The sequence below is a fragment of the Hemiscyllium ocellatum genome, chromosome 44 (assembly GCF_020745735.1).
Source record: "Hemiscyllium ocellatum isolate sHemOce1 chromosome 44, sHemOce1.pat.X.cur, whole genome shotgun sequence".
In the NCBI taxonomy this organism is placed as follows: domain Eukaryota; kingdom Metazoa; phylum Chordata; class Chondrichthyes; order Orectolobiformes; family Hemiscylliidae; genus Hemiscyllium; species Hemiscyllium ocellatum.
Genome location: NC_083444.1, coordinates 4,749,516 through 4,883,489, shown reverse-complemented (window position 1 = coordinate 4,883,489; position 133,974 = coordinate 4,749,516). Strand labels below are relative to the sequence as shown.

General features: G+C 43.1%; 2 protein-coding genes across 2 annotated transcripts; one reads left to right on the top strand and one right to left on the bottom strand.

Moving 5' to 3' along the window:
- Positions 1 to 20,893: 20,893 nt before the first annotated feature.
- Positions 20,894 to 62,514, bottom strand: LOC132835153 (eukaryotic translation initiation factor 4E type 2-like). The gene is made up of 7 exons (XM_060854486.1): positions 62,322 to 62,514; positions 45,545 to 45,659; positions 40,603 to 40,737; positions 29,700 to 29,804; positions 29,452 to 29,604; positions 26,033 to 26,169; positions 20,894 to 21,643 (listed from the first exon to the last, which is right to left on the bottom strand). The coding sequence occupies exons 1-7, from the start codon at positions 62,339 to 62,341 to the stop codon at positions 21,604 to 21,606; spliced, it is 705 nt and encodes a 234-aa protein (XP_060710469.1). The 5' UTR covers positions 62,342 to 62,514; the 3' UTR covers positions 20,894 to 21,603.
- LOC132835198 (uncharacterized) lies at positions 62,456 to 121,143 on the top strand. The gene is made up of 13 exons (XM_060854562.1): positions 62,456 to 62,646; positions 78,529 to 79,026; positions 88,882 to 88,955; positions 94,180 to 94,226; positions 100,267 to 100,342; positions 100,575 to 100,685; positions 101,063 to 101,130; positions 106,992 to 107,036; positions 114,079 to 114,113; positions 115,061 to 115,142; positions 115,994 to 116,059; positions 118,873 to 119,022; positions 119,261 to 121,143. The coding sequence occupies exons 1-13, from the start codon at positions 62,456 to 62,458 to the stop codon at positions 119,390 to 119,392; spliced, it is 1,575 nt and encodes a 524-aa protein (XP_060710545.1). The 3' UTR covers positions 119,393 to 121,143.
- The last annotated feature ends 12,831 nt before the right edge of the window (positions 121,144 to 133,974 follow it).

Sequence of the window (133,974 nt, the reverse complement as noted above, 5' to 3'; positions counted from 1 at the left end):
TTTGGCCAAATGGTGTATATTTTATGGGCTGAAAATGTGTTGCTGGAAAAGTGCAGCAGGTCAGGCAGCATCCAAGGATCAGGAAATTCAACGTTTCGGGCACAAGCCCTTCATCAGGAATGAGGAAAGCCCTTCATCAGGAAACACTTTCCTCATTCCTGATGAAGGGCTTGTGCCCGAAACGTTGAATTTCCTGATCCTTGGATGCTGCCTGACCTGCTGCGCTTTTCCAGCAACACATTTTCAGTTCTGATACTCCAGCATCTGCAGACCTCACTTTCTCCTCGGTGTATATTTTATGTCAAGGCTTCCCAACTGGAAATGGGACCTAAAAGTGGGTCACAAGCTGAGATTTTGAAGTTGTAAACCCTAGGCAGCACATGGCCACCATGGGGCTTTGCAGAACCTCCTGCCCAGCCTTTCTAATCTTCTATCCCACAACAGCTGCTCTCATCAGTGATCTCCATCACTCCCACCCTACTCTCTCAATTCTCACCAAAGGTTGTGACAACTTTCCACCTTCGAAATGCGGTCACAGTCGGAAAGGCTAGGGGGAAGGCTGTTTTAATAACATGAGATATCATTTTACCAGATTTACTTGTGGGTAAATATGAGTCAGTGTAGTGGGATGCATTCAAGATTGAAATAGGGAGAGCAGAGGGCGAACATATTCCAATAAATGTAGGGTCCAACAAATCCAGTGACTCCTGGATAGTGAGGGATATACAGAATTGGATAAAGACAGCAAGGGAGGCTTATGGCAGACACTGACAGCATAAACCAGCATAAGCCCCCAAAGAATGTGCATGGCAGGAACTTAAAAATAAAATCAGGACAGCAAAAAAGAGTGGGGGAGGGGGACATGAAAGATTAATAGCAGATAAAATAAAGAAAAATCCTAAGTTATTTTACAAATATATTTACAGTAAGAGGATAACTAGAGAAAGTCTACAGTGGTTATTTATGCGTGGAGACAGAGGAGTAGTAAGGGGGGACAATGTTGGCACAGAAACTGGGGAAAGGACAGTGACATAATTTAAGAAATTAGCAATAAGTTCTGAATGATCTGGAGGAATTATAAGTAGATAAATTTCCAGGACTGGGTGAAATGTATCTCTGGTTGTTGAATGAGGCAAGGGAGGAAGTATCAGGAGTGTTGGCAATAATTTTCAATTCTGCTCAGACAAAAGGCTAGGTGGCACTGGACTAGGGGACAGCTAATGTGATACCATTACTCAAGAAGGAAGAAGTGATAAACAAGGAGACTATGGGCCAGTCTGTCCAACCTCAGTGGTCAGGAGACTAGTGAAAGTGACTCTGAAGGACAGGAGAGGCAGGGATTAATCAAGAACAGTCAGCACAGTTTTGTTAAGGGGAGGTCATGTCTGATATACTTGACTGAATTTTTCAAAGAGACAATGACATGTAGATGAAGGCAATACATTTGACATAATCTACTTTGACTTCAGGAAGGCTTCTGATAAGATCCCTCATGGGGAATGAGAGCAAAGGTAAGAGCCCATGGGATCTAAGGAAACTTGATTAATTGAATCTAGAACTGGGTGACTAACAGAGAGTGATGGTCAAGGGGTGTTTCTGTGACTGGAAGCCTTGTCCAATGGGATTCAGCAAGGACTAGAATTGGGGCCCTCATTTATTTGTACCATTTAAGAGCAATTTAGACTTTAATGTAGGAAGGTTAATCATTAAATTCTTAGATTGGCAGACAGTGAGGAGGATAGCCTTAGGTTATAGGAGAATACAGATGGGCCGTTCAGATAGACTGACCAGTGGCAAATGGAATTCAGTCCAAAGCATATGAGGTGATGAACTTGGGAAGACAAACAAAGTAAGAGAACACAGGATGAACAGCAAGGCCCTGGGAAGCATTGAGGATCAAAGTAACCTTACAGTAGTAGGAGCAAGGCTAAGAAGACATATGGGACATTTTGACTTTACTAACTAAGGCATGGAATTTAACATCACAGAGGTTATGCTAGAACTATATAAAATGTTGGTTAGGGTGTGGTGACAGTATTTTGGGGAGTCTGGAATCCATATTGGAGGACAGATATGATTGCACTGGAGAGGGTGCAGAGGAGGTTCACTTGGATGTTGCCTGGGCTGCAAAGTTTTAATTACGAAGAGGGATTGGATAAAGTGGGTTGTTTTCCTTGAAGCACAGAAGGCTCAAAGGGGACATGATTGAGATGAATAAAATTGTGAGGAGGTATAGGTGGGGAAGATTTGAAACGACCTTTCTCTTTGGTGGAGGAATCAATGGCACGGAGGCATAGATTTATAGGTTGAGAGGGATGTGGGGAAAAGTTTTTTCACCCTGGGCATGGTGGGAATGTGGAACTAATTGTCTGCACAGGTGATAGAGGCAGAAACAACATTTAAGAAGTCAGGATATACAAGGCTATGGGCCAAGTGTTAGAAAACAGAATTAGAATAGTTAAGTTCTTGATTTTGACCAGCACAGACTCAATGGGTTGAAGTATCAACATTAATTGAATGCCAGCAAAAGCAAACAGGAAACAAACAAAACAAAAAGCTGCATTAGCTTCTGGTGACAAACAGGGACCACTTGCCTTATGTGGAACAGCAAATCTACTGTCAATGAATGATCACTGCACCCAGCTCACATCTATTGGAACCAAGTGTCAATGAATTTCTGTCTGGCTTGTTGTTTATGTGCAAGAATTTCAATACTTGCACCAAGATTTGCATGGGAGTTCTCCCAACCTACTTTGTAAATTACCTGGCATGAATTTAATACTAGATTCTAATACCAATGGAAAAATTTCTCTTTAGCCCATTAATCATCTTCAAAATCTTATAAACCTCAATAAAATCATTGTTTGATCTTCAGAACAACAGGAAATATAGGCAGTTTATGTACTTTCTTCTCACAATCTAACCAGGGGAGCCCTTTTTACATTCTCATGAGTCTGTGTTATACCCAATTCCATGTCAAATATCCTTTTTAAGGTGCAGTTCCCTTTAGTGTACAGCAGCCTCTCGATGTGACCTAACCATTCGTAGTAAACGCCATTCCATCACTAACGCCTTTACATAAAAGGTATCATTCCAGTAGGTTTGCATTTTGTACGACTACATCTTATTATTTGAGTACATGGTCCTACAAGTTTCTTTATCCTTTGTTTCTAGCTCTTACCCATTTAAATAATACTCTGATCATCCACTTACATTGAAATCCATAGCTTTGTCCATCCACTTACTCTAACAATCTTTGTAATTTAATACTTCTGTCTGTATGACTTACACCCCAAACATAATATTATTGTAATCATGGATATGTGACTCTCTCTAATAAATCTGAGGCCCCTTTTTATATCAGTAAGGGTATTACTGATGGTCTTGAAGGTTTACTCTAATTTATTCCATTTAGTGATGACAAAGGTGTCATCCACGTAGCAGATCCAAAGTTTGGGTTGGCTGGTTGGCAGAGCTGTTTGTTCGAGTCTCTGCATTACTGCCTCTTCTAAGAACCCTGACATCTCAGATCCCGGGGGTTCCGTTGGTTTGTCTGTAGGTTTTGTTGTTGAAGGTGAAGTGGGAGGCAAGGCATAGATCCACTAGCTTGACGATACTAGTGGGCGGCACGGTGGCACAGTGGTTAGCACTGCTGCCTCACAACGCCAGAGACCCGGGTTCAATTCCCGACTCAGGCGACTGACTGTGTGGAGTTTGCACGTCCTCCCCGTGTCTGCGTGGGTTTCCTCCGGGTGTTCCGGTTTCCTCCCACAGTCCAAAGATGTGCGGGTCAGGTGAATTGGCCGTGCTAAATAGCCCGTAGTGTTAGGTGAAGGGGTAAATGTAGGGGTATGGGTGGGCTGCGGTTCTGCGGGTCGGTGTGGACTTGTTGGGCCGAAGGGCCTGTTTCCACACTGTAGGCCAGTTGATGTTGATGGATGTGAACAGGGCTGTTATGTCAAAAGAGACCATTATTTCATCCTCTTCTATCAAACATCAAACCCAAACTTTGGGTCTGCTACGTGGTGGTCACCTAAACAAAACAAATTATAGGAAGCCTTCAAGACCATCAATAATACCCTTACTGGCATAAAATTCACTAAAGAGGAGGAAAACAACAACCAACTGCCATTCCTAGATGTCGCAGTAGAATGAACAGCCAATGGGGAACTTCAAACTAGTATCTACAGGAAAACAACATATACGGACCAAATATTGAACTACAGAAGCAATCATCCCAACATCCATAAACAAAGCTGCATTAGAACATTATTTCAATGCACCCCCACACACTGCACCACAGAGGAACTACGCAAAGCAGAGGAAAACCACCTACACAATGTATTCAAAAAGAACAGGTATCCAATGAACACAGTCCGCCAATTTCTCAGCAACAAACCCAAACAACCAGACAAAACACGTCCAGAAACCCTAGCCACTCTCCCCTACATCAAAGACATCTCGGAAATGACTGCTAGATTACTCAGACCTCTTGGCATCATGGTAGCCCACAAACCCATTAACACACTAAAACAGCAGCTAATGAACTTGAAAGACGTTATGCAGACAACAAACAAAACTAATGTCATTTACAAAATACCTTGCAAGGTCTGTAACAAACACTACATTGGACAAACAGGCAGAAAACTAGCCACCAGGACACATGAACATCAACTTGCCACAAAACGACATGATCCACTCTCACTAGAATCCTTACATATGGATGAGGAAGGACACCACTTCAATGGGACAACACATCTATCCTAGAACAAGCCAAACAGAGACACGCATGAGAATTCCTAGAAGCATGCATTTCAACTGGAACTCTATCAACAAACACATTGACTTGGATCCCATTTACCAACCCCCGAGAAAAAGGGCAGGAAATGACATCACCATAGGAAATGATGTCACCGCAGGAAATGACATCACTAACCCAAGGGAACTCAAACATATAAATAGGAAGTGGACTACACCATCAGTGCTTCATTCGGAGGCTCACTGAAGATGTTACCTAGTATGGTGACGAAATGTCTGAAAATGAACCTTCCAGCTTAACGAGCAAACCTACACCCAAAACCTTGGGTATTCCTTACCTGTTTTTCGTCTTTAGCACAAGACATTAATGTGCTTGTTTTGCTTCTCTGGTTGATAACTCAACACACAGTATTGAGGATAGATTTCTAACTGTAAATAAAAAGGCAAAATACATTTCCTAATTCCAACAGAAGCGAAACAAAATTAATAAACATGTAGACAGGAAATTTTAACATTAACTGCAATCTAACAAAGTTTGGTAAAATGGAATTATCTTTGTTTATATTTCAACAAGTCACACTTTCCCACAGAAGAAGGGCTAAATTTTACCAAAACTCGGTAAGGTAACAATTTTAGCGAATTCTGTGGAGGGTTTCTCACTGTGAACCCTAGTGAGATTTCAAAATGCTATTCTCTAAAATTTGCCTCACGACTTTGCACCACACCACTATATCCTCTCTTCCCTCTTGCCAGAAGTACAAGTACTTGCCATTGCTGGAACCTCCTGAGATCCTGACACTCATGCCATTTTTAATGTCCAGTTGGCCATCAGAACAGGCGCTGGCAGTTACAAGTTGTCCTTCACCATGCACATGATGAGAGGGGATCCAAAAACAAGTGATTCTCAAGGTACATAGGTGGCAAGGCTGACATTTCATTGCAAGTAGAAGTTCACATTAGTAAAAGTATTGTGATTTAAGAAACAAGCTATACAGGTTACCCGTCCTTAGCATAATCCCATCTTAGCTTGTCTAAAAGAGAACTATTCTCTCCCCATTTACTGGTGTAGCCTAGCATAATGATTAATAACATGCAAAATGATTAATAACATGCTTATAATGAGGAAATTGTAACCCATATAGTTGGAAGTTGAGCATGGTACTATGGTTCAGTGTGGAGCATTACATACCGGAAAGCCTTCCAAATGGTTGAAAATGCCTATTTATGTTCAATAGCAGCAAAAGCAAAGAAAAAAAAGCAAACAGAAACTGCATTTGCCTCTGGGAATGGAAAGGGATTGCTCGAGTTTCCAGCAACAATAAATTTAGTCAATGAGTGATCATGGCACTGTAACCAGGGATCAATTAAGTCTTAGCGTTTTGGGTCCAATGGCTCTTCAAGGGCAACTCTACTTTCTGTCCAAAAATGTTGCCAGACCTGCTGAGATTTTCCTGCAGTTCCTGTTTTAGTTTCTGAAATCTTTTTGTCAATTATGTCTTCTCTGCCTTGTTGTGTTCGATGATTGCAGCACTCTATCATGCCAAATATCTTCCTCCTTGGAAGACTGCTGCTGTTCTCGCAGCTCTTCAGCATCCATCACATCTCCACTTTGCCTGCTCCAGTTGTGCAAGGCACAGCATGTTACAGTTATGTGGCACACTGCATGGGGGGTTAAATGCAAGGCCCCACCCTCCGCCAAGCTACAGAACTTCATTGTCAGGCTGAGGATTTGGAACAATTGGTGAAACTTTGTCCCCCAACCCCAGAATATCCAAGAAAACTAGCAGTGCATATAGAAAATATTTACAGTTCAAGGTGAGAGGAATAAGCTCTGGAGAGCTTGTGTAGCCCGGGAGATCTTAGATTGCCTTTGTGAATTGTGGACCACAGCTGTGATTTTTAACGTTGCCTATGGGTATATCTGTCTCACAGAAATGACTATATCAATGCATAATGATTAATAACATGCTTATAATGAGGAAATTGTAACCCATATAGTTGGAAGTTGAGCATGGTACTATGGTTACAAATGACTTAAATCTATACTAATAAAGGGCCCAATTATCCCAATTGCACCTCCAATGACTTTACATCATTCACATGTAGAGCCCAATACTCAGACAGAAAAAAATTACTCTGCCTACTCTAGTGATGGCCATTTTCCATTTCCAGTTCTTATTTATGTCTTGCATGAAAACAATGCAGATTGTGTCAACAGTGACTCGCAGCTTCAGCCTGGTGGTCAAGAGCTCTATGATCCTCCATGTTCCTTTCTTTGCAGTATCAGTTGAACCTATTAATACTGAACTTAGAAAAAGTGCTCCCACTCACTTTTCCTGAATTATAACTTCATCTCCTAACATTACATCTGAGTCATCACCCTACAGGTTAGACATCCCAAACATCGAGCTGCACTACCTCCCATTGAAGCTAGGATGGTTTTGACCATTGATAAACCATCTCCTCCAATGCACTATCATCTCTCTTCCCTCCCCGGTATTGAGTTATTCCCTTCACAATTACTGCTCCCTCTGCATCTCAATCCCTAGATCTGACTTCATCAACTTCCCAACCAAAGCAGTGCCTCCTGACTGACTTGGATAGACATCTCCGCCTGGCGTGTTACAGGACCCCTGACTGACCTCTGTGAAGCTCCCAGATTGACTTACCATTATTCTCCAGACTGACTGCACTGGATCTGCAGAATTGGCCGTGATCCATATCTCTTGCAAGAGATATCGGATGTAGCCCTCACTATGTTGGGACCCTCTGATTGAAGGCTGTCTCCCTTTACCTGACTGAAGACCACTAGCGTTTCACTTTCAGACATGGCTTTTGGCTGAAGCGCATTCAGTGCATTTGGCAAGTACGATGCAGGTGTGATACTGACATAGCACGGTGCCATACAGGAAGACGTTCACTCCCTTAACTGATTATTGCTGACAATCAAAATGCGCCAACTGGCATTGTGCCTGCATTAAAAGGCAAGACAGAAGTATTATGAGCATTTAAGTCTGGCTGTGGTGGCAAAGTGTATAAAGGCAAAGCAAAACAAGGCTGATATGCTGTGAGCATTGAAGCAGCTGCAAAGCAAGTAAACACCAAGAGACCTAGGGAAGATCCCTGGTTCAATCCATGATTTGGGTGCCTAGAACTGCACATGGGTCATTAATAAATAAACTGAACAGTTGAGGCCCTGGTCCAGATCCATGGGTGTTGTACAGTTTCACTAAATTTGAGTACATGCTTAATACTTGACTACCTTTAATTGTCTCACAAGTCTCCTAAGTCAATAATTTGCTGTGACTTTCATGAACTTTAATTTTAGTTAACAGCATCGTTTAGAACTGCTGTGAATGTCTATGTTGGCTTCTGCTAACTAGTTCAAATTTCTCCAAAGGCTCATTTCTCTGGCATTAACTAGAGATTCCAATAACTTAATAAAAGACACTAGGTAAGACGGTTCCTTGTATGCCTTGTTAGCTCTTAACATTGATGCTTTCCTGCGAAAGTTTTAAATCATAAGATGCCAGAATACAGACAAACAGAAAGAGATAATTATTGACATGAAAGCCTATAGATTAGTTTAAGCCAGAAAGAGTATAAATTTAGGAAGGTCATAATTACAAATCTGAAGAAAATGGAAGATAGAACTTTATTGGCTACCACAAGCTATTTTTCTACGGCTACATCTTATGTGAGTAGATTAGATTACTTACAGTGTGGAAACAGGCCCTTCGGCCCAACAAGTCCACACTGACCCGCCGAAGCGCAACCCACCCATACCCCTACATTTACCCCTTTACCTAACACTACGGGCAATTGAGCATGGCCAATTCACCTGACCCGCACATCTTTGGACTGTGGGAGGAAACCGGAGCACCCGGAGGAAACCCACACAGACACGGGGAGAACGTGCAAACTCCACACAGTCAGTCGCCTGAGTCGGGAATTGAATCCGGGTCTCAGGCGCTGTGAGGCAGCAGTGCTAACCCGTACTTTGGTTCATTTGACCTTTGATAAGCTGTGAAATTTTTCTTTTGTTGTATTTGCAAATGTGTTGCTGGTCAAAGCACAGCAGGTTAGGCAGCATCTCAGGAATAGAGAATTCAACGTTTCGAGCATAAGCCCTTCATCAGGAATAAGAGAGAGAGAGCCAAGCAGGCTGAGATAAAAGGTAGGGAGGAGGGACTAGGGGGAGGGGCGATGGAGGTGGGATAGGTGGAAGGAGGTCAAGGTGAGGGTGATAGGCCGGAGTGGGGTGGGGGCGGAGAGGTCAGGAAGAGGATTGCAGGTTAGGAGGGCGGTGCTGAGTTGAGGGAACCGACTGAGACAAGGTGGGGGGAGGGGAAATGAGGAAGCTGGAGAAATCTGAATTCATACCTTGTGGTTGGAGGGTTCCCAGGCGGAAGATGAGGCGCTCCTCCTCCAGCCGTCGTGTAGTTGTGTTCTGCCGGTGGAGGAGTCCAAGGACCTGCATGTCCTCGGTGGAGTGGGAGGGGGAGTTAAAGTGTTGAGCCACGGGGTGATTGGGTTGGTTGGTTCGGGCGGCCCAGAGGTGTTCTCTGAAGCGTTCCGCAAGTAAGCGGCCTGTCTCACCAATATAGAGGAGGCCACATCGGGTGCAGCGGATGCAATAGATGATGTGTGTGGAGGTACAGGTGAACTTGTGGCGGATATGGAAGGATCCCTTGGGGCCTTGGAGGGAAGTGAGTGTGGAGGTGTGGGCGCAAGTTTTACATTTCCTGCGGTTGCAGGGGAAGGTGCCGGGGGTGGAGGTTGGGTTGGTGGGGGGTGTGGATCTGACAAGGGAGTCACGAAGGGAGTGGTCCTTGCGGAACGCTGATAGGGGAGGGGAGGGAAATATATCCTTGGTGGTGGGGTCCGTTTGGAGGTGGCGGAAATGGCGGCGGATAATACGTTGTATGCGCAGGTTGGTGGGGTGGTAGGTGAGAACCAGTGGGGTTCTGTCTTGGTGGCGGTTGGAGGAGCGGGGCTCAAGGGCGGAGGAGCGGGAAGTGGAGGAGATGCGGTGGAGGGCATCGTCGATCACGTCTGGGGGGAATCTGCGGTCCTTGAAGAAGGAGGCCATCTGGGTTGTGCGGTGTTGGAATTGGTCCTCCTGGGAGCAGATGCGGCGGAGACGAAGGAATTGGGAATATGGGATGGCGTTTTTACAGGGGGCAGGGTGGGAGGAGGTGTAGTCCAGGTAGCTGTGGGAGTCAGTCGGTTTATAATAGATGTCTGTGTTGAGTCGGTCGCCCGAGATAGAAATGGAAAGGTCTAGGAAGGGGAGGGAGGAGTCTGAGACAGTCCAGGTGAATTTCAGGTCGGGATGGAAGGTGTTAGTAAAGTTGATGAACTGTTCAACCTCCTCGTGGGAGCACGAGGCAGCGCCGATACAGTCATCGATGTAGCGGAGGAAAAGGTGGGGGGTGGTGCCAGTGTAGTTGCGGAAGATGGACTGTTCCACGTATCCTACGAAGAGGCAGGCATAGCTGGGGCCCATGCGGGTGCACAACCCAGATCCAATTCCAACACCGCACAACCCAGATCCAATTCCAACACCGCACAACCCAGATCCAATTCCAACACCGCACAACCCAGATCCAATTCCAACACCGCACAACCCAGATGGCCTCCTTCTTCAAGGACCGCAGATTCCCCCCAGACGTGATCGACGATGCCCTCCACCGCATCTCCTCCACTTCCCGCTCCTCCGCCCTTGAGCCCCGCTCCTCCAACCGCCACCAAGACAGAACCCCACTGGTTCTCACCTACCACCCCACCAACCTGCGCATACAACGTATTATCCGCCGCCATTTCCGCCACCTCCAAACGGACCCCACCACCAAGGATATATTTCCCTCCCCTCCCCTATCAGCGTTCCGCAAGGACCACTCCCTTCGTGACTCCCTTGTCAGATCCACACCCCCCACCAACCCAACCTCCACCCCCGGCACCTTCCCCTGCAACCGCAGGAAATGTAAAACTTGCGCCCACACCTCCACACTCACTTCCCTCCAAGGCCCCAAGGGATCCTTCCATATCCGCCACAAGTTCACCTGTACCTCCACACACATCATCTATTGCATCCGCTGCACCCGATGTGGCCTCCTCTATATTGGTGAGACAGGCCGCTTACTTGCGGAACGCTTCAGAGAACACCTCTGGGCCGCCCGAACCAACCAACCCAATCACCCCGTGGCTCAACACTTTAACTCCCCCTCCCACTCCACCGAGGACATGCAGGTCCTTGGACTCCTCCACCGGCAGAACACAACTACACGACGGCTGGAGGAGGAGCGCCTCATCTTCCGCCTGGGAACCCTCCAACCACAAGGTATGAATTCAGATTTCTCCAGCTTCCTCATTTCCCCTCCCCCCACCTTGTCTCAGTCGGTGCCCGCAACTCAGCACCGCCCTCCTAACCTGCAATCCTCTTCCTGACCTCTCCGCCCCCACCCCACTCCGGCCTATCACCCTCACCTTGACCTCCTTCCACCTATCCCACCTCCATCGCCCCTCCCCCTAGTCCCTCCTCCCTACCTTTTATCTCAGCCTGCTTGGCTCTCTCTCTCTTATTCCTGATGAAGGGCTTATGCTCGAAACGTTGAATTCTCTGTTCCTGAGATGCTGCCTAACCTGCTGTGCTTTGACCAGCAACACATTTGCAGCTGTGATCTCCAGCATCTGCAGACCTCATTTTTTACTTTTGTTGTATTTAAAATATATTATTCATACAAACACGTTCCACTGTCTATGCACTAAAACAAAACTAAATCTCTAATAGACAATCAAAACAAGCAACTGGAGGGAGGCAGGATAGAACTGCTGTCCGATATGTACAAGAAGTCAAGTGGAAAATGTTCCTGGAGACATATCTGGCACAAAAGAAAATAGTGTGGCTGTTGGGGGACATCATCAAAATCTTAAAACATCACTGCAAGAGGCCTCCAGCTCAACCATCTTGAACTGCATCATCAATTACCTTCCCTTAGCCATAAAACAAGTAAGGCCAGAAATGGGGCATGGTTACTGATAACTTCAATGTTCAGATCCAATCATAAACCCTTCCATAATGAAGCAGCCCACCCCAGCAAGAGCTACTTCATGCCCAGGTTTGAGCTAGTAAGTGGTAGGTGACACTGGGTTACATAGGCCTCATTAAATGCTCTCAATCTCAAAATGGTCTACTTAACTGACAAAACCTTCAGTGTTGTCATTTTAGTGATCAACATTAATCAGAGGTTTCTGTTCAGCCATATCAGTATTCTCAACACAGTATAAGGACAGGGCTTTCTGGATAATAAGCTTATTCCCCCTGAATCAGGTGCGTATCTCACTATTTAGATTAGATTACTTACAGTGTGGAAACAGGCCCTTCGGCCCAACAAGTCCACACCGACCCACCGAAGCGAAACCCACCCATACCCCTACATTTGCCCCTTACCTAATGCTACGGGCAATTTAGCATGGCCAATTCACCTGACCTGCATTTACATGGATGGTGTAGCTACAGTAACATAAAAGATCAATACCACGTGGGATTTAGCATTTTGCTAGATTGGTACACACAATACAAGAGCACCTCTTCTATTATTGGTGCAGTCTGTTGTACGTACAAGAACATATACAATCTAAATCCTTTATAATGCTATTAAAAAGTAGATAAAAGGTAGATAGATTCCGATTATGAAGATAATCAAAGGTTATTGGATCATAAAGAGATCAGTCATGATCTTACTGAGTACTGCAGCAAGGCTGGCCTTTGTCTCATAATCTGAACATTTATGATGGTCTCATTGGATGACATCCTGTGTTGCATCCGGTTCTGATCAATACACTTTAGAAAGAATGTGAGGATCCTTGAGGGGTTGCAGAGAAAATTTACCAGAACTGATCCAAGGAAAAGGGGAATTTAACTGTTAGGTTAGCTTGGAGAAACAGGGTAATCCTCCTTGTTTTAAAGGAGGCTGAGGGCAAATCTGATCGAAGTGCACAAAGTTATGACAGATCAAGCAAGGAAGACAAAGAAATGCTACTCTTATTTATTGGTTGCACAAGGATTTACGGACAGAGATTTAAGGTTTTGGGCAAAGAATGTATGAAGGAAGAATGTAGGAAGGAAGAATGCAGGAAGGAAGAATGTAGGAAGGAAGAATGTAGGAAGGAAGAATGCAGGAAGGAAGAATGCAGGAAGGAAGAATGCAGGAAGGAAGAATGCAGGAAGGAAGAATGCAGGATGGAAGAATGCAGGAAGGAAGAATGCAGGAAGGAAGAATGCAGGAAGGAAGAATGCAGGAAGGAAGAATGTAGGAAGGAAGAATGTAGGATGGAAGAATGCAGGAAGGAAGAATGTAGGAAGGAAGAATGCAGGAAGGAAGAATGTAGGAAGGAAGAATGTAGGAAGGAAGAATGCAGGAAGGAAGAATGCAGGAAGGAAGAATGTAGGATGGAAGAATGCAGGAAGGAAGAATGCAGGAAGGAAGAATGTAGGAAGGAAGAATGTAGGAAGGAAGAATGCAGGAAGGAAGAATGTAGGAAGGAAGAATGCAGGAAGGAAGAATGTAGGAAGGAAGAATGCAGGAAGGAAGAATGCAGGAAGGAAGAATGTAGGAAGGAAGAATGTAGGAAGGAAGAATGTAGGATGGAAGAATGCAGGAAGGAAGAATGTAGGAAGGAAGAATGCAGGAAGGAAGAATGTAGGATGGAAGAATGCAGGAAGGAAGAATGTAGGATGGAAGAATGCAGGAAGGAAGAATGTAGGAAGGAAGAATGTAGGAAGGAAGAATGCAGGAAGGAAGAATGCAGGAAGGAAGAATGTAGGATGGAAGAATGTAGGATGGAAGAATGTAGGAAGGAAGAATGTAGGATGGAAGAATGCAGGAAGGAAGAATGTAGGAAGGAAGAATGTAGGATGGAAGAATGTAGGAAGGAAGAATGTAGGATGGAAGAATGTAGGATGGAAGAATGCAGGAAGGAAGAATGTAGGAAGGAAGAATGCAGGAAGGAAGAATGTAGGAAGGAAGAATGCAGGAAGGAAGAATGTAGGATGGAAGAATGTAGGATGGAAGAATGCAGGAAGCAAGAATGTAGGATGGAAGAATGTAGGAAGGAAGAATGCAGGAAGGAAGAATGCAGGAAGGAAGAATGTAGGAAGGAAGAATGCAGGAAGGAAGAATGCAGGATGGAAGAATGCAGGAAGGAAGAATGTAGGAAGGAAGAATGCAGGAAGGAAGAATGTAGGAAGGAAGAATGTAGGATGGAAGAATGCAGGAAGGAAGAATGTAGGATGGAAGAATGCAGGAAGGAAGAATGTAGGAAGGAAGAATGTAGGAAGGAAGAATGCAGGAAGGAAGAATGTAGGATGGAAGAATGTAGGAAGGAAGAATGTAGGAAGGAAGAATGTAGGAAGGAAGAATGCAGGAAGGAAGAATGTAGGATGGAAGAATGTAGGAAGGAAGAATGTAGGAAGGAAGAATGCAGGAAGGAAGAATGTAGGATGGAAGAATGTAGGAAGGAAGAATGTAGGAAGGAAGAATGCAGGAAGGAAGAATGTAGGAAGGAAGAATGCAGGAAGGAAGAATGTAGGATGGAAGAATGTAGGAAGGAAGAATGCAGGAAGGAAGAATGCAGGAAGGAAGAATGTAGGATGGAAGAATGTAGGAAGGAAGAATGCAGGAAGGAAGAATGTAGGAAGGAAGAATGTAGGAAGGAAGAATGTAGGAAGGAAGAATGCAGGAAGGAAGAATGCAGGAAGGAAGAATGTAGGATGGAAGAATGTAGGAAGGAAGAATGTAGGAAGGAAGAATGCAGGAAGGAAGAATGTAGGAAGGAAGAATGTAGGAAGGAAGAATGCAGGAAGGAAGAATGCAGGAAGGAAGAATGTAGGAAGGAAGAATGTAGGAAGGAAGAATGCAGGAAGGAAGAATGCAGGAAGGAAGAATGCAGGAAGGAAGAATGTAGGATGGAAGAATGTAGGAAGGAAGAATGTAGGAAGGACGAATGCAGGAAGGAAGAATGCAGGAAGGAAGAATGTAGGAAGGAAGAATGTAGGAAGGAAGAATGCAGGAAGGAAGAATGTAGGATGGAAGAATGCAGGAAGGAAGAATGCAGGAAGGAAGAATGCAGGAAGGAAGAATGTAGGAAGGAAGAATGTAGGATGGAAGAATGCAGGAAGGAAGAATGCAGGAAGGAAGAATGTAGGAAGGAAGAATGTAGGAAGGAAGAATGCAGGAAGGAAGAATGTAGGAAGGAAGAATGTAGGAAGGAAGAATGTAGGATGGAAGAATGCAGGAAGGAAGAATGTAGGATGGAAGAATGCAGGAAGGAAGAATGTAGGAAGGAAGAATGTAGGATGGAAGAATGCAGGAAGGAAGAATGTAGGAAGGAAGAATGTAGGAAGGAAGAATGTAGGAAGGAAGAATGCAGGAAGGAAGAATGTAGGATGGAAGAATGCAGGAAGGAAGAATGCAGGAAGGAAGAATGTAGGAAGGAAGAATGTAGGATGGAAGAATGTAGGATGGAAGAATGTAGGAAGGAAGAATGTAGGAAGGAAGAATGTAGGAAGGAAGAATGTAGGATGGAAGAATGTAGGAAGGAAGAATGCAGGAAGGAAGAATGTAGGAAGGAAGAATGCAGGAAGGAAGAATGCAGGAAGGAAGAATGTAGGATGGAAGAATGTAGGAAGGAAGAATGTAGGATGGAAGAATGTAGGAAGGAAGAATGCAGGAAGGAAGAATGCAGGAAGGAAGAATGTAGGAAGGAAGAATGTAGGAAGGAAGAATGTAGGATGGAAGAATGCAGGAAGGAAGAATGTAGGAAGGAAGAATGTAGGATGGAAGAATGCAGGAAGGAAGAATGTAGGAAGGAAGAATGTAGGAAGGAAGAATGTAGGAAGGAAGAATGTAGGATGGAAGAATGCAGGAAGGAAGAATGTAGGAAGGAAGAATGTAGGATGGAAGAATGCAGGAAGGAAGAATGTAGGAAGGAAGAATGTAGGAAGGAAGAATGCAGGAAGGAAGAATGTAGGATGGAAGAATGCAGGAAGGAAGAATGTAGGATGGAAGAATGTAGGAAGGAAGAATGTAGGATGGAAGAATGCAGGAAGGAAGAATGCAGGAAGGAAGAATGTAGGATGGAAGAATGCAGGAAGGAAGAATGTAGGAAGGAAGAATGTAGGAAGGAAGAATGCAGGAAGGAAGAATGTAGGAAGGAAGAATGCAGGAAGGAAGAATGCAGGAAGGAAGAATGTAGGAAGGAAGAATGTAGGATGGAAGAATGCAGGAAGGAAGAATGCAGGAAGGAAGAATGTAGGAAGGAAGAATGCAGGAAGGAAGAATGTAGGAAGGAAGAATGTAGGAAGGAAGAATGTAGGAAGGAAGAATGTAGGAAGGAAGAATGCAGAATCACTGCCTATGAGGCTGATGGAAGTGATCAATGCTTTCAAAATGAAATTGAGTAACAAACACTTTTTTGTTTGGACTCTGGACCGAATCGGGAAAAAGAATGCTGCCTTTAAGATGAGGAAATTGTGTAAGAAGATGCATATGAACTTGCAGCGTGGGTTGGTACCTGGGACTTCGATGTTGTGGCCATTACAGAGACGTGGGTAGAACAGGGACAAGAATGGCTGTTGCACGTTCCAGGGTTCAAATGTTTTAGTAGGATCAGACATGGGGGTTAAAAAGGGGGAGGCGTGGCATTACTTGTCAAAGATAGTATCACAGCAGTGGAATGGACGATGGAAGAGGACTTGCCATCTGAGGTAGTTTGGGCTGAGGTTAGAAATAGGAAAGGTGAGGTCACCCTGTTAGGTGTTTTCTACAGGCCTCCTAATAGTCCTAGAGAAGTAGAGGATAATATTGCGAGGATGATTCAGGAAAAGAGTGAAGGTAGCAGGGTGGTTGTTATGGGGGACTTTAACTTCCCAGATATTGACTGGGAGAGCTATAGCTCGAGTTCATTAGAGGGGTCGGTGTTTGTACAATGTGTGCAGGAGGGTTTCCTGACACAATATGTTGACAGGCCAACAAGAGGGGAGGCTATATTGGATTTGGTTCTAGGTAATGAACCAGGCCAGGTGTTAGACTTGGAGGTAGGTGAGCACTTCGGGGACAGTGACCACAACTCGGTGACTTTTACTTTAGTGATGGAGAGGGATAATCGTGCGCCGCAGGGCAAGAGTTATAGCTGGGGGCAGGGAAATTATGATGCAGTGAGGCATGACTTAGGATGTGTGGATTGGAAAAACAGGCTTCAAGAGAAGAACACTAATGAGATGTGGGGAGTGTTCAAGGAGCAGCTACTGCGTGTCCTCGATAGGTATGTACCAGTCAGGCATGGTGTAAAGGGCCTTGTGAGGCAGCCGTGGTTTAGTAAGGAATTGGAGTCCCTTGTGAAAGGGAAGAAGGCGGCATATGTAAAGATGAGGCGTGAAGGTTCAGTAGGGGCGATTGAGAGTTATAAGGTAGCCAGGAAGGAGCTAAAGAGGGAGCTAAGAGAAGCGAGAAGGGGACATGAAAAGTCTTTAGCTGGTAGGATTAGGGAAAACCCAAAGGCTTTCTATAGGTATGTCAAGAATAAAAGGATGACTAGGGTAGGTATCGGTCCAGTCAAGGATAGTAGTGGGAAGTTGTGTGTGGAGGCGGAGGAGATTGGAGAGACATTAAATCAGTACTTTTCATCAGTATTCACTCAGGAACAGGACACTGTTGCTGATGTGAGTATGGAATCACAAATAATTAGAATGGATGCCCTGGAAATATGCAGGGAAGAGGTTTTGGGAATATTGGAAAGGATGAATATAGATAAGTCTCCTGGGCCTGATGGCATTTACCCCAGGATCCTATGGGAAGCTAGGGAGGAGATAGCAGAGCCATTGGCCTGGATTTTTATGTCGTCATTGTCAACGGGAATAGTACCAGAGGACTGGAGGATAGCGAATGTGGTCCCATTGTTCAAGAAAGGGAGTAGGGATAGCCCTAGTAACTATAGGCCAGTGAGTCTGACTTCAGTGGTGGGCAAAGTCTTAGAGAGAATGGTAAGGGATAAGATTTATGAACATCTGGGTAGGAATAACGTGATCAGGGATAGCCAGCATGGTTTTGTGAAGGGCAGGTCGTGCCTCACAAACCTTATTGAGTTCTTTGAGAAGGTGACTAAGGAAGTGGACGAGGGTAAAGCAGTAGATGTTGTGTATATGGATTTTAGTAAGGCGTTCGATAAGGTTCCCCATGGTAGGCTAATGCTAAAACTACGGAGGTATGGCATTGAGGATACATTAGAGGTTTGGATTAGGAATTGGCTGGCTGGAAGGAGACAGAGGGTAGTAGTTGATGGATTATGTTCATCTTGGAGCGCAGTTACTAGCGGTGTACAAGGATCTGTTTTGGGACCATTGCTTTTTGTTATCTTTATAAATGATCTAGAGGAAGGACTTGAAAGCTGGGTAAGCAAGTTTGCGGATGACACAAAAGTCGGTGGAGTTGTGGATAGTGAGGAAGGAAGTGGTAGGTTACAGCGGGATATAGATAAGTTGCAGAGCTGGGCGGAAATGTGGCAAATGGAATTCAATGTAGCTAAGTGCGAAGTCGTTCACTTTGGTAGGAATAACAAGATGATGGATTACTGGGCTAATGGTAGGCTACTTGGTAGTGTGGATGAGCAGAGGGATCTTGGTGTCCATGTACACAGATCTCTGAAAGTTGCCACCCAGGTAAATAGTGCTGTGAGGAAGGCATATGGTGTACTGGGCTTTATTGGCAGAGGAATTGAGTTCCGGAGTCCTGAGGTCATGTTGCAGTTGTATAAGACTCTGGTGAGGCCTCATCTGGAGTATTGTGTGCAGTTTTGGTCGCCATACTTTAGGAAGGATGTGGAAGCTTTAGAACGAGTGCAGAGGAGGTTTACCAGGATGTTGCCTGGAATGGTAGGAAAATCTTATAAGGAAAGGCTGAGGCACTTGGGGCTGTTCTCATTGGAGAAGAGAAGGTTTAGGGGAGATCTGATAGAAGTGTATAAGATGATTAGGGGTTTAGATAGGGTAGATACTAAGAACCTTTTACCGCTAATGGAGTCAGGTGTTACTAGGGGACATAGCTTTAAATTAAGGGGTGGTAGGTATAGGACAGATGTTAGGGGTAGATTCTTCACACAGCGGGTTGTGAGTTCATGGAATGCCCTGCCCGTATCAGTGGTGAACTCTCCTTCTTTATGGTCATTTAAGCGGGCATTGGATAGGCATTTGGAAGTTATTGGGCTAGTATAGGTTAGGTAGGATTCGGTCGGCGCAACATCGAGGGCCGAAGGGCCTGTACTGCGCTGTATCCTTCTATGTTCTATGTTCTATGCAGCTTAAGAAACAAGTAACAAGGACCATGTTATGAGTTGTCTCTGCAATGCTGCTGTAATGAATCAGTGAGGGAGAAGTCTAAACAAATTGCACCAACTGTGTGTTCAAGGCAATTCAGCTCGGAGACGGTCTTTTGATTTGCTTTTCTACTGGTACCAGGAGAGCTCAGCATAGTAACAACTTCTTGATTGGTTCTTGGGCAGGTGGCTACAGCCTTATGTATAGACAATACAGCAGGAATATTTAGCTAGCAAACAGAAAGCATCCCTCTTTCTTTATCCCCCTCCTCTGATTGGAAAAACAGAAGAAAAATCCCTTAAAGTTAGGTATCTCCCTCATGTTTCCTTCGTTAACCACTCGCTTTGCAAATCCTAGTAAAAGAGAAAGGGGGAAAGAAATCACCTTCAGACTCACTGAAAAGGCAAATCCACAACCCATTGAATGAAGACTAAGAACAGGTATAACCATAACCTTTCAGCATTAATAAAAAGAGTCAGAAGAAATCAAAAGGAACAGAAAGAAAACAATTTAGACACCTGTGGTCCACACCAGTGCAAGGAAACTGTTTACAATTTTTTGTTTTTATCTACCCATTATATTCACATCTTGTTTCTGTGTATGGGGATTTTTAAACAGGGTACAGTTCAAGTTATAGAATCATAAGTCAGCAATTCAGATTTCTTTTTGCCGTTGGTTAAAGGCAATTTATTTGCAATAAATTGTTATTTACTTACTCTTGGAAAAAAAAATCCTGCTGTGCATTTTTTTTAACCTGAGATAAGACAGTTAGATAGAATTGGTTAATTCGATGGTCAAATTTTTATATTTACGATGATTTCTGGAGTAGTGTGGCTTGACTTCCAGTGCATTACCACAGTGAGTCGTGTTAAAAGACAGTTAAGGTGGAGAAAACTTGCAAGGCTATAAGGTTAAAGGCAGGGGAATGAGACTGCCCGGATTACTTGATAAAGAGTTGGCAAGGATGTCACATTCCAAATTGCCTCCTTTTGTGTTGTCAAGTCTCCATTGTTCTAATGTACCAAAAAAAACAGGAATTGTTGGAAAGCTCAGCAGGTCTGGCCACATCTGTGGTGAGAATCAGAGTTAATGTTTCAGGTTGAGTGACCTTTCCTCAGAACAATGTTACATTGACAGCACTTCCTTTCCGTAGAAGGATAAAATTAGCAACGAAAAGGGAACATTATCAGCTTCAAATTTCCTTTCAAGTCACACAATATTTTGACTTGGAGCAACAGCAGAACAAGTATGACAGCAATTCAATGCGTCCACATACAGCTTTCCAGGGCATTCATGGATTAGCAATAAATGCCAGTTCAACCACCATCAAACAAAATAATTAGTGCAAAGGAGCAAACAATGGATTGGAGGAAGTTAAGGATGGAGGTCAATGTGCACCAAACTCTAATAGAATGGCCTAGGCATCACTTGTGGCCCAAATCACTTTCAGTATCCTGTGCCTTTGGATTTTATTCATGTCACTGGAGCTATGATCCAGAATGGGTTTTTTTTCCATTACTGATTGCTCCTAATAACAGTCCTTACCTTGACCTCATCTCCCAGGTAAAGGTAGCAAGGGGATGTTATGGAGCTAGCTGGTCTCCAATTGGCATTTAGACAAGATGGACAATTAAAAATCTAGAGTTTAGGCCCTTGACTCTGTGGTATAAGTTGGAATGCTAGTGAGATCGGCTGTGAAGTAGATTGAGATTGAATTTTCAGTAAAAGTCACTGAGGTATAATGACACAGAAATAAGTTAATGGGGAGAACGTCACTTTCTTTTATTGTAGCAATACAATAATTATGCAATTTTTGGGTGGGGGGAACAGCAGCACTGAAATTATTTTATGGAAACACAGGCTTAACTCTGTAATACCTAACTTTTGTTCAGTGGTAAACTATTTATCTTAAATGGGTAAGCAAATTTCCAAGGTTAAGAAATTTAATACTAACATGTTAAGTCCCTTCACAAAAATACCAACATAGCATAATTTCAATATTCATTTTACAAATATATATTTCTAAAAGATGATATGCATTCCAATCTTTGTTTCTTCACTGAAACTGAAACTTTAAAGGCCCAGTAATTGAAGGATTAAGCTGAAAAAGCTAATCAGATTTCAAGGTGATAAATTTAGTCAGGATCTACCAATGGAGGTAGAGAATGGGTAATGACAGTCAAAGTCCTGCAACAACAGCCAGTCTCAGGACGTGTCCTCCCACTCTTATACAGCTGACAAGAAACCCACTAAAGATTTCACAATAAATCGTTGCCCTCCACAGAGGGAAAGGATCTGCACAGAAGTAAAATGTTTATCATTTGTACTTGCAATTGCCCAACAGGCAACAAAATAAATTCATAGTGACAAGGTGTCTACCACCAGTCTGTTTTTCAATGCCTTTTGACACTCCACTGCTGTAGTTCAAATGTTATGCCAGACTGAGGAGTCGTGCACTGTGGAATTCTGCATTATACTGCAATCTTCGTGTTCCGAAAGCTGGAGTTGTCCCTGAAATGACAGAGGGAACAGTAATTTAAGGCAGAGTCGAGGAAGACAATGAAAGGATTCAGTGACCTATCATGTGACTAATTACATTGATTGTGATTGGAAAAATCACTCGTAATACCGGGTGAACTGTAAAAGATTGTTTAGAAAGCATTAACAGCAATAGCTATTATTTACTAAGATTCATTCACATTTCCATCAAGCACCAGGAAAGAATATCTGCTGAGCAGCAGGTGAGTACAGAACACTGATCACGCAGCACTAGGCACTCATAAGCAACTAGATGTTCATTAAAGGAGAACTGGGAGCCATTAGCAGATTACAAAGAGCTGATGCTGGTGACAAGCAGTAACTTAAATAATAGATTCAGAATCAGGTTAGCAATAATCTAAAATAGTCTAGATCCTTAATCCATTTGATTTCTGTTTTAGAAGTGCAATGTGAACTTGTTATATTCCCTTGTTAATTACGTAACTACGTTCAAAGTTGTATATTACAAAACGTCGTTTCAAGATAAAATTCAGTCCATCGAGCTTCTGATTTGAGGGAAGGTCTGACAGAAATTAGTATCCCATTTAAAACCAAAAGCTTGGTAATATTTTCAAGTATGTTCTACAATACAATGTACAATACAATACAGAACAGGAACAGGCCTTCGACTCACCAAGTCTGCAATGATTCCTACTCCTTATTTAGACCTGATATTTATGCCTTTTCATGATTTCTATCCCTCTATTCACTTCCCATTCATGTGTCTATCAAGATACATATTAAACATTATGAATGTGCCTCCACCAGCAGTGCACTCCAGGCATCCAACAACCGCTGTGTGAAAATATTTTCCTACACATCTTCCCTAAAGTTTTCCCTTTTCACCTGGAACCTGTGCCCTTTCATAGCTGACCTTTCTACCCTGGGAAAAAGCTTCTAACTGTCCATCCTATCTAAGCCCCTCATAATTTTGTCGACATTTATCAGGTCGCTCCCTCAGCCTCCGTCCTTCCAGTGAAAACAATCTAAGTTCACCCAACCTCTTCCCAGAACTAAAACCCTCCAGGCCAGGCAACATCTTGGTAAACCTCTGCACCCTCTCCAAAGCATCCACATCCCTCTGTACTATGGTAACCAGAATTGCATGCAATATTCCAAATGTGGCCTAATGAAAGTTTTATACAGCTGTAACATAACTTGCCAACGTTTATACTTAATCCCTGGCCAATGAAGGCAAGCATCCCAAATGCCTTCTTGACTATCTTATCCACTTGTGTTGCCACTTTCAGGGATATGTGGACCTGTATGAACAGGTTCCTCTAAATGGCAATGCTCATAAGGGTACTGACACTTATTGTAAGATTTGCACCTGAATTTGATCTTCCAAAATGCATCATCTTGCATTTGTCAGGATTAAACTCCATCTGCCATTTCTCTGCCCAAAGCTGCAACCTATCCATATCCAGCTGTAACCTTTGACAATCCTCTACACTATCTGCCACGGCACCAATTTTGGTGTCAGCTGCAAACTTACTAGTCAGACCACCTACATGTTCCTCCAGATCATTTATATATTACAAACAATAAAGGTCCCAGCACTGATCCCTGGGGAACACCACTAGTTACTGATCTCCATTCCACAAAGCACCCTTCCACCACCACTTTTTATCTTCTTTGGCAAAAGCAGTTTTGCATCCATCTAGCCAGCTCACCCCAGATTTTATGAGACTCGACATTTTCTACCAGGCTATCAAGAAGTACCTTACCAAATGCCTTACTAAAGTCCACATAGACAACATCCACTTCCCCCATCAATTATTCTTGTCAACTCCTTAAAAAACTCAAACAAATTGGTGAGACATGACCTTCCCTGCACAAACCTATGCTGCCCAAATCCATTTGTTTCCAAATGTGAATAAATCCTGTCTCTCAGTATCTTCTCCTATATTTTCCCAACCACTGATGTCAGACTCACCAGCCTGTAATTTTCTGGATAATATGTTCCCCCCTTAAATACAGGGACAACATTGGCCATTCTCCAGTCCAATGGAACCTCGCCTGAGGCCAAGCTGATACAAAGATATCTGTTAAAGTCCCAGCTATTTCCTCTCTTGCCTCCCACAGTATTCTGGGATGGATCTCTTTAATATCTTTCAAAATACCCAACATGCCCTCCTTCATTATGTTGACCTGCACAAGAGTATTCATACACTTTTCCCCAGCCTGAACATCCATCAAGTTCCTCTTTGTGGTGAATACCAATGTAAAGTGTTCATTAAAGATTTCACTCATTTCCTTTGGCTCCACACATAACCTCCCTCCTTTATTCTTGAGTGGGCCTACTCTTTTCCTAGCTATCCTCTTGCTCCTAATATGTGTATATAATGCCTTGGGATTCTCCTTAACCATACTGACCATGGGCATTTCATAGCTGAAATGTGTTGCTGGTTAAAGCACAGCAGGTCAGGCAGCATCCAAGGAACAGGAAATTCGACGTTTCGGGCCAGAGCCCTTCATCAGGAATTCATCCTGATGTAGGGCTCTGGCCTGGAACGTCGAATTTCCTGTTCCTTGGATGCTGCCTGACCTGCTGTGCTTTAACCAGTAACACATTTTCAGCTCTGATCTCCAGCATCTGCAGACCTCACTTTTTACTACTACATGGGCATTTCGTAGCCCTTTTAGCCCTCCTAACTCTCCATTTGAGCTCCTTCCCACTTTCTCTATATTTTGTAAGATCTTTGTCTGTTCTTCCTTGCCTAAACCTTAAGTATGCTTCCTTCAGTTTTGACTAAGCTGATAATATCCCCAGTCATCCAAGGTTCCCAAAGCCTGCCATTCCTGACCTTCATTTTCAAAGGATCAGACCGGTCCTGCACTCCAAATCAACAGGTCTTCAAAAGATTCCAACATTTCAGATGTGGATTTACTGTCAAACAGCCACTCCCAATCCACAATCTCCAATTCTTGCTAATTCAGTTATAATTGGCCTTCCCTCAACTTAACACCTTCATCCGAGGTTCATTTTTGTCCTTATCCATAAGTATACGAAAACTTATGGAATTATGCCCCAAAGTGCCTCCCTACTGAAACTTTGATCACTTGGGCTGGGCTCATTTCCCAATAGTTACCAATAGAACCCAATGGGTTCAGTCTGGCACCCTTCCTCATTGGACTACCCACATACTGTTTCAAAAAAACGTTCCTGGACAGACCTAACAAATTGCTCCCTATCCAAACTTCTAGCACTAAGGAAGGCACAGTCAATATAGGGGAAGTTAAAATCACCCACTACAACCCAGCTATTTTCATATCTGCACTATTTGCTAGTCAGCCTGCTCAGAGATGTCATTGCAAGTGGGACTTGAACCCAGGATTCCCCAGCTCAGAGCTAGGAACACAGCCACTGCACTATTGTGGCTAAGAAAGGAAGGAAAGGAGTGTCACGCATTGGCTGGAAATCAAACCCAGGCCTCCCGTGTGGCAGGCGAGACTCTAGCCAAGAACCACCAATGCAACCACCACAAACTGAATAACATTAGATTTTATAAAAATACTGACACTGAATTATGTCCTTTATCCAAATATAAACAAACTCCAAAAATCAAGGATGATGAGAAGGTAACAGAAAAGCTACCAGGATCACCACAGCTACGATGTTCCATGGACCATCTGGCACCATATATACCCAACTGTTAATGCAATCTTTACGAAAATGATAGCTTTGTTTCCAAGACGAATGAAAACTAATCTTAAGGTGAGGGGGTGGGCAAGGGGGTAATGGTCATTCTGATGTTGTGCATAGCTGTCCCATCTATTTTGGCTAGAAGGATTCAAAATGGGTGATTGACATGGCATAGATTGCAATCCTAGAAACATCAACAAGTGCACAGAGCTGGGGGCACTCGTCAGTCAGCTGCCACTTTCAGATGGAAGATGGAGTAGGTGAGGAAGAAGAAGTCCCAAGAAGCCCTTCAGCTGAAGATCAGAATGTTGCCTCCTCAACTTCAATCTGTTATGGCTTTTCTATTTAGTATACCATATCTAAACTGTTGCATCTTAGAAAATAAAACAGTCTGAAATTTATTCCAATTGGTCAATTGTCATTATTAGGCAACAGTGGTCTCAAACCTGAAAATCTTAGAGGTCAGTCAGAAATTATACAGAGTCTATTAAGGGGTAGAACCTTCAAGTACATTCCATTTTGCATACTTCAACAGCACTGAAGCAGTCTGGATGGTATCAGCTTAACTTGGTGCAAACTAGGAATGATATCAGAGGCCTCTCTAATTAACAACATCCTGTATCTGGGCTTTGAGGTTACTCAGGGCTGCAGGGAAGCTTTTAATAAGTTAACTACCATTCAATTCTCAGTAAAAATCCACATTGAGCCAATCTTACTTGATACTGTCTGTATGTGTCTTGTACTCCATTATAGTGCTAGGTGGTAGGTTCAATACACGACGCAAAGTGTCACGTATCCGAGCAGTAGTTGCTTGATCGCTGGCTGTCTTGTTCCACACCGAAATTATATCTTCCTGCCAATGAATAAGTTAAATAGGAACATTTTTCACACAATAGTTACATTTCTGAACAGACTTTCCTATAAACAAAAGCTTTTCTTCATGATCTCAAATGTCAAAATGCTTTACAGTTGATGAAGTATTTTCTGAAGTGTAATCACTACACAAGGCAGACAATTTGGACAAAGAAAGATCTCAAAGGTAGCAGTGGAGCATTGGCCACTTAATTTGTTTTAGTGGCATTGCTCGAGAATAATCATTGCCCAGCAAATTGGAAAAACTTTTGGTCATCGTCATATACTATCACAGCACTGTTTACATTTAATGAATTTTAAAAAAGGCCTCACTTTGACTTCTCACATGAAAGATGGCAACTTGTACAAAGAAACACCAGCTCAGTCCTGCAATGAAATATCAGTTGATGCGACGTCTTCATATCTTATAGTTGTGCTTGAACTCACAACGTCTGACCTTTACACAAATTATAACATAGCGGTTTACCAGGTCCAGCCTACATATGACTCCTGACTCACAGTAATGTGGTTGACTTTTAATTATCCTCTGGGCAATTAAGAATGAGTAATAAATGCTGGCTTAGCAAGTAATGCCCTCACTCCAGAATGAATTTAAAAAACTCTCTGCAAATCTGGTTATTTATATTGAGCAGGACTATATCACTGCAGTTCGCTAGATTTTGCCAGTGTAATATCAGCCTGTATGAAGTTTAAGTTTACCTAATTATTGCATATGAAATGCAAACCTAACCTCTTATTGCTTCCATTCTGCACAAGAGAGGAAATGAATGTTCCGTGGAAACTGTTGTTTGCCACAAAATCAGCTTTGGGTGAAATTAATGGGAGTAAGTTCTGCTGAGTGTTGTGCTAAGTACATTTTGCATTAATGTTTTCTGACTAGCAAAATCGAAAGATTTGCAGAGAGTTTTTTTAAGTCTTTCTCGGGCGAGGGCATTACTTGCTAAGCCAGCATTTATTGTCCATTCTTAATTACCCAGAGGATAATTTCAAAGTCAAAATTGAAGCCCCCAAGCAGTTAGAAATAAATTATTTTTCTGAACCACAGGTAGCAACTTGTCCAAAACACCATTGTCCATGATCAAATCACTCATGCCTGATAATCTACAATGACTCCTCATTTCTCAACACTTTGAATTTAAAAATCATTTAATTCATGGCCTCAAATCTTTTCCCACGTTATTGCAGTCTGGTTTTGCAATCTCATGTACATTTCTATCTTTGTCAGCACCCCAAAGGTTTTTCAGTCGTGACCACATGTGCATTTCTTCCAGCTCATCCCACCACTGACCTTACAACTGTTGGAATGTGGAATCTCTTTGAAACTGTGCTGAATCAGTATTCTATACTTGTGCAGCATGAAACATCAGTTAACTGTGCCACATTAGTAGCTGGCTTTCCACAAGCATTAATAAAAGATTTAGCCGGTGCCACACGACCCTATCACTTCGAAGGAATGGAAGCTAATATTCAAATGGGGATGAGCAATGAGACCACAGCGTAGTTGTTGATGGGTAGCTGCCCACGGTCACTGGCTGAGAGGATCTAGACAGATGATTGACACAGCAGAGATAGCCAGGCCCCAAAATAATGCATACCAATAGGGATAGGTGGGGACAGAGAAGTACAAACTGGGGGGACAAGCCTCCATCCTTTTGAGGGAAGATCAGAAATTCCCTTTCGTTAGCTCAAGGGGAGAACAAAGAAGCTGCTGCCAAAGACTATTAAGATATCTGACACACGGGAGTGTGCTGTCTCTCCTCCTCCATTTTACATAATGGATTCAGGATCTGTGATACATTCTCATCTGTCATAGGTCGTATATTTCCTTTCCTTGACTAATTAACTAATGGGCCATATCTAAACTGCTGCTTCTCAGTAAATCAACAGAAAACTGCTGCAAATTGTCAATTGCCTTTAACAGATAATTGTGATCATGAATCTAACAAAATCAATGCAGTCTTGTATTTCCTCAAAGCACCCATCCACTTTTAACAGCACACTATAAGTCCTTCTTGAAAGACTTCCAATTCACCCCATTAAGCCTCTCCTTGTAATTGTCTTGGCATCTGTTTCTTTGCTTTCGCGATAGCACCTTGGAATTTTGTACTATGTAACAAATTTTAAATTATGCACAGACAGAGAGATCCGAGATATCCAGATATCCAAATTTTAAAAAAGACATACAGGACATTTTTATAAATACAGACAGTAAGTAGCTAAGTGGTTCATACAAGCCACAGTAAGATGGGGCAATTGGCCCCTTTCTGTGCGACACAATCTATGATATGAAGGCAAGTTCCTGTTTTTAATCTGATTTTTAAAAACAATTTAATGTCAAGTATATTTGTGAAACTGGCAAAGTTTATATGCAAAAGTCACTCCCATTTGCGTTTTAAACTGTGAAATGCTGCATTAAGCCGTTTAATCAGAAAATCAAGGAGTTCTAGAGAAGCTTGTTAATAAAAAGCTGCTTCTGCCTGCAAAGCAGTTCAAATTGTGTTACAGCTCCCAGCGCCCATCGGATGCTTAAATACTCTATGATATTGTACACTTCAGAACTTGAATAACTGTTCATGCATTGAAAGAATAAGCAATAACTCTTTCTGCAATGAACTTTCTCAAGATGAAAGCGACAAAGACAAACTGTTACACAGAGACTGAAAGCAATTAACCACATCTTGGTGAGATTCTAAAAACAAATCTGCTCTGACACCTGCTTGATAAACTGGATGCTTTACTGCCATAAAGGACAAGGACTGCCCTGCAGAAGAATTTAAGGAGTTAATCACAGAAAAACTATGTCTTTGAACAGACAGTTAAGACAAAGGAACAAAGAACAGGGGAACTACTTCTGATAGGAAGATAAACTACAGACTTGAGATCTCAAGGAAAGTAATTAATATTGGGGATGAAAGAATCTATCGAATCAATGATAATGTCACAGCATAAGCTTGAAAGAGAGAAAATTGTATTAGAATCAAACACCAGATCTCCACCTTTAGCAGAACTCTGAAGGACAACTTTACCTAAGGATTGAACACTGGGGGAATCCTGGCCAAATTGCATAATTGATTAAGTAATAGCCAAGTTGGGTTGCGAGGTTTAATTTGCTTACTTAGTCTTATTTTGGTTGCTAGATGCAATTAAGTTTAAATCATTATTTCAGTACTTGATTGTCTGTGAGATTTCTAAATAAGCAGCTGAATTAAAAGTAACTTGTGGTGATTTATCAACAACCAACCCATTGTCACCAAGCACGCACCTGAAACCGGATCGACACCACAACACCACAGATCTCTTCTCCAACCATAAACTGCTCTCCCAACATTGCCAAAATAATATTCTCCCAAAACCGGGATGCCAGGCCTTTGCGTAAGCGTATTATCCATTTACCACCATTTTTGTTGGCCTCATCCTGTATTGAGACAAATCAGATATTATGTGAGACTTTTTTCTTGGATGCCAATGAAACAAAGGCAATGGTTAAATTCTCTGATGCATCCTACTCACCTCCCACATGGGTTTGATGCCTTCTTTGAAGAGGTGGAAATCACTATGTCCAGTCAAGTCACCCGGCCGCACCAAATGGCTATAGAACCTCCAGAACTGTTCTACCTGGAATTCAAAGTTACCACTAAATGATCAACATTAAATGACATTTATATAGTCTACTGAGTCAGATATGTGAGGTGTTAACAGCATAAAAAGGAATAGTTAGCTAATCTCAGTCAATTCCTTGTAAGCACAAGCTGCTGTAATGTTAAACATACAAATACAGAAAAGAGAAGCAGGAATATGACAGTTAGCCCGAGTTCCAGGGATTTATTGATCTTTAATCGCATCAATTTCCTCAACACAATTTCCCTACTTATACTGATTTCCTTAAGTTCCATCAGTTCCTCCCTCTCACTGGACCCAATACTCCCCAACATTTTGAGGATGTTATTTGTGCCCTCCTTTCTGAAGGCAAATAATGTCCCAAATAAAGTAGTAAAGAAGTCCCAAGGTGCTTCAGAGAAGCATTATCAAATAAAACCTAACAGAGAGGCACAGAAGGAAATATTAAACAGATATTAGCTGACCACAAGCTGATGGGGCATTGCGACGATATGGGGTAAACTCTCCTGTTTACTGTAAACCAGCAAACCAGAAAAGGTTTATCCCGTGCAGTAATCTGTGAAAATTCAAGAGGCCAAGGATTATTTAAAGTAAAAATTGAAAAACTTTATTTCTGGAAGTAAAACAGAGAATAATTAACGACCAACTATTTACAACTCCTCTCTAACTTATCTTTTACCTTCCCTTCTGTAATACTAGTCTGATAAAACTCCCAATTTCAACTTACAAAACAAAACTTCTTATCTCAAAACTAGGCAGCTTTCAGTCTTCTCTGTATTCCGGTCGTCTTTTTTCCTTCTTTGAGATTCTGCTTCACAGGTAAATGATCAGTAAAGGTACCTTTAAGAGAGCTATTTTTCAGACAGTCTTTACATGCGGGTAGCTTGGCAGTTCTCCTCACAACTGTTCAATTTTCCCTGGTCTTATACCCACAAAGCATAGGACTGTGTCACTGGCTTTTAAGATTGTCAATATACTAAATTAGAACTGGATTGCAGTTTGTTATTTCTCAGGGTATAATTTAAACTGATTGACCTAATTCAAATCTGTTTTGTCATTTCCAGGCAACCAACTGTCATAACTGCCCCATTAGGTGGAGCCCATGTTAAAATGTATATTTTTTCAGAACACTTGCTGCTATCAGATAGTTTTTCCTCTCTTTTAACTCTTAAAGGTACAATACACTCACATCTTCATAACAGGTGCCTTAAAAGGAAGATGAAGAGAGAGAGGAATGTTCCAGCGCTCAGGTGCCAAACAATTAAACATATCTGTCAATAGTGAAGCAAAGAAAGGCTGGAAATCCATACAGGCTGACATACGGAAAGGTGATAGAGATCCTTCACATTTCTAATTCTCCATCTGCTGCTTTCTCGCAAAAGCACTACATTTCTCAGGCTCTCTCAAAAAGCTCTGCCATTCAGATTTATTTGCATAAAACCAGGGCATCTACCACACCCCTTACCCATATCAAATTGGTAGGCTGCACAAACACTTGCATCCCTTCCAAGTACAAGAACTTTAATTCTCAGGGCCACAAACTTTCATCTCTTTAACCATAATCAATTTCATTTGTCTCAAGCAGGCAGAAGAACAAAATTAAAAATCTGCGAATATAACTTTTGTCATGCGACATTAATCTAAATAATTTCTGGCAGCAATAAAGAATCAAACTTTTTCTGCAAATGGAAATAATGGGAACACGTTGTTTGCTTCTCTTATCTGTTGCATATCCTCAAACTTCGGTTTCTTTTTAGAAAATGGTCAATAATTGGTCACCCATCCTTTCTGCTTTAGACACCTATTCATGAATCCACACTGTGAAGGTCTTAATATATTTGTTCATGGGATGGGATATCACTGGCTGGGCCAGGATTACTACCCTTCTCTAGTAGTCTTTGAGAATGTGATGATGTGCTGGCTTTCTTAAACTGCTGTTGTCCATTTTGTACAGTGCCATTCGGAAAGGAGTTTCAGGGTTTTGACCCAGAAGCAATGGTGACACACATCCAAGTCTGGACGTGAGTGGCTTGGAGGGTAACTTAAGATGGTGGTGTTAATATGTATCTACTGCTCTTATCTTTCTTGATAGAGGTGGTCATGGATTTGGAAAGAACCATTTTGCAAGTCTTCAGTCCATCTTGGAGCTACTGATGAGTGTCAATGGTGGAAGGAGTGAATGTTTGTGGATGTGGTGCTAATCAGATGGGTTGCTTTGTTCTAGATGATCTGAAAATGTGTTGCTGGAAAAGCGCAGCAGGTCAGGCAGCATCCAAGGAACAGGAGATTCGACATTTCGGACATAAGCCCTTCTTCAGGAATCCTGAAGAAGGACTTATGCCCGAAACGTCAACTCTCCTGTTCCTTGGATGCTGCCTGACCTGCTGCGCTTTTCCAGCAACACATTTTCAGCTCTGATCTCCAGCATCTGCAGACCTCACTTTCTCCTTGTTCTAGATGATGTAAAGTTTCTTGAGTGCTGCTGGACCTGCACTCATCTAGGCAAGTGGGAGTATTCCATCACTTTCCTGACTTGTGCCTTTTGATGGCGGATAGGTTTTGTGAGTCAGGAGGTGAGTTAGTCACTGCAGGATTCCACATCTCTGACCTGCTCTTTTAGCCACAGTATTAAAATGGCTGGTCCAATTTACTTACGGGTCAATGGTAACCCCCACCCGACCACTGTTGTTGATAGTGGGAGTTTCAGTGATGGTAACTGCCATTGAAAGCCAAAAGGTGATGATTAGATTCTCTCTTGTTGCAGACTGTCAGTGCATGGCACTTGTATAGCCTGACTGTTACTTAGCACTTGGGAGCCCTAATCTGGATTTTGTCCAGGTCTTGTCACGTTTGGACGTGGACTGCTTCAATATCAGAAGAGATGAGAGTGGTGTTGAACATTTAATCAGCAAATATTCCCACTTCTGACCTTCTGACGGAGGGAAAGTCATTAATGAAGCAGCTGAAGATGGCTGGGGCTAGGACATTACCCTCAGAATACTCTGCAGTGATATCCTGGAGCCAAGATGACTGACCTCCAACCATCTTCCTTTGATTGATTGACTGATTGATTGATTTATTGTCACATGTACTGAGGTACAGTGAAAAGTTTTGTTTATGAGCAGTATAAGCAGATCAGATGTGCTAGGTATAACTCCAACCAGCAGAGCAACACTCCCCTTCAATTCCCATTGATTCAAATTTTGCTTGGGTTCCTTAATGCCACATCTGGTCAAGTACAGCTTGGTCTCAAGGGCAGTCACTCTTCTCTCACCTCTGAAATTCAGTTCTCTTTTCCATCTTCAAACTAATGCTGTAATGGGGTCAGGAGCTGAGTGGCCCTGGCTGATCATAAACTGACTGTCAGTGAGCAGGTTATTGCTAAACAAATGCTGCTTCTTAGCACTGTTGATGACACCTCCCATCACTTTACTGATGATCAAGAGTAGATGATGGTTTGGAAACTGCCTGGATTAGATTCATCCTGCCTTGTGCGTGGAAGCCATTTTCTTGGTCATGCCTTACGTCCCGGTTAAGGAACATTTTGCTGGAGATCCCTTCACCTTGCTGAAAAATAGTACTTGGCATGTCGCTGTAAGAGGCTGTCTCTCACACATAGCTTAAGACCAGAAGATGCTTTCTCACTGTGGTGTACTGTTGGTGTGTGTAGCTTAGCTTCTCTTTCTCTACGATATATTGCAAATGTGTGTTGTTCCTCTAATTAAGGATACCTTTCCTGGAATTGTTACAGATCTCTATAAACAGCATGTTAGGTGATAACTGTCAGTCCTGTTTACTTGTAGACTGTGTAACATCTTTTACGGCTGACCCCCGATTCGGTACCTCCTCGGACTATCCTGACACTTTTTAATTAATGATCAGCCTGTGTTTCAGCTCTGTCTTGCTTTTTATATAAACTTGTAACTTTTGGTTCCTCAGAGTTCTGCCGAACCATACTTAGGACAGTAGTCTCCCTATGATGGCTTTTGCTCAAGGTCTGCCTCTAGAGATTTAGTTCAACAACTGGCATTAGCCAGCTGGATCCCCTTCATTATGGGGTCTTGCGCAGACCTAAATTAGTGCCTTCAATACTTTAAACTGGTGTATGAGTAAATGTGAGTATTGTGTGGGGCTAATCAAGATTGCTACAACTGGTTAAGTGCATGATCCTGACCTGAGCCTGCAGACTGATCCCTTGAGGCGAGACAGAAGACTGGAAAGATCGCTTTAAATTAGCAAACTCAGGTAAGTGTTTAACCATGACCTGAGCGTGCAAGCTTATCCCCCGAGGTAAAATGGAAGATGGACAGATAGCCTCTCTAAATTTCTAAAATCTTGCAAACTACTAACCTGAGCCTGCAGACTAATCTCCTGAGGCAAGGCGGAAGATGGACAGATCTAAATGTTTAGAATTGCAAACTCAGCTGATTGCTGGGCTTGGGGAGGCCTTGAGGAACTGACCTGGTGCCAGTGTTTGTCTTGTTGGTTTGTTTTGCTGTTTGTCTTTGTTTGTGTCTTATTCATTTGCCTGTAGGTGACTGTTGTGTATATGGGACTTGGGAGGTGAGGATGGGATCGAATCACTTTACAAGTAAGACTGAAGTGCCAGCCCCAGGAACAAGGCAATCTTGTCCTGCTGTGCAGGTTGGACCCTCCACACCTTTTGTCCCCTCAGAAGGGACAGTGAAACGCCATGGTAAACATGCGAAATGCAATACTTATGGTAGGAGATTCCCTTGTTGATTTTAAGAAAGTGGCTAAGAGCCATCAGCCCCTCCAGTTGCATCGCGGTCAGCATCCTGGGAACTCTTTCAAAACCCTCCTAACATACTGGCGCTCTATTTCCCTAAGTCCCCCAAATGCTGTTGTCGTTTCCCAAACGAGGAGGAAAGCTGACCAGGGACAGAATGCTGTTAGAAACACTGCTACAGTTTGCGCTACTTGACCACAAGTTACTAGTGTAAGTACTCAACAGGGTCCTAATATCTGGATAGCACTTGTTGGTGAAAGCATCTCACAATTTGCAGAGATTGGTAATAAAGAACTTGCTTGCCCCACGCTTATGATGGATGAAACTCCACCTGACAAGCCCTGGACCCACTCCAAGATCCGGGGCATGTTTCATGGGCGGCACAGTGGCACAATGGTTAGCACTGCTGCCTCACAGTGCCAGAGACCCGGATTCAATTCCTGCCTCAGGCGACTCTCTGTGTGGAGTTTGCACATTCTCCCCAGTGGGATGGGATCGAACTGCGTGGGTTCCCTCCTGGTGCTCTGGTTTCCTCCCACAATCCAAACATTTGCAGGTTAGGTGGATTGGCCACGCTAAATTGCCCGTAGCGTTAGGTGAAGGGGCAAATGTAAGGGAATGGGTCTGGGTGGGTTGCGCTTCGGTGGGTCGGTGTGGACTTGTTGGGTCAAAGGGCCTGTTTCCACGCTGTAAGTAAGCTAATCTACTCTAACACTCCTGATCCACTCTAGTGCTCAACATTTTTAATTGGCTTGTACAAAACTGCAGTATTTATAGTTGCTTGTCTCAGGATGTCCAGACTTTAATGAATTTAGCCTACTATTTCCCCCGGGTCATGGTCTAATGCAGAGGCACGGACAACTTGGCTTGAAAATATTGTTCAAATTGAAACTCCTTAATTTTGACTGTTCTGGAATGTGAATGTTTCATTACCCTTACAAATAAGAAATCAATAGAAACTAAAAACTGGAATAGGGAAACATTGCCAGAGAGAGAGAGAGAGAGATCCTCTCAGCTCTGAGTCACTGAAGCTTGCAGAGTGGTTAACTCTTTGTAGTCTGGTTTGAATGCACACTTGTTTGTTGGTGACTGAATGTTTTTGCTTTGTTCCCTGGAGCTCGAGATCTGGTAATGTTCTTCTTATAGACCATGAGGTCAGTACGGTCAATTGCTAACTAGTCATATTTTTTCGTGAAATTCAAATCAGTTTACTATGGCATAAGACAACATTACAATCTAAAAAAATGCGTTTTCCTTAGATTTTTTGCACCATTTGACACCAGTATAAACCTGCTCTCAACCTCTCCATAATTTCATGTTACTGCCAAAGATCAATTTTACCCCTATCATCCCTAGGTGTCGGTCTAATTAAAGGATTGACTAAAGGCAGTAAAAGCAGTAGCACTGTACCCTGGCCTTGAGTGAGGAATGATTCTATTCCAGGATGAAAATAGGTGTCTGCTCATTTCTTAAAAATAATCTAAACCTAACATTGAGGGCAATTGCCTCAGACTTTAACATTTGCTCATTAAGTGGAGGAATTACAGTGAACTTTCAGACTCGTTTGTTTTCACATAATTTTGAGACTGCTGCACCTCATTTGTATGTACGGAGTGCAAGTCGTAGCTTTATTCTTTATCAGTTTCCCTTCTTCACTGAGAGTTGAAGTTCCAATTCAACACTATTTTGTGAGGAAAAAAATCATGTAACAAAAGTTAAGGTGCAGTTGTTCATATATGTGCCTTTGGATTAAGTCATCATTTGTGCATAAGAAGCATTTTGTTATCATGGGAGTAGAGAATACCTGATTAATGCAGCTACAGTCATTTCACACCCTATAATACTATAAATGAGCAATGACTGATCAGAACCGCTTAAGGAACCAAACCTGGGATTTAAATTGAGAGACTAGAACCATGTAATTATATTGGATTACAGGGTTGGAAACTGTGCACATTTTATATTGTAAATTTGGGTTTTAAATAATTGATTTCCATTTATATTGAAGCCTCCAGACAGAACTCATACTCAAAAAGAGGAAACTTGTGATTTAATAAATTGAGTGCGATATGCACAATTTCATGTCTGCAACACTAAGCAGCTTTGAGTCATTTCTGTGATTTTAGAATCTGTTTGTTCTTATTAATTAACTGTGAAATGTTTTAGTCATTTATTCCATTTCAATTTCTCATTAACAATATGGTTATATTAGTCAATATGTTAAAACCGTTTGTATTAGTCCAGAGTTACATAATCTGGATTAACTGGCAAGATCACTTAGTTTTTATACCTTCACACATTGTCAGTGATCTGTGTCTTTGTCTCATGATTAGTTGAAAACATGGCTGCATTGATTAGTGTTCACTTGGACCATCCCTTAAAACAATTGAGTATTGTACGTCCAATTAGCAATGGAAGTAGGCAATACAATGGTAAGTGTAAAAAAGAAGGGGGGGGGGGCGGGTAGCATCCTGAGCCTATGTCTGGCATACCAATATTATTTAAGGTTTGGGATGACATTGATATGGATGAGGAATGGGGATTTTATTCCAGGATACTCACTGAGCCTCTAACATCTCCTGAAAGTCCCCAGCACACCCCCTTATTATAAACCTCCCCTTACTCTAAAGATGAAGGGTCCAGCATAGGTAACCGGTATCATTGTTGACATCATGGGGGTGAGTGGCCTGATCCATCTGTAAACAGGGGCTATCTTGGAAAGCAGAGTAATGTTAATGAACCAAACCCCTGCTCGCAAGGAGAAACCCGTCCAATTAGATCAATATGTTCGAAGGACAATTCAGATATATAATGCCACTCCTAGGGCCTATACGCAGTTATGACTGCAGATCACTTAATCCAGTAATTAGGACGAGCCTTACAAAAACCTGTAAATATTAGTGATGTACTGAGCAACCCATTCCTGGCAGGACCGTTGCTTGGTGGGCCCTTTCACCTGCCTGTAACTTGATTTTCTAGAATTATCTCAAGTACATTGTTACGAATATTGTCTAATAATAGTAAGTGCATATAGTAAATGAATCAGACCCACCCCAATGACTGAGAATATTGTCACAACAGTGGTGGACAAGTGGGAAATACCTGCATAACTTAACCAAAACTCTTCAAAGTTTACAGTCACAGGTATGCCAAGCCTAAGAATTGGCACCGGGTAAAATTGAAGCCTAGGTGGGAAGGCCCGTGTCTTGTGAGTTTCCACCCGCACAGCGGTCAAAATCAGCGGAAGACTTGAGTGGATGAATGGAACTTGATGAAAGAGCACCGTCTTAGAGGGAACCTTGCTCCTGATGGCTCTTGTGAAGATGGGTGGGCTCATCACTCGAGTCTTGGGGCAGTGCCCTCCTACAAGGGCTTATTGTCCTTGCTGTTGTCCTTTTGTACTTTTCGTGGTCCTTGCTGCTACTGCTCACTGCTGCCACCCTCCATCACATCATCAGCCTGGCTGGTCAAAATCCCCCTCGCAGCAAACCCCTGCACTGGCACAGAGTCTGGATTCCCAGCCCTAATGGTGCTGATACCTCAGATTCTGAGGACTAGCTGTCCAATTCTGAGCCTCCCCCTCTGGACAATCCCCCTGGCTCTGGATACATTTCCCTCTTTTGTTGAAAATCCTGACCTGCTTCTTTGACTAAGAAAAGAAAAAGGAGGGAATGTGGACTGTGCCTTCTGTTCTGGTTAAGGAACTATTTTGTTGGAGGTCACCTCACCCTGCTGAAGAATAGTACTTGGCATGTCGCTGTAAGAGGCAGTCTCACACATAGCTTAGGTCCTTTCTCACTGTGATGCATTGTTGGTGTGTGTCGCTTAATTGTTCAACCATGCCTCCTCTGGTTAATTAGCTTCTCTTTCTCTCTACAATATGTTACCAATGTGGGTTGTTCCTCTAATTAAGGACATCTGTCCTGCACCTGTCACAGATCTCTGTAAACAGCATGTTAGGTGAAAACCTTCAGTCCTATTTAAATATAGAATGTAAAGAATCTTTTAGGGCTGACCCTGAGAGCTGACCCCTGATTCAGTACCCCCTCGGACTATCCTGACACAATGTAATTAATGGTCAGCCTGTGTTTCAGCCCTGTCTTGTTTTTCTATTCAAGTAATCTTGTAACTTTCTGTTGTACTTCGGAGTTCTGATGAGCTATATTTAGGATGATGATCTCCCCATGATGCATCGTGTAATAAACTGGTTAATGCTCAAAGTCTGCCTCTAGAGATTTTCTTCAACATTTTGTGTACAGAGTATACCTGGGCAATTTTCCACATTGTTGGGTAAATACAAATATTGTAGCTGGAATAGCTTGGCTAGGGGTGCAGTTAGCTCTGAAGCACATCTATAGTACCATTACTGAAATGTTGTTACAACCTTAGCAGTATCCAGAGCCTCCTGTGGTTTCTTGATATTACGTGGAGCAAATTGGCTGAAGACTGGCTTCTGTGATGTGGGGACTTTCGGAGGAGGCTATTATGGTTCAATACATGGTTGCAAGGAGACAATTCAACCATTAGCTCACTGCTACCCAAGTATACCAGACTAGGAGCTGTGGCATATTAGTGTTTTGTTAAAGTACAGATTATGACATGTTAGTCTCAATAAGAGTTAAACTTTTTGACTGACAGGAGAACTCTGCTTCCTTCAGTCAATACGAGCTATTTGTTTAAGTTCAAAGATATGTTACTTATTAAGTGTCTCAAAATCAAATCCAGAATTTAACCATATGTCATCAGATTTGGCACAATTTGTCAAACAATTTACCACAGATGAGTATGTTGATACTCTCTTCCTGTTACTAATAAAATGAGCAGGGAACAAGAGAAGGTACTTGGCCCTTCAAGCCTGCTCCACCATTAATAAGATCGAGGCTGATCCCATTTTTAACTTCAGCTCTACATTCCTGCACATCGCTGATAATTTTTCATTTCATTGATAAAACTATTTATAGATTCTGCACCCAATGCCTTTTGAGGAAGGGAATCCCAAAGACTCTCAACATTCTGCAAGAAAAAATGTTTCATCTGCCTTAATTGGGGTCTAGTCATCACTGACTCCATAAATTCCACTGTCTGTCTGGCCTTTCCTCATAAGACAATCTGCTTATTCGAGCTATTAGTCTAGTAAACTTCTTAGAACTGCTTCCAATACATTAATATCCTTCCTTAGGAACGGTGACCAGGACTGCACACAGTAGTCCACATATAGTCTGTATGATTTAAGCATAATTTCCCTATTCTTGCATTTAAACCCCCTTGTAACAAAAACATAACATTCCTGATTACTTGCTGTACCTGCATACTAACCTTCAGTGATTTATATATTTCTCAGAGTTCTGCAACCTCTTACCATTCAGATATGCTTCTTTTTTTTTCTGCCAAAATGGACAAATTCACACTTTCCCACATCGCATTCCAATTGTCAGATTATTGGACACTCTCTTAACCCATCTCTATCACTTTGAATGTTCCTTATGTCCTCTTCACAACACAATTTTCTACCTACCCTTGTGTCATCAATTTAGCTCCCTTTCTTTCAGTCCATCTTATGAATTCATTTTTATGAATTGTAAAGAGTTGAGAATCCAGCACCATTTGAATGGCACGCCACTTGTGATATCCAACCAGCCTAAAAAAGACCCATTTATTCTGACGCATTGCTACCTGTTTGCAAGCCAATATCTATCCATGCCAATACATTACCTCCAACACAATGAGCTGTTATTTTCTGCAATAACCTTTGATGTGGCAGCTTATTAAATTCCTCTGAAAATCTAAGTACAGTACGTTTCACTGGTCCCCCTTTATCCATAGCACAAGTTACTTCTTCAAAGAACTTCAATAAATTAGTTAAATACGATTTCCCTTTGACAAAACCATGTTGGATCTGCTTGATTACTTAAATTTATCAAAATGCCCTGCTATAACATCCTTAATAATAAAGCTTTTAATATTTTCCACATGATGGATGTCATTGTTATATTGTATTTATAATGAATACAATTCTACTTTTCCATGATTTAATAGCTTACTTACTGATGCAACTGTTCCAATCTGTTTAATGTTCTGTTCGTAGCTCTGAGTGTTGGCTGGCCTGCTTGGTGTGCGCCTGGAGTACCAGAAGGTGTAGTTATACTGTAGAGGGTGTTCACCAGCTCCAGGTGTCACTGCCTGTATAAACCACAATCAATAAAATTAATCAACAGCGCTTTAAACTTAACTTCCTTTCCTCACAGTTCTCATAATTTTAGACTTCAATTGTGAATCACTGAACTCTCTGGGCCTGTTTACAATTTAAATCCATGTTCACATTAGTATGTATACATCTCAAACTGCAGATTTAAAAAAAAAACTCATTCATGACTGGCATTTATTGTCCTTTCCTAGCTTAAGAGTCAACCACATTGCTGAGAGTCTGGAGTCACAGGAGGCCAGACCAGGTAAGGATGGCAGTTAGGCGAAAGTGAGGACTGCAGATGCTGGAAATTATAGTCGAGAGTGTGGTGCCGGAAAAGCAAAGGATGGCAGTTTCCTTTCCTGAAGGACATTAGTGAAGAAATCGGTTTTTCCAGCAGTTGACAATGGATTTATGGTCATCGTCAGCCTCTTAATTCTAGATTTAGTAAAAAAAATTAATTCAAATTCCATCATCTGCCGTAGCAGGATTTGAATCCTGGTTCCCAAGACATTACCGAGGTCACTGGATTAATAGTCTAGTGAAAATACTAGTAGACGATCACCTCCCCGGGTATTAGCAGATGATTGTACCTTTGATTGTTTCAATTGCCAATGAAGCAAGGATCTTGGCCGTGTTCCAAAAACATGAAACAAGATAAAACAATGAATAAGAAACACAGAAAGACAGAGAACAAATGACGACCATTTGCCCGTAGTGCTCATGTTGGCTCTTTTAAAGAGCTACCAATCAGTCAATTTCCCCAGCTCTTTCCCTAATCCTAAATGTTTTCTTCCATTGGGTTCGATGCATTTTGGTCGGAACATTGTCCCACTTAAGTTGTCTCGTGTCTTCTCTGTTTTAAAGGGGATATGAGAACATATGGATCCTGGATTCTTTGTGCCTAATCTTTGAAGTAGCAGGTAAGGTTAACAATGGAGTTAATAAAGCTTGTATGATCATACTGTTTATAAGTATGGCATTGTGAAATAACTGCACAGAGGTCAGTATCTGTCATCAAGTTACCCTTTATTCACTTGTGCACAGTACACTGGCTGCGGCGAGCCAGCTTGGAATCAGTCATCAGAACTGAGGAGATTCAAAATCTCCTACTAATATTGGTTAGCCAGGGCTTTCCTGATTGGCCCAGCTGAATACCCCAATCAACAATCTTGTAGTCAACCTGGTTCCAATTACTACACAGAGAGAACCAAAAGTGAGGACGTTTTACAAGTCCGTTGTAAAATACTAGCTCAGTTCCAGATGGAGTATTATGTTTAGTTCTGGTCACCACACTTTAGAAAGTACATGGAAGTTTCAGAGACAGTATACAGGAAGCTTGGCAGATGGTTCTGGGAATGAGACGTTACAGTTACATGGACAGACTGGATGATTTAGAGTTCTCCTTAAAAGAGGAGGGATTAAACAGGATAATATAGAGGTGTTTGAAATCGTGAAGAGTTTAGACGGTTTTTCTTTATTTACTATTTCCAATGGCTGAAAGGTGGATAAACAAAAGAGAAAAATTTAACATGCTTAGCAGAATAAGAAGTGACGATGAGAGAATGACACTTCTATACAATGGGTAAGATTTAGAAAGTGCTGCATAATAGAGTGATGGAAAATGACTCAATTGTAGCTTCTAAACAAAAGGAAAATAGATAAGTATGTAGAAACCAAAAACAACTGCATGAATACGAGAAAAGACCAGAGGAGTGGGACTATTAGTGGATTGTTCTTTAAAAAAAGCTGACAGTCTCCTTCAGTGTTTTCCACTAATTCCCTTTTCAAAATTATTACAGAACACAGAGATGGATCAGACTGAGTCATAGATTCATACAGCACAGAAACAGACTCGTCGGTCTAACTCATCAGCACCAACCAAACATCCCAATCTATTCCAGTCCCATTCGCCAGCATTTGGCACATATCCCTCTAAATCCTTCCTTTTCATGCAATCATCCAGATGTCTTTTAAATGTTGTAATTGTACCAGCCTTCATCATTTCCTCTGGAAATTCAGTTCATATACTCATTATCCTCTGTGTGAAAAAGTTACCCCTCAGGTTCTTTTCAAATCTTTCCCCTCACTCTAAACCTCTGTCCTTTAGTTTTGGACTTCCCCACCACAGAAAAAAAAGACTTTGGCTATTCACCCTATTCATGGTCCTCACAATTTTATAAACCTCCACAAGGTCACCCTTCATCCCGCAACACTCCAGGGAAAATACCTCCAGCCTATGCAGCCTCTCCCTCTAGCTCAAACACTCCAGTCCTGGAAACATCTTTGTAAACTTTTTCTGCATCCTCCCAAGTTTAACAACATCCTTATTTTTGAAGTTACTCTCAAGAAAGATAAGTGGACTCAGTAGTCCACATTGCTTCTTCAGTGCTGTACTATACTAAGGATTTAATTCTCTTTTGAACTTTATCAGTGAGGCTTCTTTTTTATTCATTCATGTGATGAGGGTGTCTCTGGCCAGGCCAGCACTTATCGCCCAAAGAGCAGTTAAGTGACCGGTCAGTCTGGAGTCACCAGGTAAGGATGACATTCTTTTAAAAAAAAGGCTTTTTCCAACAATTGGAATTTTGAGCAATTTTCCAACAATTGAGAATGGATTCATGGTCATCAACGTACTTTAATTCCAGATTTTATTTAATTCAAATTCCATCATTTGTCATGGCAAGATTTGAACCTGAGTCCCCAGAGCATCACTTGTGTCTGTAGATTAACAGTGCAGCGATAACACCACTGCTTTCAGCTCACTTTCAGGTAGTGCCAGTTTTTCCCTTTGTGTCACATAGAAGCACTGAATACAGGAGCAAGAGTAGGTCACTCAGCCCTTTGAAACTGTTCTGCCATTCAGCATGATTGTGGCTGAAAACCAACTCATTGTCCTGTTCCTGCTTTCTCTCCATATCCTTTCGTCCCTTTAAAACTAATAACTATATCGACATATTCCTTGAAAGTCTTCAATGTTTGGCTTCAATTTCCAGGGTGAAGAAATTTCTCCTCATCTCTGTCCTCTCTGTGACCCCTAGAATCTGGAGTCCCTGGTCATTGAAAACATCTTTCTTGCATCTACCCTGTCCAATCCTGTTAGAATTTTATAGATTTCTAGGAGATTCCACACACTCCCCTCGCAGCATTCTTCTAAGCTGCAGCCAATCTAGTCCTAATTGATCCAGTCTCTCCCCCTACGTCAGTGCCATCATATCATGGATCCGTCTGGTTGACCTTCTTTGCACTCCCTGAATAGCCATAGCAGCTTCCTCAGATAAGGAGACTAAGTTGTTTCTTGTTCCCTTGCAATTACTTTGAATCTATAAAATTAACTGTAAGTTGCTTGGGCTTAGGGAGCTGGATACTGGGTCTTCGCAGGTGCCTGTTTGAATGCCTCTGTCCTCTACTTTTTGTTATACTACCACCTACACTGTGGATAAGAGATCCAAGAGCAGGACAAATTAGTTTGCCTTGCATACTTTCCTTTGGGGCAGCAGTTGGCCTCTGATCAGTATCTCAAGCTAATTTTGGGTGTCCAATGCTCTGATCTATGTTTGATCACTTCAAGAACCAGCATTGCATTGACCAGAGACAGCGAGAGAGTGACCAAATCAAGAGCAGCAACACTATCTGAAATAACATAAGCAAACTCACAAAACATTTTTTTCTGTTCAAAGCTTTTGTCACAAACTTTAATATAGGCAAGTAAAAGATGAAGGGATCGCACATTGTGAGGATAATAAGAAACAAACTGGAAAAGTGAGCAAAAGGATCCTATGATACAATACTGAAATCATCAATAGTAGTAAGTACATTAAATCAAGTCATTAATAAAAACAAAAAGACACTTGGGTTAATTTCTACTGGAATATAAAGATGCAAAGATCACATTAAACTTAGTTAATTTTATTGTTCTTGCAAGAATGTTTTACTCTCTATATTACAACAATAATTTAGAAGTACTAGAAAGAGGCAAACAAGATTTACATGGATGATACAAGCACATACAGTTCTTTATCACCCTGCTAATATGAAGGATATTGGAAAGAGTGCAGAAAAGATTTACAAGAATATTACCTGATGGAAGGTTTGAGTTATAAAGAGAGGCTAGGTAGGCTGGTACTTTTTTTTACCCCTGGAACCTAAGAGGTTTAGGGGTGACCTGTTGCTGGGTTTATAAAATCATGAGGAGCATAGATAAAGTGAATAGCAAAGGTCTTTTCCAGAGGGTAGGGGAGTTCAAAACTAGAGGGTATAGCTTTAAAGTGAGAGGGGAAAGATTTAAAAGGGATCTGAGGGGCAACCTCTTCACGCAGAGAGTGGTGCGTATATGGAATGAACTGCTGGAGGAAGTAGTTGATGCAGGTACAGTTACTACATTTAAAAGACAGGACAGTACATAAATAGGAAAGGTTTGGAACGATATGGCCCAAAATAGGCAAATGGGACTAGATTAGTTTGGGAAAGCTGGTCAGCATGGATGAGTTGCACCGAAGAGTCTGTTTCTGTGCTATATGACTTCATGACTCTATAAGTTGTTCACTTGGGAGGTATGTCTGCAATGTCTGGAGTTAACACTGGATACATTATAACCTCCTAGATGACTTGATAGCTGTAGAATTACAGATATAAATCAATGTGATATCAATCTGGTTCTACACATTTCAAAGGTACACCCAGGATTTGGCACCACCTGCTCTGTACCCTTTGCCAGTTGGTAAATAATAATTTCACTGCATTCTACAAATATTAAAGTAATAATTCTAGTTTTAAGGCGCGTGAGAAAATGTCAATGCTCACCTTTCGTTTGGCTGTGCTTTGAATCTTTTCTTGATCACACACTTCTGTTTCCTTCTCCTTCAATAATTCACTGTCTTCACTATGTTCATGGTCTCCACTATCATCATCTTTCAGGCTGCAAAGAGAGAACATACACAAGGTTCATTATCTTGTTCGATAACATTTGTGTGAAACACTGTGAGAGTTGTTTGTTTGTCCATGGGATATCAGCATTGCTGGCTGGGGTCTGGAGAAAGTGGTGAATGGTGGTGAACTGACTTTTTGATCGCTACAGTCTTTGGGGCTCAAGGACACCCACAGTGCTCGCAGGAGGGGAGTTCCAGGATTTTTACCCAGCAACAGGAAAGGAATGGTGATTCATTTCCAAGTCAGGATATCAAGCTTGCCAGAGGGGAACTTGCAGGGGGTGGTGTTCCCAACCATCTGCTGCCCATATCCTTCCAGGTGCAGGGGTTGGGGGTTTGAAAAGATCCTATGGAGGAAAGCACGTTGAGTTGTCAAAATGCATCTTGTCTCCAGTACAGATTTTTGCCACGTTGTACATATAACAAATGGGATGGAAATCAAGTTGGATGCCTTCTCCTGGATAGTGCCACATTTCTTGATTGCTGTTGAATTGCCCCACCCAGGTAATTACAGAGTGTCTGCCACACTTCTGGTGTAAAACTTGTAGATGTGGCAGCCAAAAAAGCTCTGATATGCACTGTAGTCACAGACTTTGTACAGCTGGTGTAGTTCAGTTTCTGGTCAATGGTAACCCCCAGGATCTTAAAAGTGGGAGATTTATCCATGTTAATGCCATGATAATGCCATTTTTCCATGGGCCAGTGGTTAAACTGTCTTTTGTTGGAGATGGTCTTTGCCTAGCACTTGTACAGCACGAATGTTACTTGTCACTTATCAGCCCAAGCCTGCTTATAGTCCAGGTCCTGCTGTGTATCGATACAAACTGCTTCACATTAAAACATAGAAGATGGAAACAGGATTATGTCATTCAATACGGGTTGAAAAGCGTGGCAATGGATAAAACACAAGAGTCAGACAGCATCGGAGGAGCAGAAGAGTCGATGTTTTGGACACAAGCCCTTTGTCAGGAATGTGGAGGGGGAAGGGGGCTGACAGATAACTAGTGGGGTGAGGAGGGGTGCTGGGGCTAAGCTGGGTGGGTTTGTGATAGGTGGATCCAGGTAGCAGGTGATTGAGATAGGTCGGTGGGGAGAGTGAAGCAGATAGGTGGGAAGGAAGATGAACAGATTGGTCAGGTCAAGAGGGCAGTGCTAAGTTGGAGGGTTAGATCTGGGATGAGGTGGGGGGGGCGGAGATTGTAGTTGTAGGTGCCTGAGGCAAAATGTTATGAAGTTGAAGGTGTGTACTGTATCTTTAAGAGAGAGTGAAAGCTGGCAAGCACCTGTCATGCTACAGTGTGTGCTGGAAAATTGGAAGATGTAACATTTTGCTGGAACCTAGATACCAGTTGTTTTCACAGCAGTTCAAATTTAACCAACCAGTTTAAATTATACCCCAAGATACTAAAACCCAATCGAATTTGAATTTTACTGTTTTAACAACATTGAACCAATGAAACGATCTGATATTTGGGGTATAAAAAGCAGGCTTTTTGGACAGTTAGCCAGGAAGAGCACCATCTGCCATTTGAAAGATTGCTATTCACCACACTCTGTGTCAAAGGTACCTTTTTGTTATGAAACATCTTTATAGCAGAAGACTATAGATGACCCAGGGAGATCTACAGACAGAGGAAGATTGACAGTGGAGACGACAGCCACTGTCTGATTTTGAAAATTGAATTGCTGTAAATCTAATTGGGGCTTTATAGGATCAGTATATTGTTATAGAGTGGGAGGTAGATAACAAACTTTTAAGAGAAAGGAGGCTTAAAGTTGTAAATAATTAGCGTTTACGGTTCACTTTAGAATTAAAGGATAAACTTGGTATATTTTTCTTTAAATGGTGGAATTTGAGTAGTTCTCTGTCACTTATACCTTAACAGGTTATGAGATAAGGTGAGCTTTTCTGTGTGTTTGGGTAAATTAGCAGAAGGATTTACCGCCATGTCATACAGAAAGATGAGGTGCTCTTCCTCCAGTCGGCAGGTGGCTTTGATTTGGTGGTAGAGGGGACCCAGGATTTGCATGTTCTTGGGGGAGTAGGAGGGAGAGTTGAAGTGGTTGGCCACAGGATGCTGGAGTTGGATGGTGTGTGCGGACCAGAGATGGTCCCTGAACCATTCCACGAGTTGGTGCTTGGTCTTCCCGATGTACAGGAGACCACATCAAGAGCAACTGATGCAGTAAATGAGGTGGGAGAATGTACAAGAAAATCTTCGTTGGATTTAAAATGATCCTTCAGGCCTTGGACAGAGATGAAGGGGGAGGTGTGGGCGCAGGATTTGCATTTCGTGCAGTGGCAGGGGAAAGTGCTGGGAGTGAAGGGTGGGTTGGTGGCGAGTGTGGACCTAACGAGGGAGTTGCAAAGGGAATGGTCTCTGTGGAATGCAGATGGGGTGGGGAGGGAAATATATTTTTGGTGGGGGTGTGTGACTGTAGGTGACGGAAATAGTGGAGGATAATGCGCTGAACCCGGAGATTGGTGGGGTGAAGGTGAAGGGGTGGGGTTTGAGGGTGGAGGTGCGGGAACTGGAGGAGATGTGATGCAGGGCATTGTTGATCACATGGAAGGGGAAATTGTGGTCCTTGAAATAGGAGGACACCTGAGATGTCCTGGAGTGGAATTGCTCCTCTTGGGAGCAGATATGGTGGAGGTGGAGGAATTGGGAGAAGGGGGGGTTGGGAGGAGGTGTATTCAAGGTAGCTATGGAAGTCAGTGGGTTTGAAATCAATGTCTGTGTTGAGTCGGTCGCTGGAGACAGAGACAGAGAAGTCCAGGAAAGAGAAGGAGGGAGAGAAGGTCCGTGTGAGCTTGAGATCAGGGTGGAAGATATTGGTGAAGTTGATGTACTTTTCAAACTTCTTGTGGGAGCATGAGGTGGTTCTAATACAATCATCAATGTAACAGAGGAAAAGGTGGGCGATGGTGTCGGTGTAACTACAGAAGAAGGACTGTTTCTTGTATCCTACGAAAAGGCAGGATTAGTTCAGGCCCGTATGAGTGCCCATGGCTACCCCACTTGTCTGTAGGAAGTGGGAGGATTCCAAGGAGAAACTGTTGAGAGTTCTGGCAATCGAATGAGAATGTTGATGGAGAGGGGACTGATTGGGTCAGTGGGAGTGGAAGAAACAGAGACTGTTCAGGCCTTCGTCACAAGGAATGGAGGTGTATAGGGATTGGCTGTCGATGGCAAAGATGAGGTGTTGGGTACTGGGGACTCGAAAGTTATGGAAGAGGTGCAGCGCCTGGGTGGTGTCCTGAACGTATGTGGGGAGGTCATGGACCAAAGGAGACAGGACAGAATTGAGATATGAGGAGATGGGTTTGGTGGGGCAGGAGCAGGGGGAGACAGTCGGTTGGCTGGAGCAGTCAGGTTTGTGGATTTTGGGATAAGAAATAGAACCAGATAATGTGGGTTGGGGAATTATGAAGCTGGAGGCTGCAGATGGGAGGTACCCTGAGGTGATGAGGTTGTAGACAGCCTGTGAGATGATGGCTTGGTGATGAGAGGTGGGGTCGTGGTCGCGGGGGTGGTACAAGGAGGTATCAGTGAGTTGCCATCTGGCTTCAGTGATGAGTAGGTCAGTGATGTATGCTATCACTGCGCCTCCCTTGTCAGCTGGCTTAATGGTGAGGTTGAGATTGGAGCAGCGAGAGTGGAGGGCTATGTGTTGCGAGAGTGAAAGCTTGGATGGGTGATAGGGGTGGACAGGTTGAGGCGGTCAATATTGTGTCGGCAGTTGGAGATAAAGAGGTCGAGGGAGGGTAAGAGGCCAGGATGGTGTAGTAGTTGGAGATAGTAGTGTAGTGGGATGAAGTTAAGATCTTTCCTGAGGTCTGACCATTTGTCCTCAGTGAGGGGGAGGTCTAGGGGGTTAGTGAGTAACTGGTAGGGCTTGGGGCTGGGGCCTGGTGTTGAGCTGGAGATGGAGACTGTCTCTGGAGTGGGGGCAGTCTTGTGATCGTTGATGATGTCAGCACTTCACAAGTTTCCAAATCTCACCATCTCCCCCCACCTCATCCCAGATCCAGTCCTCCAACTCAGCACCACCCTCTTGACCTGACCTACCTGTCCATCTCCCTTTCTACCTTTCTGTCCATCCTCCCCACCGACCTATCATAATCACCTGCTACCTGGATCCACCTATCACCATCCCACCTACCTTTCCATACCCCCACCCACCTATTTATCTCTCAGTCCCGTTCCCCCTCCACATTTCTGATGAAGGGCTTATGCCTGAAACGTTAACTCTCCCGCTCCTCAGGTGCTGCCTGAGCTGTTGTGCTTTCTCCAGCACTATGCTTTTCAACTCTGACTCTCCAGCATCAGCAGTCTTCGACCCGCCATTCAATATGATCATGCCTGATCACTGAACTCAATACTCCAAATCCTGCCTGACCCTCAAATACTTTGATCGCTTTCACCACAAGAGCTATATTTACCTCCTTTTTGAAAACATAATGTTTAGGCCTCAATCACTTTCTCATTGGTTCGTCTTACCATCTCAGGAATCAACTTGATAAACCTGCGCTGCGGTCCCTCAGTTAAGGAGGTTAAAGCTGCATACAATAATCCAGGTGTAACCACGACTGCATACAATATTTCAGGTGCTTAAGTATCTGAAGAATTGTAAATGGTGCTGAGTGTTGCATAATTATGTTCAGGTTGCATCACTATTTCTGAGGTGGAGGAAAGGTAACTAACAAAGCATATTAAGACTGCTGAGTATCCTTAGGAACTCCTGCAACGATGTCCTGGGGCTGAGATAATGACAACCAAAAACATCTTTCTTTGGAATGGGTATGACCAAAACCCCAGCAAAGAGGTTTCCTATTTCAATGATTCTCATTGACTCCAATGGAGCTCCTTGATGTCTCACACGCTCAAATGTTACCTTGATGTCAAGGGCAGTGACTCTCACCTCACTTCCGCAGTTCAGTTCTTTTGTCCATGCTTGGACCAAGGCTGTTATGAAGTGAAGAGCTGAATGACATTGGTAGAATCCAAACTAAAAGCCAGCAAGCAGTTTATTTCTTTTTAAGTGATGCTTGATAGCTCTGTCAATGACACCTTTCTCACTTAGTTGATGTTCCAGAGCAGACTGATAGGGAGGCAAATGGCCAAGTTGGATTTGTCCTGCTGTTGTATGCAGGACGTACCTGGGCAAGTTCCACATTATTGGATAGATGCCAGTTTTGTAGGTGTATTAGGACTGCTTGGTTAGAGGTCAGTTAGTTCTGGAGCACTTATCTTTAGTAATATTAACAAAACACTAACAATAGTTTTTGCAGTATCCAATGCCTTCAGCCATTTCTTGATGACACAGGGGAGTGAATCAATTTAACTGCAAACGGGGATCTATGATGTGGAGGACCCAAGATATGTCATCCACTTTGCAGTTCTGGCTGAAGCTGAACGCAGTGTTTCAGCCTGGCCTTTTGTACTGATGCACTGGCTCCCCCATCGTTAAGGATGGGAATCTTTGTGCAGCCTCCTTCTGTTAGTCAGTTAATTATCCACCACCCTTCACAACTATGGAAGAAGTGCAGAGCTTCAATCTAATCTGCTGTTTTCAAATTGTTTAGCCATGTCTAATATTTGCTGCCTGCACTGTTTGGCATACAGGTAGTCCAGTGTTGCAAATTCACCACATTGATCACTCATTTTTAGCTAAGTCTAATGCTGCACCTGATATGGCCTCCTGCACTCATCATTGAATCAGGATTCATCTTCCAACGTGATAGAAATGGAAGTGTTGCGAATATGCCAGCCCATGGCTTCACAAATGTGGCTGAATATATTTCTGTTGCTGGCAGCCCAGTGCCTCATGGATTTGAGTTTTGAGTTACTAGGTCTGTTTGATGTCTGTCCGATGCAGTGAGGTGGCAGCACTACAACTCATTGGAACTTATTTTTCCACAACAACTGTGCCATAATCACTCTTACTGATACTGTCATCACCAGACATCTCTTACAAGTAGATTGGTGAGGTCAAGGACATTTCTCCCCTGTATTAGTTCCCTCACTACCTGCCACAGACCTTTATGATTTGACCCACTCAGTCAGTGGTGGCAGTACCAAGCTACTTTTGGTAATGGACGTTGAAGTCCTCCACTCAGAGTACATGCTGTGCCATTGCTGTGTTAGCAAGACAGCAATAATGCATTCTGGTAAAAATGCACTGTTCCAATGAAGCAGAACACAAACTCAGGGAACAACATGTCATTTTCCGCTTAGGCACTTTACAGCCTCAAGGTCTCAACATTGAATTCCATAACTTCAGAAGATGACCTAATTGTGTTTCTTCTCTATTTTTCTTACATTCCCCCAACTCCACACAGGCTTGTTTTGCTTAAAACAAAAACAGAAATTGCTGGAAAAACTCAGCAGGTCTGGCAGCATCTGTGGACAGAAAGTAGAGTTAACGTCTCAGGTTCAGTGTCCCTTTTTCAGAACCTTCTTTGTGTCTTGTTTATTTTGCTCATTCCCTTCCCTTCACATCTTAATTTACACCTATTTTGTATGTCTTTTTGTCTTTCACTGCCATTAACAACCTTTTTGTCTTTTGCACTGGGCCTCTATATCAACTGCTCCCTTGTTCCTCCTCTGCATCTGTCAAAAGTATATTAAAAAATTCCAAGACCTTTCAATTCTGAAGAAGTCATACTAGACTCAAAACATTAATTCTATTTTCACCTCTACAAATAATGCTGAATCTGCTGAGATTCTCCTGCATTTTCTGTGTTTGAAGATAAGGAAAAGATGCAGGAATACGCAATTCAGCCACTGACCCACTCTGCCATTCGTATGATCATGGCTGATTTTATCTTGACCACAACTCCACCTTCCTACCAGCTCCCCATGATCCTTTAACTTGTTACTAATTCAAAATTTGTCTATCTCCTCCTTAAATTTAGCCAAATGTGTCAGCATCCATCACACTCTAAGGTACTGAATTACACATATCCACTTCCCTACATTTGTCATTTCAAATCCACTACCCTAAACCCTAAAATTATGACCTCTTGTTCTAGCTTGTCCCCACAAGAGGAAGTATCTACTTTTCACCTACACTGGCTTTACAAGCATTTAAATCACAAGGCTTCACATTCCTATCCCTTACTCAATTAGGTCTCCTCTCATTCTTCTAACCTTCAGAGAGTACACGCCAAAACTGCTCAATTTCTCTTCATAAGAGAAACCCCTCACCTCTGGAATCAACCTAGTGAATCTTCTCTGAACTACCTCGAATGCAACTACATCCTTCCTCAAGTAAGAGGACAAACCTGTACACAATACTCTGGATGTGGTCTCACTAATGATTAGATTAGATTCCCTACTGTGTGGAAACAGGCCCTTCCGCCCAACCAGTCCACATTGACCCTCCGAACAGTAACCCATCCAAACCCATTTCCCTCTGACTAATTCACCTAAAACTATGGACAATTTAGCATGGCCAATTCACCTGACCGGCACATCTTTGGAATGTGGGAGGAAACCGGAGCACCCGGAGGAAACCCACACAGACACGGGGAGAATGGGCAAACTCCACACAGACAGTTGCCCGAGGCTGGAATCAAACCTGGGACCCTGATGCTGTGAGGCAGCAGTGCTAACCACCGAGCCACTGTGCCGTCTAATGGTTTGTACAGTTGCAGAGATTTTATACTCTATTCCTTTAATGATATATGCCAAAATTCTAATAACTGCGGTACCTGCATACTAGTTTTCAGTAATTCATGGATGAGAAAACCAGATTCCTCTGCACAAAAGCAGTCTAAAGATCTCAATTCAGATAAGTTGTCTTTTTATTCTTCTGACCAAAATGGATAACCGTATACCTATCCACATTAAACTCCATCTGCCAAATTTTAGCCCATTCACCTAACCTATCTATATCCACTTGTAAGTTTCTTATTTCTTTAATTCAACTTATTTGCCCACCTACTTTAGTGTAATTACAAAGTACCTTTCACTGCTGTATCTAAGTCATTAACATAGATTATAAATAATTGTGGTGCCAGGGCCAAACCCTGTGGAACCCCACTTGTTATGTTGTGCCAACCAGAAAACGACATCTTTATCCTGACTTTCTGCTTTGTGTTGATTAGCCCATCCTTTATCCAAGCAGATAAGTTATCCCTAACCCCATGAGGTCTTCTCTTGTGTATTAACCTTTTGTGCAGCACTTTATCAAAACAAAAAACATTAGATTGCCAGCACTTACAGCATTTTGTTTTTATCTGAAGATACAATCTCATATTTGCTTCTATGACCTCAATAATGAGAATCAATGCTAGACTAATATCCCAGACTTAGTGTTGAATCTGACTGATCTGCTAGCTTTCTTCCATAAAGCATTCATTCGCTTGTGCAATTATGTCGCACGGCTACTTTCTTTCATCAAGCATCTTTCAACTAACATGGGTTTGTATGGTAAACAGGTATTTGATAATGTGAAGTTTCATAACAGTGCTTGATCCTATCTTCACCCAATGTGTGTACATGCACGTTTTCTCGTACGGTCCCTGGATGGAAATATTGAGTCTCTCCACCCTTTTCACCTACATTGGTTTTATCAACATTCAAATCACAAGGCTTCACATTCCTATCCCTTACTCATGAACCACTGCTGAAAGTGACAGTTATCACTAAGTTAGCAGCAGGCTTGGTTTTAAGGCTTGCATGGGGAAGAAATGCATTGAGTAAGATATGAAATTGTTGCAGACACCTGTGAATCTATATCTCAGCAAAGATGAGATCTCACATGCAGATGAAGCTAGCAAAATACTTGGATCACTAGAATCAGTAGGGATTCAAATATTTCATTCCTGCAAAGCATGAGTGAGGTTTAGTTAGGTCATAAAACATCTAAAGACACTTTGACCTTTATAAATAAGGGCATAGAGTACAAAAGTAAAGAATTAATGCTAAATCTACAAAATATTTTGTTCGGCCAAAGTTACAGTACCATCTGTAGTTATGATGCACCACTACAGAAGGTAGATTAAAAGCCATAGACAACACACAGTTTAGGTTCACCAGGATAATATCAGGGAAACAAAACTATAGTTAGCAGAGACCTGGTTACAAGGGCTATATCCACTATGTAGCATTTGCTGGGAGATTTAATGTAGGCTTTCACAACAATGAGTTTTGAGAGGATGATCAAGTTGGACAATCACTAACTAGGGATCATGACAAATTTAAACTAAGACTGTGACCAAGACTTGCTGGATAATAGAATGTTTTCCCACAAGGAATGGCCGAGACAAATATCATGTTATGTTTTGTGGGGTAAGCAGGATAAATTGTTGAAGCTGAAGAAGATGCAGAATCATGGTGGCATGTGACAAGTGTCTGGTTGTACTGCCAAAACAAAACACCTGTTTCTGACATTTATGTGGCTTCTTCACTGTAGGTGCTTCGTAATAGCCTGAGGCACATCAAGCCAAAGAAGATTAGTGTGGAGAGGTGTCTGTGGATGAATGATAACTAAAATAAACTCTACCACAATGTTGGCGAAAAGAAGTATGTAATCAGTAAACAGATAATGAACATTAACCTCATTTGAGAAAAGAAACGTTCAATATCTAATTTTAAAAAACTGCCAACTTTAAATATTAACTGGAAAAATGTCTACTTTGCTGATGTGGAATGCAGTTGGTCAGAGTTGAAGTGTACAATTATAATATGTTTGAGAGGAAGTGGCTGTCACATTTGTCTTTTCTTATTTGTTGTCTGAAGATTACATTAGCCTGAGCCAAATGACAATAAAATCATACACCTTACTTTTTGACCTGGACCAAATGACATCTTCCCTACAGAAACTATTTAACAACGAACAACACTCAGACAGGATATAATGCAATCACTTACTTGCTTGATCAACACGATAAGTTAATGGAAAAGGACTGAAGTTTACACCCTACACAACAACAACTGCACACATACTGGCATCAATATATCACTCATTAAGTTCTGCTCAAATGTAAACTTATACCTATTCAGATTAATAGGTTGAGATTTTAGCTAAAGGTTTCTAAAATATGTTGATCATTCTCATAAATTCCTTTACCACTACCTAACACTGCAAAGCTTAGGAGGGGAAACAAATTCATCTACAGTGCTGCCTAAAGTTGCAAGCTAAAGTTGAGCAGCCTATTAATACTGGCTTATTTCCAGTCCCAGGTGTCTTGTTTGGTGACATACTTGTAGACTGCTAAAGCAACTGCTCTACTCCGAAACTAGTCTTTGTAGGGGGCCCCAACCAGATGACTGAATCAAAGATCTGAATGGCCTACTCCTGCTCCTAAATGCTATGTCCTCAAAATATTCAGGGAGAAGTCAAACAAGTTCAGCAGCTGATGGAGACACGATGGTGACTGATGCAAGATGAACCTCTTCCACCAATCACATGTGTAGGACCAGATTCCAGATGTTGGAGGGCATGCACAAATCACAAACCTCCAAAATACCCATCTATTCAACTTTCAAACACCATCTCTTCTGCATGTGGCAGAACCTGCACATCACTCATTAACTTGCATTTGAACATAAAACTTAAGAAGACCGAGCGGCCATTTGGCCCCTCTAGTCTGCTCTGCCATTCAAACAGATCAAGGCTAATCTGCTTGTAGTGTCAAACCTATATTTCCACACATAATCCCCTACACAACACCCTCTGACTAACTTGTTGGTCAAGAATCTTCTAATTATCAGCCATGATGGGCTGAATGGCCTAATTTCTGCTTCTGTGTCTTATGGTCTTACTTTTGGCTTAAATGTACTAAGTGAAATGAAAAAACTGTTTCCATTAGTAAAAGGAACACAATCAAGAGAGGAAAGATTTAAAGTGATTTGCAAAAGTAACGGTAATATGACAAAAACATTTTCACTCTGAATCTATAGGGTGTAGAATGTACTGGCTGGAAATGTGGTAGATGAAATAACTCCACAGAGTATCCCATCAAGTCACACTTTATTTCCATTTGGACAGTCCTTGACACTGATCCAGGTATCTCAGAGAAAACATAACTTCTGATACACTAGTTTAAGTTTGCCAGCCAAGACTCCCTGATTGGACCAGATCAACAGCCTCAATCAGGAAACTTAAATTCTGTGAGTTCCACCTGGATGACCTGACTTCAATCACTGCAGTGGAGTCAAATTGAATTGAGACATTCAGCAGGACATTGAATGATTATTTAACCAGTAGTAAGGTACAAGGATATGGAGGAAAATAACAGAGATTAGCACTAGATAATGAAGCTCATTTGAAGAGCTGTTGCAGACATGACAAGCTGAATGGTCTCTTTTCTGTGCCAGAAGACTTCTGTGATTCTGAAAGTCTGGATGCCACCACCATTTTCTGGGGAAGATTTGTGACTCCCAGACAGAAAAAAAAGTCCTCATCTCTATCCTAAATACATGACTGCTTACTTTTAAAATGTATCCCCTACTTCTTGTCTCACACCAGGGAGACATCTTTTCATCTGCCCTGTCAAGTCTCCTCAGATTCTTGCATATTTCAATATGATCACTCTCCTTCACCTTCCCTCCTCCTCACCCGTTCCTTCTCATCCCTCACCTGCTCATCTTCTCCCCTTATGTTCGACACCCTCTCCCTTGCTCCTCCCTCTGCTGCCTCTCCTTTGGCCCCTTGTCTCTTCTCCCCCCCACTGCATCACGGCTTGGTATGGCCACTGCTCTGCCCAGGACCATAAAAAAACTACAGAGAGTTGTGAACACAGGCCAGTTCATCGCACAAGCTAACCTTCCATCCAGTGACTCCATCTATACTTCTCGCTGCGTCAGGAAGACAGTCAACATATTCAAAAACCTCTCCCATCCTGATTATAATCTCTTCCAACAACTACTGTCAGGCAGAAGATACAAAAGCTTAAATACATGGACTAACAGATTCAATAACAGTTTTGTCCATGCTGTTATTAGACTTCTGAATGGACCCCTCAAATTTTAAAACTAATGTTGATCTCACTATTTGTGATTTGGAGATGCCAGTGTAGGACTGGGGTGTACAAAGTTAAAAGTCACACAACACCAGGTTATAGTCCAACAGGTTTAATTGGAAGCTCTAACTTTTGGAGTGCTGCTCCTTTATCAGGTGGTTGTGGAGTACACAATTGTAAGACACAGAATTTATGCAAAAGTTTACAGTGTGATGTAACTGAAATTATACATTGAAAAATACCTTGTTTGTTAAGTCTCTCATCTGTTAGAATGACCACGTTAGTTTCTCTTCTTTCGTATGTAAATCGCAAAACTTTTTTTAACTATTGGTGTCAGCCAGATAATGTATTGGCTATTAGTACCTCCCTGTGCTGCTGTCTGTGCCATAATGTTTAGACTGATTCTAATCTAAAAAATGAATTAACAGAATCATATATGGATTCATGCAATTTTTGAGCAAAGTACAATATAACTCTGCAAGTACAAATTTACCCCACAAACTTATGTGTATGTGTGCATGTGGGTGTGTGTGGGGGGTGATGGTGGTGGGGCTGTGAGTGTCTGTGAGAGAAAGTATGTGTGTGTGAGTGTAAAGGGGTCTAGGTCTGTGAGAGGGTGTGTGTGAGAGTGTGGGAGTGTGTGTGTCTGTGTGGGAGTATGTGGAAAGGAGTGCCTACGGGAGTGTGTGTATAGGAGTGTGTGTGTGTGTGTGTGTGTAGTGCAATGGGGTCACCTGTAGTGTGACATGAACCCAAGATCCTGGTTGAGGCCATCCCTATGGGTACCGAATTTAGCTATCAGCCTCTGCTCGGCCACCTTCCACTGCTGCCTTGGAGGATGGTCACCTGAAAGTCTGAGGTCAAATGTCCCGGACCGCTGAAGTGTTTTTCAACTGGGAGGGAGCACTCATGTCTGTTATTGTTGTACAGTGCCCATTCATCCATTGCCGTAGCCTCTGCTCGGTTTCCCCAATGTACCATGCCTCAGGGCATCGGTGTCTGCAGCGTATGAGATAGACAACGTTGGCTGAGTCGCATGAATACCTGCCATGTACATGGTGGGAGGTGTCCCCACATGTAATGGTGGTATCCATGTCCATACTCTGACACATCTTGCAGTGTCTACCTTGACATATAGGCCACTTAGCCTAACCTCAATTGTTGGTAAAATTCTAGAATCCATCGTTAAGGATGAGGTTTCTAAATTCTTGGAAGAGCAGGGTCGGATTAGAACAAGTCAACATGGATTTAGTAAGGGGAGGTTGTGCCTGACAAACCTGTTAGAATTTTTTGAAGAGGTGACAAGTAGGTCAGACCAGGGAAACCCATTGGATGTGGTCTATCTAGACTTCCAAAAGGCCTTTGATAAGGTGCCACATGGGAGGCTGCTGAGTAAGGTGAGGGCCCATGGTGTTTGAGGTGAGCTCCTGGCATGGATTGAGGATTGGCTGTCTGACAGAAGGCAGAGAGTTGGGATAAAAGGTTCTTTTTCGGAATGGCAGCCAGTGACAAGCGGTGTCCCACAGGGTTCAATGTTGGGGCCGCAGCTGTTCACGTTATATATTAATGATCTGGATGAAGGGACTGGAGGCATTCTAGCGAAGTTTGCCGATGATACGAAGTTAGAAGGATCTAGACAGTTTGGGAGAGTGGTCCAGGAAATGGCTGATGAAATTTAACGTGAGCAAATGTGAGGTCTTGCACTTTGTAAAAAAGAATACAAGCATGGATTACTTTCTAAATGATGAGAAAATTCATAAAGCCAAAGTACAAAGGGATCTTGGGAGTGCTAGTCGAGGACTGTCTAAAGGTAAACATGCAGGTTGAATCTGTGATTAAGAAAGCGAATGCAATGTTGTCATTTATCTCAAGAAGGTTGGAATATAAAAGCAGCGATGTGCTACTGAGTCTTTATAAAGCTCTGGTTAGGCCCCATTTGGAGTACTGTGTCTAGTTTTGGGCCCCACACCTCAGGAAGGACATAATGGCACTGGAGCGTGTCCAGCGGAGATTCACACGGATGATCCCTGGAATGGCAGGTCTAACATACAAGGAACGGCTGAGGATCCTGGGATTGTATTCATTGGAGTTTAGAATAGAAACTTACAAGATAATACATGGCTTGGAAAGGGTGGACGCTAGGAAATTGTTTCCGTTAGGTGAGGAGACCAGGACCCGTGGGCACAGCCTTAGAATTAGACGGGGTAAATTCAGAACAGAAATGCGGAGACATTTCTTCAGCCAGAGAGTGGTGGGCCTGTGGAATTCATTGCCGTGGAGTGCAGTAGAGGCCGGGACATTAAATGGCTTCAAGGCAGAGATTGATAATTCCTTGTGACATCAAGAATTTAAGGGCTACGGGGAGAATGCTGGTAAGTGGAATTGAAATGCCCATTAGCCATGATTAAATGGTGGAGTGGACTCGATGGGCCGAATGGCCTTACTTCCACTCCTATGTCTTATGGACAGGGCTGTATGGAGTTGTCCTGAAAGCCGGACAGTTTGTTACCAACAATGATCTGTTTGGGGTTTGGTGGCTGTTTAAGGCGAGCTGTGGAGGTGTGGGAAGGTCTTGGTGAGGTGCTCATCCTCACTGATAATGTGTTGCTTGCTGCGCAGAACACACACACGCAGGCACTCCCACAGACACACACAGGCTGGCACTCTCACAGACAAACACACACACTCCCACAGACCTAGACCCCTTTACACTCTCTCACACACACAAACACACTCTCTCACAGACACTCAGAACCACACCAACTGCACCCCCCCAAAACACACACCCACATGCACACATACACATATAAGTTTGTGGGGTGAATTTGTACTTGCAGAGTTACATTGTACTTTGCTCAAAAACTGCATGAATCCATGTAAGATTCTATTAATTCATTTTTTAGATTAGAATCAGTCTAAACTTTATGGCACAGATAGCAGCACAGAGAGGTACTAATACCCAATACATTATCTGGGCTGACACCAATTATTAAAGTTCACTTGAGAATGTAACGTTTAAAAAAAAGGTTTACATATGAAAGAAGTGAAACTAACATGGTCATTCTAACAAATGAGAGACTTAATAAACAATCAAGGTATTTTTCAATGTATAAATACAGTTACATCACACTGTAAACTTTTGCTATAAATTCTGTCTTACAGTTGTGTACTCCACAACCACCTGATTAAGGACAATGGACAATAGGTGCAGGAGTAGGCCATTTAGCGCTTTGAGCCTGCACTGCCATTCAATATGATCATGGCTGACCATTCCTAATCAGTATCCGCTTCCTGCCTTATCTCCATAACCCTTGATTCAAACTCTTTCTTAAATGAATCCAGAGACTGGGCCTCCACTGCCCTCTGGGGCAGAGCATTCCACACAGCCACCACTCTCTGGGTGAAGAAGTTTCTCCTCATCTCTGTCCTAAATGGTCTACCCCGTATTTTTAATCTGTGTCCTCTGGTTCGGCACTCACCCATCAGGGGAAACATGTTGTGGTTCTGTTCGCCGAGCTGGAAGTTTTTGTTGCAAACGTTTCGTCCCCTGGCTAGGCGACATCATCAGTGCTCTGGAGCCTCCTGCGAAGCGCTTCTTTGATGTTTCTTCCAGTATTTATAGTGGTCTGTCCTTGCCGCTTCCGGGTGTCAGTTTCAGCTGTCCGCTGTAGCGGTTGGTATATTGGGTCCAGGTCGATGTGTTTGTTGATGGAGTTTGTGGATGAATGCCATGCCTCTAGGAATTCCCTGGCTGTTCTCTGTCTGGCTTGCCCTATGATAGTAGTGTTTTCCCAGTCGAATTCATGTTGCTTGTTGTCTGCGTGTGTGGCTACTAGGGATAGCTGGTCGTGTCGTTTCGTGGCTAGTTGATGTTCATGTATGCGGATTGTTAGCTGTCTTCCTGTTTGTCCTATATAGTGTTTTGTGCAGTCCTTGCATGGTATTTTGTAAACTACATTAGTTTTGCTCATGTTGGGTATCGGGTCCTTTGTTCTAGTGAGTTGTTGTCTGAGCGTGGCTGTTGGTTTGTGTGCCGTTATGAGTCCTAAGGGTCGCAGTAGTCTGGCTGTCAGTTCTGAAACGCTCCTGATGTATGGGAGTGTGGCTAGTCCTTTTGGTTGTGGCATGTCCTCGTTCCGTGGTCTGTCTCTTAGGCATCTGTTGATAAACATGTTTCCTGCTGCCAGAGTGTCCAATCCTTTCATAATCTTATATGTCTCAATCAAGGAGCGTCGCTCCGAAAGCTAGTGCTTCCAATTAAACCTGTTGGACTATAACCTGGTGTTGGGTGACATTTAACTCACTATTTGTGCACCTTCTCTGCAGCTTTAAAGTTGTATTCTTTAATTTGTTCAGTTGCTCTATGCACTTTGTAATGGTACTCCATGCAAAACCAAACATTTCACGGTACCTAAATACATATGTGACAATAAGAAATCAAATCCCTCACTCCATCCAACCCCAGCATCAAACACACTACTTGTGTTTTCAATGCACGAGTGACGTGCTGATGACCAATCAGAGGGGCCAGCCTCAGCCCACCCTCCTTTGTGCCACTTCGCCAATCAGCGGAAGGACAATGGGCGGGACTTCCTGGTGCTTGCCCCGCCCCCTCAGCTCGAGCCACCAACCGCCCACAGGAAAGTTTTTCTCGGTTAACTGACGGTAAACTTACGCTTGGAATTTGTTGTTCATTTCTCCAAGGGCTTCCCTCAGAGAGAGCAAGATGGCGAAAGCGAGTAATCCTTCAAAGTGTCGGGTGTTCCAAAGAAATAAATCGGCTAGTTTTTAAAAGATAAAAAATAAAATATGTATCCGACTCGTGTCGAGGAGGCCGTGTCCCTGGCGGTACCGTCGGGTGCGCGTGCGCCAGATCTACGGCAGGCTCCTCAAGACAAACGGCGGTCGGACAAAGATTGCGATTTCGAAATCTTCATGAACGGAGAGGCTCGGGGGGGTTACAATTACAGAAAGAGCGTGTTGCGTCTTGTGTACTCGTGGTAGAGATCGCAATGTGAGCCGCTGGTAAAGTAAGACTACACCGAGAAAAATGCAAGTAAACCGTTGCTGTGCGGGGAGTGCAGTCTACAGGACTCCATGTTAAGGTCTTACCATTGGGGACGAAAAGGAAAACTGTTGGAGAAATTCTGCAGGTCTGGTCACATTCGTGGAGATAAAATACAGTTAATGTTTGGAGTCAATACCGAGGAAGGCTAATTGCATTCGACACATTCTCTCTGCTTTTGCTGCCAGATCTGCTGAGTTTCTCCAGTGATTTGTTTTTGTAGAATTATACAATCCTTCCAGTGCAGAAGGAGGTCATTCAGCCCATTGACTTTGCATCTATCCTCTGAAGTCTAGATTAGAGTGGTGCTGGAAAGGCACAGGAGGTCAGGCAGCATCCGAGCAGCAGGAAAATTGACGTTTTGGGCAAAAGCCCTTCATCAGCCCACACCAATCCTCTGAAGAACATCCTACCCAGTCCCAGCCTCTTTGCTTATCCCTTTCGCCATTGGTTCGATGGTTAGCACTGATGCCTCACAGGTGCAGTTCCAAACTCGAGCAACTGACTGTGTGGAGTTTGCACATGCTCTCCATGTCTGCGTGGGTTTCGTCCCACATTCCAAGGATGTGCAGGTTAGGTGAATTGGCCATGTTAAATTGTCTTAATGTTTAGAGATGTGTCGGTTAGGTGCATTAGTCAGGGGTAAATGTAGAGTAATATGTTTGGGGAATGGGTCTGGGGTGATTTACTCTTCAGAGAGTCGATGTGGACTTACAGTCATAGAGATGGACAGCATGGAAACAGACTTTTGATCCAAATCATCCATGCTGACCAGCTATCCTAACCTAATCTGGTCCCATTTGCTAGCACTTGGCTCATGTCCCTCTAAACCCTTCCTATTCATATCCCCTTTCAGTTGCCTGTTAAATGCTGTAATTGTACCAGCATCCACCACTTCCTCTGATAGCTCATTCCAAACACGCACCACCCTCTCTGTGGAAAAGTTGCCCCTTAGGTCCCTTTTATATCTTTCCCCTCTCTCCAAAAACTTATGCCTTCTAGTTCTGGACTCTCGCTGTCCAGGGAAAAGACCTTGAATATTCACCTTATCCATGCCTCTCACAATTTTATAAACCTCCATAAGGTCACCCCTCAGCCTCCGATGCTCCAGGGAAAATAGCCCCAGCCGAATCAGCCTCTCCCTATAGCTCTAATCTTCCAACCCAGACAACATCCTTGTAACTCTTTTCTGAAGGCTTTCAAGTTTCACAACGTCCTTCCAATAGGAAGGAGACCAGAATTGCACACAATATTCCAAAAGTGGCCCAACCAATATCTTGTATAGCCACAACATGACCTCCCAACTCCTTTACTCAGTGCTCTGACCAGTAAAAAGGCTAGCATATCAAACGTCTTCACTCTTCTATCAACCTGCGACTCTACTTTCAAGGAACTATGAACCAGCACTCCAAGGTCTCTTTGTTCAGCAACACTGCCCAGGACGTCACCATTAAGTCCGTCTCTGATTTGCTTTCCCAAAATGCAGCACCTCACATTAATCTAAATTAAATTCCATTTGCCACTTCTCAGCCCATTGGCCCAACTGATCAAGATCCTGTTGTATTCTGAGGTAACCTTCTTTGCTGTCCACTACACCTCCAATTTTAATGTCATCTGCAAACTTACTAACTATACCTTCTATGTTCACATCCAAATCATTTATATAAATGACAAAAAGTAGTGGACCCAGCACCGATCCTTGTGGCACTCCACTGGTCACAGGCCTCCAGTCTGAAAAGCAACCCTCCATCACCACCCTCTGTCTTCTACTTTCGAGCTAGCTCTGTATCCATATGGCTAGTTTTTCTCGTTGTATTTCGTGAGCTCCAACCTTGCTGAATATGTTACTGTGAAGATCTGGACCCCTGGGAAGTGGGGAGGGTGGTGCGGGGGGGAGTTGGTTCTCTCTGTTCCATGCTCGGTCAATAAGCGCTCACAATCGGTCTGGTTTTTTTAAGACTTCATTCTTTATTTGTTCATATGGCTGGTTACAGAGCATCCAGAAACACAGAGCTTGTATACATCTGTATTCCTCGGAAGAGCTGCTCATATGGTTTAAAATGAAGACATTTTCATACTTTTAAAGAAAGGTACAGGCCATAATCGCATAGTACATTCAGACAATTACCGATCAATATATACAATATTGCTTTATTTGATAGTTACTTGGTTCAATGATATTTCCTGGGAACCAATTTTGTTTTCCAATACTCAGGCCATCCTTATCTCACTAACCAAGCCATTACATCTGCATTTGAAGGTCAGTTAGGATGGCCAGTAATGTCTAGTCTAGTTATTTCTATGCTGTAAAGGAAGCATTGTTTGCTAATCTCTATTGAAGCAGACTGTGGTTAGTCAATTATGAAGCTATAGCGGAATTAAAAGCCATTTTATGCAGCTTTTAGCAGAATTGTCGAATTGCAGCCACAAAGCCATTTTGTCACGTTATTTGTATTGAAAAGCCATTTTATTGTCACCTAAGTTATTAAGAGCGTCTGTTAAATGGTTGTTCCTGACAACAACTAGTTACCTCAGCCTGTATTCAGGTTTCAGATCCTCATCTCCCCCGTTCGGTCATTCCATGACCACACCATAGGATGGGAGGGCATAGATTAGATCAGTCCAATCCAATGGACACTAGAGCCTGCCATATTTCCTCCTCCAAGGAGGAGGAAGCAGGGGTGGGCAACCGCTCCTCCTCACCTTCATTTGGATGGAGAAGAAGCATCTTCTGGGGGGGGAATCCAATGTTGTCAACAGAAGCTATTAGCTTGGCAATGATACATTTAACAATAGCAATACCAGCAAAGAGACAAATTAAAATAATACCAATATACATTGCCAGATTTATCAACCAGTTGTACAATGAGCCAAAACCCCAATCTCTCAATCCAGTACCTTCTGTCATTTGATTGAGGAAGGTGCGGATGTTATCCACATGCTTGGTAATATTCTCGATGAGGTCGCTAACCCCCATCATACACTTGCCCTTTACTATGGCGCAAACCCCACCCTCTTTGCCGAGTCAGTAGTCGAGGGTGTACCGGTTTTGCTGGGAAAATAGACGTAATTCTGAGAGCATACCCTTAACACCTGCTAAGGCTGCAGCCATCTTGTTGTCCAAGAGAGTGAGGCCGCAAATAAGATAATTTCAGTTTGGGTGGCTAATAATTCCTGCAGATCCTCCTAAGGAAAAAGAACTAAGAAATGCCAAGTCCACAGACTGGGCTTTACTGTTGCCCAAAGCCTTGGCATCTCTTCAATGTGTGCAGAATTCAAGTGAAACTGAATGTTTTGGTAGGGAAACCCCAACCCTATTCCCAGGTAGTTGGACAGGGAACAGTAGTCTGGAAAATTGTCCCTACAGCGACAGACGGGGTGTACCTACTTCATCAAGAACGAGGAAGTTGGTCACTCTGCCTTGGCCGAAAAAATAGAAACCAGGTTTAGTATAGATGATATGGAGAGGGCTTCCCAATAAGAAGTGGGCTTGTCTTTGTGGCTACCCCGAATGTATGGGTAGTCCATGGCTACAGAGTATGGTCGCCCTGGGTGCTTAGGGTGAAAGCTGTTCAATAAAAAGACAAAGAGATGCAGTTATTGTCCCAGACTAGTTCCTTCCATCCCACAATTGGGAAGATGAAGGTGGGCGGTGCTGTTACCCATACCACGAAGAGCCTAAACACTGGTAATAACCGGGACACGCTCCTCTCGTAGGCATACACATGAGATGCGAGGCCCCACAGGGGAGTAGTAGTGGTTAGTACATTTGACCAAGGCATATAGAATAGTCTTAGTCCCATTTATGTAAGCACAACCCCCATCCTGTACTGTTGTAACAATTTGGATAGGCTACCCCAGACTTATTAGAGGAAGTGCACAAGCAACAAGCAGGTGGGGATAAGTAATAGTCAAAAGAAACATTACGTCTGGTAAGCACCTTAGAAGTGTTATACTCCGTCATTGGGATTCGGGAGGGGGAAAGGGGTCCAACGCTGATTTGAGGCCTTAAGAGACCACTTCATCCCAGTCAAATATTTTATTGTGACTTTGAAAAAATGGATTGTTAGTGAAAGATAACATTTCCCCCTTTTCTCTTTTGCGACATGCCAATTTAGACCTCTTTGAATAGAGGCAAGGCTTACAGGGCCACCCATAGCACAACTGTAATCAAACTGGCATAAAACACCTTGACAAGGTAAAAACCATTGAGACTTGTCCTGTAAACGAACTGTCCAATCTTCTTGATGCAGTTGACCATTGCGACAATCATTCTTGGGAATGTTCCGTGCATCGAAGGAATCAGTCTCTTGGCACACAAGGACAACTTTTCGGCATAAATGTTACGCAGTCTCTGGTTGTTCAGGAGCACACTGATAAATAGTCCCTTCTTGAGCATTAATGCCGATGATGATGAATCCACATAACAGGGTAAGTTCGATCTTCATCATCTCAACCCTTGCGAGGGGCTCATCCGATGACCTTGCAATGGTGGGGGAGGTGCCCTGTGACCTTATCAGCAGTAGGGATGGTGAGGAGAACCTGGAAGGGTCCTATCGAAGTTGGAGCCAACAGCATGTCCATTGTAATAGAGTATTAACCATTCCCTCCTTACTCAAGTGTGTACAATAATGCACGTAATCAACTAAAATAGGCAGCAGCAAAGAAGGAACACAAACATGTCCAGCAGGAGTCACCCACATTTTGGTTTGAGGGAGTACCCTATTTGAGGCCATAGTTTATGCTCTTCAGCAGGGGACTTCCCCTGTGATTTCTGTACCATACCCAGGTCTGGCAAATCTGTCCCCTTATTGTCTCTATTTGGGTTTTGCTGGGGGCCCAATGTGACCAGAAGTCAATAGGGTGTAAGACTGCCTGCATGGCAGCAGCATCCACCTACCCATTACTTTGGAAACCGGATCAGTTGCCTCAGCCTGAGCCAAACATCTTGATAACTGCCAGATTGATTGGACAAAACAGCATTACTATAATGCCACCCTGTGGGGGTTAAAAATTCTCTGTGTTCCCACAAGGCTCCATAATCGTGAGTCACACCAAAAGCATAACAAAGAGTCAGTGTACATTAACAGATTTTCCTTTTGTAAGGATGCAAGCATGTTGACTCTCTGCATTAGCTCCAAGGTAACATTAAAGACATATCACTCCCAAATGGCCATATTTCCACAGTTAAAGCAAGGGCCAGCCATTCGTCCTTGGGGGATTTTGCTGTCTTGTTCCCAGTCACAAAGGTTTAATACTGAGGCTTGCCTGTCCCCATTTTAAGGGTCTTCTCGGGGAAAATGTTGCTCAGCAGTGGTTGCTGGGTGGGCATCTGAGGTAGTTTCGACCTCCAGTGGGTATCCTGGTCCCAATCAACCCTGTCGGGGCTGACACATGACATTGGGGATCGCGAGGGTGCTGGATATAATCGGTTTATTCTATAACTTGCATTGTAGTTCAGTCTAGTTCTGGCCGTCCCAATAGAAAACCACCGCTCACCTCATTTGCAACTGGAAATTCCTGGACTAGTTCATGTTGTTTGTCTGGATCATTTCAGTGACACCAGGAGGAAAACATTGCAAAAGCACAGGGTTAAACAAACGTGACTAAGCTTCTCGATTATTTTCTCAACTGTATACCATTTCCATCAGACAGATGGCCACATATTTCAGCTGCTGAAAATGTATTGCTGGAAAAGCGCAGCAGGTCAGGCAGCATCCAAGGAGCAGGAAATTCGACGTTTCGGGCATCAGCCCTTCATCAGGAAGGGCTGATGGCCGAAACGTCGAATTTCCTGCTCCTTGGATGCTGCCTGACCTGCTGCGCTTTTCCAGCAACACATTTTCAGCTCTGATCTCCAGCATCTGCAGACCTCACTTTCTCCCCGGCCACATATTTCAGCCTTACAACACAAGTCATTCGTATTCGGGCTACTCTCAGAATTTTAGTGTATTTACATCTGTATCGTCCTTTGGACGTATTGAGCAAACTGGGCTGGTTTGTTCTTGCTGGCAGGAGCATGCTTCATCAACATTACTCTGGTTCCCAGGATGGGCCCTGGTTTGGGATGGCACAGGCCTCTTATCCCCATGATATTGGCTACGAAGACTGGATGCTTCATTTTCAAAAGAAAGAAAGGGGTGGGGGGGTGCTGTGCTGGGGACAATCAAGAGATGTCAGGGGCTCAGCTGATATCCAGGAATAAAATCCCCATCCTCAAAGAGGGTCGGTATGCCAGACATAGGCTCGGGATTCCGAGTAGAATCTAAGTTCTTTATTTTACAGCGTTGTTGCTTTAACCCTGTTTGTATTTTCCTTAGCCTTATTGGCCTGACACTGTTTCTCATGTCCCTTTTATTCTTTCATCTACCCATTCACAGTCAGCCATGAACACCTCCCAGCTTTTGGGAGTTCCATCTGCTATACATACCTCTATCCCCCAATCACATGTAGAATACCGTCAACTGGCCAGTAAGGTATCTTTCCTTTCTTTAGTTAGCAACGAATTAATGCAACCATACTTCAAATTAACTGTGAGGCAGTGAGACAGATCACTGACAATGTGTAAAGGAATAAAGCCAAGCTATCCTGCCAATTAATTCTGATTTTGTGAGTCAGTGCTAATACAATTGATTATTAAAAGAATAATAAATAAAATAATCATTATCTGTAATTCAGAGGAGGAACTGAACAAGTGGCTAAGACATTTCAAAAGTCATCAATATAAACTGGAAATTCATTTATTCAGTATTCAAGATTTAAAATGTAAAATATACACAGTTTCCAACTCTGAAATCCATTACAATTACCTTGTTCTAGTCCCTTAATGTAAATCTAGATTAGGTTCCAGTCATTGCTCATTTACAATGCTACAGGCCCCGAAGTGACTACAGGGCTTTAAAATGTCTTGTCTATTCACATGGTAACAAAAAACTTCTAATGCACAAATAATGGCCGAATCCAAAAACGCAGATATTAACAATAGGATATTAATTTTGTTGCATGATTTATCACAATATAAAGGATAAATAGGGTGGTCACTAGGACTTCATATAGCACAGAAACAGACCCTTTGGTCCAACTTGTCCATGCCGAGCAGATATCCCAACCCAACCTAGTCCCACCTGCCAGCACATGGCCCATATCCCTCCAAACCCTTCCTATTCATATACCCATCCAGATGTCTTTTATATGTTGTAGTTGTACTAGCCTCCACTACTTCCTTTGGTACCTCATTCCATACACGTACCACCTCTGCGTGAAAATGTTTAAACTGGTGAGTCAGGGGAAAGGGAAAGCAACAGGGAGTATGGAGTCAGGTAGAAAGATAAGCAGCAGGTTAGCACGTGTGCGGGGTTTAAGTTCGAGGAAGACTAGGAATGAAGCAAAAAGGATGGATAACTTAGGGAGAGGTGATGGAAATCATGAAGATTAAAAAACTAGCATTACAGTGCTTTACCTGAAAACAAAGTAGATGAATTAACAGCACAAATCATCATAAATGATTATGATGTGGTAGGCATCACAGAGACATGGTTGCAGGGTGTTCAGGACTGGCAGTTAAACATCCAAGGTTTGACAACTTTTCGAAAAGACAGGGGTAGGGAGAGGGGGTGGGGTTGCCCTTTTAGTTAAGAATGAAATTAAATCTATGGCATTAAATGACATAGAGTCAGATGATGTGGGTGGAGTTGAGGAACCACAAAGGCAAAAAAAAAACATCATGGGAGTTATGTACAGACCTCTAAGCAGTGGTCAGGACCAGGGGCATGAGATTAGACAACCATGGCTGACAAAAGTTTCACAGAAAAAAAAGAGAGCCAATAATGTGGCCAAGAGTACTAAGAAATCAATATTGGGAAGACTACAAAAACAAACAGAGGATAACAAAGAGAGAAATAAGGAAGGAGAGGATCAAATATGAAGGCAAGCTAGCCAGTAATATTAGAAATGATAGTAAAAGTTTCTTTCAATACATAAACAAATGAGAGGCACAAGTAGAGATTGGGCCGCTCCAAACTGATGCAGGAAGGCTGGTGATGGGAGATAAGGAAATAACTGAAGAACTTAATAAATACTTTTGTGTCAGTCTTCACAGTGGAAGACATGAGTATCATCCCAATAATTAAAGAGAGTCAAGGGGCAGAGTTGAGTATAGTGGCCATTACAAAGGAGAAAGTACTTGATAAGCTAAAAGGTCTAAAAATTGATAAATCTCCTGGCCCGGATAGGCTACATCCTAGAGTTCTGAGGGAGGTGGCTGAAGAAATAGCAGAGGCATTGGTTGTAATCTTTCAAAAGTCACTGGAGTCAAGGAAAGTCCCAGATGATTGGAAAATCACTGTTGTATCCCCCTTGTTCAAGAAAGGATCAAGATAAAACACGGAAAATTATAGGCCGATTAGCCTAACCTCAGTTGTAGGTAAAATTCTAGAATCCATTGTTAAGGATGAGATTTCTAAATTCTTGTAAGTGCAGGGTTGGATTAGAACAAGTCATCATGGATTTAGTAAGGGGAGGATGGACCTGACAAACATGTTCGAATTCTTTGAAGAGGTAACATTCATAATATGGTAGAGTTAGACCAGGGAAACTTGGTGGATGTCATCTACCTAGACTTCCAAAAGGCCTTTGACAAGGTGTCTCACAGGAGGCTGCTGAGTAAGGTGAGGGCCCATGGTGTTTGAGGTGATTTATTGGCATGGATTGAGGATTGGTTGCCTAACAGAAGCAGAGAGTTGGTATAAAACGTTCTATTTTGGAATTGCAGCCAGTGACAAGCAGTGTCCTGCAGGGTTTAGTGTTGGGGCCACAGCTGTTCACTTTGTATATAAATTATCTGGATGGAGAGACTGGGTGTATTCTGGTGAAGTTTGCCGATGATACAAAGTTAGGTAGACAGGCAGGTGGTTCTGAGGAGGTGGCGAGGCTACAGAAAAATTTAGACAGTTTAGGAGAATGAATTTCATAAGCCATTTCTTGAACCAATGTGAGCAAATGGAGGTCTTCCACTTTGGAAAAAAGAACACAGGCATGGACTATTTTATAAAGGATGAGAAACTTCATAAAGCCAAAGTACACAGACATCTGGGAGTGCTAGTCCAGGATTCTGTAAAGGTTGACTTGCAGGTTGAATCCATGGTTAAGAAAGCAAATGTGATGTTGTCACTTATTTCAAGACGGTTGGAATGTAAAAGCGAAGATGTGCTACTGAGACTTTATAAAGCTCTGGTTAGGCCTCATTTAGAATACTGTGTCTCGTTTTGCGCCCCACACCTCAGGAAGGACATGCTGGCACTGGAGCGTGTCCAGGGCAGATTCACACGGATGGTAGGTCTAACATACGAGGAACGGCTGATGATCCTAGGACTGTATCCATTAGAGTTTAGAAGGTTGAGGGGAGATCTAATAGAAACTTACAAGATAATGCATGGCTTAGAAAGGGTGATCGCTGGGAAATTGTTTCCATCGGGCAGGGAGACAGTGGGCACAGCCTTAGAATTAGAGGGGGTCAATTTAGAATGGGAATGAAGAGACATTTCTTCAGCCAGAGAGTGGTGGGCCTGTGGAATTCATTGCCACGGAGCACATTGGAGACTGGAATGTTAAATGTCTTTAAGGGAGAGATTGATAACTTCTTAATCTCGCAAGGAATTAAGGGATACGGGGAGAGTGTGGGTAAGTGGCGTTGAAATGCCCATCAGCCATTGAATGGCGGAGTGGACTTGATGGACTGAATGGCCTTAATTCCACTCCTATTTCTTATGGTCTTATATTGAATTGAAACTTAATTGTCATTGAGGGAGGAGAATTGATATAAAATAAAGCTATGACTGGCACACCATAATCACGAATGAAACACAGCAGTCTTAAAATTAAGTTGAAACAAACAAATCTGAAAAAAAATTAAATCTGCTAGTATCATTTTCTGAAACAATGCTCTTGCTATGGGATATTTTGGATCCATCTTTATACTTCCAGATTTACAAAATTTAACTAAATTAAATAAGGTTCATGCAATTCCTCCACTCATTGAGCAAATATTAAAGTCTGAAGTGATTTTCCTCAATGTTAGGTTTAGATTATAACTAAAATTGAACAGAGACCTGTTCTCATCGTGGAACAGAATGATTCTGCACCTGAGGCCCAGATTTACTGCTACAAATGGAAATCAAATTCAAAACAATCCCGGATCTCAAGCTCCAGGGAACAGAACACAAACATTCAATCACTAACAAGCAAATGTGCATTCAAACCAAATCTCAAAGGGTTAAACTTTCTACAAACTGCAGGGAATCAGCACTAAGTCTCTGTCTGTTTCTCTCCCTCTCTCTCGCATTTAAGGGTAATGAGGCACTCAAATTCCGGAACAGTCAAAGATAGGGAGTTTAGTCTCATTAATCCTGGCTGTAGTACCCCTTCGGCTGCCGTCGCCGCAGCCACTTCCGCCCCCACTGACATCACTAACCTGCATGACCGCAACGCCTCAGGTGTCTCCGCCCCCACGCCGACTTGCGTCATCACGCATAACCCCGCCCCACGCCGAATTTCATCACCACGCGTAACCCCGCCCATATGCCGATCTCTGCCCGCGCCCCCACTCCCAGCTCCAGTCCCACACCAGGTCCTAGCTCTCAACCTTGCCGGATCTTCACCATCCCTCCAGACCTCCCCCTCTCTGAGGATGAAAGATCAGTCCTCAGCAGAGGCCTCACCTTCATTCCCCTACGCCCTCAGATTAATGAGTTCAACACGCGGCGCGATATTGAACAATTCTTCCGCCGCCTTCGCCTCCGTGCCTACTTTTACAACCAAGACTCCCGCCCACCCTCTGACGACCCCTTCTCTCGCCTTCAACACACCCCACCCACCTGGACACCCCGTGCTGGCCTCTTACCCGCCCTCGATCTATTTATAGCCAACTGCCGCCGCGACATTAACCGACTCGACCTGTCCACCCCTCTCACCCACTCCAACCTCTCACCCTCAGAACGTGCAGCCCCCCACTCCCTCCGCTCCAACCCCAACCTCACCATCAAACCGGCAGACAAGGGAGGTGCGGTAGTTGTTTGGCGCACCGACCTTTATACCGCTGAGGCCAAACACCAGCTCGCAGACGCCTCCTCCTATTGCCCCCTTGACCATGACCCCATCTCCCACCACCAAACCATCATCTCCCAGACCATCCATAACCTCATCACCTCAGGGGATCTCCCATCCACCGACTGAACTGCCCCTCACCCTGAATAACTTCTCTTTCCAATCCTCCCACTTCCTCCAAACTAAAGGAGTTGCCATGGGCACCCGCATGGGCCCCAGCTATGCCTGTCTCTTTGTAGGATATGTGGAACAGTCCATCTTCCACAACTACACTGGCACCACCCTCCACCTTTTCCTCCGCTATATCGATGACTGTATCGGCGCTGCCTCGTGCTCCCACGAGGAGGATGAACAGTTCATCAACTTTACCAACACCTTCCATCCCGACCTCAAATTCACCTGGACTGTCTCAGACTCCTCCCTCCCCTCCCTAGACCTTTCCTTTTCTATCTCGGGCAACCGACTCAACACAGACATCTACTATAAACCGACTGACTCCCACAGCTACCTGGACTACACCTCCTCCCACCCTGCCCCCTGTAAAAACGCCATCCCATATTCCCAATTCCTTCCTCTCTGCCGCATCTGCTCCCAGGAGGACCAGTTCCAATACCGTACAGCCCAGATGGCCTCCTTCAAGGACCGTAGATTCCCCCCAGATGTGATCAACGATGCCCTCCACTGCATCTCTTCCACTTCCCGCTCCTCCGCCCTTGAGCCCCGCCCCTCCAACCGCCACCAAGACAGAACCTGGTTCTCACCTACCACCCCACCAACCTCCGTATACAGCGTATCATCCGCCGTCATTTCCGCCAACTCCAAACGGACCCCACCACCAGGGATATATTTCCCTCCCCTCCCCTATCAGCGTTCTGCAAAGACCACTCCTTTCGTGACTCCCTCGTCAGGTCCACACCCCCCACCAACCCAACCTCCACTCCCGGCACCTTCCCCTGCAACCGCAGGAAATGCAAAACTTGCGCCCACACCACCTCCCTTACTTCCCTCCAAGGCCCCAAGGGATCCTTCCATATCCGCCACAAATTCACCTGCACCCGATGTGGCCTCCTCTATATTGGGAAGACAGGCCGCCTACTTGCAGAACGCTTCAGGGAACACCTCTGGGACGCCCGAACCAACCAACCCAACCACCCCGTGGCTCAACACTTTAACTCTCCCTCCCACTCCACTGAAGACAAGCAGGTCCTTGGACTCCTCCATCGCCAGAACATAACAACACGACGATTGGAGGAAGAGCGCCTCATCTTCCGCCTGGGAACCCTCCAGCCACAAGGGATGAACTCAGATTTCTCCAGTTTCCTCATTTTCCCTCCCCCCACCTTGTCTCAGTCGATTCCCTTGAACTCAGCACCGCCCTCCTAACCTGCAATCCTCTTCCTGACCTCTCCGCCCCCACCCCACTCCGGCCTATCACCCTCACCTTGACCTCCTTCCACCTATCACATCTCCATCGCCCCTCCCCCAAGTCCCTCCTCCCTACCTTTTATCTTAGCCTGCCTGGCACCCTCTCCTCATTCCTGATGAAGGGCTCTGGCCCGAAACGTCAAATTTCCTGTTCCTTGGATGCTGCCTGACCTGCTGTGCTTTAACCAGCAACACATTTTCAGCTGTAGTACATTGCTGCCTAACCAAATGTGTGAGAATTGTATTACTGGTCAACTTTTTTCTTTCTTTAATGCGACAAAGGTAGCAACCACCCTCTATACTTCATAAACCAAGAACAAACACCAAAACAAACAGAACAAAACCATAGCAGACAAACAAGACAAAGCAACAAAGCAAGACAAGCCAAGCCAAACAGATACAACAGAGAAGATCATCTCAATTTAAAACTGTCACTAATCAACAACTCGACAATGAGCAAGACTAATGATTTCTGCACAACATTCTCAAACCCTGACAGTCTTGTTATATTTCTTTGTTTCGCCTTACACAGAATAATTTGGAAATCAATTTAGACAACACCAATTTGACCAAATTGGAGGAGGAGGGGAGGGGTGTCTGTTCCATGATCGGTCAATAAGCACTCACAATCGGTCTGGTTCTTTAACACTTCATTATTTATTTCTTCATTCAGTTGGGTACAGAGTATCCAGAAACACAAGAGATTGTGGACATCTATATTTCTTGGAGGAGCTGCACACATGGCTTGATACAAAGAAGGGTACAGGCCATGATTGCATAGTACATTCAGACAATTACCCATCAATATATACAATATTGCTTTATTTGACAGTTACTTGATCCAGTGATATTTCCTGGGAACCAACTTTGTTTTCCAATTCTCAGGCTACCCTTATCTCACTAACTGAGCCATTGCACCTGCATCTGAAGGTCAGTTAGGATGGCCAATGGTGTCTTGTCTAGTCTAGTTATTTCTATGCTATAAAGGGAGTATTGTCTGCTAATCTCTATTGAAGCAGACTGTGGTTAGTCAATTATGAAGCTATAGCAGAATTAAAAAACATTTTATGCAGCTTTTAGCAGAATTGTCGAATTGCAGCCATGAAGCTATTTTGTCATGTTATTTGCATCGAGAAGCCATTTTACTGCCACCTAAGTTATTAAGAACATCTGTTAAGCGGTTGTTCCTGACAACAACTAGTTACCTCAGCCTGTATTCAGTTTTGGATCCTCAACTGAAGTCTGCATAGATCAGCTGCAAATGTGTTGCTGGTCAAAGCACAGCAGGCCAGGCAGCATCTCAGGAATAGAGAATTCGACGTTTCGAGCATAAGCCCTTCATCAGGAATCAGGTCCATTGCTCTGCCCTCATCAATCCTCTTTGTTACTTCAAAAAACTCAAATCAAGTGAGTACAACATGATTTCCCACGTACAAAGCCATGCTGCCTATCACTAGTCAGTCCTTGTCCCTCAGGATTCCCTCCAACAACTTAGAGTCATAGAAATGTACAGTATGGAAACAGACCTTTCGGTCCAACCTATCCATGCCGACCAGATATCCCAACCCAATCTAGTCTCACCTGCCAGTACCCGGCCCATCTCCCTCCAAACCCTTCCTATTCATATACCCATCCAAATGCCTCTTAAATTTCGCAATTGTACCAGCCTCCACCATATCCTCTGGCAGCTCATTCCATACACGTACCACCCTCTGCGTGAAAAAGTTGCCCCTTAGGTCTCTTTTATATCTTACCCCTCTCACCCTAAACCTATGCCCTCTAGTTCTGGATTCCCTGACCCCAGGGAAAAGACATTGTTTATTTATCCTATCCATGCCCCTCATAATTTTGTAAACCTCTATAAGGTCACCCCTCGGCCTCCAACGCTCTGGGGAAAACAGCCCCAGCCTGTTCAGCCTCTCCCTGTAGCTCAATCCTCTAACCCTGGCAACATCCTTGTAAATCTTTTCTGAACTCTTTCAAGTTTCACAACATGTTTCCGGTAGGAAAGAGACCAGAATTGCACGCAATATTCCAACAGTGGCCTAACCAATGTCCTGTACAGCCGCAACATGACCTCCCAACTCCTGTACTCAATACTCGGACCAATAAAGGAAAGCATACCAAACGCCTTCTTCACTATCCTTTCTACTTGCGACTCCGCTTTCAAAGAAGTATGAACCTGCACTCCAAGGTCTCTTTGTTCAGCAACACTCCCTAGGACCTTACCATTAAGTGTATAAGTCCTGCTAAGATTTGCTTTCCCAAAAAATGCAGCACCTCGCATTTATCTGAATTAAATTCCATCTGCCACTTCTCAGCCCTTGGTCCATCTGGTCCTGCCCACCACTGTGATGTCAGGCTCACCGGTCTATAGTTCCTTGGCTTTTCCTTACCACTTTCTTAAATAGTGGCATCATGTTAGCCAACTTCTAGTCTTCTGGCACCTCACCTGTGACTACCAATGATACAAATATCTCATCAACGGGCCCTGCGATCACTTCCCTAGTTTAGTCAAAGCAAATGCTCAGAGGCACAGTATGGTTCTACCTTCTTCACTTTTGTTCTCAGCCCTGGAGAAAGACAGAGAGAGAGAGAGAGAAAAAACAATCTCCCATCAGCACAGAGACATGAGTTCTCGGTCTTTCTCTCAAACAGTAGATTTTTAAGGAATACCGTAGCCACTTACCATGAACATCATCCAAATAAGGCAACATCTATATTGATTGGGTGATCATTACAATCAGCAAGCATCAACAGTAAACATTAAGCCATTGGCATTATACAAAGGATGTTCTTAACCTTGTTAACTGGCGTTGCACAAGGGATGCCTTTTTACTATCCTTGCCTCATTGTTTACTGCAAGTCCACACCGACCTGCCGAAGCCCAACCCACCCAGAGCCATTCCCCTACATTTACCCCTTCACCTAACACTACGGGCAATTTAGCATGGCCAATTCACCTAACCTGCACATCTTTGGACTGTGGGAGGAAACCGGAGCACCTGGAGGAAACCCACGCAGACACGGGGAGAATGTGCAAACTCCACATACAGAGTCGCCTAAGGCGGGAATTGAACCTGGGTCTCTGGCGCTGTGAGGCAGCAGTGCTATCCACTGTGCCACCGTGCTGCCCACGGTGATCAAAGTCATGCTAGTTGAGCCTTTGTCAGGCAACCTAAAACCCAAAACATGATGAGCCCCAAGCAGGCCCCAGCCGCACCTATGGCGGGGTAGCCGTTGCCTTAGGCTTGGCTGCTCAAACCCCAGCTACAAACATATCCTCCTTCAGGCACCTGACTAAACGCCTGGGGGTGAAGGCCTATCCCCATCCCAATATGACTATTGAGGCCTGCAGTAAGGCTCTGGCTAGTGTGGTCTGCTCACAGGCCATGGTTGCTGCAGCCTGCATGTACGGGAAGGCCATGTTTCTTGTAAAGACCAAGCAAGCGGTCCATCTGTCCGTGGAGAAGGGGCTCATTGTGGGCAGGACATACCTACCCGTTGACCCATTGGAGATCATGGCCCAGAGGGTTGTGATCTCTAATGTCCTGCCCTTTACTGCAAACGAGCTCTTTCTCCCCCACCTTCAAACACTGGGGGAGATCCAATCGGGTGTCCAACCACTCCTGCTCGGTCTGAAGGACCCCGCCCTCAAACACATCTACTCCTTCCGGCATCAGGTGTTATTTACCTGGCCCGGGAGGATGTCACAGAGGGCTCCTTTACGCTCCTTCACAAGGGCGCAGCCTATCGCATCTTCTGGACAGCGTGCGGTGTCAGCTGTGCTGTAAGTTGGGGCACATAAGGAACTGCCCCCCTAGCCCACACCAGCAGCCGCAGGTGATGCCGCCGCACCCACTCCCCCTCCCCCAGGACAACATCGAGCCCCTAGGCTCAGTCCGCGCACTGCCACTTTAACAACCTGCTGCTGGAGGGTGAGCGGTTCCGGGACTTGTTTTGTTGGTTCTGGGCCAGCTGGAGAAGGAAACGGGGAAGTTTCCCCTCCCTGAGGCTATGGTGGGACATGGGCAAGGCTCATGTCTGCGTTTTCTGACAGGCGTATGCGAGGGGGTGAACAAAAAGACGGAAATCCAGGATTGAGGAGGTGGTGTTTGATCTGGAGTCACATCTCAGTCAGCCCGATGTGGACCAGCCCTGAAGGGGGTGTACGAAGAGAACGCCACACTCCAAGACCTGCAGCTCATTGGGTCTCTGATCTGGCTCCTCCAGGACTTGGACTGCGGCTCCCCCTTCTTCTACTCACTGGAAAAAAGGCACAGCACAATGTCAGCAGCTCCTTGTACTGCTGGCCGACGATCGGTCCCTTTGTCTCTGATCCGGTGGGTATCAGGGCCCAAATTCGCTCTTACCACACAGTTCTGTTCTCTCTGGGTCTGTCCAGCGAGGATGCTGGCAGAGTTCTGTGGGAGGACCTGCCTCAGCTCAGCCATCAGGATGCTGGAAGGCTTGACAGTCCCGTCACATTACAGGAGTTGACCTTTGACCCTTGACTGGCTCTCAAGGGGCAAGTCCCTGGGGCTGGATGCGCTGACTGTGGAGTTTTTCAGGGCGTTCTGGAAAGCGCCTATGCACAGATCCTGGGGGAGTTTCTTAGTATCGAAGAGTTGTCCCTTTCTTGGTGTGGAGTGGTCACTATCTGCAAAGTTTTCGCCAGGCTGTTGGCTTCTCGTCTGGCTTCTGTGATGGCCCACATGATTCACCCACACCAGTGGACGAGTTACGGGGGTTCAGCTGGAGTACCACCCATCTCCTCTATCTGGGTGTCTACCTCAGCCCAGCTGAGGAATCCTTTCCCATGAACTGGCAGGAGCTAGAGGCCAAGGTCTTGGCTCGCCTAGGCAGCTGGACAGGACTGTTCTGAGTTCAGTCTTACAGGAGTTGCCTGCTGGTCATAAACCAGCTGGTTGCTGCCATATTTTGGTACCGCCTGGTCCCTTTGGTCCCTCCTCCCGGTTTTGTTGCTGACATCCAGAGAATGTTGGTTCACTTCTTCTGGGACAAAAAAAAACTTGCTGGGTTGCAGCATAGGTTCTGAGTCTTCCTATTGAGGAGGGCGGTCAGTTGCTGGTGTGTGTTCACACCCAGGTGGTGACTTTCCGCCTTCAGACCTTGCAGTGATACCTCAACCACGACATGCAGCTCCTGTTGATCAACCATGATGGTCGGGAGGTCACTCTCAGGACACCGTCTTTTACCAAGACCTGATCACTGTCTGGAACATCGTCGAATTGCATCATGCCTACCCTCCAGCAGGAGTAACGGCTGTCATCATGGAGCCATTGGTCAGGAATCCACACCTCCATGCTCACGCGTTTGGCTATTGGAGGGGAGGGCCATCCTGGTGAGGGTGGCCAGGGTCGGGGATGTGGTGGTCGGCAATGGTCTTGGCTGGTCGCTGCCACAGGATGTAGTGAGCAGGGCAGCAGTAGGCTTCCGCTTTGAGGCCACTGCCATTCGATGCCTTAAACGGCAGTGCTCGGACCTGACATCGTGCACCAGAAAGATGAGTTAAATCAATTGCATCAAAAAACATTTACAGACAAGGAGAGTGAATGCATCCTTGTATTATTACTTAATGAATGATATCTTAATGAGGAAATGGAGACCATCATATATTCAAGCAGATAAGAAATGGACAGAGATTCATCAAATTGTTTTGCCAGTAGGGTATAGAAAGGAGGTGCTGAGAGTGGCGCATGAGCTACCACTTGGAGGTCATTTAGGGGTGAAGAAATCACAGGCTAAGATACAAAGACATTTTTACTGGCCTGTACTGCACAAGGATGTAGTTGAATTTTGCCAGACATGTCGTATATGTTAGCTAATTGGAAAACCACAGGCAGTAATAAAACCTGTACCTTTAATACCTATTCCAGCATTTGAGGAATCTTTCACAAATATCTTGATTGATTGTGTAGGTCCCCTACTTCCAACAAAAAGTGGGAATAAGTATTTATTAACAATAATGGATGTATCGACTAGATATCCAAAGGCAATCCCATTACGTAAAATTACAGCTAATAGGGTTATAGAAGAATTATTTAAATCTTTCACTAGATATGGACTACCAATAGAGATCCAGTCAGATCAAGGATCAAACTTCACATCCAAACTTTTCAAGAAGGTTATGGATAACATGGGAATGAAGCTATTCAAATCTACTGCGTACTATCCAGAATTGCAGGGAGCACTAGAGAGATGACTTTAGCTAAGGGCTCATGGTCAGGATTATCCAGGTGATTTGGACAAGGGAGGTCCGTTTGTACTTTTTATGATCAGACATGCACCAAATGAATCAACCAAATTCAGTCCATTTGACTTAATGTTTGGGCATGAAGTAAGAGGACTGTTAAAATTGATGAAGGCAAAATTAATAAGTCAGAATTCAGAGACCACCCATTTAAAATACATGTCAAATTTTAGAGAACTATTAAATAGAGCTGGAGATGGCTAGACAACATTTAAAATATCACAGCATACAATAAAACAGAAAGCAGTTGGGGATGAGGTATTGGTATTACTTCCAGTAATAGGTGAACCTTTAAAAGTCAGGTTTAGTGGACCTTATCATAGTGAGTGAGGTGAACTACTTGACAAGGACTCTAGGCAGGAAGATATCTCAGTGTGTGTCATGTGAATATGCTCAAAAGGTATTTTGATAGGGAAGGGAAGCAAGAGGAGAAGGTGTTAATGATTACAGCACAGAAGGAAGAACCATGTTCAGAGAATTCTGAATTGGACATTCCTCAAATCAAATTAAACAATGAGGAAGTTATCAAAAATTGGGATAAATTATTGAGTTACCTTCCACAAGAAAATCAAAATGACCTGAAACAGTTATTACTATCACATGGGGAGACATGCGGAACTAAACTGGGAAGTACTAACCTAATTGTGCATGATGTAGCTATAGGAGATATTGTTCCAGTTAAGCAACATCCTTATAAGCATAACCCTCTAAAGTTGGCACAGTTTCAGAAGGAGATGGAGCGCATGCTGCAAGGTATCATAATTAAAGTGAGTTACAGTGACTGGAGCTCACCCATAGTCACGGTGCCAAAGACAGATGGTACCCAACGGTTATGTGTGGACTATTGCAAAGTCAACACCATTACAAAGACTGATGCATATCCAATTCCATGGTTGGAGGACTGTGTCAAAAAAGTGGGACAAGCAACTTACATTTCTAAATTGGACTTGCTCAGAGGCTACTGGCAAGTACGTCTGTCAGAGAGAGCAAAGGCAATTTCAGCTCTTGCAACACCAAATGGACTATATCAGTTCAAAGACATTCCATTTGGTATGAAAAACATTCCAACCACATTTCAGAGACTAACTAATAAGGTCATTGCTGGATTACTCAACTGTGTGGTGTATAGTGATGACCTGGTGATTTTTAATCACTCATGGAAGGGACATTTACAGCGTTTATCAGACGTGTTTGATCGTCTTTGGAAGGCAAGCTTGGTGGTAATCCTAGCTAAAAATGAATTTGCCAAAGCCCAAGCCGCCTTCGTGGGCCATGTTATTGGACATGGTCAAATGGCCCCATGGGATGCAAAAACAAAAATAATTGGGAAAATTCCCACACCGTTCCTGGGATTGAGTAGATTTTACCGAAAATATGTGCTGAACTTTAGTAGTGTGGCTGCTCTGAATTGTTAAAAAGGACAAGAAGTTACAGTGGACAGCAGACTGTCAAAAGGCATTTGACAGCCTAAGAACTGTGTTAACCACTGCCCTAGTATTAGCCACACTGGATTACACGAAGCCTTTTAAGGTAGCTATCGATGCCAGTGATGTGGGTGTTGGTGCAGTGCTCCTCCTGATAGACTCATCAGGTATTTTTCTAGGAAATTGAATGTTCATCAACAGAAATACTCAACGGTGGAGATAGAGACTTTGAATTTGGTGTTGGCATTACATTTCAGTGTCTATATCACCAGTGATGCATCTGAGACAATCATGTGCACTGATCATACCAATTGACATTTGTGGAAAAATTTAATGACAAAAATGCCAGACTGTTTAGATAGAGCTTGTTGCAGCCATTCAATTCGACAACTGTGCATGTGCCAGGTCGCAAAAATGATTACCAATGCAGTATCGAGACTTGAATGAGATACGGAGGCATTTGGTGATGGGTGCACCGCGGCCTGAATTTGCATGTGGTTGGTCATGTTTATAGTTTGTGTCATGTATATATGTGTTTAGACTACTAACTGAGTTTTTGAAGGCTTTTAAAAATGAAGCCATCTTTTGGTATTGATTTTTTTTAGGGGGGAGGTGTCACCAAGCTAGTCCCTTTTTTCTAAAATCTGTTCCTTGGCTCAAGGAGACTGTGTCCTTGGCTTTTTTTTCAGAGGGGTCATAAACATCTCCCTGTTCTGAAATAGACTGGTTTGGTGCAGAGATTAAAGGGCACTGAGAGGCCTTTTTGTTTATATGTAAAGAAAAGAGACTTCAGGCCAAAGTGGTCACTTTTTAGAAGTGACCTGTATAATGAAAGGGGTGTGGTCAGCTCTATAGCTAAGCAGTTCAGAACTAGTTAGGGGTTCAACAGTGAGCTGTGTGGAAACAATCTCTCTCTCTCCTTCTGCCCTTCTAACTGCAACCTGTAAGCATTTGTTCCATTTTTTACTGGTTTTTAAGGAGGTTTGCTTATTGGGACTGTTGTGTATATTCAGAACAGCATAATTAAGTCTAGTTTGGATAGACTGAGTTCTGTCATGGTCCTTTATTCTGATCTTTGTGCTTCATTGTGTAAGTTTGTGAATAAACTTTTGTCTGTTTTAAAACCTGTAGTCAACCTTGCTAACTATCTCCAGGTAATTTTCACTGTACACTTACCAAAACAAATTGCAAAGTTATGGTCTTTCCTGCTTAAGAATGTTTTGAGTGGTCTGGCCTGGTCCATAACAGTTATTGTTAGTAAATATGCGGATGATACCAAGATTAGTTTGATAGTGGACAGCGAAGAAAGTTATCTGGAAATGCAGCAATATCTTGATCAACTGAGCTAAGAAATGTCAAGTTGAATTTAATTTAGATAAATGCAACGTCTTGGACTTAGGACAGGAGTTAGATAGTCAATGGCAGGGCCCTGGGAAGTGTTATAGATCAAAGAGATCTAGGGGTACAGGTTCATAGCTCATTGAAAATGGAGTCAGAGCTGGACAGGGTGGTGAAGAAAGCTTTTGGCATGCTAGCTTTCATTGGTCAGAGCACTGAGTAAAGGAAATGGGATGTCTTGTTGCAGCTGTACTATATGTTGTTGAAGCCACATTAGGAATGCTGTTCTGGTTTCCATACTACAGAAAGGATAATATTAAACTAGAAAGAGTGCAGAAAAGATTTACTAGGATGCTATCAGGGCTGGAAGATTGGAGTTATAAGGAGAAGTTGGATAGGCTGGGACTTTCCTGATGAAGGGCTTTTGCCCAAAACATCGATTTCGCTGCTCGTTGGATGCTGCCTGAACTGCTGTGCTCTTCCAGCACCACTGATCCAGAATGGGACTTTTTGTCCTGGAACATACAAAACTGAGGGGTGACCTTCTAGAGATGTACAAAATCATGAGGTAGATAATGGTAGGAGACTGTCAAACTAGGGGGCATAGGTTTAAGCTGAGACAGGAGAAAGATACAAAAGGGTCTAGATGAGCAATTTTTTCACTCAGGGTGGTTGGTGGGGTGGGTGGGTGCAAATGTTTGGAACAGGCTGCCAAAGGTAGTGGTGCAAGTGAGTGCAACTTTGTCATTTAAGAAACATTAGGATAGGTACATTGATGGGATAGGTATGAAGGGACATGGACCAAACACAGGCAAATGGGACTCATTGAAATTGTGAAAACTGGGCGACATGGGCAGGTTGGGATGAAGGGACTGTTTTTGTGCTGTAGACCTCTATGACGCTATGAAACATAGAAGATTCTAACGGCTCGACAGGGTGGATGTTGAGGAGATGTTTCCACAGGTGAGGGACTCTTGAACTATGAGACAAAGTTATGGGGTAAGGGAATACTTTTAAAACTGAGATGCAAAGGATTTTCTTTTCCCAGGGGATAGTGATTATGTGGAATTCTCTGCCCCCAAGAGTTGTGGAGGTTAGATCGCTGAAAATATTCAAAGAGGAGCTAGATTTTTGAAATATTGGGGGGGTTGATGATGAGGACCCTGGGCCAAATCAGCAATAATCTTGTTGAATGGCAGAGCCGGCTCCAGGAGCTAAATGGCCCATTTTCTGCTCATATACAGAGGAGTCCTGATATAACATTGTTAAATTGCTTTATGTCTTTTGTATGATTTGGATATTTTTTATTGCACCATTCTAAAATTGGGCTCAAATTAGGTAGATTTATTTTATTTGGGTTGATGATATTAAGGTAACCCCGTATTCATTTAAATGTTCACTTAAAAGTGACATCATCTTGGATGCAAAATAATGCAATTTACATTGTGTGGTAGAGCAAATCCCTTGTTAAATAAAACTGAGGCCATCACACTTTACAGTGTCTTCAATAGCATAGACTGAGTACACCAGGCTAAAAGCATTTTCAGAGATGTAGTGGTTACGGAGTGGGGGACATGCCCCCGACTGTATGAATGGTCCTGAGGTGGAGGTGGTCGAGAGCTTCAAGTTCTAAGGAGTAAATATCACCAATAATCTATCCTCGTCCATCCATGTTGTGCTACAGTCAAGAAAGCACACCAATACCTCTGCTTCCTCAGAAGGCTAAGGAAATTTAGCATGTCCACAATAACTCTTTCTGATTTTTATTGATGCAGCATAGAAACCACCCTGTCAGGATGCATCACAGCTTAATATGGTAACTTCACTTCCCAAGCCCATAAGAAATTACAGAGCCATGAACACAGCTCAGTCCATCATGAAAATCAACCTTCCTTCCATTGACTCCGTCTACCCTTCCTCCTCTCTGGGGAAAGCGGCCAACATAATCGAAGACCACTCCCACCCCGATGTAGCTGTTCAGATTATTATAGTCATTTGTAAATGCAAGTGCTTTAAAAGGCTAGTTATGGCATTAATCAACTACAACCTCCCCATTACTCTTGACCTACTCCAATTTGCCCATCAGACCAACAGATCCACATCAGATGCCAAATCACTTGCCCTGCACTCCTCCCTAGAACATCTTGACACCAAGAATCCTAGCAAGAGTGGAGGGTTCCCAGGCGGAAGATGAGGCACTCTTCCTCCAACCGTCCTGTTGTTATAGTCTGGCGATGGAGAAGTCCAAGGACCTACATGTCCTTGGTGGAGTGGGAGGGGGAGTTGAAGTGTTGAGCCACGGGGTGGTTGGGTTGGTCGGTCCGGGTGTCCCGGGTGTCTTCATTCCTGAAGAAGGGCTTATACCCAAAACGTCGATTCTCCTGTTCCTTGGATGCTGCCTGACCTGCTGTGCATTTCCAGCAACACATTTTCAACCAAGAATCCTACTCATTGACTATAGTTCAGCCTTCAACACTATTGTCCCCTCGAGACTGATTGCTAAACTTAGTGATCTCGGACTAAGCCCCACTCTCTGCAACTAGATCCTCAGGTTCCTGACCCACAGGCCACAGTCAGTGAAGACTGGGGACAATATTTCATCCTCACTAACATTCAACACTGAAGCCCCCCAGGGGTGTGTACTCAGCCCCCTACTACTCACTGTATACCCCGACTGCATCGCCAAATACCAGACTAATGGCATTTACAAGTTCGCTGATGACACCACAATAGTCAGTCGAATCTCAGATGGTGATGAAACAGAATACAGATGGGAGGTGGACAACCTGGAAAAATGGTGCTCTGAGAACAATCTAGCTCTCAATGCCGACAATCCAAGGAACTCATTCTTGAGTTTCAGTGGGATGTTATTCATGCCTCCCTATACATTAACAGCAGAGAGGTGGAACGAATGGAGAGTGTCAAGCTCTTGGGAGTGTCATCCACAACAAGCTTTCTTGGACTCTTCATGTGATGCACTGGTTACAAAGGCCCAACAACATCTCTTCTTTCTCAGGCAGCTGAGAAAATTTGGCATGACAGCGAATACCCTTGCCAACTTTTTTAGGTGCGCCATCGAGAGCATTCTGTCTGGATGGATCACTACCTGGTATGACAACTGTACCATTCAAGATCGGAGATGGTTACAGAAAGTGGTGAACTTGGCCCAGCCAATCACAAAGGCCAACCTCCCATCAAGAGAATCTATCTACCAGGCCCGCTTTCAAGGGAAGGCCGCCAGCATTCTCAACGATCATTCCCACACTGGCAATGTTTTTCTACAACCTCCATTATCGGGGAGAAGATACATATTTTGAATCCTAGCTGTTGTCAGAAGCAACAAATATATGTAGGGTTTTTATTAACAACAAAATAGCTTTTCAATTTAAAATAACACAACAAAATGGCTGCAAGTTATGGTTTGACTTTGTGAACCTGTACTGCTGCTTTGCTGATTTAGCTGAAATAGAAGATCAGGAAAACAATGGAGTTTTCATAAAATGAATACTGACACATTAATCGACCATTCGAACTAACCTTGAGCTCCTAGCATAAGATGATGATTTATGTAAAACAAGAACCCTTTCCCAGGAAATATCACTGGATTAGCCTGCTGTCAATCATGTCACCATATTACACAGTTGATTGGACTTTTGTAATTAAGAACTCTTTCCCAGGGAATATCATTGGACTGGCCTGTTGTCAATCATGTCACCATACTACATTTGATTGGTCTTTTCTTGTAATTAAGACTGTACTGTCTCTCAAAAAACATAAAATATGCTTATTGTTCAATTGTAATTCCGCAATTTTGCCAGGGAGCACAAAAGCTTTAATCTCAGTGTTGCTGGACAGAATTGCATCAGGCTGCCTTACTGTATTAAACTGCTAACCTTGCTTTATACATACCACATTCCATTAATTCTTTTGACCGATCTGGAAGCTGAGGGGTCCCATTTGGGATCCAGATCTTTAGCCTGAACACACGCACCAGCCGGTTTCAAAACAGTTTCTACCCTACTGTTGTTAGAATACTGAATGGACTCACAAACTCTTAACATTCACCTGTACCTGTGTTTTCTGTTTACCTATTATTTACTTATCTATGCTACTTGACTCTGTGATCTGTCTTTTTTTTAACTGAGGAGATTCCTCTGGTTATTTTTATTTCATGTGATGTGTGTGCAGGTATAGGACACTGAAAGACAACAGGTCTACAAATCTTTATTCAATTTCCACCACCCCCCAGGAAGAAAGGAACACCAAGATGGCCAGTGACAAGCAATGCCCTTCTTATCAAAGGGCAATGCTGCATCATCAAACAGTGAAGGGGAGGGCAGGGATTAAATCAAAATAGACTTGGAGGGGCAAATACTGCACTCCACTCCCTGTGGTGCCCACCTCTCCCTGAATAGCTCGAGGGAATTGGTAGACACTGCATGCTCTTTCTTCAGGGACACTCAGGCTCGAATATAGCTACGGAAGAGGGACAGGCAATCGGCCATAACGACCCCCTCCATGGCTTGCTGCTTGGACCTATTTATGGCCAGTTTGGCCAGGCCCAGGCACACGAGGAGATCCTCTGACCTACCCTCCCCCCTCTGCACAGGATCTTCAAAGATCAGGAGCGTGGGACTGAAGTGCAGCCAAAAGCAGGGGAGAAGGTTTTTGAGAAAATCAAAAGTAAGTACAAGCACCTAAATCCTACATACACATGGTCCTCGGACTCCACAGCACCGCCGAACAAGCAGTTGGGCTGGGAATCCATGAACCACCACAATCTGCGGTTGCAGGGACTGCTGCATGCAGCACCCTCCACTCTAGATCCCTGAGAGAAAGGGGGAGGACTCCTGCATAGAGAGCCCTCCATTGGGGATCCCCACTGTTCGGTGGCAAATGGGCATGCCAAGGCGTGTCAGGGCAGTGGTTAAGGGAAATGAGATGGACGGTGTGCAGCAGCAGTCGATACAGGGCCCGCCGTTTTATGTCCCGAAATGGGGCAAAACTAAATGTCTGAAGCGGCTCAGGTTGTGGGGCACAGGCCCCTGCGGGAAATACGGGACCTTGGGGACAACATAAAATTCCTTCCGGGCAGGGATAAGCACAGATGGGATTCCACCGCACACCTGAGTATCCTCCAACTGGTGCACCATGTGGGATCCTAGCACTGCTGTTTTAAGGCATTGAATGGCCACAAACCAGGTATCTACTGCTGCCCTGCTTGCTATGTCCTGCAACAGCATCCAGCCACCCAGCACGTCCCCAACCCTGGTCAACCTCGCAGCCACGGCCCTTCCCTCCAACAGCCACTCGAACCCGCGAGTACAGAGGGTGATCTGCCTGTATTGCTCACAAGATAAAGCCTTTCACTGTGCCTCTATACACATGACAATCAATTGGATTCAAATCATTAATTACAAAAGCATCAGCGATAAGGCTCACAAAACACGGACTGTTTTGAAGTCCGTTCAAACGTTTTTTGTTCAAATCAATGTAAGTTCCATAATGGGGAAGGACTGCACGTGCTAAATGAGATATTTGTGTGTAAAGTACAAAGACTGCACATCAAATTGAACTGCAGTTGGCTCACAGCTGAAATCTATTAAGTAACTCAGCAAGTAATTGGATGCAGGACTGGCGTGTCAATCACTTTTGAGATGCCCAACTAGATCAAAGAGGGGAGGGGGGAGGCGGAACTCAGTCCACCTCATATAAAAACCCAAAGATACCAGAGAAGTTTTTAGACTTTGAGCTTTGTAGAGCTTATTTTGACCATGTTTTTCAAAGATGAATGGATGACTAGTATTCTGGCGTTAATTGGCACAGTAACTTGTCTGTATTATTTTACTAAGTACAGCTGGGGGGTCCTGATTGGTATCAGGGTTTATATTTTGGCAAAATTTTGGAGAACAAACCTGACACTCTATGGGGAATGGGCTGGTAAGGTTGTGGTTTGTATTCTATTCAAATTTTCTTGTATGCCTTTTTGCTGTTGCTTGATACTTTCTTGGTTGTGGACTTGTGGTGACTGTTACTTCACATTGCTGGGTCGTGTGTGTGTGTGTGTGCTCATCAGAGCTAATGTGTACTTGCTGCCCACCCTCATGACCTACATGTGCACATACCTACTGCAACCTTTTATCTGAAAAGCTGAAGTCCAAAGTTTGTTTGTTTTTTTTGTGAAGTTATTTCTCATTAACAAGGTTATTTGGTATGCAGTTAACCCACGCTCACTTAATGCACGTCACTCAGATGTGATCAGGGCCTCGGTGAGTTTGGCTTTTTGGTAATTTTTTTTTAAAAGATTTGCTGTCAAACTGTTGCTTCTTCTGAAATTTGAAAAATTCTGAAAACTAGCTGGTCCTGAGTGTTTTGGATAAAAGATTGTGTACCTGTACCAAGGAAGAATTTCTGAATAACTCAATGGAAATTGAGCTGACTTTTGAGACGGTGCTGGAATGTGTGGTATGAATTTAATAAACATTCTCTGACACAACTACACCACTCACAGCCATTCATTATTTCAGATTCATTTGATTTCCTAAACTTTTATTTGGGAGGCTACTGTAGAATAAAAATCAAAATTTTATAAGCAGGAGCTATCTTTGCATAGCTTTCCATATTCATTACCTCTGGCATCCCTTGAAATTGCTCTCAATGCAGGTATTTGAATTTTCCAGTGTAGTAAGCCATAATTACTACTACGGAGTTGAAGATGTATTAAGTGAGATTTGAAACAAAGACTTTGATCTAAGTGTAGCACATCACTGAAAGGCTGTCACTCAGATGAGACTGTTAAACTGAGACTATCTCCCCTTTTGTGTGAACCTTGAGGGTTATATGACATTATTTGAAGAAAAGCAGGGGAATTTTCCTAACTGTCGTGCTGAACATAATCCTTAGAGTATTTGATCTTTCTCTAATTCCTGTGTGTGAAACTGTGCTGTGCTACATGTCATCAGTATGGAAAACATGCTTCTGGGAATGAAAGAGTTCTGCAGGTCACTGGAGGTTGTTGTCAATGTTGCATAACTTCAGCTCAGTCATGTGATCAGTTGGACAAATGTCCAAACTGCTGTTGTTTCATAGGGGTTTTCAAAATCAACTCCAAACTTGGTATTCTTTCATTCTTTGAAGTTGGAGACCAGGGAAATCTTGCTAAAAACATACTTTATGCATCTTGTTATGACTGACAGGAGGAACATGCTGGTAATCAGATCCAGTACACCATCAGCCACCAAACAATATGAAATTTATGATTCAAGTCACCAGAGTGGCCAATTGCTTCTTTTCTATCATAGAACATAGAACAGTATAGCACAGAACAGGCCCTTCAGCCCACGATGTTGTGCCGACCACTGATCCTCGTGTATGCACCCTCCAATTTCTGTGACCATATGCATGTCCAGGCGTCTCTTAAATGTCCCCAGTGACCTTGCTTCCACAACTGCTGCTGGCAATGCATTCCATGCTCTCACAACTCTGTGTAAAGAACCTGCCTCTTGACATCCCTTCTATACTTTCCTCCAACCAGCTTAAAACTATGACCCCTCGTGTTAGTCACTTCTGCCCTGGGAAATAGTCTCTGGCTATCGACTGTATGCCTCTCATTATCTTGTATACCTCAATTAGGTCCCCTCTCCCCCTCCTTTCTCCAATGAAAAAAGTCCAACCTCAACCTCTCTTCATAAGATAAGCCCTCCAGTCCAGGCAGCATCCTGGGAAACCTCCTCTTAACCCTCTCCAAAGCATCCACATCTTTCCTATAATAGGGTGACCAGAACTGGACGCAGAATTCCAAGTGCGGTCTAACCAAAGTTTTACAGAGCTGCAACAAGATCTCGTGACTCTTAAACTCAATCCCCCTGTTAATGAAAGCCAAAACACCATATGCTTTCTTAACAACCCTGTCCACTTGGGTGGCCATTTTAAGGGATCTATGTACCTGCACACCAAAATCCCTCTCTTCCTCCACACTGCCAAGAATCCTATCCTTAATCCTGTACTCAGCTTTCAAATGCGACCTTCCAAAATGCATCACCTTGCATTTATCCAGGTTGAACTCCATCTGCCACCTCTCAGCCCATCTCTGCATCCTGTCAATGCCCTGCTGCAGCCTACAACAGCCCTCTGTACTGTCAACAACACCTCCAACCTTTGTGTCATCTGCAAACTTGCTGACCCATCCTTCAATCCCCTCATTCAAGTCATTAATAAAAATTACAAACCATAGAGGCCCAAGGACAGAGCCCTGTGGAACACCACTCACCACAGACTTCGAGGCAGAATATTTTCCTTCTACTACCACTTGCTGTCTTCTGTTGGCCAGCCAATTCTGTATCCAGACAGCTAAGTTTCCCTGTTTCCCATTCCTCTAGACCTTCTGAATGAGCCTACCATGGGGAACCTTATCAAATGCCTTGAAGTCCAAAAACACCACATCCACAGCTCAACCCTAATCAACTTTTCTAGTCACATCCTCCAAGAACTCTAAGGTTTGTGAGGCATGACCTGCCCCTCTCAAAGCCATGTTGACTGCATTTAATCAAGTCATGCTCTTCCAGTTGGTCATAAATCCTATCCCTCAGAATCTTTTATAACGTCTTGCAGATGACGGACGTGAGACTTGGGTCTCCACTTATCAATCTCCATGTGAAGAGACTTTCACCTGGCTTCTTTTAATGAAGTCAAAATATTGTTTGTTATAACACCAAAACTATTCTTGAAAATATTGGCAAACAGTAGTCAACATCTCAATTATAATCTACATGAAAATTCTACCACCCCTCTCCTGTTTTCGCCCCCGCCCCCAGCTGCTAAAGGCTTTCATTGCATTTTACCAGTTAAAAACAGGAATGCATATCAGTGTTCTGGTCAAGTTTTAACCCTCCACCATATTACCTTGTTGTGGCAGCTTGTCATGTTGATTACTGTTTTGCTGATGTCTCCTCTTATATAATAAGGGTGACCTGGTGGCTCAGTAGTTAGTACTGCTGCCTCACAGCTCCAGGGATCCAGATTGAATTCTACTGACTGTATGGAGTTTGCACATTCTCACTGTCTGCATGGGTTTCCTCTGGGTTCTCTGGTTTCCTTCCACAGTCCAAAGATTTGCAGGTTAGGTGGATTATGCAATTTAGTGTGGCCATGGTGTTTAGGGATGTGCACACAAGATGGATTAGCCATGGGATATGCAGGGTTACAGCGAGAAGTTGGGGTGGTGGGGGGGGGGGGGGGGGGGGGGGGAAGGTGAGTGTGGGGTTAGTGTGGACTGGATGGGTTGAATGACCTACCTCCACACCATAGGAATTCTTTGATTCTTAAACAGCATCTATACTTCGTCTTGGGGTCTCCTGTAGTGTCTTTTGATGTGGGATTTTTAATATAGTATAGAGTAACGAAGATAAATAGCCGAGATTTCAAAATTGTCAGTGTTGGGCTGGTGGGCTGGTTGGTTCAGTGGTCTGTAATGAAGAGCTAATCCCTGAAATGTTAATTTTTCTTTTTTACTGCTCCTCTGCTTCCTGACCGGCTGTGCTTTTCCAGCACCACACTCTTTGACTCTGATCCCCAGCATCTGCAGTCCTCCCTTTTTCTCCCATGGTCTGTACTGTGCTATTAGAAACAACCAAATAAACCTATTACTTGATTGAATAAACTAATTGCAATGCATACCTGATATCACTGATAGCACTGGAATCCATGTACCAGATTGCTCAAGCTTATGTTGTTTCTTCTTGACAGTACCTCGACTAATCATTCGGTGCACTTTTTTTTACTCCTGTAATAACAATTTATATTACAAGAAAGCTATACCTCAAACAATTGTCCTGTTGAATGCAATACAAAAAGCTTTGACAATGTCTCTTATTATACATCAATATCTTTAATCCTTTAATTTTTCCAGTTGTGACAGGTGCAACTGCTGGGATTGGAAAAGCTTACGCTCATGAGGTAATACAGATCTCTGCCTTACTGAGAGCCTTTCTATATTAAAGAATGGGGCAGCACAGAAGGATGCCTTTTAGCTCATTACTTGGAGGTACAGTGTTGGACTGGGGTAGACCTTGTTAAAAATCTCTCAACACCAGGTAATACTTTAACAGGTTTATTTGGAAGCACTAGTTTTTTTGGAGTGCTGCTCCTTCATCAGGTGGTTATGGAGGTTAGGATCAGCTTATAGAATTTTATAGCCAAAGGACTCCAGTATCATAGATGTGATACAGTTAGCAATCTTAGATTAAAACTTCCAATCTTTTATAATGGGTTATGCTGGTTTCTGTTGTTTTGATATGTAAATCCCAGAACTTCTTTAAAGTTACATTCTCAAGATAGCTCAGCTTTTTAAACAATAGGTGTGTAGTCTCTGTGTCCCAATACTATGTCAGACTGACAAATCCTGTGTAGTTGTAAAGAGTTCTACATGGATTCATGCACTTTGAGCAAAATAAAATGTAATTCTGCAAAACAAATTCATCCTATAAGCTTATGTGTATGTAGGAGTGACTGTGCATGTGATTGTGTGTAAACTTGGATAAGTGAGTATGGTAGGGTATGTGAGAGGGTGCATGTGTTGGTGAGTGCACTTTGAGGGAGGGCCTGCATAGGTGTGTGTGAATCATACAGTGGTGTCACCTATAGTGTGACATGAACCCAAGGTCCTGGTTGAGGCCATTCTCATGGGTATCAAACTTTACTATCAGCTTCTGGTCAGCCACTCTGCATTGTTGCTTGTCCCGAAGTCCGCCTTGGGGATGGTTGCTGAAGGTCCAAGGTCAAATGTTCCGGACCGCTGAAGTGTTCCCTGACTGGGAGGGAACACTCTCTTGCCTGGTGACTGTTGTCCATTCATCTATTGTAGCATCTGCTTAGTCTTGCCAATGTCCCATGCCTCAGGGCATCCTCACTTGCAGCATATGAGAGAGACCACATTGGCTGTGTCACATGAGTACTTGCGGTATACATGATGGGAAGTGTCCCCACATGTAATGACATACTCTGACATATCTTGGTGGTGTTGTACGGTGTTGTCCTGAAGGCTGGGTGGTTTGCTATGAACCATGATCTGTTTAAGATTTGGTGGTTGTTTTTTTAAAGGCGAAGTGGAGGAGCAGGGAAAGTCTGAGGATGAGCACTCTGCCAGCACCTTCTCTGTACCTCCACTTATCAATTAGAACAGATGCTATGACAATGGATGAATGGACACCGCACAACAATCACCAGGCAGGAGTGTTCCCTCCCATGGAACACTTCAGTGGTCCGGGATATTCGGCCTCTGACCTTCAGATGACCATCCTCCAAGGCGAACTTCGGGTCAAACAACAATGCAGAGCGGCTGACCAGAAGCTGATAGTAAAGTTTGGTACCCATAGGAATGAAAATGTGTTGCTGGAAAAGCACAGCAGGTCAGGCAGCATCCAAGGAACAGGAGAATCGACGTTTCGGGCATAAGCCCTTCAGGAATGAGGAGGGTGTGCCAAGCAAGCTAAGATAAAAGGTAGGGAGGAGGGACTTGGAGGAGGGGCGTTGGGAAAACGATAGGTGGAAGGAGGTTAAGGTGAGGGTGATGGGGCAGAGAGGTCAGGAAGAAGATTGCAGGTCAAGAAGGTGATGCTGAGTCTGAGGGTTGGGACTGAGGTAAGGTGGCAGGGGAAATGAGGAAGCTGGAGAAATCTGCATTCATCCCTTGTGGTTGGAGGGTTCCTAGGTGGAAGATGAGGTGCTCTTCCTCCAGGTGTCGTGTTGCCATGGTCTGGTGATGGAGGAGACCAAGGACCTGCATGTCCTTGGAGGGGGAGGTAAAGTGTTCAGCCACAGGGCGGTTGGGTTAGTTGTTGTGGGTGTCAGAAAGGTGTTCTCTGAAACGTTCCGCAAATAGGCGGCCTGTCTCCCCAATGTAGAGGAGGCTCCGGTGCAGTGGATGCAATAAATGTGTGTGATGGATATGGAAGGATCCCTTGGGGTCTTGGAGGGAAGTGAGGGGGGAGGAGTGGGTGCAAGTTTTCCATTTCTTGCGGTTGCAGGGGAAGGTGCCAGGAGTGGAGTTTGGGTTGGTGGGGGGTGTGAACTTGACGAGGGAGTCATGCAGGGAGTGCTCTTTCCAAAACGCTGATGGGGGAGGAAAATATATCCTTGGTGGGGTCTGTTTGGAGGTGGCGGAAATGAAGGATGATACAATGTATCAGGAGGTTGGGGTGGTAGATGAGTACAAGTGAGGTTCTATCCTAGTGGCGATTGGAGGGGCGGGGTTCAAGGGCGGAGGAGCAGGGAGTTGAGGAGATGCGATGGAGAGCATCGTCAACCACATCTGAGGGGAAATTGCAGAATTTGAAGAAGGAGATCCTCTGGGTTGTTCGGTGTTGGAATTGGTCCTTCTGGGAGCAGATGCGAAGGAATTGGGAATATGGGATGGCGTTTTTACAGGGGGCAGGGTGGGAGGAGGTGTAATCTAGGTAGCTGTGGGAGACAGTCGGTTTATAGTGAATGTCCTTGTTGAGTCGGTCGCCCGAGATGGGGAGGGAGGAGTCTGAGACAGTCCAGGTAAATTTGAGGTCGGTAAAGTGGATGAACTGCTCAACCTCCTCATGGGAGCATGAGGTAGCGCCAATACAGTCATCGATGTAGCGGAGGAAAAGGTGGGGAGTGGTGCCAGTGTAGCCATGGAAGACGGACTGTTCCACATCCTACGAAGAGGCAGGCATAGCTGGGGCTCAGGTGGGTGCCCATGGCTACTCCTTTGGTTTGGAGGAAGTGGGAGGATTGGAAAGAGAAGTTGTTCAGAGTGAGGATCAGTTCAATCAGTCGAAGGAGGTGTCAGTGGAAGGGTACTGGTTGGGTTGATGGGAAAGGAAGATGCGGAGGGCTTTGAGGCCTTTGGGATGGAGGTGGATCGGGACTGGATGTCCATGGTGAAGATAAGGCGTTGGGGGCTGGGGAAGCGCAGATCACGAAGGACGTGGGTGGTGTCCCGAATGTAGGTGGGGAAGTTCTTGGACTAAAGGGGAACAGGACCGTGTTGAGGTATGCAGAGATGGGTTCGCTGGGGCAGGGGCAGGAGCAGGTTGAGACAATGGGTCAGCTGGGGCAGTCAGGTTTGTGGATTTTGGGTAGGAGGTAGAAACGGGCGGTGCGGGGTTGTGGGACGATGAGGTTAGAGGTGGTGGATGGGAGATCCCCTGAGGTGATGAGGTTATGGATGGTCTGGGAGATGTTGGTTTGGTGGTGGGAGGTGGGGTCATGGTCAAGGGGGCAGTAGGAGGAGGCGTCCGCGAGCTGGCGTTTAGCCTCAGCAATGTAAAGATTGGTGCGCCAAATTACCACCGCGACTCCCTTGTCTGCCGGTTTGATAGTGAGGTTGGGGTTAGAGTGAAGGGCTGTCCGTTGCGAGGGTGAGCGGTTGGAGTGGGTAAGAGGGGTGGACAGGTTGAGGCGGTTAATGTCGCGGCGGCAGTTGGCTATGAAGAGATTGAGGGTGGGTAAGAGGCCAGCTCTGGGTGTGTTGGAGGTGGGAGAAGGGGTCGTCGGAGGGTGGGTGAGAATCATGGCTGCAGAAATAGACGTGAAGACAGTGGAAGAATTGTTCGATGTCTCGCTGCGTGTTGAACTCATTAATCCGGGAGCGTAGGGGGATGAAGGTGAGGCCTCTGTTGAGGACTGATCTCTCATCCTCAGAGGGAGGTCTGGAGGGATGGTGAAAATAGAGGGCTGGGAGCTAGGACCGGGTGTGGGGGGCGGAGACTGGTGTGGGGGCAGAGATTGGCGTGGGGGCAGAGATGCATGCGGTGTGGTCATTGTGCAGGTGAGTGACGTCACTGGAGGCGGATGTGGATGCGGCGATGGCAGAAACGGTGTTGTTCCTGGTGGCTGTGGACCCGGTGGAGGCCTTGAATCCGTTGGCGATGGTCTTCCTGGCGATCGTGGAGGCGGTTGTCTGGGCGGCGATCGCAGAGGCTGCATGGTTGGTGGGGGCGGAAGTGACGTCATGGTTCACGGCGGCGGTTGCTACAGCGGCCGCGTGGTTAATGGCGCCCGAGCGGTTCCGGAGGCCAATGGAAGATTCTGGAACGGATGAGGAATCCAGAGTGTGGGGTTAAGTACCCATAGGAATGGCCTTAGCCAGGACCTTGGGTTCATGTCACACTACAGGTGACTCCCACTGCACAATTCACACAACTACACACACTCACCCATGCAAACCATCCCTTCTATACAAGCTGTCTCTCATATGCGGACTCATGCACCCCTGCACTCTCACTGACAGACATATCCCAGCACACACCTGCCTAACCAAGCTTACACATGCTCTATCACATGTGTGCACACTCATGCACAGGCAATCTGTTGCTCCTACATGTGTGCACATAGAAGCTCATGGGGTGAATTTGATTTTGCAAAATTATACTTTATTTTGCTCAAACTACATGAATCCATGTAAAACTATGCAGAGGGTTTGTCAGTTTGACATCATAGACAGAATTCACACCTATTGTTTAAAACCTGAGCCAGCTTGAGAATGTAATTTGAAAGAAGTTTTGTTCTTTGAAATTCAAATCCTGATGAAGGAGCGGTGCTTTGAAAGCTAGTGCTTCCAAATACACCTGTTGGACTATAATCTGGTGTTGTGATATTTTAACTTTCAGCTCATTGTATTGGCATAGGCTTCCCAAATAGATTGCTCGTGCAGACATCCTTCATCGTGCATTAGCAGTGAAAACTCAGCATTAAATTTATATGAAGAGTGTTAATAACATTAGAACTACCTAAAAAATGTCAATATGATATTATTGAAAAGAACTTTTTAAAAAAAGTTTAAATTTTATTTAAATCAGCAGGCACAACCTAAAAGTAATGAACTGGGGTGAGCATGTGCAGTTGGAATTACTTTACTTTGTTTGTATTCTTTTCTGACAACTTGTTCCAGTTAATCCTATTTCCATGCTATTTTACATGGTGTTTTTCAACTGGTTGTGATAGAGGTTGGTTTAGTGTTACGTAAATTTATATTTGCATCACCCATTCCAGCTTTCTGGCCAACCTGATATGTTGTGATTTCATGGTCATCTGCAATCCAGCCAAATCCTTTATTTGAACAATTCTTCCCACCATTACCTATGATCACTGGCCTACACATTCCCAGCTTTTTGTTCTCTAATCCTTCCATGATCATGTCTCCTCACTATCTCTAACTACTTGTCCTCCAACTCTTATTGACATGAGTTCTTCAAACTCACTACTTGTGTTTTCTCTCTCTCTCTCTCTCTCTCTCTCTCTCTCTCTCTCTCTCTCTCTCTCTCTCTCCTTGACTCTGCTCTGGAGTGCCCTTCTAAGTCCCTTCACCCCTCCCCCTCCCCCTCTGCCTCTCCCTCTTTTGAGTCATTCCTTTAAACCTTGCCTCTAACTGACTTTTGATCTCCTCTACTAATATTCAAATTGCCTTTTAAATTATGTCTCAACATTTCCAAGAAGTGCTTTGGTACATTTATTACATTTAAAACACTTGATTAAAAATGTTGCATTTCCAAAATAGTCACTTTTTAAAAATTTTCTTTCTGATTTTTCTTAAGGGAACAGAGTCCTGTTAGAGTACAGGCCCATTATTGATGATCATCCTTCAGTAATTATCAAATGGCTGTCATTCATGATAGCCCAGTTTGAGGGTGTAAGCAGGTAATTTAATTGTCCTGTCATCACTCTGGAGAGATATCAGGATTGTTCAGAGGTGGAAAGCCTGGTTGAGTTCTTTAAATGTCCCAAAAATACTCCAAGCAGCTGTGATACCCCAAATGCTATGTTTCAGAAACTGTATCTGAGAGCTTCACACTGGGGTAGTGGAATAGCTGTTGAGCTGTTGGAGACTTATTTGTTTTCATTGATTACGGCAGAATCTCTTCTCAGTCGTTATACTTCTGGTGCAATTGATGCTCAGCTTGGCATTTGTGACCTCTTTAACTATCATCTGGGCACAGGATTAACTAGTTCTTTCCCTGATTGCCAGTTGGCAAGAAGAGGACTCAATGTGGTGCTGATCAGTCGGTCGTTGGAGAAGCTGAGAGCCACGGCAGATGAAATAGGTAAGAAGCATCAGTGTTTCCCACAGGATGCAATGTAACATAATGTGTTTGCTCCATTTTAATTACTAGAGCACGGTAAAAGTAATCCCATTGTATGGGCATGTAGAGACAGGTGCTGTGTCACAGAGCGAATGTCTTCTGGCAATCATGACCATGTCATCTATGTTTGGATGCATGAGTGACTCTAGAAGCTGTGAGATGATGACCTGTTCCTTTTTCTTGATAATTGCAGAACAGCAGCATGGCAAGAAAACAAAGATTGTTCAGGCAGATTTTAATCATGGCACTGAGATCTATGGACCAATTGAAGCAGCGCTGAAGGATCTGAACATTGGAATCCTGGGTGACTAGTACTTTCTTCCCTCGAGTTCATATTCATGAGGAAATGTAACAGATATCAAAGACTGAAGGAACTGGTCATTAAAGTAAATGCTCTAATGTGTGTGTTATTTAAAATATGGGAGAACTTCATCAGAAAACATTTATTACTATTCTGCGTAACTGAGTTCAAAGTCAAGCTCCACAAAAAGCCTGTTAGATTTAATCATAGCACAAAGGATTTGTGGCTAGTGTTACATCATCACATTTGAGAGGGAGGTGATCATATTAGTTTAGGTACAATAAATAATACAAGTAATTGGCAGAGTGGGGGTCATAGCTTGATATTTTGATATAGTTCAGTTCAAATTATAATATTTTAAAGTCTTTTTATTTGTTTAGTGAACAATGTTGGCAAAACCTACCAGATGCTTCCATGTTACTTTCTAGATGTTCCAGATGTCGAGAAGGTATAGTACATTTCCTCCGATCCCCCACTCCTTTTCTCATTAATCCTCCTTTTGCGGTCTGGTTTTTGTCATCAGTTGGAATGTTCACTGTCAGGAAGTCAGTTGGTGAAATGAAACGCTTATCTGCATGGTTATAGAAAGCAGCTGTGAATTTACAACCTCCTTCCGATTTGGAGGGAGACCAGAATTGTACAATATTCCAAAAGTGGCCTAACCAATGTCCTGTACAGCTGTAACATGATCTCCCAACTCCTGTACCTAATACTCTGACCAATGAAGACAAGCATATTAAACACCTTCACTATCCTATCGACCCCGAGACTCCGCTTTCAAGGAACTATGAACCTGCACTCCAAGGTCTCTTTGCTCAGCAACATTCCCCAGGATCTTACCATTAAGTGTACAAGTCCTGCAGCACCTCACCTTTATCTAAATTAAACTCCACTTGCCACTCCTCAGCCCGTTGACCCATCTGATCTAGATCCTGTTGTTCTGAAGTGACCTCCTTCACTGTCCACTACACTTCCAATTTTGGTGTCATCTGCAAACTTAAGCTCCCATCTAAATCATTTATATAAATGACAAAAAGCAGTGGACCCAGCACTGATCCTTGTGGCACACCACTGGTCACAGGCTTCCAGTGTGAAAGGCAATCCCCCATCACCACCCTCTACCTTCTACATTCAAGCCAGTTCTGTATCCAAATGACTAGTTCTCCCTGTATTCAGTGAGATCGAACCTTGCTCACTAGTCTACCATGAGGAACCTTGGCAAGCACTATACTGAAGTTCATTTAGATCATGTCTACCGCTCTGCCCTCATCAATCCTCTTTGCTACTTCTTCAAAAAATACAATCCAGTTCATGAGACATGATTTCCCACAAGATCATGCTGACCTTGGAGAGAATTCCCAGATTTTGACTCCGTGACACCAAAGGAACAGTGATTATATTACCAAGTCAGGATGGTGAGTGGTTAGGAAAACTATTTGCAAGTTCTGGGTAATCCAAGATGGAGGACGGGGTAAATTTCAGCTGTAAGAGCTGCTCCTTTTTTAAAAATTTTTTTGAGGTATTTTAGGTGTTGGAGGTGACTTCCTCGAATTCCAGGAGCAGCAATTACTGTTTTATATGCTGTTGCGTTGTTTTGGAACTTTTTGGAAAAAAAGTCAAAACAACAGCAGTTTAAAAGGGAGAAGGGCAGACAAAGGAAGCACATGGTGAGGGCAGTGCAGGAGAGAGAACGTGCACAGTTACCGCCTTTGCTGTTTGAATTAGTGTATCGCTGGACATTGGAGTGCATCTGGGAAAATTAACACAGTGAAATTCACAACTAATCTTGGAGGAACTGGTTTGGGCAAAGTTCACAGCACAGAATCAGATACGTTAATTGTTGTTTTAAGTCTGTACAAGAGAGGCTGCAGTAGTGGGTATAGTGGTTTCTTTTTTGACTTGTTTTTGGAGCTAAGTCTCTTGATTAAACTAATTTAAATAACTATGGATTATATTTTAACCTGGGTCAGTGTTTGTAGAGGAATAAGATGGTGTTATTTTCTGAGTCTGTAGATTGTGAAGGAGCAAAAATAGCCTTTGCAGTGATATGTACTACTTGTCAGTTGTGGGAGTTTAAGGGTTACGGCAGATTATATCTGCCATAAATGCTGTTGGATGCAAATCTTATCAGACCGAGTGGGTCAGTTCGAGAGACAGAAGCGATGAGGAATTTGCAACAGTATGCGGTGGATGGCAGTTATAGGCAGGAGGGAAAAGTCTCAGATACAGTCACATAGATGGGTTAACTCCAGGAAGGGTAAGAGAGGTAGGCAGCTAGTGCAGGAGTCTTTTGTGGATATACCCATTTCAAACAAGTATGCTGTTTTGGAAAATGTAGGGGGTGATGGATTCTCAGGGGAACGTAGCACGTACAGCCAAGTTTCTGGTATTGAGATTGGCTCTAATGCAACGAGGGGTACGTCAGCTTCCAAGAGAACAATTGTTAGGGGGTTCTGTAGTCAGAGGTACAGACAGACGTTCCTGTAGCCAGCAGAGAAAAAGCAGAATGGTGTGTTGTTTCCCTTGTGCCAGGATCAAAGATGTCTCAGAGGGTACAGAATGTTCTCACAGGGGAGAGGGGCCAGCAGGATGTCATTGTTCACATTGGAACCGGCGACATTGGAAGAAAAAGGTTGAGATTCTGAAGGGAGATTAGAGAGTTAGGCAGAAATTTAAAAAGGAGGTCCGCGAAGGTAGTAATATCTGGATTGCTCCCAGTGCTACGAGCTAGTGAGGGCAGGAATAGGAGGATAGAGCAGATGAATGCATGGCTGAGGAGCTGGTGTATGGGAGAAGGATTTACACTTTTGGATCATTGGAATCTCTTTTGGGGTAGAAGTGACCTGTCCAAGAAGGACGGATTGCACCTAAATTGGAAGGGGACTAATATACTGGCAGGGAAATTTGCTAGAACTGCTTGGGAGGATTTAAACTAGTAAGATGGTGGGGGTGGGACCCAGGGAGATCGTGAGGAAAGAGATTGATCTGAGGCTGGTACAACTGAGAACAGAAGTGAGTCAAACAGTCAGGGCAGGCAGGGACAAGGTAGGACTAACTGCATTTATTTCAATGCAAGGGGCCGAACAGGGAAGGCAGATGAACACGGGACTGGGATATCATAGCAATTACAGAGACATGGCTCAGGGATGGGTAAGACTGCCAGCTTAATGTTCCAGGATACAAATGTTACAGGGAGGCAAGAGAGGAGGAAGAGTGGCCTTTTTGATAAGGATAGCATTACAGCTGTGCTGAGGGAGGATACACCTGGAAATGCATCCAGGGAAGTTATTTGGGTGGAACTGAGAAATAAGAAAGGGATGATCATATTATTGGGATTGTATTATAGATCCCCCCCCCCCCCCCCCCCCCCAATAGTCAGAAATTGAGAAACAAAGTTGTAAGGAGAACTCCGCTATCTGTAAGAATAATAGGGTGGTTATGGTAGGGGATTTTAACTTTGCAAACATCGACTGGGACTGCCATAGTGTTAAAGGAGAGGAATTTAAGTGTGTACAAGACAACTTTCTGATTCAGTATGTGGATGTACCTATTAGAGAAGGTGCAAAACTTGACCTACTCTTGGGAAATAAGGCAGGGCAGGTGACTGAGGTGTCAGTGGGGGAGCACTTTGGGGCCAGCGACTGTAATTCTATTCGTTTTAAAATTGTGATGGAAAAGGATAGACCAGATCTAAAAGTTGAAGTTCTAAATTGGAGAAAGCCAATTTTGAAGGTATTAGGCTAAAACTTTTGAAAGCTGATTGGGGGCAGATGTTCGCAGGTAAAGGGACGGCTGGAAAATGGAAAGCCTTCAGAAATGAGATAACAAGAATCCAGAGAAAGTATATTCCTATCAGAGTGAAAGGGAAGGCTGGTAGGTATAGGGAATGTTGGATGACTAAAGAAATTGAAGGTTTGGTTAAGAAAAAGAAGGAAGTATATGTCCGGTATAGACCGGATAGATCGAGGGAATCCTTAAAGTATAAAGGCAGTCAGAGTATACTTAAGAGGGAAATCGGGAGGGCAAAATGGGGACATGAGATAGCTTTGGCAAATAGTATTAAGGAGAATCCAAGGGGTTTTTACAAATACATTAAGGACAAAAGGGTAACTAGAGAGAGAATAAGGCCCCTCAAAGATCAGCAAGGTAGCCTTTGTGTGGAGCCACAGAAAATGGGGGAGATACTAAATTAGTACTTTGCATCAGTATTTACTGTAGAAAAGGATATGGAAGATGTAGAATGTAGGGAAATAGATGGTGACATCTTGCAAAATGTCCAGATTAGAATGGAAGAAGTGCTGGATGTCTTGAAACGGTTAAAGGTGGATAAATCCCCAGGACCTGCTCAGTTGTACCTGAGAACTCTGTGGGAAGCTAGAGAAGTGATTGTTGGGCCTCTTGCTGAGATATTTGTATCATCGATAGTCACAGGTGAGGTGCCGGAAGACTGGAGGTTGGCAAACGTGGTGCCACTGTTTAAGAAGGGTGGTAAAGACCAGCTACGGAACTATAGACCAGTGAGCCTGACCTCGGTGGTGGGCAAGTTGTTGGAGGGAATCCTGAGGGACAGGATGTAAATGTATTTGGAAAGGCAAGGACTTCGGGATAGTCGACATGGCTTTGTGTGTGGGAAATCATGTCTCACAAACTTGATTGAGTTTTTTGAAGAAGTAACAAAGAAGATTGAGGGCAGAGCAGTAGATGTGATCTATATGGACTTCAGTAAGGCGTTTTGACAAGGTTCCCCATGGGAGACTGATTAGCAAGGTTAGATTTAATGGAATACAGGGAGAACTAGCCATTTGGATACAGAACTGGCTCAAAGGTAGAAGACACAGGGTGGTGGTGGAGGGTTGTTTTTCAGACTGGAGGACTGATCAGTGGAGTGCCACAAGGATCGCTGCTGGGCCCTCTACTTTTTGTCATTTACATAAATGATTTGGATGCGAGCATAAGAGGTACAGTTAGTAAGTTTGCAGATGACAAATTGGAGGTGTAGTGGACAGGATCTTGATCGGATGGGCCAATGGGCTGAGGAATGGCAGGTGGAGGTTAATTTATATAAATGTGAGGTGCTGCATTTTTGGAAAGCAAATCTTAGCAGGGCTTAGACACTTAATGATAAGGTCCTGGGGAGTGTTGCTGAACAAAGAGACCTTGGAGTGCAGGTTCATAGTTCCTTAGAAAGTGAGTCTCCGATAGATAGGATAGTGAAGACATTTGGAATGTTTTCCTTTTATTGGTCAGAACGTTTGAGTACAGGAGTTGGGAGGTCATGTTGCAGCTGTACAGGACACTTGTTAGACCACTTGAAATATTGTGTGCAATTCCAGTCTCCTTCCTATCAGAAGGATGTTAAATTTGAAAGGGTTCAGAAAAAATTTACAAGGATGTTACCAGAATGGGAAGATTTGAGCTCTCAGAAGAGGTTGAATAGGCTGGGGCTGGCTTCCCTGGAGGGTCTGAGGCTGAGGGGGTGACCTTTATCGATGTTTACAAAATCATGGGGGCATGGATAGGATAAATAGACAAGGTCTTTTCTTTGGGTGGGGAGAACAGAACTAGAGGGTACAAGTTTAGGGTAAGTGGGGAAAGATATAAAAGGGACAACCTTCTCATGCAGAGAGTGGTGAGTGAATGGAATGAGCTGCCAGAGGAACTGGTGGAGGCTAGTACAGCATTTTAAAAGGTAACTGGATGGGCATATGAATAGGAAGGGTTTGGAGGGATATGGGCCAAGTGCCGGCAAATGGAACTAGATTAGGTTAGGATATATAGTCAGCATTGACTAGTTGGATCAAAGGGTCTGTTTCCATGCTGTACAGCTCTGACTCTGACTCATTTCATTTGTGATGCATGACATAGTATTCCTGCCATTTTTCATTACTCTGACTTTTTTGAGGCTTTTTTAAAAAAAAAATGAGATGTACCGTTTTTGAATGAGGGCAACCCGCCAAATATGGAGGAGAGGATCAAGAATTGGAATTAATTTACGATTCCGATGCTTGAAGCACCCAGGCTAAGATTAGTTTGACCTTCACTAATTTGTCAGAGCAAAAGTTAGAATTTCAGCCAAGGTCCCTGCTCCAAATCACTGTCTCGTAAGCATTATGGAAAACGCTGCACCACGAAATGATCAACCATCCCGACTTTTGCATATAGATTGTCCTTGAAACTGCCACTCTTGGTTCCAATTTCATGCACTTCAAGAGTAAGTGGCTTAAAGATTTGAGTGTGAAATTGGAGAACAAATTGTGTAAAATTAGGTGGCTTCCGGGGAGAAATTTCTAATTTTTTTTTGGTTTTCAGGCAATTCTTGATATTATGAACTGCAATGTACTCTCCGTACTGATGGTAAGTATTTACATATTAAAATGCATTGTGTTTAATTAAAGACACAGTATTCCTATGTTTGTCTGCAAATGGTCATACGATTAATGTTGAAGTATCCTGTTTTGAAGTTAAAAGTCACAACACCAGGTTATAGTCCAACAGGTTTTTGTGCTTACAATTTGTGTTGTGATTTTCAACTTTGTACACACCAGTCCAACACCAGCTTCTCCAAATCCTATTTTGGAGTGAGATTTCTCTGAAAGAGACAGAGTGGATTAGTTCTGAGTATTTCACAAGCTCAAGTTGCCCCAATAATCCTGGAAAAAACAAAACTACCCAACTCCAGTGTAGTGAAGGGGCACATGATCTAGGTTTATTTGAGCTTCAGACAGTAGTAGAGGAAACTAAATGCAAATGTGCACAAACTGGAAGAACACAATTTACCAGTAATACATGCAAGAGTTTTAGAATAATTGCACCCAGTGACTGTTCAAATAGCTTCCCACAAATTAATGGTAAAATTGTACACTTGTCAAAAAAAGGAAATGGATGAGTATTTTGTTAAGCATGGTTTAGGGATGCAAGGTAAAAGTTATTCAGCCCCTCCATTATTTTGTCTTTAGAAGGTAAAATTGAATCAAATGCAGTAATTTCAGCAGGGCTAATAGAATTGAAAATAATTTTGTCTAGATAGTTGCACTGGAGCAACTCAACATAGCTTCTCCAACAGCACTTTCAAAACCAGCAACTTGCATCGCTTATACGGGCAAAACAGTTTTGAACTGACTGACTATGGGAAGGTAGTATTCCAAACTTTCTTCTTACTATTTGCTTCTCATTGGGTGTAGGTGGGAGGGCACAATTTTAGTTTTGTTTGATGCTGTCGAATCTTAATGTGTTGCAACTTCCAGCATTGAGCTTCTAATTAGGAACTGTGGCAGTGATGTAAGTAGTCATGACCCACACTGTAGTGGTAATATCCTATCTCTGCTACTCTGGAAGATGACTATTTCCTATTGTGACCACAATACTTCCTCTGGCACACAGGCTTTATTTAGTTCCCTCTGACACTTCCAAGCTGAAAGTCTTGTAATTTCATTTTGACTCTTATTTTTGCCTGATTTAATGTCCTTTTCCATCAGTAAGAATCTGTATGTACTCACATTTGTGGGATCTGATAATTATTATCAGCCAGGACCATATGATTGACAGGAGCAGCATGTGCTGCACATTCTGGATATTTCATTGCCAAGGTTGACAGTATCCACTTCCATAAACACGACACCATCTTCTATGCCTCATAAACATGAACTCCTCTAAAACTGTCTGTCTGTATCCCAGCCTCATTCAGCTATCATCCTATATTCACCAGAGAGGGTCCCTTTTGATAGTGAGAACTGCCATGGATCAGTCTAATAAGTTTGAACAGATTGATATTAAGAAAGTGGATGTGCTGGAAATTCTGGAAGCATAAAGATAAACCTCCAGGGCCAGACCAGACCTATCCAAGGTTACTACAGAAAGCAAGGAATGAGATTGCTGCATCTCTAGCAATGATCTTTGTGCTCTACCTCGGAGTAGTACTGGATGATTGGAAAGAGGCAAATGTTAGCCCTCCCTTCACTTAAGGGAATAGGAAAATCCCTGGGAATTGTAGACTAGCCAGTCTTGTCTGTGGTAAGCAAGATATTGGAAAGGATTCTGACATAGGATTTATGACTATTTGGAAAAGCAGTTTGATAGCCAGCATGGCTCTGTGAGGGGTAGGTTGTGCCTCACAAGCCTTGAGTTCTTTGAGGATGTGATAAGAGAAGTTGACAGTGTATCTGGGTTTCAGTGAGGCATTTGGTAAGGTTCTCCATGGTAAGCTCACTCAAAGTTAGTAGGTAAAGGATACAGGGAAGTTTGGCTGTCTGGATACTGAACTGGCTGGCTGAAAGAAGACTGAGTGGTAGTGGATGGAAAGTATTCTGCCTGGAGATTGGTGATCAGTGGTGTCCTACAGGGATCTGTTCTTGGGTCTCTGCTCTTTGCAGTTTTTATAAACGATTTGGATGAAGAAGTGAAAGGGTGGGTTAGTAAGTTTGCCGATGACAAAGGTCAGTGGTGGTGTAGATAGTGTGGAGGGCTGTTGCAGGCTACATCAAGACATTGACAGGATGCAGAGCTGGGCTGAGAAGTGGCAGGTGGAGTTCAACCTGGATAAATGTTAAGTGATTCATTTTGGAAGGTCAAATGTGAATGCTGAATACAGGGTTAAAGACCGGATTCTTGGCAGTGTGTAGGAACAGTGGGATCTTGGGGTCCACTTAGATTCCTTTAAGTTGCCATCTAAGTCGATACTGTTGTTAAAGTGTATAGTGTTTGGGCTTTCATTAACAGGGGGATTGAGTTTAAGAGCAGTGAGGTTTTGCTGCAGCTCTAAAACCCTGGTTAGACCACACTTGGAATAACATCCAGTTCTGGTCGCCTCATTATACGAATGATGTAGATGCTTTAGGGAGGGTGCAGAGGAGATTTACCAGGATGCTGCCTGGATTGGAGGGCTTCTCTTAAAGGTTGAGCTAGGGCTTTTCACACTGGAGAGATAAAGGGACAGGTGACTTGATAAAGGTGTACAAGGTAATGAGAGGCTTAGAGTAGATCGCTAGAGATTTCCCCAGGGCAGAAGTGGCTATCACAAGAGGTCCTAATTTTAAGGTGATTTGGAGGAAGGTATAGGGGAGATGTCAGAGGTAGTACTTTATGCAGCAGTGGATGCTTGGAATGCACTGCCAGCAGTGATGGTAGAGTCAGGGACACTGAAGTAACTGCTGGATAAGCACATGGACGGCAGTAAATTGAGGGGTATGTAGTTGTGGTTCTGTTTGCTGAGCTGGGAATTTGTGGTGCAGATGTTTTGTCCCGTCTAGGTGACATCCTCAGTGCTTAGGAGCCTCCCGTGAAGCGCTTCTGTGATCTTTCCTCCAGCATTTGTAGTGATTTGCATCTGCCGCTTCCAGCTGTCCACTGCAGTGACCGGTATATTGGGTCCAGGTCGATGTGATTATTGATTGATTGATTGATTTGAATCTGTGGATGAGTGCCATGCCTCTAGGAATTCCCTGGCTGTTCTCTGTTTGGCTCGTCCTATAATAGTAGTGTTGTCCCAGTCGAATTCATGTTGCTTGTCATCTGCGTGTGTGGCTACTAAGGATAGCTGGTCGTGTCGTTTTGTGGCTAGTTGGTGTTCATGGATGCAGATCGTTAGCCGTCTTCCTGTTTGTCCTATGTAGTGTTTTGTGCAGTCCTTGCATGGGATTTTGTACACTACATTGGTTTTGCTCATGCTGGGTATCAGGTCCTTCGCCCTGGTGAGTTGTTGTCTGAGAGTGGCTGTTGGCTTGTGTGCTGTTATGAGTCCTAGTGGTTGCAGTATTCTGGCTGTCAGTTCAGAAATGTTTTTGATGTATGGTAGTATGGCTAGTCCTTTGGGTTGCAGCATGGCCTCATTCCGTTGTCTTTCCCTGAGGCATCTGTTGATGAAATTGCGGGGGTATCCGTTTTTGGTGAATACATTGTATAGGTGTTCTTCTTCCTCCTTTTTTTTTGCAGTTCTGGTGTACTGCAGTATATTGTAGCCCTTTTTGAATAGTATCTTAATGCAACTTCTTTTGTGTGTGTTGGGGTGGTTGCTTCTGTAGTTTAGGACTTGATGTGTGTGTGTGTGTGTGTGGCTTTCCTGTATACCTTTGTGATGAATTCTCCGTTTTGGTGTTCTCTGTACCATCACATCTAGGAATGGGAGCTGGTTGTCCTTTTCTTCCTCTCTAGTGAATCGGATTCCTGTGAGTGTGGCGTTGATGATCCGGTGTGTGTTCTCTATTTCTGTGTTTTTAATGATTACAAAAGTGTCATCTACATATCTGACCCGGAGTTTGGGTTGAATTTGTGGTAAGACTGTTTGTTTGTTTGTTCTAACCTTTGCATTACCACTTCTGCTAAGAGTCCAGAGATGGGTGAGCCCACGGGTGTGCCATTGATTTGTTCATATATTTGGTTGTTGAATGCGAAGTGTGTTGTGAGGCACAGGTCCAGTAGAGTGTGTGTGTGTGTGTGTCAGTGCAATTCCTTGTCTGTATGTGTGTGCTGAGGATGTCACCTAGACAGGGGACAAAACATCTGCCACATACATTCCCAGCTTGGCGAGCACAACCACAATGAGCACCCGAGCTACAAATCTTCTCCCAAACTTCGAACACCTATGGGCGAGAGATGCTAAGACAAGCCAGGAAATGGGAATCCTGTGCCAACTGCCTAAGCGCCACATACGAACAACTCCGGTTCCTGCACGAATGCCGAAAGAATCGGATACAGACCACCAGTCAACAACCCACAGACCACCAGTCAACAAGCCAGGGACACTGCCAGATAGAACGGATTCAGGATGATCCAGGTAATGATTACAGATGCACACAGACTACACAAATACAGACAAATTGCACACCGAAAGTCGTTAATTTCAAAAGCGGCCAATCAGGAATGGACCCGGACCATAGAACAGGCCATCACCATAGGACAGAACAGGACCACAGACACCACGAAAAAATGCCACTAAGAAAAAAAAAATGGCCAAACTAACAACAGAGAGGACACCATAACACACTCCTGGGTTAGAAACCTCTCCCACAGACAGCTCACAGACAATGAAAGAACAATACTGGCCAAGGGACTCCACTACAACCACAGGGACACCAAGACAGCAGACTTCCTAGCAGCACTAGAATGCACACTCCAAAAACAATGGACTGACAGAGACAAAACAAACAGTGAGACAAAGTATCATACCCCTGATAATAAGGAAACGACAAACACATAACCTCAAACCAAGGAGAGGGAAGCACTAAGAAATGATAAGAACATAATCATGCAACAGCAGGCAAAGGCAGAATGACAGTCATCCTGGACAAAGCAGAGTACATCCAAAAAGCACAACAACTACTTGCAGATACCAACACCTACCAAAAGAGGGAGTTTGACCCCACCCCACAGCTCACCAATAGGATAAACAACACAGGAACCTACAAAAAAAATGGACAGATAACCAAGTTTGACCTACAGAGAATGAAACCTGAAAGCAACAACACCCCCCAGATTCTATGGACTACCTAAAGTGCACAAACCAGACATCCCACTCAGACCCATAGTATCACTACCAGGGACACCATCACACAAACTGGCTAAAGAACTGCAGCAGAAACTGAAACACCCGATCAGTGGATCCAGACACACTATACAGTCAACACAGGAATTCTTGAACATCATCAGAAATATACACATAGACAAGGAAGAAACTGTGGTCTCATTCTATCGACAAAACCCTAGCCAGAGAAACAATAGCCAACCTGCTGGACATACAGAACAGACAACAAGACAGGGAACCTATCAACAAAGACTGCATACTCGAACTACTGGACCTGTGCCTCACAACACCCTTCGCATTCAACAACCAAATATATGAACAAATCAACGGCACACCCATGGGCTCACCCATCTCTGGACTCTTAGCAGAAGTGGTAATGCAAAGGTTAGAACAAACAGTCTTACTGCAAATTCAACCCAAACTCTGGGTCAGATGATACCTTTGTAATCATTAAAAACACAGAAATAGAGAACACACACCGGATCATCAACGCCACACTCACAGGAATCCGATTCACTAGAGGGGAAGAAAAGGACAACCAACTCCCATTTCTAGACGTGATGGTACAGAGAACAGCTAATGGAGAATTCACCACAAAGGTGTACAAGAAAGCCACGCACAGACCAAGTCCTAAAATACAAAAGCAACCACTCCAACACACACAAAGTTGCATTAAGACACTGTTCAAAAGGGCTACAACACACTGCAGTACACCAGAACTGCAAAAAGAGGAAGAACACCTATAGAATGTATTCGCCAAAAACGAATCCCCCCACAATATCATCAACTGATGCCTCTGGGAAAGACAACGGAACAACCCAAAGGACTAGCCACACTACCATACATCAAAAACATTTCTGAACTGACAGTCAGAATACTGCAACCACTTGGACTCATAACAGCACACAAACCAAGAGCTACTCTCAGACATCAACTCACCAGAACGATGGACCCGATACCCAACATGAGCAAAACCAATGTAGTGTACAAAGTCCCATGCAAGGACTGCACAAAACACTACATAGGACAAACAGGAAGACGGCTATTGATCCGCATCCATGAACACCAACTAGCCACAAAACGACACGACCAGCTATCATTAGTAGCCACACACGCAGATGACAAGCAACATGAGTTTGACTGGGACAACACCACTATTGTAGGACAAGCCAAACAGAGAACAGCCAGGGAATTCCTAGAGGCATGGCACTCATCCACAGATTCAATCAATCAATAATCACATTGACTTGGACCCAATATACCAGCCACTGCAGCGGACAGCTGGAACGGACAACCGGAAGCGGCAGATACAAATCACTATAAATGCCGGAGGAAAGATCACAGAAGCGCTTCAAGGAGGCTCCCAAGCACTGAGGATGTCACCGGGACAGGGGACGAAACGTCTGCAACACAAATTCCCAGCTCGGCGAACAGAACCACAACAATGAGCACTCAAGCTACAAATCTTCTCCAAACTTTGAGGGGTATGTAGGTTAGGTTGATTATGGATAAAGATAAATGCTTAGCACAGCACTGTGGGCCAAAGGGCCTGTGCTGTTCTATGATCATCCTGGCCTAGTCCAGTAATGCCTTAATTCTTACTATTCCTTCCTTGTCTATAATTCCCATTATGGCTTAGTCTCTCCTTGTCTCTGTAATCTTCAGCTCTTCCTACATCCCATCACTGTTCTGCAATTCCCTCCCTAAATTATTTTCTCTTAGGTCACTTAGAACAGCAAAATAATACAATAAACACTAGGAGGCCATTTTGAAATCATGGTTTTCAACACTTGTAGACTGGTTAATGTAAGTGTGGTGTTCATAGAATATAATGTCTCGTTTCTTTGTGTAATTTCAAATTTGTATTCTCCTCTCTGCTAGATGACGAAAATTGTCTTGCCTCAACTATTGAAAAGGTATAGCAGCAGCTTTTTACTTCAAAAACTACATTATAAAATGTAATCACGGGCTTGATGTGGAGATAGATGTTCAATTTGATGTGTTTTAATACTTGTAATTGATCACATCAGTTTCATGTGATGAGATCAAAGCAAATTGAACCACTTGTTAAAATTCTTTTTTTCAATCTGTTTGCATTCCAGGATTTGAATTTCTAATTGCCAGAAAAAGTTGGCGCACCATTTGGATGGCTTCCATTCACTACCACTTTGTCATAGTTACAGAGCACAGAACAGACCTTTTCGGACCAACTCATCATCCTAAATTGATCTAGTTCCATTTAGCCAATGTTCCTCTAAACTCTTCCTATACATGTATTCATCCAGATGCCTTTTAAATTTTGTAATTATACACGCTTCGACCACTTTCTCTGGCAACTCATTCCATACACACCACCCCCTGCGGTTTTCAAAAAAGTAGCCCCTCAGGTCTTTTTTTAAAAATCTTTCCCTCTCTCACTGTAAACCTTTGCCCTCTAGTTTTGAACTCCCTTCCCTGGGGGGAAAAAGACCTTTTAGCTGTTCACCCTATGCCCCTCATGATTTTTATAAACCTCAAGGTCAACCCTTAGCCTCCAATGCTCCAGGGGAAATTGCCCCAGGCTATTTACTCTCCCTGTAATTCAAATTCTTCCAGTCCTGGCAACATCCTTAAATCTCTTCCCAGGATTCAATGTTTCCCAGTGGTGAGCTCTAAAGTGTAACTTCCAGTGCAGTATTAAAGGAGTATTGCACTTTTTGGAGACAGTCTTTGACTGCAAGGTTAAACTCCACCCCCAGCTCCTGTCTGTACCCTAATTGATTTCACCTCAAATCTTTTCTCCTCTCTAATCTCTGTCCTACCATGAGTCTTAAAACTTAAGTCTTAAAAGCTGTCTAATCTTTATGTATTTTGAACTTGACAGGAAAAAAGGCATCATCATCAACATTTCTTCAGAAGCTGGGGCTCACCCACATCCACTTATCACCATGTATTCAGCTACTAAGGTATTTTGTAATATTATTTTTTTTAACAGTCTCTGGAAGTTCTTTTGCCTTATGAGTAACAAAATTACTTGATAGATTCTTGCTGCAGAGACTGGAGAAATTAATGTGCGCTGATGTCCTGGTACAGATGAGTATATTATTAAAATGTGCTGTTCTTTGGATGATATGTGAAACTGATGCCTGACAGACTACTCTAGTGGCTCAGCGAATGTTCCCCACTTTGAAAGTGTGCTGTAAATCAGTGGTTATAATTGTTTTTGTTCAGTAAAGATATCATTGAATTAGACTCATAAAATTTAAGAATATAAAAAGCCTATTCAATCCAAATGCTGGGTCTTGAAAGAGTTTTCCAATTTGTCCTAGTCCACCTGTTCCTTTTCTCATAGCTTTGAAAAAGGTTCCCTGTCCAAGTCACACTCTTTTTTTTTCTTTTGAAGTCAACCTCCCTCCATGGTTCCAAATCACACTAACCTGTATTTAATGTTTTTGTCTCATCTGACTTTCTTGACACCTATCTTTTTACCCCTGGTTATCAATCTGTCTGCCAGTGTAAACAATTTTTCTTTGATTACTGTCTTAACTTGATACCTCAGCAAATTCTGCCTTTATCCTTGTCTGCGTTCTCTGGTGAATAATCCGGACTCTTCCAGTCTCTCACTGAAGTCCATTGTTCCAGATTCCAGTGAATTTGCACAATCTCTCCCTGGCATTCTTAAGATGGACTCAGACCAGAGATTTTAAAGGTTTATTATGCGTTAAATGTTCTGTACAACAGATGAAGAGGGCCACAGGACCATAGCATAGATAAATGGGTGCTTCAGACTGTGATTTCATTTCTCTTTCTCACATAGGCCTTTGTTGACTTCTTTTCTCAAGCATTGAATGCAGAGTACAGGCCAAACGGGATTATTGTACAGGTATGACAAAAAAAAACAAGGTAAGATAATGTAGAGGTGCTGGTGTTGGACTGGGTGGACAAAGTTGAAAATCGCAACACCGGGTTATAGTCCAATAGGTTTATTTGAGATTACAAGCTTTCAATGTGCTGCTCCTTCATCAGATAGCTTGTATTTTCAAATACACCTGTTTGGACTATAAACTGGTGATGTGTGATTTTTTTTCAACAAGGTAAGTTGAGAATTGTAGAACAGTTCATAATCCAAGAGGATACATATAAATATGATAAGCTAATGAGAAAAGTAGTTGCTGACACTTTGATATCATTAGTCAAATGATGTTAGTCAGAGGCGCTTCACCTAATTTATTTTGAGCTGATGGCATTGCGTGAACATTAGAAGGTTGTGGTTTTGAGCTTCATTTTGAAGAACTGAATTCTTTATTTCACCTACAATCCAGTGTAGTTCTTGAGATGGTCTCTTCCAGGTGAGAATTAGAACACAGTCTGCCCTCCAGGTTGCTCATAAAACTTTATCACCTACTTTTGGAAAAAGCAGGGGAATTCTCCCGGATATTCTGGACAATACTTAACCCCAAAATATTATTGGTAACCAAGGATATCTGGTAATTTATCTTGCTGTTTGTGGGAACTTGCTATCTGAAAATTGATGGCTATATTTTCTTTCATTACCAGTGTCTACACCTTCAAAAATAATCAGTTGGCCATAAAGCACTTTGAAACATCCTAAATTCACCAAGGCTATAACCTATAATGCAAGTTCTTTGTTTATGGCACTCAAATAGTCTAGTGATAGCACCTAGGCAAAAACAATTGGCTCTATTCCTGATTTAAGGGCTTTTGTCCGAAAACTCGCTTTTCCTGCTCCTCGGATGCTGCCTGAACTGCTGTGCTTTTCCAGCACCACACTAATCCAGAACCTAGTGATGGCATCTGCCAGGGCTCATATGGCAAATAGCAAATTGGGCTAGATATTTATGGGAATAAAAGGAAAATACTGTAAAATGGAAATCTGAAACAAACAAAATGTTAGAAATTCTGCAGGTCTGGCACCATTTGTGGAGACAGTTAACATCTTTGAGTCTGGTATCGCAAGCTTGATACTTGTGGGTTTCTGGCCCCTTTCAGACAGAAAGAGGAAAGGAGTTCGAGGGAATGACCATGATGGGCTTTGAGATGTGGAATTAGCTGGTTGACTAGACTTGAGTTATTATCTACCTTGAATGTTTAGGAGGAAAGTCTCTGACAGCATTAGGTTGATATGCTGTTATGGTTAGGTGAATTTGGCTGGGAAGAAACTCTCTTTTTTTTTGTGTAGAGCGTGACTACTGACAGACCAGTTGGGTTGATTCTGAGCTATTTATGTTCTGAATTTCCAAGCATAAACTACCAAGCCTCCCTCAACAGCAGCTTCCAAACCTGTGATCTCTCTAAAGTAGAAGGATGAGGTCACCAAATACACGATCACCTGCAACATCTTCAAATCACACACTATCCTGATCTGGAACTCCGTCATCATTTTTTTGTCTTCTTTTTTTGCTGGGTCAAAATTTTGGAACTTCCTTCCTAATATCCCTCGCAAAACATCTACACCCTGAGGACTGCAGCAGTTCCAAAGGGCAGCTCACCACTACCTTTTTTAGGGGCAGCTGAGAATTAGAATAAATATTGGTCTAGGCAATGATGCCCATGTGAATCAATTTCAGAACACTCAGAGCTCTGACTACTTTCAGATGACGTGTTTAAACTGGAGGTTCATCGTCTATTCAGTTTGTCACCTTTATAGGGAGGTGGGTAATTTTCCTTGGCCTGGCCAACAGTTTTCATTTGGGTAATACTACCAAAATTAGATCAACTGGTCATTTATTGAATTGAATATATTGTGGCAATGACATGTTTGCTTGGTTAGCAATGATTCTTTCTTCAAAATAACTTGTCAATGTTTGGGAATGTCTCCACAATATAAATGTTCCCTTTTTATCCAGTCCATGTGTGCGTAATGAACACTGCAAATGGTGCTTATGTTTGATCGAATGCACATCATACCTTGAGGTTACTGGGCGCTGAAATTTTTAATGTGATCATGAATTAAGTGTCACCATGTATTTTTGTACAGCACCTAATAATAACACATCCCAATGCACTCTGTCTGAACTTTACCAAATGCAGTACTTGGGAGGAACTATTGTCAGGTGACCAAAAGCTTCGTTTAAAGAGGAAGATTTTGAAAGCTTGACTTTGTAGAATCCCTACAGTGTGGAGGCAGACCAGTCAGCTTATCCAGTCCACACCAATTCTCTGAAGAGTGGTGCACCCAGACAGACCCCTCTACCCTATATAACCCTGTCTAGCCTGTATGTTCCTGGACACCATGGGCAACCTAGCAAGACTAATCTACCAACCTGCATATTTTTGGAATGTGGGAGGAAACCAGCGGAAACCCATGCAGACACGGAGAATATGTAAACCACACACCGACATTTCCCTTTCAGACAACTAAAGCCTGGGATCCTGCTGCTGTGAGGCAGCAGTGCTGACCATTGAGCCACTGTGCTGTCCTCTTTTGAAGATGACACTTACTTGACTAGCGATTGAAAAGTGAGGAAAATGTCAGGATGCACAAGACAATTGGAGGAATGCCGAGATAACCAATTTTGAAGAACTGGAGGATGGATCAGGATTAAGCAAGTTTTTAGATTATAAATGAGGGGAAAAAATCTGAAGTGATAGATCTTAACAGAATTAAGGAAGAAATATGCAACAATCCTAATTTGTATGTTCAAATGTATGGCTACAACTAACTTTTTTTTTTAGTCTGTGTTGCCTCTCCTGGTCTCTACCAACTTGACGCATGATCAAGAACCCAATCTTTTTGTGAAAAAAGCTGATGACTATGCCCGGGAAGCTCTGAATACTGTTGGACTAACAGAGAAGACAAATGGCTGCTTGTCCCATGCCCTCCAGGTAAATGCTACATTAATAGCAGCAGTGTGCCTCAGCATGGAAGGCCAGTTGGCGCGCATACACAGATGCACATGCTCCAGTCTTTGAAACATAAGATGACCTGCTGTTTTCACAAGTAGAGGGTGCTGTATATTGTTTGTGTCAATGGAGGGAGTAGGAGTGATAATTGTGTTGGAACCAGATGTTTGTTTATCCTGATTAAGTTTGTTTTTGTTTTTAAAACTGTTTGTTTGTGTAGCATTTCTTCTTCGAAAGGCTGTTTCCAAGATGGTTCCGACTGACCGAGTTCAGCATAAAAAACATGAAGAACCTTTGCGAAAGGAGAAAGCCGCTCGTGGAGAAGTGGAGGTGGAAACAAAAGACTGCATAGTTACAGTATGATTTGAAGGGACTTAGGTGTTGGGGGAGAGGGAGTGTACAATTTTTAATTTCAGTATCATTGTGTGGTTCCCTTGTCATATGGTGTTTTATGATTTAGTGCAAGTCCGTCTTTAACATTATCCAATCAACTCTTTGGAACTTCAGAGGAATGTTTAAAAGCATGAAATTAGATAAATTGTTTCCTATAAGCTGGAGTGTATTCTTGTATTGAAATTTGTAAGTTTCTAAACATACATGTGTAGTGAGCAGTTAGAAAAAAATGCAGTCTGTGCAAGGTTACCTAAAGATAAAACAGTGCATGATTACCCAAAAGGACTGCAAAATCAAATGTTACAACTGGCTTGTTAGCTCATGTGAAATAGTATTCTGTATCCTGTTGCATGGAACAATTTCCTGGCATCTAATGTAATCTTGCTTTAATAACTTATCCTTCTGATTGTCTACCTAGTTTAAATGATCTATCTGATTGGATCAAATAAAACACCTTTTTTAATTGGGATATTTAAAATGATTCAAAGCAGCTCAAAAACAAACCTTAACACACACACACACACACACTTAATACTGAAAAGTAATGATAGTTTATGAATGAAGTGGCTCTCCTATGAAGTTTCTCCAAAGGAAGAGTTTACAAGTTTACTTTCTAATCCATGCTGTCCCCTGACCTGGGCATGTTTGAAGAAAGATCTGTGGAGAAAGGTGTTTTTTCTGTACTGTACTCCATCAGTAGTTGATCTTCCTAAGATTCAAAGTTCCAGAACAAAATGCAGTCTTTTAAGTGGAGTCTAAGGTTTGTATGACTGTCACACAACATCTATTCTTGGGAAGGCTGGAATACAAAGGCCAACATTCTTGTATAAATTTACTTTTGTACCTGTCCACTAGCTTTTGAAAACTGTATGCTAATAGTTTGTTTGCTCTGCAAAACACAACATATACAATAATTTTAATCCCCAAATTATACCAGAATCCTTCTCTATATTGACTAATAAGCTATTGTTACTCCTATGAAAACCTACATAATTTTCATATTATCCTTACAGAAGCCATGTAGCTGTACACATCAGAATAGTTAATAGTTCCTTCTGTTATTGTGAACCTTATCTGTCACTCTACAATTGCTAAGTTTATCTTTTTAAGCCAACTAACCAATTGGTGCCAATGACATCACGAGCCTTGACCATATCAAGTCTCAAAGTCTAACTTTTCCAAATGTATTCTGGTAATCCCAGAAAGTTCTGTTTTTTTTTGAAACCGATTAGTTTCAGACATGGTTGTAGGTGAACAAGATGAGGCTATCTGTTCACATAGGACAGGATTGAGATTTAGATAAGAAATATTAGCATTACATTGAATCTGGTTGGTCAGTTCAAATCAAAGGATGAAGAAAGTTCTCTCCTTAAAACACCTGGGGAGAATGTTGTTTGGAACAACAAATGATAAGCTTGATCACTTAAGCTCAAAGTTTGACACAACATCATTTTAAAGTTGCTCTGCTAACCTTGAGGAGAAAGTTGGAAGTAATATAAGGTTTGAGTTGCCTTTGGCCTCAGCACTCAACGTATCTGTCTGTCTGCCAATTCTATATGGTTGTAAATGGAACTTGAGTCATGATTACTTTTATTAGAGTCACTTTAGATTGAATATGCTACTTCTATACTTTGCCTTGACTACAAGTTATCAAAGGTTTAATCAACCAAATCTGATGCTATAAACTGTCAAATGTTGAATCTCGCTGTAATAAAGAGTAATTCCAAGAATAATGTTTGAAGTTCTTACTATTGCACATAGATTTATTAAATAGGAAGCATTTTATGAACACTTGACAGTTTTAAGAGTCTTGATTATGGGAAACTGAGAGCATTAGAGATTGGTCTACTGTAAAGGAGGTTAAAACCGCTGTAGTCCCAGGTAACTATAGGGTTGCGCTCTCTTGAGAGGGAAGGCTGGTGGTGATTTAACTTAAGGGTCATCTTACCTCAGGCATAGTTGGGAAGGAGGGACCTTCATGGTAATCTCAGCTGGTACAGGAATTCAACCCGTACTGCTGGCATCGTTGGGCATAACAAATTAGCTGTCCAGCCACACTGATCCTGAATGATCACTATTTGTCTCAACCAGTTTATCACTTTAACTGTTTGTGAACTCTGTGATCACAAACTTCCAATCAGGAATTTCGTACTTCATTTTGTTAAGCAAAATACAGTTGACTCCACAGTTGAAGTTCTATGTAACCATGTGCTGCCCAAGGTTACTGGATTGGGCAACACCTTTTTCTCTAAAGACCTGTTGACCTCTTAACCGCTTGAAGACATTTTGCACACTTGCTGGCAGGATTCCATTAGAGGTTAAAGAATGTGTTTTATAAACTGTACAGGTGAATAGAATATCCTCTTATGTCACCTCTAAGTAGAGGAGTACAGTAATATGTTTTTACAATGGCTGTCTTTTAATGGCACCATTTTAGGTACAAGTACCCAGGTACAAATCTTGGATACAAAAGAGAAATGGAAAAATAGCAGCATTACTTTAGTGTCCAAAAAAAAGTCTGAAGTAAGATGCTCAACGTTGTTAAAGGATTGACATTGCAGTATGATAAATAATTGACTGGATGAATTTTGAGTGCCAATTAACTTATTTTAGATATAACCAAATTGTTGTAAGGTAAGTTTTTCTCCCACCCATTGATTGGTTTTTCCACTGGATTGCTGGCAACTGTATCCTGGGGATTTATCCTTTAATGATTGGAGAATTCTGGCGTAGCCTGGAGGGTCATTCACCCTGGTGGTCTGGAGCAGAGGGTTTGGCTGAGTATAGCACAGGTCAGAGGGATTGAGCCTGGGATTTACCTGCACCACAGTCAGAAGTAAAGTTTCTCTTTAATGCTGAAAAATAAGATCATGGCCCCTTTCCTGGGGTGTGTTGGGAGTTTTGGGCACGGTCTAGCTATGGTAAATGTTTTTGGGAATGTAGAGGTGGTTGGGCCAAAGCTCACTCTCTTAGAAATCCCAGTGGCTGCTGAAAGCTTTAAAAGGTATTACTTAAGGCTGAGGCTTATAAGACAAATAAACTACAAAATGCCCCTGAGGCACACACTGACCACTGGAATTGATTTGGTTTGTTTTTAAAAGCAAAGTATTTATGGGATGTGAGTATTACTGACCAGCTCAGCATTTATTGTCATACCAAATTGTCCAGAGTTGAAGAGCGTGGCCCTGGGAAAGCACAGTAGGTCAGGCAGCATCCAAGGGACAAGAAAATTGACATTTTGAGTATAAGCCCTTCATTAGGAATGAGGCTTGTGGCCCAAGGAGACCGAGAGCTAAACGGGAGTGGGGGGAAGGCGATAGGTAGATGAAGGTGATAGGTTGGAGAGGAGGGTGGAGCGGATAAGTGCAAAGGAAGACTGGGGAAAATTTGAACAGTTGGGGGAGAATTGCCAAGACCAACAGGCTGCTAATCAGAACTCTGTCCAGAGAAGGGATTTTCACAGAGAAAAAACATTAACACCGACCTGGAGAGCAAATCTGCAAATAGAAGATTCAACAGCTGGCTGGTTTTGAAATTTGAATTTTTCAGTAAATCTTAATTAGGGGTTTTCTCAGACTAGTATCATTGAAGGGAAAGTAAAAGATGGGTTAGAAGACAGTTGTACATAATTGTTAATTATTGTTATAATTTAAGAAATAAAGTTGTTAGTTTGCACTTTAAATAGTTCTTGGCCTCATGACTTTTCACAGATTACTGCATGGGATAAATCTTTCCCGTGTTACAAATTTAAATTAGCTGGGGGGTTTACCCTCTGTTGTAACAGGTTAGGGGCGCATCGCTGGGATTTGAATGATTTGGTGGGGGGAGGGGTGCTTTTGTCCACGATTTGAACAGTTTGCGTCTTGAATTTGAACTGGTTTTGACAAATCTGAATAGATTTGGAGGCATGGAAAAACCCCTGCAGATTTGAACACTTGCAGGTTAGTGTCCTAGATCTTTACATAAAATGTAGATGAGACAATTTGTTTACTTTTGGTGACTTGTGGTTGATTAAATTAAAAGTGAGAGAAATGGCTCTTTAGTAATTTTAAGAGGCTCTGGGATTTGATGATTCTCCAATTTGCCAAGAAAGTTTAGAAGGAAAGTAAAAGGCCATACTTTTAGAATTAGCAAAGAAGTTCGATTTGGGTTTAACCAAGGACAAAAGTAAAGGTGAAATTGTAATGAAATTTCTCAAACACTTGGCTCTGTCAGAGAAACAGACCAGTGCAACAGAGGTAGAAAAATTACAATTGAGGAAAATGAGGTCAGAAGATAAACAGAGAGAGAGTGAAGGTTCTTTAGCAGAGCAAGAAGAGAGAATTTGAACTTGAAGTTGTGACTTAGTCAGCCAAGTCTCGTTGACAGGATGGAGATTAAAAGAGAAGGTATTGATATATACAAATGTCAAAACTCTGCCATATTTTGACAAAAAAGATGAAGTCTTCTTTACTTCATTTGAAAACTTGGCTAGGTAGATGGAGTGGTCCGAGGATTTATGGGTAATGAGTTCAGACTAAAATGGTAGGCAGAGTGAGGTATTTGTAGTGCTGTCAGATGAGGGGTCACGAGATTATGAAGAGATTAAACAGACTCTTTTAAGTGCTTATGAATTGGTACTAGCAGCATATAGACAATGGTTCAGAAACACAAAGAAGGAACCAGGTCAGACTTATGTTGAGTTTGGAAGAATTATATGTCGTCGTTTTGATAGATGGGTGCATGCTTTAAAAATAGATAACAGCTGTGAGATTTTGAGATTACTCTGCTGGAAGAGTTTAAAAACTCACTTCCAGAGATGGCAAGAATTCACATGGAGGAACAGAAAGTTCAGGAAGCAGAACTGGCAGATGAATACATGTCGGTGCATCAAACTTCCGACCAGAATTTCGTCCTGTTAGGGATAGAAGTTGGGAGAAGGGGCGATCCTACACTATGAAATAAAGAGTAAAGAACACTGGTAAGAATTTACCACATGTGAAGGAAGCCCAGCTGGGTGAAAAGGAGGTGAAAGGCCTCCAGTGTTTTCACTGTAATGGAGTGGGGCACAGAAAATTATAGTGCTGGTGGTTTCAGAAGGGCACAGGGAAGAGGCGTTTTCATGGCCAGAAAGTGGGATATGTCAAGTCACATTGCTGGCCATTAAAGAAAGGCATTGTGGGAAACAATGTGGTAACAGAAGCTAAGCCAATGGCATTAGTGAAGGTAGTATAGGAGACCCCAAGAAGAGCCAAGGAGCTGCAGGAGAGTGCACAGCCGAGGCAGGGGCTGGGTATAGAGTTACTCCCTGATCTCTACCAAGAATTCGCCTCTGTCGGTAAAGTTTACTCAAAGAACAGGGGGAGAAGTAATAATTTCAAGAGATACAGGATCTAGTCAGTCACTGATAGTAAGGAATGAGCAAATATGCACTGTTTTTGACCTGTTACCTAAGAGTGCAGTAATTTGTGGGATAGATGGAAAAAACTTTGCGTCATCTTACGTAAGATCAGGTTGGAGGGCCAACTCAATACTGGGGATGTTACAGTGGGAGTGATTGACAGAGTACCAGTTCCAGGAGTTCAGTTTGTTCTTGGGAATGATTTAGCAGGACTTGAGGTGGGAGTGACACCCCTTGTTGTGGAGAAGCCCAAGAAACTATGGAGTTAAAACAGAAATATTTTGGTAGTTTCCCAGACTGTGTGGTAACCGGATTCCACTGCCATAAGTCACAGCACAAAGTGAAAAGTAAAGAGAAAGACGAAGGAGTTGAGGTTCATTTAGTGGATCCCCTGTTTGGGGCAGGAAAAATCTGAACAGACAGAAGGTCAGACAGAAGTGTTTAATCTTGAAAGTCAAAGAGACTTGCAACAGCAAGACCAAATGATAAAAGATATATATGTGGATGTGCACTCTGAAAAGGAGGCAGAGTATTCCAGAAGGTTATTATCTGAAAGATAGAATCCTAAAATGGAAATGGAGACCACGGCAGGTTTCGGCAGAGGAGAAGTGCACCAGATTGTGTTGCCAGTAACATACAGACACGTGCTGCTACGGGTAGCACGTGAACTACCTGTAGGAGGTCACTAGGGGTACAAAACACTCAGGCGAAAGTACATCATTTTTATTGACCTGGAATGCACAAGGATGTGGTTAACCTCTGCCATATATGTCATATATGCCAAATGGTAGGTAAGCCACAGGGAGTAGTTACCAATGCCTGCATTTGAAGAATCTTTTGCGCAGGTTATAATTGATTGTTTGGTTCCCTCCTGAGAACTAAAAGTGGGAACCAGTACTTGGCAACTATAATGGATGTGCCTACCAGATTTTGGGATGCAATTCCATGAGGGAGCATCAAGGCAAAAAGGGTATTAGAGGAGTTAGTAGCTTTCTTCACATGGTATGGGCTGGCTAGAGACGTTCAGTCAGACCAAGGGTCAAATTTTACTGCAAGGTTCCCTACTGATGCTAGGAACTTTAGAAAGGTGGCATCAGACCTTGAAGACCATGTTGAGAGCATACTGTCAGGATTACCTGAATGATTGGGATAAAGGTATCCCATTCGTACTGTTTGCCATTAGAAATACCCCAAATGAATCTACTCGTTCACTCTCTTCATGTTAATATTCGAGCACAAAGTGAGATGTCCTTTGAAATTAATTAATGAAAAATTGACAGGACCAAAGTCTGAAATCTCACACTTCGATTATGTATCGGAGGTGGAGAGATTAAATTGAGTAGGTAAGTTAGCTAAACAGCACCTCAAGAGGACACAGTGTAGAAAGACACAGGTGGCAGATAAAAGCTCTGAGACTCAGCCATTTTCCTGAGGGGGGTGACATGTTAGTACTGTTACCAGTGATAGGAGATCCTTTCAAAGCTAGGTTTAGTGGTCCCTATCAAATTGAGAAAAAGATGAGTCAGGTGAACTAAATCGTAAAGGTGCCAGACAGAAAGAAAAAGTATCGAGTATGTCATGTGAACATGTTGGAACTGTATAATACTGGAGAGAATGAACTGGAGAAACAGGTGTTAGTTACTGCCCTGCAGAGTGAGGAATCAAATCCATATGATATGGATTTTGAGGTGCTTCAAAATAGATTTAAAAATGAAGAAGTCCTTGAGGAGTGGGATAGGTTAGTGAGCTATCTGTCTCAGGAGCATAGAATGCAGTTGATAGGTTTGTTACTGCAGTCTAAGGACATATGTAAAGATCAGGTGGGGTGGACAAATGCTATTGTGTGTGAAGTAGACGTAGGGAATTCTGCCCAATAAAACAACACCCATATTGGCTTAATCCTTTCAAAGCCAGACAGGTCCAGATGGAGGTGGAGGCCATACTCGACAAGAACGTCATGGAACCAAGCCAGAGCGAGTGGATTTCACTGATTGTCTTAGTTCCCAAACTGGACGGGACTCAATAATTCTGTGTGGATTATCGGAAGGTCAATGCTGTTACAAAATCGGACTCATATCCAATTCCTAGATTGGAGGACAGTATCTAACAAGCCAGTTGCATCATCAAGTTGGACTTAACGTGTGGTTACTGGCAGGTACCTTTATCAAAGTCGGTGAAAGAAATTTCTGCATTTGTAACCCCAACCGGATATATCAGTTTAGAGTGATGCCCTCTGGAATAAAGAACGACCAGCTGCATTCCAAATACCCATGAACAGAGTTGTGGCTGGGTTGACAAACTGCTGTCTATTTGGACGATGTAGTGATCTTTAGTAAGTTCTGGAAAGATCACATGCTACAGTTGGCAGAGCTCTTTGAAAGACTACGAGACGCCAAAATTGGTGATAAACATAAATAAAATGGAATTTGTCAGAGCAGAGGTGATGTTCTTGGGACACAACATCGGTCGTGGAAGGTTGACCCGATGGAAGGCAAAGATGAAGGCCATTGAGGAATTTCCACGATCAACCTCAAAGAATGAGGTCCTTTGATTTTTAGGACTCAGTGGATTCTATTGGACATTTGTTCCAAACTTCAGCAGTGTAGTGGCACTGTTAACCGATTTGCTGAGGAAGAACACAAAGTTTCAGTGGACAGAATTATGCCAGGGGGCATTCGACCATTTGAAATCGACATTAACCACCAACCCAGTTTTAGCTGCACCAAACTTTTCAAAATCTTTTAAAGTCGCCATCGATGCTAGTGACATTGGAGTTGGAGTTGTACTCCTACAGGAGGATGAGGATGGGATTGAACTGCCAGTTGGTTACTTTTCAAAGATGATTAACATCTACCAGAGGAAATACTCCACAATGGAAAAGAAACTGTTGAGTTTGGTGCTGACCTTACAATATTTTAATGTGTATGTCACAATATGTCTAAGACAATTGTGTACACGGATCACAATCCACTTACATTCTTAGAACCCTTTAAAGATAAGAATACGAGACTATTTCGCTGGAGTCTTATGTCATAGACTTTTAACTGAAAAATTGTTCATGTTGCAAGTCAGAAGAATGTAATCGCAGATGCATAATCGCGGATTTAACTGACAGAATTTAGATGAGATTTGTATTTATTTAAAATTTTATAAATACACACACAGGTGTATGGGAAGAAGATGAATTTAGATTAAAGTTATCAGAATGTTAGGGTAATGTGTTTAAAGAATGAAGGAAATAAGAAGCCATCTTTTCATTATCTTGGTCTAAGATATCTAAGGGGGGAAGGTGTTATGAAGATGTGGGTGTACTGTACCTTTAAGAGAATTAAATGGTGAGCAGAACTATCCCAGAGCACCAAATGGTCTGAATAAGATACAATGTAACATGTGGTCCAGCAGCTAGGGTAGCTGGTTGCCTGGAGACAAAAACAAATTTGAATTAGGCCAATCAGTTTAAATTATACCGCCCCCCCCAAAAAAAACCAAACTCCAATCCAGTTTGAATTGAGTATATTGACAATTACCACTCGCTGCCTTTGAATCCAACAATCTTAAACCCAACTTGGAATTAGAGATTTTGATCTCAAGAGCCCTCAATTTGTTATGGACCAGATAAAAAAACCCTCAAACTATTCGAAGAAAGTCTGGACCCTAACTTTTTCTTATTTTAAAAGTAAATGTAAAGTGTTGAGTTCAGCAATAGTTTGACTGGTCAAACTACTGGATTTAAAGCAACATATACTTTATTCATCCACTTTAATTAAAATACAGCAAAAGAAAGAAGGAATAACAATTCTATTAGAAAACTTAACAGAACAGTAACTATTACTAATTAACTGGTCCAACAAAGCAGCATCCTATAAACACACCCTTGGTAAAAGACAAGTTCAGAAAGCAGATTGTCTCATATGCAGTTTTTCAGTCAAGGAGGAAAGAACATCAAAAGCTAGTTCTAAGAGAGAGTGCAGCAGCCAGGACCAATGCTTTGGGTGGTATAAGACCAGGGAAAATTGAACACTTGGGGGAGAACTGGCAAAAGACTAACAGATGTAGACTGCTAGGGAGAACTCTTTAAGAGATACCTGTCCAGAAAAAGAGTTTTCACAGAGAAAAAACATTGATACCCGACTTGGAGAGCAACTCTACAAGAGAAGATTCTACAGCTGGCTGGTTTTAAAATTTGAAGTTTTCAGTAAACCTTAACTGGGGGCTTTATCAGATTAGTGTAAAAAGTGAGGTCTGCAGATGCTGGAGATCAGAGCTGAAAATGTGTTGCTGGTTAAAGCGCAGCAGGTCAGGCAGCATCCAAGGAACAGGAAATTCGACGTTTCGGGCAAAAGCCCTTCATCAGGAATTTCCTATAGCAAGGTGACCAAAACTGAACAGGATATTTCACGTTTGGCCTAACCAATGTCCTGTACAGCTGCAACATAACTTCCCAACTTGTATACATAATGCCCTGATTAATGAAAGCCAATGTGCCAAAGCCTTCTTCACTGCTCTGTCTACCTGTGACTCCACTTTCAGAGAACCGTGCACCCAAATTCTATGGTCCTTCTGTTCCACTACACTCCTTAAGACTTGACCATTCATCATGAAACTTCTACATTGATTTGACATTCCAAAATGCAAGACCTCACCCAATTGCATTAAACTCCATTTGCCATTTCTCGACCCACTTCTCCAGCTGATCAAGGTCCTGCCCTTGAATATTTCTCTGCACATTCTCTCATTTGTGAAATTTTCAAATGCTCTTGTGCTACCATACATGCTCCTATGATTCCTTCTGGAAAAATGGACATGTAATCCAACACTGAGGATTTATTTTTTGTTTTAAGGACTTCTTCCTAGTCAATTTTAATGGAACTCTAATTTCATAGCCAATGATCATTTCAAATGGATTAAAGCCAGTAGATTCATTTGGTGAATCCTGAGAATCAAATCATAAAAAAATTAATCCTTTTGTTCCAATGCTGTGGGTGTTTATGAAAATATGTTTTAATCATTATTTTAAGAGTCTACTGATACCCATCCCACGGTCTGGTGATAAGAATCCAAGTTAGTCCAATCTCTCCTTGTAGCTGATCCACTTCAATCCAGGCAACATCCTGGTAAACCTCTTTTGCATTCTGTCCAAGGCCTCCACGTTCTTCCTGATGTGTAGTGACCAGAACTATACATGACACTTGTGACTCAAGGTTGAAAAGTGTGGTGCTGGAAAAACGCAGCAGGCCAGACAGCATCCGAGGAGCAGGAGAATTGACGTTTCGGGCATAAGCCCTTCTTCAGGAATGAGGCTGGTGTGCCAAGCGGGCTGAGATAAAAGGTGGGTGGGGGGGAATTTGGGGGGGGGGCACTGGGAATACCAACTAAAGTTACATACAGCTATAACATGACTTACCGACTTTTATAGTCAATGCTCTGACTGATTAAAGCAAGGATGCTGTACGCCTGCTTTATCACGGTCTCCACTTGTGTTGCCACTTTCCAGGAGTTATGGATTTGCCCTGTATATCAATGCTCCTCAGGAAATCAAACTTTTATTTTGAAGTATCCTCATTCATAAATAGAGTTTGGGCTACTCTAATACTTGTTTGACAAATTAATGTGACCTTTGGTGATTAACTTTGTTTAGCTGTTGCACTGGTCACTACACAATGAAAAATTATCTGGAACCCTGATGTTCTAATTGTTCCATCTCTTTAGCCTCAACTCAATTTTCCATAATTATCAGCAAAAGCTGTGTCTTTCAGTTTCACTAAATCATTCCTCAGGAATAAATCAACTCAGTCCATGGTCATTTCTTCCGTACAGTCACTACTACTAGTTTGGACAATAAGTCACACTCTAGATGGACATTGTACAATGGAAACGCAATATCATCTCCAACTATCCCATTTACATTGGCTTTCATTGGATCCTTTGGAGGAAGAACTGTTTCCTTCTCCAGCAAAAGATTTTGAGTAGCCCCAGTATTCCTTACCATAGTTATGGGCTTAGATGATTCATTTGAAGAAAAAAAACAGTGGTGTAAACACAGCAGTCTTTATCTCCAGTCTCTTATAGTCAATTGCAATTTGATCCATTGTGTGATGATACTGTGGCTTTAACAGATGTGTTTTGTCTTGGTTTCTTTTTGACAGGGATTGGAGGACAGATGGCGAGCACTGTATAAGAAGATAAAGAACTTGTGAAACCATGGGTGTTTCTTTTAAGTTGAAACAATAGAAGCAGCCTGAATGGGTGTGACCAAATTCCCACAGTACCAGGATCTTTAGTTTAGCTTTGAGAAGTTGTTGCTGGGGTCTCAGTAGGGTTGGAAGGAGTGAATCTCTCCTGGTTGCCGCACTCTCTCTTAGAATTAGCTTTTGATGTTCTTTCCTCCTCAACTGGAAAACTGCATGTGAGACAACCTTTTTTCTGAACTTGTCTTTCGCCAAGGGTGTGTTTATACGATGTTGCTTTGTTGGACCAGTTAGTTAGTAATAGTTACTGTATCTATTGTTCTGTTAAGTTTCCAATATAATTGTTATTTCTTCTTTCTTTTGTTGTGTTTTAATTAAAGTGGATGAATAAAGTATGTGTTGCTTTAAATCTGGTAGTTTGACCAGTCAAACTGCTGCTGAACTCAACACTTTACATTTACCTTTAAAATAAAAAAAACAGTTAGGGTCCAGACTTGCTTCTGAATAGTTTGAGGGGTTTTTATTGAGGGCTTTTGAGATCAAAATCTCTAATTCCAAGTTGGGTTTAAGATTGTTGGATTTAAAGGCAGCAAGTGGTAAATGGTGGTGTCTTTTATTTCAGGTGTTGCATTCAGGGTGGTTGAAACCGGGTGTGCCTTGTGTAACAATGGCTCTTTCAGTCACGGAAGAAGTCACTTCGGAAGCTTTAGAGGAAGTGAGCAAGATTAAGCTTTACAAATTGCTAAACATACTGAAGTTGGAGTTACCTGGATCGGTGAGAAAAAGGGGATGTACTCTAGCAGTCATGCAGCCTTTGTAGTTGCCTGGAATGCCATCGGAATCTTTGGAAAAAGGCTAAAATTCAATCAAAAATAAATCAGCTTGAACAGAGGAAGGAACTGAAACAGTTTGAATTTCGTTCCTGAAAATGGAGGAAAAGCAGAATGAGAGAACAACTCCAGCAGAGGAAAACAAAGAGGAAAGAATAACCTTAGCAGAAGAAAGGGAGAAAGAGAGAGAAGAAAAATAGAAAGAAAGCAAGTTTGCACTTCTGATATTGGCAATGAGAGAGGAAAGTCAACTTAAAACGGTGGAGGTGAAGGGAAAAGGTAGGCTTGGTGAGGAGGACAAAGGTAGGCTTTGTGGGCGGCACAGTAGTTAGCACTGCTGCCTCACAGCGCCAGAGACCCGGGTTCAATTCCTGCCTCAGGCGACTGACTGGGTGGAGTTTGCACATGGTCCTCGTGTCTGCGTGAGTTTCCTCCGGGTGCTCCGGTTTCCTCCCACAGTCCAAAGATCAGGTGAATTGGCCATGCTAAATTGCCTGTAGTGTTAGGTGAAGGGGTAAGTGTAGGGGTATGTGTGGGTTGCACTTCGGTGGGTAAGTGTGGACTTGTTGGGCTGAAGGGCCTGTTTCCACACTGTAGGTATTTTAATCTAATCTTAACAGACAGTGAGGATGAACCAACCCATCACAGCCAAAGGTCTGGTGAGGATCTGTTTAAATATGTCCAAAATGTTGCCTAAGTTGATGAGAAGGATTTTGAAGCCTTTTTCATTTCATTTGAGAAAGGGTCTATACAAATGAAATGGTCAGTGACCATGTGGGTACTGTTGATCCAACCAAAGTTAGTAGGTAGAGATAGTGAGGTATTTGCATCATTTTCAGAGGAGAGTGTGGGGAGTAATAAGGAAGTCAAAAACGGCAGATGTGGGAAAACAGGATAACCAGTGAGTTTTATTCAAATTATAAAGAAAAGCTCAGTAGAAGCTAAAAAGCTGCACTAGAATGTCCAACCTGGTCAGGGGTTAGTTGACAAGAAACCACCAGATACCTTTCAACAATTTACTTGCAAGGGTAATGTCAGGAGGAGGATAAAGAAATTAAAATTTTAAGAGACATGGGAGCAAGTTAATCTTTGATGGTGAGAGATGAGAAGATGTGTAATTCAGAAAAGGTGGAAATATGAGGAATTCATGGTAGGAAGAGTAGGGTTCGATCATATAAAGTGAGGTTAGATTAGATTAGATTACTTACAGTGTGGAAACAGGCCCTTCGGTCCAACAAGTCCACAACGACCTGCCGAAGCGCACCCACCCAGACCCATTCCCCTACATTTACCCCTGCACCTAACACTACGGGCAATTTAGCGTGGCCAATTCACCTAACCTGCACATTTTTTGACGTGGGAGGAAACCGGAGCACCTGGAGGAAACCCACACAGACACAGGGAGAATGTGCAAACTCCACACAGTCAGTCGCCTGAGGCAGGAATTGAATCCAGGTCTCTGCCGCTGTGAGGCAGCAGTGCTAACCACTGTGCCACCGTGCCACCCACGAGTCCAGTTGGAGAGTCCAGTGGAAAGGGTTGGCAGGAATAATAGAGAAATTCTTGGCTTCAGGGATATAATTTATCCTTGGAAAAACAAGCAACTGAGGTATTACAGGAAGGGATTTTTCCTGACTGTGTGTTAACAAGGTCACAAAGCCAAAGGTTGTAGCAGGAAGAAAATCAAAGAATAAAGGGAAGGAAGTTGAAGTTCATTTGTCAGAGACTATGTTTTCTCAGATGGTTGAGAAAAACAGGAACAGGAGGAGGACAAAGTGGATATTTTTAGATCAGAGAAATTAACTGATTTACAACAGAAAGATAAAAAAAGTTGTGTTAAAAAGCATACACAGCATAATACAACTTGATGAACTGCTGCCCGTTTCTAATCCACCTGAATATGTAGTGGTCTCCATTTCCTCATCAAGACACCATTTTTAAGATAGTAACATTCTGGGATGTTACTATCTTAAAAATGGTGTCTTGATGAGGAAATGGAGACCACTACATATTTAGATAGATGAGAAATGGGCAGCAGTTCATCAAGTTGTAATATCGGTGGGTTATAGAAAGGGGTTGTTGTGGGTAGCACATGAATCACCAGTCATTTGGTTTGATTTGATTTGCTATATTGTCATGTGTC

Excerpts from the sequence above, each read along its gene's own strand:
- LOC132835153 (XM_060854486.1), bottom strand. The coding sequence starts at position 62,341 with ATGAACAACAAATTCCAAGC. Across the intron at positions 40,738-45,544 it reads AAAGCACAGCCAAACGAAAG|GCAGTGACACCTGGAGCTGG; the intron begins GTGAGCATTGAC and ends TGGTTTATACAG. Across the intron at positions 21,644-26,032 it reads ACACATACAGACAGTATCAA|GGACAACTCCAGCTTTCGGA; the intron begins GTAAGATTGGCT and ends CTGTCATTTCAG.
- LOC132835198 (XM_060854562.1), top strand. The coding sequence starts at position 62,456 with ATGTATCCGACTCGTGTCGAGGAGGCCGTGTCCCTGGCGGTACCGTCG. Across the intron at positions 100,343-100,574 it reads AGCCACGGCAGATGAAATAG|AACAGCAGCATGGCAAGAAA; the intron begins GTAAGAAGCATC and ends TGATAATTGCAG. Across the intron at positions 115,143-115,993 it reads CCATGTATTCAGCTACTAAG|GCCTTTGTTGACTTCTTTTC; the intron begins GTATTTTGTAAT and ends TTTCTCACATAG.